The sequence below is a fragment of the Pezoporus wallicus genome, unplaced genomic scaffold (assembly GCF_028554395.1).
Source record: "Pezoporus wallicus isolate ANWC-B61680 ecotype Strahan unplaced genomic scaffold, APGP_CSIRO_Pwel_v1 contig_10051, whole genome shotgun sequence".
NCBI lineage: Eukaryota > Metazoa > Chordata > Aves > Psittaciformes > Psittacidae > Pezoporus > Pezoporus wallicus.
Genome location: NW_026643056.1, coordinates 1 through 137,745, shown reverse-complemented (window position 1 = coordinate 137,745; position 137,745 = coordinate 1). Strand labels below are relative to the sequence as shown.

Genomic DNA, 137,745 nt, shown 5'->3' with positions numbered 1-137,745 from the left:
GGGACAGTGAGGAGGGGGCAGGACGGGATGGGGACCGGACAGTCCGGACGGGAGCCATCAGCCCCCTCCCACCGCAGCCAGCGTGGCGGATCCGGGGCACCCCCCATTACCCTCCCCTTTACCCCCATTTCCCACCCCCGGGGCGGAGCCTTCCCGCTCCCCCGAGCGGTGGCTGCGGGGCCGATGCGGGCGCTGGGGCTGGGGGTGCTGCTGGCGCTGCTGCCGCCGCCCGCTCCGGCAGAGACCTTCAGCGCCATGAGGAGCGTGCGGGCGGCGATGGGCGCCGAGGGCCGCCTGCTCCGCCGGCTCCGCGCCTACCTGCGGGAGGAGAGCGCCCGCCTGCGCCGCCTGACCAGGTACCGGCACCTGGGGAGCATCCCTGGGTCCCCCAACCCCGGGTGGGTGCACGGGGAGCATCCCTGTAGGGTCCTGATCCCCGCTGGGTGCACGGGGAGCATCCCTGTGTGGCCCTGATCCCCACTGGGTGCAATGGGAGCATCCCTGTGTGGCCCTGATCCCCACCGGGTGCGATGGGAGCATCCCTGTACGGTCCTGATCCCCGCTGGGTGCGATGGGAGCATCCCTGTACGGTCCTGATCCCCGCTGGGTGCGATGGGAGCATCCCTGTACGGTCCTGATCCCCACTGGGTGCAATGGGAGCATCCCTGTACGGTCCTGATCCCCACTGGGTGCACGGGGAGCATCCCTGTACTGTCCTGATCCCCACTGGGTGCAATGGGAGCATTCCTGTAGGGTCCTGATCCCCACTGGGTGCGATGGGAGCATCCCTGTGTGGGCCTGATCCCCGCTGGGTGCACGGGGAGCATCCCTGTACGGTCCTGATCCCCACTGGGTGCAATGGGAGCATTCCTGTAGGGTCCTGATCCCCACTGGGTGCGATGGGAGCATCCCTGTACAGTCCTGATCCCCGCTGGGTGCGATGGGAGCATCCCTGTACGGTCCTGATCCTGTCTGGGTGCACAGGGAGCATCCCTGTACGGTCCTGATCCTGTCTGGGTGCACAGGGAGCATCCCTGTACAGTCCTGATCCCCACTGGGTGCACAGGGAGCATCCCTGGGTCCCCCCCATCCCCACTGGGTGCGTTGGGACCATCTCAGTGTCCTCCTAACACAAGGGTGGGTGTGCTGGGAGCATCCCTGTATCCCCCCAGACCCAATGGTGGGTGCTGCCTGGCAAGAGGGGGTTTAACCCAGCTCAGACCCCTCCCACGCAGCACCCAATAAATAGGGGATGTGGGTGCCCACGTATCCCCACCTTGGCGGATGTGATCATAGGATCATGGGATGGTTTGGGTTCGGGTTGGATTGGGCAAGACCTTAAAGCTCCTCCAGCTCCAACCCCTGCCACGGGCAGGGACCCCTTCCACTGGAGCAGCTTGCTCCAAGCCCCTGTGTCCAACCTGGCCTTGGCTGGGGTGACCCCAAATAGGGTGTGGGTGGATGGGGAAAGCTGCCTGCGCCCCCCTGGCTATGTCCAAGCTGTGGAATGCGATCACCCCACGCCTTGGCTGAGGAGCAGGGATGTGGCCATGGCCCGGGACATCCCCGTGTCCCCACTAGGGATGGGGCTGACAAAGCAGATGGGGTCTCCTCCCCTGCGGCATGCTCACAGTGTGGATGCTGGGTGTCTGCCCATGGCAGGGGTCAGAACCAGATGGGCTCCAAAGGTCCCTTCCAGCCCAAACCATCCCATGATCCTATGGAGTTTCCCAGCTATGGCGGGGCTCAGACCCCATTCCCTGCCCCGGAGCATCACTCGCAGTCACCCAATGGGTGCCTTGTAGGTTCTATGAGAAGGTCCAGGCGCTGCACCAGGACCCGCAGGCCTCGGTGGACAACCCCTTGCTGGCCTTCGGCCTCATCAAGCGCCTCTACTCCGACTGGCCCAATGTCATCTACAGCGATGAGGCCACCGAGAACACCCAGGGTATGGGGGGAGGCTTCAGTGTGGGTCCCCTCTGTCCCCTGGGGAGAGCCTGGAGGTGGTGGGGAGTGGATGGAGGAGCAGGGGAAGGGGTGGAGGAGCAGGGGAAGGGATGGAGGAGCAGGAGAAGGGATGGAGGAGCAGGGGAAGGGATGGAGGAGCAGGGGAAGGGATGGAGGAGCAGGGGAAGGGATGGAGGAGCAGGAGAAGGGATGGAGGAGCAGGGGAAGGGGTGGAGGAGCAGGGCAAGGGATGGAGGAGCAGGGGAAGGGATGGAGGAGCAGGGTAAGGGATGGAGGAGCAGGGGAAGGGATGGAGGAGCAGAGGAAGGGATGGAGGAGCAGGGGAAAAGATGGAGGAGCAGGGGAAGGGATGGAGGAGCAGGGGAAGGGATGGAGGAGCAGGGGAAGGGATGGAGGAGCAGGGAAAGGGATGGAGGAGCAGGGGAAGGGATGGAGGAGCAGGGGAAGGGATGGAGGAGCAGGGGAAGGGATGGAGGAGCAGGGGAAGGGATGGAGGAGCAGGGGAAGGGATGGAGGAGCAGGGGAAGGGATGGAGGAGCAGGATGCAGACCCCCAGGGATGAAGCAGCACCCATAAGGTCGATCCCCCCCCCCCATCCCCTCCCTCACGCCCTCCGCACCCGTTCCCTGCCCGCAGAGCTCCACGCTGGCTTCCAGGAGGTGGAGCAGGAGCTGCCGGGCGCCGAGGACCTGGACGGGGCGGCGCGGGCGCTGATGCGGCTGCAGGACGTGTACGGGCTCAGCGTCAAGGGCTTGGCCAACGGCGTCTTCCAGCGCGCCGGGGCCGCCCGCCCGCCCCTCTACAGCCCCCGCCGGCTCGTGGCCCTCTCCGCCGACGACTGCTTCCATGTGGGAAAGGTGAGGGATTGCTCCACCGCCGCAGGTTTTCCATCCCGGAATGGCGCTTCCATAGGGACGGGTGCGGGGGGGAGCCTCGGGGGCAGCTCCCCGGAGAGGATGGGGGAATAAGGGGGCTTCTCCTTGGTTCATGGCGTGGGGAGGGAAGAGCTGGGCCGGTGGCCCCAGGGAGAGCTCCTGGCCCCGCGTCCTGGCTGGAGCTGGGATCAGCTCGAAGCCAGCGGTGAAAGTGGGTCCATGAATGCCAGGGGTGGGATCTGGGGGATCTCATCGAGGCTCCTGTTGAGGGCAGAGTCCTCTGAGTGTCACTGCAGAGCTGGGATGGAGGGGCAGTGTGGGGTGGGATGGGATGGGATGGGATGGGATGGGATGGGATGGGATGGGATGGGATGGGATGAGATGGGATGGGATGGGATGGGAAGGGATGGGATGGGATGGGATGAGATGGGATGAGATGGGATGGGAAGGGATGAGATGGGATGGGATGGGATGGGAAGGGATGAGATGGGATGGGATGGGATGGGATGGGATGGGATGGGATGGGAAGGGATGGGATGGGATGGGATGGGATGGGATGGGAAGGGATGGGATGGGATGGGATGGGATGGGATGGGATGGGATGGGATGGGATGGGAAGGGATGGGATGGGATGGGATGGGATGGGATGGGATGGGATGGGATGGGATGAGATGGGATGGGATGGGAAGGGATGGGATGGGAAGGGATGGGAAGGGATGGGAAGGGATGGGATGGGAAGGGATGAGATGGGATGAGATGGGAAGGGATGGGATGGGATGGGATGGGATGGGAAGGGATGGGAAGGGAAGGGATGGGAAGGGAAGGGAAGGGATGGGAAGGATGATGGGATGGGATGGGAAGGGATGGAGGTGGAGGTGCAGATGGAGGCGGAGGCTGAGATGGGGATGGAAATGGGGATGGAGCGTGGATCCAGGGGATGGGACAGGAAAGGAAGGGAATGGCATGGGAGGAATGGGGTTGGGAATAAGAAAGCAACAGGATGCGGTGGGACAAGATGAGTAGGAATTGCGATTGGAGGGCAGGACATGGCATGGGGATGGGATTGAATGGGATGGGATGGGGTTAGACAGGGTAGGCACAGGATGGGAAGGGGTTAGAGGTGGGATTGGAATGAAGATGGAGATTAGGATAGGATGAAGTGATGGGATGAGGATGGGAGTGGGGATGTGGTGGGATCGGATGGTACAGGATTGGATGGGATGGGATGGGATAGGATGGGAACAGGACGGGATGGGATGCGAAGGAAAAGGATGAGATGGGACGGGACGGGATGAGGATGGTGCAGGAGGGGATGGGGTGGGATGGGATGGGGACAGGATGGGATGAGATGGGAAGGGATGGTAGGAGGATGGTGCAAGAGAGGATGGGGTGGGATGGGATGGGATAGGATGGGAACAGGATGGGACAGGATGGGGTGGAATGGGAAGGAAAAGGATGAGATGGGACGGGACGGGATGAGGATGGTGCAGGAGGGGACGGAGTGGGATGGGATGGGATGGGGACAGGCTGCAGGTGCTCTGCCTCGCAGGTGGCCTATGACACGGGTGACTATTACCACTCCATCGCGTGGCTGGAGGAGGCCGTCGGCCTCTTCCGCCTCTCCTATGGCAGCTGGAACCCGGAGGACCGGAGCAGCCTGGAGGATGCTCTGGACCATCTCGCCTTCTCCTACTTCATGGTACGGCCACGAGCCCCATCCCCATCCCCGTGGTGCCCAATAGAGCCAAGCCGTGGGGTGCTGATGGGCTCTTCACACCCCCAATCCAGGCTGGAAACGTCTCCCATGCCTTGAGCCTCTCCAGGGAGTTTCTCCATTATGGTACGTGGGGCAACCTCGGATGTGGCAAGAGGAGGGGAGAGGTTTTGGGCTGTCCCCATCACCTCTGCAAGGCACCAGCCTCCTTCACCCCATTCTTGTCCCAGTATGGGATAGCTCCCCTGGGATCGATGCCAGGGAAGGGAGGTGATGGGGACGCGGCCTTTGGGGTGACTCCTCCTCTCCAACAGACCCCAGTAACCCCAGGGTGTTGAGGAACGTGGTCAAGTACGAGGAGCTGCTGGAGAAGGGGACAGGGACAAGCGCTGAGCCCCTGCGACGTCCCAATGGCACCCACCTACAGAGCCGGGATGCCTACGAGGAGCTGTGCCAGCGCCCACGGGGGCAGGTGGGGATGGCAAAGGGGTCCCATGGTCCCCACCCCACCACTGTCCCCCCCTCTCACACCCTCCTTGGTCTCCTCTCTCCCCAGTCAGCCCCGGAGCATCTCCCACACCTCGTCTGCTCCTATGAGACCAATGGCAGCCCCTTCCTCCTGCTCCAGCCTGCCAAGAAGGAGATGGTCCAGACCCAGCCCTACGTGGCTTTGTACCACGATTTCATCAGTGATGCCGAGGCTGAGACCATCAAGAGGTTGGCCGGGCCTTGGGTGAGCTGTCCCCATCCCCAGGGATGGCTTTGACCTCAAGGAGGGTGCCCCAGGAGCTGGTGGTGCAGGGGGTACCAACCTGGGCATGCAGAGACAGGAGGGGGTTAAGCCATGGCTTAGCCAAAAGCCTTCAGCAGCCAGCCCAAGGGTGGGATGAGCCCAGTTTGGCTCCTTCTGAGCCTGCCCCAAAGGAGAAACCAGGTCCACGCATGCACCTAAACCACTTCCCAGCCACGCTTGACGTGGTGGCATCCAACCCTACTGCTGTCACCGCTTCCATCACCCCGGTGGGACACATCGGGGCCGGGACGTGCTGGCATAAACCCACCGGCTGGACCCCAACCGGGGTCCCTGCTTGGTGGTGGGGTCCCCACCTGCAGCACCATCCCCTCCACCGTGTGCCCCCCAGCTGCAGAGGTCCGTGGTCGCCTCTGGGGAGAAGCAGCAGAAAGCTGAGTACCGGATAAGCAAGAGGTAGGAGCCATCGCATCCCTTGCCCTATGGCCAACGGGACCATCGCGGCCCCATTGCCACCACCAAGGTGACAGTGAAGCCACCCCGGGGAGACCCCTCCACACCCCACAGCGAGGGTGACAGCAGCCATGGGTGGGTTGGGTGCTCCTGCAGTGCCTGGCTGAAGGACACGGCCGACCCGGTGGTGCGGGCGCTGGAGCAGCGCATCGGGGCCGTCACCGGCCTGGACCTGAGGCCGCCCTATGCCGAGTACCTGCAGGTGGTCAATTATGGGCTGGGAGGCCACTACGAGCCACACTTCGACCACGCCACGGTCAGGGAGATGCCTGGGGGCTGCATGGGGTGGTCCACGGGGTGATGCTCTGGGTGGTTCCTGTGGTGCCCTTGGGATGGTCCTTGGGGTGCTCCTGGGATGGTTCCGCCTTTGGGGTGGTCCGTGGGGTAGCTGCTGTGGTGCTCTTGGGATGGTCCCTGGGATGTTCCTGGAGGTGGATCCATGGGGTGGTCCCTGGGGTGGCTCCTGGGGTGCCCTTGGGGTGCTCCTGGGATGGTTCTTGGGATGATCCATGGGGTGGTCCCTGGGGTGGCTCCTGGGGTGCTCTTGGGATGGTCCTTGGGGTGCTCCTGCGATGGTTCTTGGGATTATCCATGGGGTGGTCCAGGAGATGCTCCTGGAGGTGGATCCATGGGATGGTGCTCCTGGGATGGTTCTTGGGATGATCCATGGGGTGGTCCAGGGGATGCTCCTGGAGGTGGATCCATGGGGTGGTGCTCCTGGGATGGTTCTTGGGATGATCCATGGGGTGGTCCAGGGGATGCTCCTGGAGGTGGATCCATGGGGTGGTGCTCCTGGGATGGTTCTTGGGATGATCCATGGGGTGGTCCAGGGGATGCTCCTGGAGGTGGATCCTGGGGTGGTGCCCAAGGGAGGTCCCTGGGGGTGAACATCCCATAGTGATCCCTGGGATGTTCCCTGAGATATTGCTGGAGGTGGACCTTGGGATGGTCCTGGGAGGGGATGGGATAGGAGGGCTGCGGGGTGGTGATCCCTGGGTTGGTGCCTGGGATATTCCTGGGAAAGGAGGGAGGAAGAGGGAAGGAAGAAGGAAGGGAGAGGGAGGGATTCCCATGGGTAGTGCCTGAGGTGCCTCCAGGCCAAGCCGCATCCATACGGGACTGCCCATTCCCATGGGAATGACCAGGCCACATCCTCCCTCCCGGGGCAGTCGAGGAAGAGCCCCCTTTACAGGATGAAGTCAGGCAACAGGATCGCCACGGTCATGATCTACGTGAGTCCTCCCCCCCTCACCGCTGCCCGTGGTCCTCAGTGGGGTTCAGAGTGAACAGGGTTTGAGGTGGGGGAGGACAGCCCTCCATCAGGGATGGGCCTATAGGGATGCTGGGGAGGGACCCTTCATCAGGGACTGCAGTGATAGGACAAGGGGTGATGGGTTCAGACTGAAACAGGGGAAGTTTAGATTGGATCTAAGGAAGAAGTTCTTTACTGTGAGGGTGCTGAGGCACTGGAATGGGTTGCCCAAGGAAGTTGTGAATGCTCCATCCCTGGCAGTGTTCAAGGCCAGGCTGGACAGAGCCTTGGGTGCCGTGGTTTAGGGTGAGGTGTCCCTGAGGGGGTTGGAACTGGATGCTCTTGAGGTCCTTTCCAACCCAAACTACCCTAGGACTCTATGGGCTCTCCCATGAGGTCTGCACCTTGTGCCGTGCCATGGGGGGGGGAATGAGGCTGGGGACCACGGGATGGCCCGGGGAAGGGAAGGGCCATGCTCCTGTCTCCTTCTCCCCCAGCTGAGCGCAGTGGAAGCCGGCGGCTCCACCGCCTTCATCGCCGCGAACATCAGCGTCCCCGTGGTCAAGGTGAGGGGGAGCCCCAGCTTTGGGGCTCCCATTTGTGGTGGGGGAAGCCCCAAATCCCTTTTTTGGGGGGATGCCGGCGCTGTTCTGGGTGGCAAACCCCAATTCCAGGGATCCTGGTCATGGTTTGGGGGGTCAAACCCCCAATCCTAGCGCTCCCACCTGTGTTTTGGCAATGCCAAGGTCCCCTTTTGGGGATCCCAGCTCTGTTTTAGGGTGGCCAAGCCTCAAGCTCAGACCTCCCAGCTCTGTTTTAGGGATTTCCCACCCCAGCACCTCCGGTCCTGGCTCTATTTTGGGTTCTAACCCCCAGTTTTAGGGATCCTGGTGCTGTTTTAGGGGTTCCAACCCTCAGTTCTGGGCCTCCCATCTCTGTTTCGGGAGGCAAACCCCCAATCACAGCGCTCCCAGCTCTGTTCTGGGGTTTCAACCCCAGTTTTGAGCCTTGAGGGCTCTATTTTGTGGTTCCAACCCCAATTCTGGGCCTTGCAGCTCTGTTTTGGGGGTTCCAAGCCCCAGTTCTGGAGCTCATGGCTCTATTTTTGGGCACCAAACCCCAATCCTGGTGCTCAAGGCTCTGTTTTGGGGTGGAAACCCTGAGTTTTGGGACTCCAGGCTCAATTTTGGGGTACCAAACCCCAATCCTGGTGCTCAAGGCTCTGTTTTGGGGTGGAAACCCTGAGTTTTGGGACTCCTGGCTCAATTTTGGGGGTCTCCAACCCCAATCCTGGTGCTCAAGGCTCTGTTTTGGGGTGGAAACCCTGAGTTTTGGGACTCCTGGCTCTATTTTCGGGTACTAAACCCCAATCCTGGTGCTCAAGGCTCTGTTTTGGGGTGGAAACCCTGAGTTTTGGGACTCCTGGCTCAATTTTGGGGGTCTCCAACCCCAATCCTGGTGCTCAAGGCTCTGTTTTGGGGTGGAAACCCTGAGTTTTGGGACTCCTGGCTCTATTTTCGGGCACCAAACCCCAATCCTGGTGCTCAAGGCTCTGTTTTGGGGTGAAAACCCTGAGTTTTGGGACTCCTGGCTCTATTTTCGGGCACCAAACCCCAATCCTCGTGCTCAAGGCTCTGTTTTGGGGTGAAAACCCTGAGTTTTGGGACTCCTGGCTCTATTTTCGGGCACCAAACCCCAATCCTGGTGCTCAAGGCTCTGTTTTGGGGTGGAAACCCTGAGTTTTGGGACTCATGGCTCTGGTTTGGGGTGCTCCAACCCCAATCCTGGTGCTCAAGGCTCTGTTTTGGGGTGGAAACCCTGAGTTTTGGGACTCCTGGCTCAATTTTGGGGGTCTCCAACCCCAATCCTGGTGCTCAAGGCTCTGTTTTGGGGTGAAAACCCTGAGTTTTGGGACTCCTGGCTCTATTTTCGGGCACCAAACCCCAATCCTGGTGCTCAAGGCTCTGTTTTGGGGTGAAAACCCTGAGTTTTGGGACTCCTGGCTCTATTTTCGGGCACCAAACCCCAATCCTGGTGCTCAAGGCTCTGTTTTGGGGTGGAAACCCTGAGTTTTGGGACTCATGGCTCTGGTTTGGGGTGCTCCAACCCCAATCCTGGTGCTCAAGGCTCTGTTTTGGGGTGGAAACCCTGAGTTTTGGGACTCCTGGCTCAATTTTGGGGGTCTCCAACCCCAATCCTGGTGCTCAAGGCTCTGTTTTGGGGTGGAAACCCTGAGTTTTGGGACTCCTGGCTCAATTTTGGGGGTCTCCAACCCCAATCCTGGTGCTCAAGGCTCTGTTTTGGGGTGGAAACCCTGATTTTTGGGACTCCTGGCTCAATTTTGGGGGTCTCCAACCCCAATCCTGGTGCTCAAGGCTCTGTTTTGGGGTGGAAGACCTGAGTTTTGGGACTCCTGGCTCAATTTTGGGGTCCCAAACCCCAATCCTGGTGCTCAAGGCTCTGTTTTGGGGTGGAAACCCTGATTTTTGGGACTCCTGGCTCAATTTTGGGGGTCTCCAACCCCAATCCTGGTGCTCACGGCCCCATTCCGGGTCCATTCCCTCTGTATCCGGCAGAACGCGGCTCTCTTCTGGTGGAACCTGCATCGGAACGGGGCCGGGGCCGGGGCCACGCTGCACGCTGCCTGCCCCGTGCTGGCCGGGGACAAGTGGGGTGAGGCAATGGGGTGACACCGGGATGGGACCCAGGGAAAACCTGGATAATGGGGAAAACCAGGGGCAGACGGGGGTCCTTGTCCTTGTCCCTTCCAGTGGCCAATAAATGGATCCATGAGTACGGGCAGGAATTCCGGCGGCCGTGCAGCACGGACCCACAGGAATGAGGCCACCGTGGGCTCATGGATGTGGCACCCATGGGTGCACCCAAAGGGGTGGCAGCGCTGTTGGGTGCTCTTGGGGGTGGTGGCACCGATGAAGTGTGGCTAAAACGGGTGGAAATAAAGACAAAAGACACTGAAATGGAGCCTGGAGGGAATATTCCGGTGGGGTATCCCATAGGATGATGGGGGTTATGTGTCTGTGTCCCCCCCCTCACCTGAATCCAGCCTGGATCCTAAATGCATCCTCAAGCTCCTTCATCCAGATGGATAGGGTTAACAGGGCTGGCAGTGCCTCGGGTAGGCTTCAGAGTGACCGAGGTGACCATAGGGAACCAGAGCAAAGGGGCTTCACCCTCCTTCCTCCCCCAGCCCCACTGCGGTGCCTGGGGCTGAGTGTGCAGCCCCACATTCCGCATCCATCCCAACAGCAGCCCGGGGGCCCTGCATCCCCAAAAGGGGGCTGGGATTTCTCCTTCACAAGGCAGCGGCTGTAAGGGGGGGAAGTGGGGAGGGAGAAGGAAGCCGCTGCCTTCCAGCTGCCCTGGCCCACGTCCGGAGCACAGATCCCCTGGGATCCCCACCACAGGCTCCCTTTGTCCATCCCGAGCGCAGCACCTGCGTGACTGGAAGGCCAAAAAGCAGCTGGAGATGGGGCTGGGAGCTCCTGCTTCCCAGGAGGGACAGCAGGGATGAAGTGAGGAGGGTCAAGGTGCAGGGTGGCAGCAGCCCCGGCGCTGAGGCTCCCTGCATCCATCCAGCCCCATCCCTGTGAGGCTTGGAGACTACAGTCCTCCTGCACGGAGGGAGCAGGATGCCCCATTGCTTCTGGAAGAAAAAGGGATAAAGATTGGGAAGGAGAGGGATAGAACTCCATGGATGGAAACTCCCGCTCGGTTTTGGGTTCAAAACTGCACATTTATCACCCCATGGCTGTGCTCATCCAGCCCCCCTTGCGCAGGCACAAGGATGAGCTGGGAGCATGGTCCAGGAGCAATTCCAGGCTCTGTTAAACCTGTTTGGATATGAAAGCAAAACAGCCCTGAATTCCTGCTTTTTCCACAGGCACATCCCCGCAGCATTCCGGCTGTTAGGAAGGAGGGGGAACCCAGCACAGGTTAACCCCAGAGCCAGAGCAATGCTGGTTATTACTTCCAGATGTTTCTATCCATGTTGGAGCCATTGGACACAGAGGGGAGGGGAAAAGCTGTGGCTAAAGCATCCTCCCTCCCTCCTCCTCCTCCTGGGGGGATGAGGGGAGAGCTGGGATGTACTCACACTCTTCCTCGCCAGGGTGCCCTGAGGAGGCCGAGGGCTGGTGCTGAAGGAAGGGAAAAGGAGGAATTCCCACTCCAGGCTTTTCACAAATGCTTTATTTGTAGGACAGGGAACAGGACACGAGGGGATGAGGCGGGCAGGGAGCTGACACACACACATCTTTCTTATGGAGACAGCAGCATGTGGATAGAGCTCACCCCAGCAGGGAAAGCTTGGCCAAAACCAGCCAAGCATCCAACAGGAAAGCTTGGAATGAAGCCCCCAGCATCACCCCATCGGATCCGGATGCATCAGGGCAGAGGGAGGCAGGTGTGGGCACAGAACTGGTGGGTTTGGGGTGGGAGCAGAGCACCAGGCTCAGAGATGGGGTTAGAATGCACCAGGGCCACGTGGTTATGGGGAACCCCAACCCATGCACCGTGGCTTTGGCCTTACCTGGAGACCCCGGGCTAGGTTTGAAGCAGTGCTGAGCACCAGTTCAAACCAGTGAAGGGCTCCCAGCTGGAGACCTCCCCCCCAGCTCCTTCTGCACCCAAACTCCAAAGCAATAGCGGAGGGGAGGAAGCAAATCAGTGCTAAAGTCTCTCCTGCTGGTAGCTGCCGGGGGCTCCTCCGCTCTGAAGGCCCTGTGGAAGGTGGGAACTGAGGGTTTCTGGACTCCTGGCACGGTCCCTCTGAGCAAGAAGCTGAGCAGGGGCTTTGTCCTGTTGCCATCACCCAGTGGAGGGAGGAAGAGTGAGGAGGCGTGCTCTGAACTGCCCCGGTCTGACTGAGATCTGTCACAGAATCACCTCTGAGAGCTTCCTGACCGTGGGCTTAGACCCGTGTGGCCAGGCAGGAGCAGTTTCCATCACCAGGGCAGATCTGAGCGGGATTTTCCCATTTCTAGGACTTTCAGAAGTCCTCAAATCCCAGCCCGGTTTGGGTTGAAGGGACCTTAAAGCTCCTCCAGCTCCAAGCCCTGCCACGGGCAGGGACCCCTTCCATAGAGCAGCTTGCTCCAAGCCCCTGTGTCCAACCTGGCCTTGAACACTGCCAGGGATGGGGCAGCCACAGCTTCTCTGGGCACCCTGTGCCAGCGCCTCAGCACCCTCACAGGGAAGAGCTTCTGCCTAAGAGCTCAGCTCAGTCTCCCCTCAGGCAGGTTAAAGCCATTCCCCTTGGCCTGGCCCTACATCCCTTGTCCCAAGCCCCTCTCCAGCTTTCCTGCAGCCCCTTCAGGCACTGGAGCTGCTCTCAGGTCTCCCTTCAGGAGCCTTCTCTTCTCCAGGCTGCCCCAGCCCAGCTCTCTCAGCCTGGCTCCAGAGCAGAGCTGCTCCAGCCCTCGCAGCAGCTCCATGGCCTCCTCTGGCCTCGCTCCAACAGCTCCACGTCCCTCTTGTGCTGCTGCCCCAGAGCTGGCTCAGGGCTGCGGGGGGGTCTCCCCTTCATGCAGCAGAGGGGGACAATGACCTCCCTCCACCTGCTGTCATCTCAGCAATCACAAAGTGGGTACCAGGGCTGAAATGGGCTTTCTCAGGTTGCCCAGTCCCTTCCCTTGCCAAAAGGGGGGAAAAGGGATTCCCTATGGGTGCCTCACGTCTGAAAGCCCACTGTCACAGTCAGAGGGAAGACCCCTGCTTGTAACAGCCTGAGGATCTCTGCGTTGTGACCACAGCCACGAGAAGCATCACTGTTCTTAACTGGCTTTGGTATCGTCTCCCACCCACTTCACATCTGGCCCAGGGCAGGCTGAAGACAAAGATAAGGCTCAAAAGAGAAACGAGCTCTGACAGCACCATGATTCAGCAACCAAACACTGAGCGGCTGCACCCGTAGGCATCTATCACCCCAGTCACCTCCAGCTCCAGCCAGCAGCACGGAGGAGCTGTGCCGGGTGAAATGCGTGCAGACACAGGCAGTGAGCTCAGCGTGAGCAGGATCTGCAGCCCAAGCAGAACTATGTGCTTTGGCATACAGGAAAGAGCTTTTCCAGCAATCCCAGTGCTCCCGGGATCTCCGAGGCACCGCTGGTTTGCTCCGGTGCACATAAATCCGGGCGCTGGGTTTGATGTGAGCGAGCCCTGTGACTAACCCAAACTGCATCCTCTGCTCCTGCCAAGCCTTGGGATTTTCCACTGTGAAAGTTTCCACTGCTCCTCAATGCAACAACTGCAGGAAATCGGGAGAGATTGCACAGAATCAGAGAATCATGGAATGGGTTGGGTTGAAGGGAGCTTAAAGCTCCTCCAGCCCCAACCCCTGCCACAAGCAGGGACCCCTTCCATAGAGCAGCTTGCTCCAAGCCCCTGTGTCCAACCTGGCCTTGAACACTGCCAGGGATGGGGCAGCCACAGCTTCTCTGGGCACCCTGTGCCAGCGCCTCAGCACCCTCCCAGGGAAGAGCTTCTGCCTAAGAGCTCAGCTCAGTCTAGTGCCAGCTGAAACCCAAATGTCCTTTCATTCCAGCCACCCTCCTCCTCTTTATGTGCTCTTTAACACACAGTACAATGCTGCAGGCCGTGGAAAAACGCAGCAGAAGATGGTAATTCAGGGGGGGGTTCTATAGTGCCCCATTTTTCATGAGTCAAAGAGAACATTCCCTCTCCCTGCACTTCATTTCACCACGGCTGCACCATCCATCTCCGCTTGTAGCTCCCTGAAACAGGACAAGAAACCACACAGCAGCATTAACACTCTTCAGACAGTCTCAAAATGCTTGGGGCTTGACACAGCCAAAAGGAATTCCTCCTCCAGCCCCCCCTTCCCAAGTGCTGCTGTCCCTGTTGTCACCTCTCAGTGCAGCCAGGACTATGGGAGCCCCTGCACGTCCTCTGTGTGAGCTCGGCACGGAGCAATGTCACATTCAAGAGGCTGTTGAATTCTTTATTGTTTCCCACTCACTTCTCCAATGTTAACAACAAAACAGAATTCCAGGGAGCCCGGAGGATTCCGAAGCTGCCATTCACCTTCCAGAGGGGCTTCGACGGGATACAAAACGGATCTGCTTCTCCATGGAGGGCTCGGGTGGTTTGAGAGCTCACAAAGAGGGAAAGCCAATGAAAGGGGGGAGAGGCAACGGCGAGGAGTTACCGCACTGAATCCCTCAAAGCCAGCTGCTCCAACATGACTTCAGCACGGAGGAATGTGGCTTGACCAAGACCATTCATGAGTATGACAACAGGCACATGCTTAACCAGCCTCTGGACATAACACACGGCATTGTTTCATCTCTAACAGTTTGAGCACAGGGATCATCGGGAAAGGACCGAGGGTTTTGCCAATCTTCAGGATACAGCTTGGGAAAAGTGCTGTTTTGCACCTCAACTCCATGTAATCCATCAGCAACTAAACCGGGGTGGACATTACACCAAGGTGCTAGCAAAGCAATGCAGGAATTAACACAGTGACTTACACAGGGAAGTGCTGGGAGCCAACAATTGCTCTTTGAACACCTGAGTGCCGATGGGTGACGTGCCAGGAGAGAGGAGAGCCCTCTGGGATGAAGCTTGTCTCTAATCCAGGCATCTCCCACCCTGATGGGTCAGGGAAGGGATGCAGAGCAAGGCCACGACCGCTGTGCCCAGGGCTCACATGTGAATGAAGCAGAGGAGATGAGGGAGGCCTCCATCGGGGGAACACCAAAGCCCAATCAGGCTTTGCCAGCTCTTCACGCCATCTCCCTTCACCCCACCTGCACCTCTCAAAGGCCAAGAATTCATGACAGCTCTTGTCACAGGACGCAGACATCACAGCTCCCAGAATCAGGCCAACAACAGAACTCTGCCTCAGCAAACCAGCGTTAAACGCTGCTTCCATCATACAGCATCGAGGGGTAGGGACACGAGGCAAAAGAAAAAGGGATTTCAGACATCCACTGGCAAAACACTGAGGAAAACTGCTCCAAAACACGTCTGCTTGCTCTTCCAGTGATTGCTTTCAGCAACCTGGCAAACTGTCTGTGGATAATTGAACCCTGAAGCAAAGCTCTCCGTGCAGCTACGGCATTTACATGGGTATCCGGAAGGCAGGCAGCAAACTGGTCGAGGGTGACAGTGAAAACAAGGTCTTTCCTCCAATACTGGAGAGTATTGGAGCAATGCAGCAGCAGGACAGGCTCCAAACTCTTCCAGGGTTTTATCTTGTGAGCATCTTCCATTTCTCTCATCCGAAAGGTGCTGATCTCTGCTCAGTTGTGTGCAGCAGCGCAAAGGAGGGAAGCAGAAACACGTTCCAGGCCTGTTGAGCATGTTGTTAGTGCTGCTCTTGGGTCTTCCCCACAAACACAGGTCCAGAGGCTCCTGCCTGTTATCTTCTGCAGCAGATGGACTTATCCAGGATGTCTTTCTCAGCAAGAACTTGAAATGAGTTATTAAGAAAGCTGTAAGACTCCGGAATGGAGCTCAGGGTCCCCCCTCATCTTTTTGGTTTACAGGCCCATCCAGCCTTGCTCAGGAGACAGCATCTGGGCTCTTCCTGCAGCCTAACCCATAAGGTTGGCACTGGTGAGGCAAAACCTGAGCTCCCAATGAAGCCAATTCCTTGTTGCTTTAGGGGAAATAGATGTGTGTATAAAAAGCAAACCTAAGGGGCACTTCAAAGACGATGAGACAATTCCACGGAGAAATCCTGAAGCCTTTTGGCTACGCTGCAATGCCCTCGATGGATCTGGACTGCCAACAGCCCCTTTGCAGTTGGGTCCAAGAAAGCCTGAGAATTGATGGAGTTATGATCAACTACATGGGATTTCAGGAGCTCTTTCCTTGTGGCAGCAGAGGGGAGCCCACTTCTGAGGGCCTGAAGAGCTTCTCATGGCCTTCAGTTCAAGCTGCTTCCCAGCAAGGAAGTCCCTAAACATTTACACATTCTGGAGAACTAGTTCTAAGGGGGATGGATCTCACACCAACTTCTCACTGCCGCTGAACTGGAGAGATGAAAGGATATGGATACATCACAGTGGCCTCTGGTGCAGTTTATTTACAACAGGACTCAGTGCTGGAGAACACCAGGGTATTAACAAGCAGGAAACACACTAGGAGGGGAAAAAGGAGAGTGGAAGAGAAGTCACACATTAAAACCAAGGTATTCTCTGCAGATTGACTCTGCAACAGCCTAAATTCAGCTGGTAAACAAGGCCAAAAGACATCTATCATGCAGAACAGAACCAGCATTAATGCACTCAACGGTAACTTGTAAGCTATAAAAGCAGTGAGAAGCACAAAAGCTTGGTATGTGGCTTAAAGCACACTCAAGCCACCTCCCTTCCTCCAAGCCTCTTGCTTTAAAGCTGTTTTTGCTAAAACCATAATAGCAGGAGCAGCAGATTAGACCCTCAGGACAGCACAGGCTGTCAAATACCTGGTGGAGATTCAACATTACACTGCAGCCCTTTGGTCTTATCCCTCCCCTCACCATTTACACATCAACCTACACCATATCCTTGCACTGATTCAAAATACGCAGCCCAGAGTCCTGCATTTCCACTGTTTCACCCCCAAGGGCACAGGATAAAGGGGGATAAAAGGAAGAGATCATCCAGCAACACCTCTTTAGCGTTGCCAGTCCTACAGCATCACACGTTTTGGGGCTTTTGTTGAGGACTTCTTAGCTAAAAGCAGGAAGACTTCTCAGGAATGCTTAAGAAACTGCTTAAAAACCTGCTTATTTTACCATTCAGCTGAAAGATGATCCCAAAACAGACCTGCACCTTCTGAGCTTGGTTTATTTATTAGTTTAGGGTGTGTAACTAAGACTTTGGGTGTTTTTCCAATCAACCTTATCAGTCACAACCTCCTTTCACCGTTGTGGCTGCTGGCAGAGACCTGGCTTCTCCAGTTCACTCTGATATGAAAACACATGAGGAAGTCTGCAAAGCGAAGCACATCCTTTACTCATCTAATCCCATCAGTATTTCTTGGCCAGTGCAGCGCAAGTTGTTTCCAAAACACAGGGCCTTGATTATTTAAGTAAAATATTATTTAAGCTAAATACCATAAAACTTATAATTCTGCCTTTTGGCAGGCTAAGAAGAAAGGTATCAGAATGGGAGGATTCATTGCTCCCATCCAAGGAAGGAGGTTTCATTAAGACAAGTTAGTACGTGAGAAGTTTAAAGAGAATGTGATCTTCAAATCATACAGTCGTAGAATGGTTTGGGTTGGAAGGGACCTTAAAGCTCATCCAGTTCCAACTCCCTGCCATGGGCAGGGACACCTTGGGTGTCCCAAGCCCCTCTCTGGGTTTCCTGCAGCCCCTTCAGGCACTGGAGCTGCTCTCAGGTCTCCCCTTCAGGAGCCTTCTCTTCTGCAGGCTGCCCCAGCCCAGCTCTCTCAGCCTGGCTCCAGAGCAGAGCTGCTCCAGCCCTCGCAGCAGCTCCATGGCCTCCTCTGGCCTCGCTCCAACAGCTCCACGTCCCTCTTGTGCTGCTGCCCCAGAGCTGGATCAGGGCTGCAGGGGGGTCTCCCCTTCACACAGCAGAGGGGCAGGATCCCCTCCCTGAGCTGCTGCTCATGCTCTGGGGGTGCACCCAACACACAGGGGGGTTCTGGGCTCAAGCACACACTGAAGCCGGGTCATGGGGAGCTTCTCCTCACCCAGCACCCCAAGTCCTTCTCCTCAGGCTGCTCCATTCAGTCTCCCCCAGCCTGGGTTTGTGCTGGGATTGCCCTCACCCATGTGCAGGACCCTGCATTAATGTCCCTGCATTACTGGCTGTGACTCAAAGCTGTTTGGTTACATGTGCTTTTAGCGTCGTGCTAGAACTCCAGCCTCCCACACCGAGAGCCAAACACACAGGCAGTAAGAGCCCAGCTCTGCCCAAGGACTGCACAGCTCTAGCACACACAGAGCCTTACCACTGGAATCCACCGATGGGCTCTGTAAACCTGTGACGGATCAGGAACGTCGCAACAGCTTCAGCAACCTGAGGAAAGGGGAAGGATATGGGTCAGACTTAAAAGGGACATGAAGATAACAAGAAACCCAGGTGGTTTTCAAAGCCTGAAGCATTTCCAACAACAGATCGTGCCCTCAGGTCCTCTTGCTGAATCAAGTTTGCCCCTTTAAGGTTAAGGGCTCTGTATAACATGCTTTTATAGAAGAAACCAAAAGGAGCTACATGCTTCCAGCCTTACTCTGACACTGATCTCACAATCTGACCAAACTCTTTCTCCACCTCTTTCAGTAATTCTTACAACAATGCCTAAGTTTAGCAGGGGAAAAAGGATGTGGTGAGATCATGAAGCAAGTTATTCCCATAAAGGAGAAATCCTGACAGTAATATCATTGCTTAGAATGTATATTAAAAAGAAAAACAATCTAAGAACTTCATGTGTTTAGATAAAAACCCTATTTCAGACCAGTGAAGCACAGAAAGGCTGAGTTTTACCCTCACAGTGGTCAGTGCAGAACAAGCCTTAAAACCAGATGTGTTTCCAACCACAGGCTCCATCAGCTCCACCACATTGCTACTTCTGTCATAGAACCATGGACTGGTTTGGGTTGAAGGGACCTTAAAGCTCTTCCAGCTCCAACCCCTGCCACGGGCAGGGACCCCTTCCACTGGAGCAGCTTGCTCCAAGCCCCTGTGTCCAACCTGGCCTTGAACACTGCCAGGGATGGGGCAGCCACAGCTTCTCTGGGCACCCTCTGCCAGTGCCTCACCACTCTCCAATAGCCAGTTGCCAATGGCCAGTTATGATGTGCCAAAAATTGCCCCCGAGGTAAAATCTCTGCATCATAGGAAGGCGCAGACCCCACTTGCATTTAAGCTGTGAAGACCATGACTTTTCTAGCTTCAACCCCCCAGTGGTGTTGCTCACCTTGTCTGGAGCATCTTCATGGACTGCATGGCCACACTGTGGGAGGACCTGCATCTGAAACTTCCCTGTGGATCAAGATAGTAGTCACTGGAGCTGCTGTTTAAATGACCTTGATTTCTGACAGCAATGGTTTAGACAAGCAGTTTGTGTGTACAAAGGAAACATCACACACTACACCCTTAACAGCACTCTGAATTTAGGAACTCTTCTAAAACAGATTCTTTAGCAACAAACCTCACTAGATCTCACTATATCATGTGTGAAGAGGGAGCAGGGAAAGCACAGAAGTCCAGAGCAGATTATATAGTACACACAGCAGTTTCCAAAGCCAGAATCAGCTGCTTAATTCATAGAATCATAGAATGGTTTGGGTTGGAAGGGCCTTAAACAGAAGGAAGCCCCCTCATGATCATTCTGATCCAAGAGAAGTGTGGCAGCTCCATGTCTGGAGCTGAACACTAGACTCAACGAGAACCATGGCAACAGCCCTTCACAACTCCTGATGCAGCCTTCCCCTTCTCAACTTCCCCACTTGCCCTACAACCAGACACTTTGGGATGGACGAATTCATGTGCACTTGTTTTGATACAGACTGCAGCTGGTGAGAGGCCATTCCAGCTCTTCCTCCTGTATGTACCCATAGCAACAAGCTACCACCCAAAAAGAGCACTACCGTAAGACAGAGTAACAGTATTAAATATTTACCTTGCATCTGTCCAATTGTTAGATCTTTATCCAGCCTGTCAACACCTACAATCAAATAAAGAGATGGATTGGAAATATGACTGTCTAAGCAGAGCTTTACTCTTTACTTTGACAGAGGGATTTAACAGAAGAAACATCCCTGACACCTACCATAAGGACACTTCCCTGCTGCACCTCAAGAGAGTAAAGTGACAGGGAAAAATCCCAGTCCAAAATGCAAGAAAACATCCCTCCTTACAATTTAAAAGGGTATTTGTCTTGGTTACACACTGTATTTCCTATTAAGGCACAAAAAAGGGTCTATCCCTGGCTGCAGAACATCAAAAACTTGGCTTTCAGTTGAAATGAAGTTCAACTCATGCCCAGATAGTAATGGAGGCTGAAGGGCAGCTGGGATCTGTCCTGTTTGCCCCTCTCCCACATCACAGAACAAACCCACCCCTCCAACAGCAGCCATACACAGTATGCCATTACATGCTAGTTTGATGTTAGAGGCTCTGTACTAATTCCAGGTTGGCATGGATTAAATGGATGGTTTTACAGTTGAAGATACGTAGAGAAGCCAAGGTGGAACAGAGAGGTCTGGTGTTCTTGGAAAAAGGCATAAGCCAAACCCTATTCCCTGAAATCCAAGCAGGACATCAGTGAAGCCAACAGCCACTGAAGCTGAGCAGGACTGGAAGAGCCACGTACCAGCTAAAAGCAAGAGCTTTGGCGTTGGGCAGCTCAGGAAGAGGTTTGACAAGCCCCTGAACCAGCCATCCCAGTACTTCTCTGTTTTCGCCAGTTCGATTCGCCACGTGTATAAGTGCTCCTTCTTTGTCTGCAGGGAGGAAAAAGGCAGAGCTCTGCATTAGGCATCACTAAAGCAGCTGAGATAAATGAACTTGAGGGCCACTTGGAAGTCCATCTAGGAAATAACTGGCTCCCTCTGGTGGAGGTGATTCCAAGGGGATGAGCCTCCTTGCTCCTAAATTCCTCCCCAAATGAAGCCAAAGTACACGAGTAGGGAACAAGAAAGTCAGCAGGACCTGCACCTACAGATCAAGAGAACGCTGAAGTATTCAAGGTGCTCAATTTGCTTGGTTTTACTGGCACAAATAACTTGCAAATGGTCTGAACGTTCACACTTGGCTCTCAGGTGACACAGAAATACAAGGGGCTAAGCTGGCTCCAGTGATTTTCCTTGAGGAATTTACATTCCTGGGTTGCAATCTGGATGAGCTCCTGAATGCTCCCGTGCCTTGGAAGTGAACAAAAACAGCACAAAGACTCAGAACAGAGCGTTTCCCATTCAGGCCAGAAGCCTTATTTCAGGAGACACACATTAAACCTGTGAGCAGCTCAGGAAAGGAAACCAAACCCAGGTTTTCAGGTAACAGTCCAAGATAGAACTGGTGGCACGAGATGAAGGAGGAAAACAACATTCCCAGTATAAAGTTTTCAGTCCCTGGAGTTGCCCCCTTTTATATTAGGATGATCTGGATCACTACTGGTGGCTGCTCTTCATGGGAACATTGTGCAAACACAGCTGAAAACACAGCAAGAAACTGCCTACCTCTGTGTCATCTTCTTTCTTCCTCTTGTTGACAGAGCCTCCCCCTTCCTCATTCTCTTCCTCCTCCTCCTCCTCTTCAATAATACCCTCCACTATGGCTTTAGGACATTCAGGGCTTGCAGCCCCTTCACACCTGGGAAATAAAACCAGAAAATGATTCCCTGCCAAACAGAGCAGGTTTCAACGTGAAGTGTTCAGCAATTTCTCAGACAGTGGCTGAAAAAGTGTTTTCAAGCTTCAAAGTAGCTTTGGATGGAAGACACAGTCATGAGCAGCCATGGGACCAAGTGCCTGTGCAGCATGTGTATCCCAGAGCAATTATCAATGCAAACAGAGGCAGAAAGTGGTCAAACAATCAACCACTGCTTTACTTCATGGAGTATGAGGTATTTGTAAAGGCTTTGGATATATCAAGGATTAGAGTGGTACAACCAGGTTACTCGGATCCTCACAACCCACCCCAGATCACTCCCCAAATGCAACAGGTAAATAAAGCATTACTAAAAGGGAGCCAGAGTCCATACCCAGAAGGTCAGTTTGATTTAGGACAGGATTTCTGAGAAGGCATCAGACTGACACTTGTTTCTTAATGTGTGCAGAAACCCAGACAACCCAAGGAATGCACAACCAGCAGCAGTTAAAACATGGCTCTAGGTGGATTTTTGCTGCTGCTGGCATCAGCTGTGATCAAATGGTAAGAAATCTGTATTTGCTAAAAGAAATCTCCCCTTTCAAGTGCATTTGTGGCATTGCAAACCAGAAAAGATGATTCTAAGAGGTTTAAATACCAAAACCAACCAAAAACCACCTACTGTTTGACTTGACCGACCATAGACACTCTGGCAGATTCAAGGTTTCTTATCTGTCCACTTTTTACACTAGGGAAGAAATAAAACTAAAATCACAAGAAGGGCACAAATAGTTACAAAAATAGGAACTCTCTGGCTCAGGAACAGGAGTAAAACCCTTCTGCAGCTCATTATTTCCCCAAAACATCCCATTCTCAGCCATTTGCAGTGGCTCATGCTACACACTGACCTACCTGAACCCTCACTGTCACTGTAACTGTGGATTTAAAAGCAGTGGTGGGGTAACACTGAAATAGGGTTGTACCCATTTCATTGCAGGGGACAGGGAGAAGTCAGAAACAACGTGGGTATTTGGGAGCAGATATGGGCTTGCTGTAGGCCAACTTACAAATGTAACCATAAAACCTCTCCCTTCCACAACTCATCTGCCAAATGTAAAAGTAATTCTTGCTGAATCCTGTTTTTACACATGGGAACAATGTCTCAAGCTCTTCTGTAAGAGCTGGGACACTTACAAGGAAGTTGCAATTCATATCATGAGGCTTTCCATCAGTTGAAACTCTTAAGAGGATCCTTCCCCAGTGCCCAGCCAACTCTCCTGGGAAATTAATGACAGGCTGAGAGAGCTGGGCTGGGGCAGCCTGGAGAAGAGAAGGCTCCTGAAGGGGAGACCTGAGAGCAGCTCCAGTGCCTGAAGGGGCTGCAGGAAACCCAGAGAGGGGCTTGGGACAAGGGCCTGTAGGGCCAGGCCAAGGGGAATGGCTTTAACCTGCCCGAGGGGAGACTGAGCTGAGCTCTTAGGCAGAAGCTCTTCCCTGGGAGGGTGCTGAGGCGCTGGCACAGGGTGCCCAGAGAAGCTGTGGCTGCCCCATCCCTGGCAGTGTTCAAGGCCAGGTTGGACACAGGGGCTTGGAGCAAGCTGCTCCAGTGGAAGGGGTCCCTGCCTGTGACAGGGGGTTGGAACTGGAGGAGCTTTAAGTTCCCTTCCAACCCAAACCAGTCTGGGATTCCATGATTTTGGGGACTACATAAGCTCACGCATTACCTCCACTCAATGGCATTCTCCAGTGACTTGAATGTTTTGGGACGACTCCTTAAGAAGTTCTGCATGCTGTTCAGTGCATCCATGGCTGTACCTAAAACCAAGTATTGTAACTTTATGGCATCTGATGAAATTATTGCCACATCCCTCTACAGAGAACTGGCTCCCAGGGAACACCCTCAGAGAGAGCTGGAGCTCACTGGGGATTTAATGCTGTTAAGGAAAGCACAACTCAGTACTCCTAAGCTCAAAGTCATACCTGCTCCCACATTAGGAAATTAATATTTGAAGAGATACAGGACATTCAGATAATAAGAGAAGGCAATAATCACTAACAATACACCATGCATCCTATCAAAAGCCACCCTCCTCCCCTCTAACAAGAAAGCATTGCACAGAAATTACAGGGAAAACAGCAAACTGTCTGTCTGGGAAAAGCAAAAGGAAGTGTGACAGCAGAAACACTTTTGTGTAGGATGGACTCAGCATTGGATTAAAACTGGGCAAAACCTTCTGGATTTGGGGACTTGGGCATGAAAGACCTGCATGGAAGACAGAACCCCATCCCAGGGCACAGAACCCCATCCAATGGGACAGAACCCCATCCAAAGGGGCAGAACCCCATCCCAGGCCACAGACCCCCATCCCAGGGCACAGAACTCCATCCCAGGGCACAGACCCCCATCCCAGGACACAGATCCCCACCCCAGGGCACAGACCCCCATCCCAGGGCACAGAACCCCATCCCAGTGCACAGACCCCCATCCCAGGACACAGACCCCATCCCAGGGCACAGACCCCCATCCCAGGACACAGAACCCCATCCCAGGACACAGACCCCCATCCCAGGGCACAGATCCCCATCCCAGGGCACAGACCCCCATCCCAGGACACAGAACCCCATCCCAGGGCACAGACCCCCATCCCAGGACACAGACCCCCATCCCAGTACACAGACCCCCATCCCAGGGCACAGACCCCCATCCCAGCACACAGAACCCCATCCCAGGACACAGACCCCCATCCCAGGGCACAGATCCCCATCCCAGGACACAGACCCCCATCCCAGGACACAGACCCCCATCCCAGGGCACAGATCCCCATCCCAGGACACAGACCCCATCCCAGGACACAGACCCCCAACCCAGGACACAGACCCCCATCCCAGGGCACAGACCCCATCCCAGGACACAGACCCCCATAGACCCCCATCCCAGGACACAGACCCCCATCCCAGGACACAGACCCCCATCCCAGGGGACACACTCTCACCTTCCACCACATCGATCATGCAGAGCCCCAGTAAACTTGGCACCAGGTTTGCGACTGCCGTGTGCACGGCGATGGCCCCCCCCATGCTGTGCCCGATGAGCATGATGGGGGGCGGGAGGTCCCCATACAGAGCTTCCACCACGTTGCCAACATCTCTGCCAAATGAGACCACACATTAGTTGGTGCCTGTATCCTGAGGTATTCCTGAAGAGTTGTATGGCAGGAGGAGATAGCACAGACCCAAGACCCGTTTGCAGCTCTCTGTATGCTCCAACCCACAGGTAACTGAGACAAATTTATTCTCTGACCACTAGATAAGCTTTAAAGTCCTTTCCAACCCCAACCACTCCATGAGTCTGTGATTTAATCTAGGTACCAATACAGGAAATCATTCAAGCCAATACTGTCCTGAACAAGCACATCATTTCTGCTTTTACTAAAGGAAAATGCTCATTTAAGTGCCTTTTAATAAAAGAAAAAGCAAGATCCTGCCCTGGGTTGGGGTACAGGTATAGCTGCAGGCTGGGCAGAGAAGTGATTTAGAGAAGCCCTGAGGAGGAGGAAGTGGGCCCAGAACCTTGCTATGTGCTGGGCTGCATCCCCAGCATGAGCAGCAGGTGATCCTGCCCCTCTACTCTGCTCTGGTGAGACCCCACTTGCAGCACTGGGTGCAGTTCTGGGGTCCCCAACATCAGAAGGACATGGAGCTGTTGGAGCAAGTCCAGAGGAGGCCACGAGGATGAGCAGGGGCTGGAGCAGCTCCTGTATGGAGCCAGGCTGAGAACATTGGGGCTGTTGAGCCTGGAGAAGAGAAGTTGCGTGGAGACCTCAGAGCAGCTTCCAGGGTGTGAAGGGGGCTGCAAGGATGCTGGGGAGGGACTCTTCATCAGGGACTGCAGTGATAGGACAAGGGGTGATGGGTTCAGACTGAAACAGGGGAAGTTCAGGTTGGAGATAAGGCAGAAGCTCTTCCCTGTGAGGGTGCTGAGGCACTGGAATGGGTTGCCCAAGGAAGTTGTGAATGCTCCATCCCTGGCAGCGTTCAAGGCCAAGTTGGACAGAGCCTTGGGTGCCATGGTTTAGTGTGAGGTGTCCCTGCCCATGGCAGGGGGCTTGGAACTGGATGATCTTAAGGTCCTTTCCAACCCAAACCATTCTATGATTCTGTGACTGACAGAGCACTGTAGTTTAAGACATCCAAATTTGCTTTCCTGCCTAAAAGCATTCAGAGACAGGAGACCTGAGCAGTATTGCAACTGGAAAATGAGTCAAAAACCCAAGGATGACCAGTTTGTTTGCTCTGTCAGAGAAAATTCCTTGAGGATTTGAGAAGAAAAATGAAACCCAACTATAATTTAAGGCTCCTATTTAAAGTCAGGGATAACTCCCAAGATCATTACTAAAAGGAGAGAATGCTTTAAAACCAAGAGGAACTTGTTCTCCCCCAAGTAGTTTTGCTTCAGATCTAAAAAATTCTCATCATTCCATACAGTGTTTCCTCAGGACAACACCACATCAGGATCTGACAAGCCACTAGCAGTAGCAATAAGGTACACAATGGAAGTCAGAATCCATTTCACACATGGCCTCCCCTCAACAAACCAAGTGGATTTGTTCATTGGAAGGTTACAAAATCCTTCATGATTTAATTGTTTCATAGCCAAGAGTCTCTTTGTACCAACTATGGACATAACAATGAGTTTAACAGTGGGGATTTGCTTTTCTTACAGCTTTGTCAAGAGGGAGATTTGCATCCCAAAGCAGGTCATGGCAGCCTGAAAGAGCAACTCCCTCCATGCTTTAAAGTCTCAGTCTGTGCCCCACACTTTGGGGGTGACACCAAACTGGTGATTTCAAGCTAAAATGCCCCAATTGGTTATGTCCAAGGAAAGAAATCCCCTTCTGCTGGTGTTACAGCATGTTGCAGCTTTAAAGTGTTCACTGCAGTGAAGCCACTGATCTTTAAAGTGAGTTTAAAGCCTGGAGAACAACTCAGTTGGGAATCTGACTTAGCTGGAAGAGATCTAATTCCAAACAGATTTAAACTGTCCCAAAATGGAAGGAGAAGAAGGGATAACTACCAGACTCATGTGAAATAAAACCACCTTCCAGCTCCCTGAACGGAGGCTGTGTGTCCTCAAGCAGTTTACTGCTCTCAATAGATGAAGGTTTGTGAACAGAGAAACACTAAAGAGAGCATCAGCATCCTTACTTCGACATAGTCTCTGCAGACAGATCTTCAGGATTCCTCACTTTGGTTTCTCCTGAAAGAACAAGCAAAAGTCAAGTTCACACAAGCTGAAAACCTTCAGAACCCCTCAGGATTTAGAGCAGAAACTGCACAAAGCTTTTTGGCACAGTTACTAAGAGCAAGGCTACTACAGTTAACATGAATAATGAAGAACTCCAGAGTTACCAGAACAGTTGGAAACACTCCCCATAATGTTCCATATTTGCAGAGTACCTTAAAACTAAAGAACAGAGCTTATTTCTAATGGTAAAGATCAGCTATGGGTTATGAAACATGAAGGAAGGGCTTGGTAGCAGTATGTGAGAAGGAACAAGTCCACCACTGCCTCACACAAAGGCACGGGGAGTCTCACTTCTGGCACGTGAGGATGGATAGCTGCAGAGCTCCCTTTTCCATCCCTGCTTTGGCATAAACACTGAGATGCCTTAAGGATGCTTTTTAAGTCCTTTTAGCAGGGATTTGTTACATCTTCTTTAAAATACGAGAGTGTGGAACATGCTTTTTGTGATTTTGGTTTGATTTCTTCCACTTACCATGCCCTCGGAGATCTAAAGCCACAATCCTGCACTGAATCCTGTTAATGATTGCAGCCTGCAAGAGGGGACAAAGAGGATGTCATTTGCAAAGTGCCACCCCCTCAGCTACAACAGGCTTAACAACAGCAAGCACAGCCCGAAACAGCAGCAAAGGTGACAAAACCCCTTCTACAGTCCAGGTGGCTGAACCTGGATTGCACAAGGTGTCACAAGAAGCAAGCACGAATATTCTGTATGAACTATCCTTAATTCACCAAAGCTCCATCCTTTCTATCTGAGGACATTTATTCCATGGTGCATAAGACATTAGGAGTGTTTCCTAGGGTAATGGATTCAAGTTCTGTGGCCCCTCTGAAAACCGAAGTGCAGCAGTGGGATCACACACCAAAGTAAGGCCTCCCCTTCCCCATGCCTGACAAAGCTAAGTCTTGGCTGTACAGCAGGGATGAAGATGAAGTAGCAAAGATTCCATTTGCTCTCAAAGAACAGAATTTTACAGTGAGGTTGAAGTGAACAAAAACTGGTCAGTCCAAAGGGACTGGGGGGGACGAGTGAGGGATCTTTTTAAAGTAAGGGAGGGCTGCAATAAGATTATGCTCTATTTGTCCCCAACAGCTCCAGTTCTGTAAGTTATTTCAGGCATCACAGTGATTAAGTGTTGAAAGGCAGGTTTCTATGTTAAGGAATCATTGATTATTTAAACAACAGCCCTGCAGGAGTGGGGGAATTTCACAGAAGAAACCAAGTTTGGGTTGGAGGGGACCTTAAAGCTCATTCAGCTCCAACCCCTGCCACGGGCAGGGACCCCTTCCATAGAGCAGCTTGCTCCAAGCCCCTGTGTCCAACCTGGCCTTGAACACTGCCAGGGATGGGGCAGCCACAGCTTCTCTGGGCACCCTGTGCCAGCGCCTCAGCACCCTCCCAGGGAAGAGCTTCTGCCTAAGAGCTCAGCTCAGTCTCCCCCCGGGCAGGTTCAAGCCATTCCCCTTGGCCTGTCCCTACAGGCCCTTGTCCCAAGCCCCTCTCCAGCTTTCCTGCAGCCCCTTCAGGCACTGGAGCTGCTCTCAGGTCTCCCCTTCAGGAGCCTTCTCTTCTCCAGGCTGCCCCAGCCCAGCTCTCTCAGCCTGGCTCCAGAGCAGAGCTGCTCCAGCCCTCACAGCAGCTCCGTGGCCTCCTCTGGACTCACTCCAACACCATGCAGGATGTTACCAGGCCAATAAGCAAAAGCAGAAAGGAGCACACTGCTCCTGCAGGCTGTTATTTTATTTATCAATGGTTACTCACAATATTCCCCAATGTGGATTTCTTCCTGGTTTTTTAGGGGAAAGGTTTGATCAGGGTTTTTTCTTTTAACATTTGGCTCTTCCCAAACATTTAACACTTGATTGCCTGGGGCAAGCTTTCATTTCAAGATGCACACAGCAAATAATTCTATAGCAGCCACGCAAAGGCATGAGCTAATTGTGGCAGCTTCCTCCTGCAGATGCAGTCTCAAGTGTGAGATGTAAATCTATGTGAATCCTGCCTGTGATCTCTGTTAATTGCTATAACAACATATAGTAACATATAAAGCAAATACAGTGTGATGACTGCAATCACTCTGCTAGATTCAACTCTAGGGGGTTTAAAATGCCAACATAGTATTGGTGTTGCTATTGCAAATAGAGCTCTACAAAGGGTGGAAGCCACTTTTAAGAAGCCTCTTCCTTAACTAAGGAATATGTGATTTCATGCTTCTGCCTCTAAAAGCAATGACCTTCACTGCATAACAAAAGCACTAAACTAGAAGAGTAAAAGGCATCCAACCAACTAGTGAGCTACAAGCAAGTACCTACAGGCTTAAGCCTTAAATCTCCAGCTTACTAAAAGTCCAACAGTTTCAGGAGACCCAGATCTGCAGCAGTCTCCAGTTCAGGTAAAGTTAAAAATGAACTGTAATTTGGGTACTATTCAAGACCACAATTACAGCCCAGTTGGCAAAGTATTTTTCTAATGTGTCTTATATTATAAGGTGGTTTATGATTACACCAGGATTACTCAGGAATCACGTGGGGAAATCAAGAGCAGTCACTGATGACCCTTGTGAAATGTTCATGCTTGTAACTCATTTGAATCTCTGCTTAAAGACTAAGTCATGTCCAGCCCAATGGCCAAAGGGAATGTATATGACCCAGCCAGAAGCATGGGGTAGATACAGAGACTTCAGTCACTACTCCATGGAAGTCATCCTAGAGCATCATGCTGTTGAGAAGAGTCCCTGTATTAATAAGGTCCCAAATAAAAATCACACCCTGCAAGTGATTTTACTTTACTTGTCATCCTTCAGAGGTTTTCTCCCTTAACTCCTGTCATTTTCCAAAGGGAATGGAGTGGAACAGATGTTTGTTTGGCCAGTCCTCACACTCACTCCCTTACTGACACCACCTCAGAGTTGCTTGAGCACCAAAGGAGATTCCTTGACATGACAAACAGGGCTTCAACACACAAAGATAGGATTATGATGAGATAAAGCTGCTGGAATTTCACTGGTAGTCATGAAAAAGCAGCCTTCTGGAAAATAAATGGGTATGGTACGTAGAGAAATGCCTTGGAAATTCACAGGAGCTATTTAGAAGACCTGAATCAGGTGCAAAACAGATCATAAGAGAGCTTCTGAACTGATTCTGCTGTGTTTAACATACCCGAGAGGTGAGTTGCCTTCCACATTAACATGACTATATTCACACAGACACATACTTGCATAAAGCAGCAGGTTACTTACAGTAAATACAGCCCAGGAAAGAGCAGAATGGCCTCCACCATGTAAGAGCAGCAGGACAGGCCCCTCCAATCCACTCTTGTAAATTCGAAAAGTGTATGAACAGTTAAGGACATTCCACAGAGTTACTTCAAGTCACTTGGCTGAGTCTGTTTTAGAGTCCCCAGTACCCAACAGGGGTTTGTTTCCACCCTTGTGCACCCAAGGCTTGATATGACAAGAGGAAACGGCCTCAAGCTGCACCAGGGCAGGTTTAGATGGAGCTGAGGAACAATTCCTGCCCCAGAGGGTGCTCAGGCATTGGAACAGGCTGCCCAGGGCAGGGCTGCAGGCACCGGCCCTGCAAGTGTTCACACCCCATGGAGACGAGGCCTCAGTGCCATGGGGCAGTGGTGGCCTTGGCACTGATGGGCAATGGTTGGCCTGGATAATCTTAAAGGTCTTTTCCAACCCAGTTCATTCTATGGTTCTATGATTTTTCCTCTTACCAACAGGCATGTGCAAGCATAACCGGGACAAAATGTAACTTGATTTAAGCTTTAAGAGTTGTTTTCCTGCTGCCCAGGTCTCCTCTTCCATGTAATCCTCCCTGAATGATCTTTAAGGTCTCTTCCAACCCAAACCATTCTGTGACTCCATGAAAAACTAAAAGAAAAAGCAAACCATGACCAGCACTTTGGAGCATGTTTTGATTTGGTGTAATTCCTTATTACTTCCAAGGAAAACTGCCAGATAAGCCAGGAAATGAGATCTTTAAGGCAATGTAATTACTCTCTGGAACACACACAGCAAAGATACTTCACCAGAGCAGCTAAAATCCCTTACAGTATATATTTAGATGGAGAAAAATCAGTTGAACCATCACTAAAACCAATGTCACCTAGGGAAAGGCACAGAACTGGAAGTCATGAGATGTGTGTTCAGTGCCCAGGACTGTGACCAACAGATCAGACAAGACGTTTCACCTCCCTCCACTGTTCTCCTGCTCTTGGGGTGAACAAAAGCATCCTGCTGAACCCAACCCTGCTTGCTGCTGTTACTGACGAGGCTGTTTATTGGTTTTCTGCAGTTCCCTTTGGATCTGCTGTTGGCAAACAGTTCATGCAGGTGTTCCCTATGGCATTTCAGTTACCCTGTGTCAGCTTAAGCAGTTTCTTCAGCTGGGGTCTGTCCACATGAGATCTGATGGAATGGCAGCAGGTAGCTGGGCAGACCAGTGGGCACCAGCTCCACTTATGAAGTCAGTACACATCTGTCCATAACCTTTCATACAGGAGCTCGAGCTTCTGTTCAAGGGAGCTGAATAAATCCCAAACAACTAAGATTTGCTTAAACCTGGGATGCTTATGGACATCACCTATGCAAATAGGTCCATTATCCTTTACATTTTACTACTTATGAAGCCTCAGGCGTGTGCACAGCATTTACATCAGAAGCAGACATGGTGCAAAACATGGAGAATTAATGGGATTAACTGGAAAAATGCCTCTCGTTGACAGAAAATAATGACAAACTGAGCAAAACAACATGGAGAGAGAATTGTCTCGTCTCAAATATGCTGCTGGCATTAGAGACTCAATTCTAAATTGACTGGCATTTGGAGGAAAATAGCTTGGAAGTTTACTCTTCCTAATGGCCAAGCTAGAATATGCATGCTTAAAAAGGATGCAACTATTAAAACTACAAGGTTGTGTTATTTAAACACAGATTACAATGGTTTCATGTTGCAATTAGGTCGAGAGACCTGGAAGTACCTCTCAAACCTGCTTTTGCCAGAGCTGTAGGCAAAGGTTAGACTGATGGGAAGCCTTGTCCCAGCACCTGCTCACACTATGCTTGTTGGGAAGCTCCCAGGTAGCAAATGGGATGGACGCAACAGCAATTTGAGCACCTAAGAGAGGATGACTGCTATTAACTGGATTAAACTACAACTGAAGAGTAACAAAGAGTCAGCTTGAAAAGAAGTACAGAAGAAATATGAATGTTTGCAAAAGGAGAAGAGACCTTGGAGATGAGACCACTGCAGTCATAATTGGTTTGATGCTGCCAGAAGACCCTATTATGGCATAAACTCCTCCACCTTGGTCAGAGCAAGAAGTTTCCCAGTCTGCACACAAGCCAGTGGACTGATAATTTCAGGTGCAAGAAGGAGGGAACCACAGCTCAGGTGTGTTTATATGGGAACTCACATGCTGCTTCCTCTGTGCCATTTGTGTTAGTGGGAACAGCATGAGTGGTTCCCGTACAATCAGATCATAAAATCATCACAGGTTTGTGTTGGAAGGGACCTTAAAGCTCATCCAGCTCCAACCCCTGCCACAGGCAGGGACACCTTCCACTAGAGCAGCGTGCTCCAAGACCCTGTGTCCAACTTGGCCTTGAACACTGCCAGGGATGGAGCAGCCACAACATCCTCACAGTCAGTTTAGAAGGGACAGCTCTAGTTACTGATACGGATTGCTGCAAAAGAAGAAATGAAAGAAGAGTAGTGGTACATTAAAAAGAACCCCAATGAACTAAATAACACATAAAACTGCTCCAGTCACTCAGAGTAAGAACAATTCCATCTGGGAAAAAAAGGATATATCCTTGCCAGTCTCATTTTCTACCACGACATCCTCCATAGATTCAAAGTACTGGCTCCAAAGCACTGGTGAAAAGTCACGTTTCCTTCCAGGGCTGCAAGACAAAAAAACATCAGTAAGAAAGAGGTATTTTTAAAGTCATTAATTTAAATACAGGTGTCATTAAATTCCCTGAAGAGAACACAGCAGAGTTACACACCAGTTGACTAGAAGCAAATGATGTTACTGAAATCCCCATATAAAATCAGTGATCCATTATCGCTAAGGAAATCCTCCCTTTCTTTCCTGCCTGTTACTCCTACCAAGGAGATCACAAAGATGCTCAGGGTAACTACTGAAGACACAGAGGGAGGAGTATTTTTCTTGTAAACCAATACCAAGGAAGACTGGACCATGGTGTTTTAGAATACACAGACCTTAGCCAAGGGAAAAGAAAAAGAACAGGGCACAGAGTGATGCTGCTCCTGCACAATCTCCCCATCTGCATCCACACATAAGGTGCTCCAAAACAGAGATAAAAGTCATTAAATCACAGACTGGTTTCAGTCTAAGGGAACTTAAAGCTCATCCAGCTCCAACCCCTGCCACGGGCAGGGACACCTTCCACCAGAGCAGCTTGCTCCAAGCCCTGTGTCCAACCTGGCCTTGAACACTGCCAGGGATGGGGCAGCCACAGCTTCTCTGGGCACCCTGTGCCAGCGCCTCAGCACCCTCACAGGGAAGAGCTTCTGCCTAAGAGCTCAGCTCAGTCTCCCCTTGGGCAGGTTAAAGCCATTCCCCGTGGCCTGGCCCTACAGGCCCTTGTCCAAAGCCCCTCTCTGGGTTTTGTGGAGCCCCTTTAGGCACTGGAGCTGCTCTCAGGTCTCCCCTTAAGGAGCCTTTTCTTCTCCAAACTCAGATAAAGAAAATACCCTTCTGTTTAATGGTCTTGCCCTAGCCTTACAGCAAGCCTGATGCTGGCATGACTTGGAGTGCTCAGGAACTCAGGAAGCCATCCTAAATTTATAACTTACCCCATGAATCATAATTAAAGGAAAAGGAGTAAGTCCCACTCAGAAGTCACCTTGACACCACTGCAATGAAAAGCAGAGTGCCAGCTATTTGCTAATGATTACTATTACCTTCCGTGTATTACTTGTTGGATTACAGCTTTCCTAGAAATCTCCTCTTCGTTATAAAAGCAGTATCAGTCAATTGAAGAGTCAACCTGTTCCAAAGGCTGAGTGGCTGCAGAACAACTACAGAGAGAACTGAGCAGTGGGTTATATAGAAGAAACTTAGGAACACTGGTGGGAGCAGAACACACAAAAGCCACCAGGTTGAAGTTAGCAGCAACACCAAGTTCTAATCACACCTCAGGATTCCTGGAATTTATTGCAATAGCTAAAACTTCAACGTATTTGTAAGCAGATTTCTATTTCAATATTGTATGCAGGGCAACATCAGGATTGTGAAGGAAAAGAACAGGGTTACATTAACTCAGGCTGTGCTCCCAGATCTATCCTTTAACTATAAGGACCATGAGAACAGCATCACAAAAAAAAGGCCAATGAACACTTTGGGTCAAGAGAAAGGCACTGGAGCTGGTGCAGGGCCTGGAGCCCAAGTGTGATGGGGAAGGGCTGAGGGACCTGGGGGGTTCAGTGTGGAGAAGAGAAGGCTCAGGGGGGACCTGATGGCTGCCTACAAGTGCCTGAGAGGAGGATGGAGCCAGGAGGGGCTGGGCTCTGCTCCCAAGGAACAAGGGATGGGACAAGAGGAACCGGCCTCAAGCTGCCCCAGGGCAGGTTTAGATGGAGCTGAGGAACAATTCCTGCCCCAGAGGGTGCTCAGGCATTGGAACAGGCTGCCCAGGGCAGGGCTGCAGGCACCGGCCCTGCAAGGGTTCACACCCCATGGAGACGAGGCCTCAGTGCCATGGGGCAGTGGTGGCCTTGGCAGTGCTGGGAACGCTTGGACTGGATGAGCTGAAAGGGCTTTTCCAACCTCATTCATTCTATGATTCTATGTTCTTAGAGTGACTCAGAAAATGTACACTCATGGAATGGTTTGGGTTGGAAAGCACATTAAGATCATCCAGTCCCAACCCCCTGCCATGGGCAGGGACCCCTTCCACTGGAGCAGCTTGCTCCAAGCCCCTGTGTCCAGCCTGGCCTTGAACACTGCCAGGGATGTTCTTCCTGATCTACAGCATTCTTTGAAAGGCTGAGGTTGGAATGTGATATTTTTCCTTTAATCTGAGAATGAGATTTAGGCTGAGGCACTAACAGAGATTAACGTTCTCTGGCTTGATGTAGGTGTGTGACATCTCTTTTAACAGGAATTTGACAGGAACAGCACTGAGGTCTGGAAACCCACAGAAGTGAATCTGGACCATTCAGGAGGTGGTCGGTTCCTATTTCATACTCTAGAAATATCAGGGGAAACAGGAGCTTTGTTTCTGTACAACTGAAGAGCTTTGCTTGTTCTTTGCTACTTCTTTAGGAAGCCAGGAATTGAGGAGAAGCTTCCTTCCACAGGGATTGTTCCCCTGTGAAGGTCTTTCACCCCTACGCCAAGGCTGGATTTCAATATTCTCTGCTGACTGCCTCCCCCAGAAGAGAGGAAGTGCAAAAAGGCTGTTAAAATGGTGCTCTGTTACTCATCCTGTATCCTGGGCTCCAATGTAGCCTAATTATGTTCCTGCCAAAATTAAGCACTACTCTTTTAGCCTCGCTGAGTGACTGCGAGCCTGAGAAACAGCTTCTGCAGCAACTGAGTCATCAAGAAAATTCTGATTGCAGAGCCTTTTGTTAGCAATAGGGATACAAGGAAAGGGCACAGCTGCACCTTTCATAGAGCCACAGAATGGGTTGGGTTGGAAGGGACCCCAAACCTCATCCATCTCCAACCCCTGCCACGGGCAGGGACCCCTTCCACTGGAGCAGCTTGCTCCAAGCCCCTGTGTCCAAGCTGGCCTTGAACACTGCCAGGGATGGGGCAGCCACAGCTTCTCTGGGCACCCTGTGCCAGCGCCTCAGCACCCTCCCAGGGAAGAGCTTCTGCCTAAGAGCTCAGCTCAGTCTCCCCTCGGGCAGGTTCAAGCCATTCCCCTTGGCCTGGCCCTACAGGCCCTTGTCCCAAGCCCCTCTCTGGGTTTCCTGCAGCCCCTTCAGGCACTGGAGCTGCTCTCAGGTCTCCCCTTGACGCAGCAGAGGGGCAGGATCCCCTCCCTGAGCTGCTGCTCACGCTCTGGGGGTGCAGCCCAGCACATGGAGGGGGGTCTGGGCTCAAGTGCACACTGAAGCCGGGTCATGGGGAGCTTTTCAATCGCTTTGTGTAATGGCACCTTTGAGAGTCCTGGTTTATACAATGTCCACAGAACAGGTCTTCTGCATTCACCCAATAATTCACACTCCCTAGGGCACTGGATACAACCTGCCATTAGTACTACAGGAGCAGCTAATTTCAAGTGTAATTTGTTGCAGTGCTTTGTGATGTGCCTGTCAACAAACTGCAGCAGAAATCAGCCTTATGATATATAAAGAGGAGCTGAGTCTAACTGCCTGGGGAGGCAGGATGTGATTCACATGTTGGAAATGTGTTACTGGGAAAACCAGGCTTAGTTTTTATTGCCTCTGTTCAGGGGTTATTCCCTTGGCATGCGGAGCTCTGGCAGGAAGGTCCCAGCTTGTACGAAAGGAAGAAACCTCTCCAGGTAGAAGTGCTCCATAGAACTATGGAATGGTTTGGGTTGAAGGGAGCTTAAAGCTCCTCCAGTTCCAACCCCTGCCACAGGCAGGGTCCCCTTCCACAGAGCAGCTTGCTCCAAGCCCCTGTGTCCAACCTGGCCTTGAACACTGCCAGGGATGGGGCAGCCACAGCTTCTCTGGGCACCCTGTGCCAGCGCCTCAGCACCCTCCCAGGGAAGAGCTTCTGCCTAAGAGCTCAGCTCAGTCTCCCCTCGGGCAGGTTAAAGCCATTCCCCTTGGCCTAGCCCTACAGGCCCTTGTCCATATATGCCAGCACAGCAATGCTCTGGAAAGGGTTAAGCAGTGAACAGGTTACATCCTGCCTCCAAATTTTCACTATTAGAGGACTGGCATCTCCAGAGGCTGCATCCTCAGCACTGTTACATCCAGGATGGGCAGCTTCCATTAGTTCATCACATAGAACAGGAGCCACTTCCAGAGCTCCTTCCACAGCATCTGTGACAACAGTGCCATGATTCAACTGGGCTTTGAGCACAAAGGATCAGTCCTGTTTACTTTGAAGCCCACACTAAGGCAACGTTTGCCTGTTCTCTACAATATTCATGACTGTCTACACCCATCTTGCCTGGTCCATGTAGTTTTCAAGCCGAGATTCCTACTGTACGGATTGTCCCCTTGCCTGGAAGCCATCCCAGCGCCGATCATGCGCTCCCTCCGTACCATTTCTGGTTCTTGCTGGAGATGGAGAGTGCTGCCCACAGCTTGGATCATTTCCCTTCTCCAGTTTGAATAGGCAGGATGTGCAGTTAGCAACAACAAATTTCATCCCCTTTATAGACGTGGTGTTTCACTGCAGGCAGACTTTGCTGCAGCATGTTACAGCTGGTTTAGGTTGGACTGTCCTGAGTAGTTGCAGGTGATTAGGAAATACTGTCATCATCCTGGTTACAGCCCTTCCAACATGATCCATAAATCTGGTAAACATCAGGAGCTCCCTGGTAACCTGGGACTGTGAGACCAAGAAGTTTATAAGCAGACTCTCTTTAAGGGAGGCAGAACATGGGAAATGCTCAAGCAAGTTGCTGGGTAATTGTAGCACGGGAGATGAAGAGTTGTGGTGGTGGGAGCGAGGCCAGAGGAGGCCATGGAGCTGCTGCGAGGGCTGGAGCAGCTCTGCTCTGGAGCCAGGCTGAGAGAGCTGGGCTGGGGCAGCCTGGAGAAGAGAAGGCTCCTGAAGGGGAGACCTGAGAGCAGCTCCAGTGCCGGAAGGAGCTGCAGGAAACCCAGAGAGGGGCTTGGGACAAGGGATGTAGGGCCAGGCCAAGGGGAATGGCTTGAACCTGCCCGAGGGGAGACTGAGATGAGCTCTTAGGCAGAAGCTCTTCCCTGGGAGGGTGCTGAGGCGCTGGCACAGGGTGCCCAGAGAAGCTGTGGCTGCCCCATCCCTGGCAGTGTTCAAGGCCAGCTTGGACACAGGGGCTTGGAGCAAGCTGCTCCAGTGGAAAGGGTCCTTGCCCGTGGCAGGGGTTGGGACTGGATGAGCTTTAAGGTCCCTTCCGACCCAAGCCAGGCTGGGATTCTATGAAGTCAATCATGTTTGTGAAATGAGGTTGGTGCATGGACAGCCACTATTGCAGAAGGGAAGGGAACACAGAAGCCTGTTGACATTAAACCTATACTGTGTAGGAGAGGTACAAAATCACATGAATCACAAGTAGGCACAAGTCCGGGATATTTAGCATCAAAATTCCTCACAACAAAAAGCATGAACTGAATTTCTTGCAGTTGCACACCAATGCTACAAGCACAAAGTACAATAATGTGAAGCAGCTTCAGCTGTCCCTGATCATACTGGGCTCAGGATCTACCCCGAACAGCAAACCCATGTTGCAGTCTCTACCAGATTTTTAAGCATTCAGGACTTCCAGAGGGAATATTAAGCACAACACTCACCAAAACCAGGTACCAATAGCCAAGCCACACAGAAAATATTCATCATCCTGCACGGGCAAGAGCAGGTGTAGAAGGACTTGGAATTGTTCCTTTTCTGACAGATGAAGGACAGATCTCAGAGCTAACAAAGTCAAGTCACATACCCAGGATCTAGGCAAGAAACCACATTAATAAGACAGGACACACAGTCCTATGATGGGCAGCAAGAGCATGGTGACCCTGGTTGTGGTGTGATTCTCAGGCATCAAAGGACAACCTCAGCTTGGAGCACAGACTGCACATCTGCTCCGTAAGGCACCGGAGCCACCATGGTGGAATACTGTACCTGCAGCTGCATCAATAATTTCAGGATAGAAGTGAAGAGGATTCAAAGAAGAGTAAAAATCATCAGGAGTGGAGAACAGGATGTAGAGCAAGAAGCTTTACAGAGCCTCATCTGGTCAGATCTTGAGCAAGCTGCTCTAGTGGAAGGTGCCCCTGCCTGTGGCAGGGGGTTGGAACTGGAGGAGCTTTAAGGTCCCTTCAACCCAAACCATTCCATATTATGATACACAATGCCAGGACTATGTGGGACAGGGTGGCAGAAGAGAAGTAAAGGAGTACGTTCAGTTGACTCCATCTCCATTGCTCAGGGTGAAGCTCTTCAGCTCATTTTCTCAAACAGATGCTGTCATGAGGTCAGATAACCTGGAGCAGTTGGTATCAGCCTCAAGCCCTTAGGTTGACCTCTGGCAGCTCTTTCTCCTGGAGCTGGCAGATAAACAGAAAAGGTGACCCTGCAGTCACCAACAGCACTGACACATAGAATCATAAAATGGTTTGGGGTGGAAAGAGCCTGAAGAGCTCCAATCCATGGCAGAGACTAGCTCTTCCACTGCACCAGGCTGCTCCAAACACCATCCAACCTGGCCTTGAACACTGCCAGGGATGGGGCAGCCACAACTGCTCTGATCTTTTAGCCCTGTCCCCTACCTGGCTAACTGCAAGGCCACCCAAGCACAGTACAATGGAGAAGATGAAGCAGCAGAACATTAGGAGACAGACTGCTCCTCTCAGTAGCAGCACAAACCCACACAGGGTTGGCCTGAGCACACTGCCACAGTCTGAATTTGTGAGGCAACTATCGATGAAAAGGGTAAACTTTGCTTGGTTCCACTTTGCCACCCCTAATTCCTAAGAAGTGAATTAGGTTGGTCAATGTTCCACATCCTTTGCTTGGAGAAAACCTGAATGGGAAACAAAACCAACAAACAACCCAACAAGGGCACAATCAAAAGATATATGAGCATTTCTGTATCCCATTCCAACACCACCCCTGACAGTAGAGGTCCAACACAAGGACCACAGCTAAAATGTTCACACAAGCGGCAGAAAGATGCCAATACCAAGCCAGATCCATGAGGATTATCTCATGGATTGCAAGAGGAACCCATGATATCAGAGCCAAGCCCTTCCCTAGGAACTTACCACTGCTTTATGTACCAATTGATTTAGCATCATCAGCATATGCTTCAAATTCAGTTTAACAAGGGTTATCACCCCCAGAGAAGAAGTTATTATTTGGGTGTTGTATGTGAATATCTGGGAATAATATATACCAGACCTCCAAGGTTTGCAGGGCAATTAGAGCAGAAAGCAAAGAGGAGCTGGGAATTAAAAACCTTTGTCACCTCTGATGCTGATATCCGTAGATTCTACTTTAAAGCAAAATGTTCCCCTCCGAATAACGCTGGGGAAAGATACGTTAAAAATCTCTGATTTAATGCTGAATTTAAGGCAGAATAAATGTGTAGTTGTCCACAAATCACCTGGTGACAGCAGAAGGTTGGGCAGTGGCTGAACTCAAGAGGAAAGAATTCTTCTTTCCTGAAGAAAAGAATTAATATCTTTGATTCATTCCTTTTCCAGAGCTGCTTTTTTGTTAGTGATACATCAACACACCCAAAATTAGAAGCAAACCCCATCAACAGCAGCTGTGATTTTGCACCTTCCTTTGCTGGAGCAGTATTTTGCTGACCAAATATTTAAACGGAGAGGGCTAATCACTGCTTTTGAAAGTCTCCATCAGCCCAAGCCACAAATGGATCCAACATAAGCACTTCTCTAGAATGCTCCTTATACTCCAAGCCAACCTAGGAAACTGGAATCACAAAGCAAATTCTGGGCACCATCTACAACTTGTTTTACCCTATTGTGCCGTCCGTCCTCTCCAGCATGTAAGGAATATGCGCACATAGAAGAGTTTTGGTTGGAAAGGATCTTAAAATCACCCAGTTCCAGCCCCCTACTATGGGTAGGGATGACTCACTCTAGATCATGTCACCCAAGGCTCTGTCCAACCTGGCCTTGAACACATTCTGCAAGAGATCCTGGAGCAGTAGGAGCTCACGTGGCTCAACAAACCTCTCATCAGTTCTTAAATGGGTTTTTGTGCTATTTTCCTAAAACTGAAGAGATTGCACCAAGCAGGGGAAGTATTTTTAGTAATCTCTTTGTTTCTTTTTGCTTACTGAAAGTCTGTACTTAAAGCTACCGAAGTGCTCAAGGCCAGGCTGGACACAGGGGCTTGGAGCAAGCTCCTCCAGTGGAAGGGGTCCCTGCCCATGGCAGGCGGTTGGAACTGGATGAGCTTTAAGGTCCCTTCCAACCTAAATCATTCTATGAGTCTATATTTGAACCTAACCACAGCAAATCAAACATAATCTGTATGTAAGAAGTGCCATAGGTGAGAAGTTGTGTTGAGAAATATTAGCTTGACAAGGCCAATATTGTAAGTTCTGCCTTAAAGATGCTGATTACATAAAATTGTAGCATCCCAGACTGGTTTAGGTTGGAAAGGACTTAAAGATCATCCAGTTCCAACCCCCTGCCACAGGCAGAGACACTAAGAAAGTTTCAGGGGAAAAAACAGAATCATGGAATCATGGAATGGTTTGGGTTGGAAAGGACCTTAAGATCATCCAGTTCCAAGCCCCTGCCATGGGCAGGGACACCTCACAGTAAACCATGGCACCCAAGGCTCTGTCCAACCTGGCCTTGAACACTGCCAGGGATGGAGCATTCACAGCTTCCTTGGGCAACCCATTCCAGTGCCTCAGCACCCTCATAGGGAAGAGCTTCTGCCTTATCTCCAACCTGAACTTCCCCTGTTTCACTTTGAACCCATCACCCCTTGTCCTATCACTCCAATCCCTGATGAAGAGTCCCTCTCCAGCATCCTTGTAGCCCCCTTCACACACTGGAAGCTGCTCTGAGGTCTCCACACAGCTTCTCTTCTCCAGGCTCAACAGCCCCAATGTTCTCAGCCTGGCTCCATACAGGAGCTGCTCCAGCCCCTGCTCATCCTCGTGGCCTCCTCTGGACTTGTTCCAACAGCTCCATGTCCTTTTCATGTTGAGGACACCAGAACTGCACACAATGCTCCAGGTGAGGTCTCACAAGAGCAGAGCAGAGGGGCAGGATCACCTCCTTCGCCCTGCTGGTCACGCTCCTTTTGATGCAGCCCAGGATACGGTTGCTTTCTGGGCTGCGAGCGCACACTGAAGCCGGCTCATGTTCATTTTCTCATGGACCAACACCCCCAAGTCCTTCTCCTTGGGCTGCTCTGAATCTCTTCTCTGCCCAACCTGAAGCTGTGCCTGGGATTGCTCCAACCCAGGTGTAGGACCTTGCACTTGGCATGGTTAAACTCCATGAGGTTGGCATCAGTCCACCTCACAAGCGTGTCAAGGTCCCTCTGGAACCCCTTCCCTCCAGCGTTATCAACCGAACAAATGGATTAAAAAAGGAGAAATCATTTGGAATTATCATGATTGAATGGCACAGACTGATCCCATCAAGGTCTTCTAGACAATTAAAAGATCTTGGGAGATCCTGGAGGCCTGGCAGGGTTCAAGGCCAGGTTGGACACAGGGGCTTGGAGCAAGCTGCTCTAGTGGAAGGAGTCCCTGCCCGTGCAGGGGTTTGGAACTGGAGGAGCTTTAAGGTCCCTTCCAACACAAACCAGGCTGGGATTCTATGATCATACATCATTTTTATTCACATATTGGAAGTGAACAGCAAACAGTCTTTCATATTCAAATCCCATCCAGATCCTTAACTCTCGTTGCTGGCTCTGTAAGCAAACATGGGCTAAACTCAAGACACAAAAGCAGACAGCAAATGCAGCAGCTGCTGCAGCCTTCAGGAGCTGCTGAGGGGAGGGTCTCAACCCTTTGGCTTCACCAGTGACTTTGCAAACTCCTTTATTCCATTTCCCCACAGAACCCTGACCATGAAGTTTGGTTTTATCTCCATTGCAACCAAGCAATTCAAACCAATCACTTTCAAGACGCTGACGATTTCAAACACAACCTCAGATGAATTTGCTCCTTAAAATAAATGAACATTAAAAAATGAAGTTCAAGTTCTTCTCGGTGTGATTTTCACATCCTCCTCAAGTCAAAGAGAAGCATAAAACATGATTCAGCTGGATAGTTCTCTTGGAGAGCACTGAATACAGGCAGGAGAGTGCTATAGCATCAAGGGAGGGTACTGCTGGATGGTGTACACACACGTGTACCTGCAAGGGGGCTATAGTTTAGGGGAAGCAAGGCAGCAGAAATCAATGTGAGGTGCTTTGAAATATGATGGAATCCTAAGCACACATCTTGTGCTATCACAAAAAGCCAGTCCAAACGTTTCTGCAGCAGCCATTTTAACTAGAGAGGGCTTTTCCTTAGACATTAACATCAGTGTTTCACACAGTCAAGGATCCAACATCCTGCTGTTTGCATCTTCACGTGTACCATTACTTTGGAAGTGTGGAAAGAACAGCAGCTGAAAGCAGAGCTAAGATGAAGATTGATGGATCAGAGCACTCAGCCTCGTGTTGCAGTCCCACAGGCACAGCAAAGTGGACAAAGCTCTTTGATTTGGCCACTTTGCTCAAATGAGATTCCCCAGTACAGACACATGAAGAAGTGAGTCCAAAGGAGGCTACAGGGCTGCTGTGAGAGCTGGAGCAGCTCTGCTCTGGAGCCAGGCTGAGAGAGCTGGGCTGGGGCAGCCTGGAGAAGAGAAGGCTCCTGAAGGGGAGACCTGAGAGCAGCTCCAGTGCCTGAAGGGGCTGCAGGAAAGCTGGAGAGGGGCTTGGGACAAGGGCCTGTAGGGCCAGGCCAAGGGGAATGGCTTGAACCTGCCCGAGGGGAGACTGAGCTGAGCTCTTAGGCAGAAGCTCTTCCCTGGGAGGGTGCTGAGGCGCTGGCACAGGGTGCCCAGAGAAGCTGTGGCTGCCCCATCCCTGGCAGTGCTCAAGGCCAGGTTGGACACAGGGGCTTGGAGCAAGCTGCTCCAGTGGAGAGTGTCCCTGTCACAAGCACGGACACCTAGAGAAGAACAGATAAGTCTCTTTTCACCCATTTCAATGCAGTAATAGGTGCTGGTTTATTACAGACAACTGAAACATGTGTTAACCTTTTAGCAGTGAATTACCAAAAAGATGTAAGACTTTATTATGGCTGAGAATCCTCAGTATAAAGGTCCTTTTCAGAACGAATAATCTCAAGAGTAATCTCAAACAATGGTTTTAAAAGAGCATCCTGGCCTGTAACTTCTTTCTGGTCAAGGATGACTGAAGCTTGAGAATCTCAGTGCTGCAGTAAATGATTTTCCTGTTTCCCTATAGCAATCTTATTTGCCCCACTCTCTGCTTCTTATGATCTGCTTTCAACCACAGCATAGTCATGATAACATGATCTGCCTGGCTGATAAAGAAGGAAATAAAAAGAGTGTCCAACATGATACTAAGAGGTGCACTGCATTTAAATGCTTGCATTGCATGCAAAGCATTTAGCCATGGAAAAATCAGCTTACCAGCACTGTTGGATATTAAGTTTAAACCCATTTGAATGGCCCTTCCTTCAATTCCAGAAATTCAAGGTGTAGAAATAAAACAGATTCATAAACATGAGATGCTCAACACAGCAAAACGAAGAGGATATTTTAGTTTATTCCCTGTAGAAGTGTGAATTTTAAGGACTATTTCACTATAGGCTTTTGTATTTGTAGCACCATAAATCACACTCATTTTTCTCTGTACAACAAATCACATTCTCTTGTGGTGGCCCGACTATGGAATCTTGCACTTGATTGTATTCAAGTGAATCTTAGTAAGGCTAAACTTAGCTAAACCTAAGCTAAACCTAGGTAGAAGTAACTTGAATGCAGAGCACACACAAGCAGCCACACAGAACTGCAGCCCACAAGCTGAGAAGAGGGTCAGAGTCACACCGCCAAAATAATACAGCCCTGCTGAGACGTATGAATGAAGTTCTCCTCTACAAGGGCAGATGAAATAGTCTTTCCAGTTCACAGCTGTGTGAAAGCCTCTGTTGAAGCTGCACATCCAGGTTTGGGCACTGCTGTCCAACAATAAATCACAGCTTAGGATGAGATCAACAGCAGAGATGAGAGATGTTGGAGGGAGAATAAAAGGCGAAGGAACAAAGTACCGAGTCTGAAGGCTGGTTGGGTTCAGAAGCAAGGGTCTGGGTGATGCTGACATCCAACCACAGGTGTCTCCTGCAAGACTCTTCACCAGAGAGAAGTAAATGAGCCAACCACAAAGGCAGGTTGATGGTTCAGTCCCCTGCACTCCTGGCATACAGCTGCATTGATTAAGTATCAGAGGCAAAGCTTCTGCCACAGCAGCATCCATCACCCATGTTGATCTTCAGACTAGTACTGGAGCTCTCCTACACACTACTCTATCCACTTGGGAGGGATGGTCAATACCACCTAAAAAGCCACCTCAGCACCCTGCAGAACTCTCTTCCATCCTTGCTTTGTAACAACAGCCATGAAACAGCAAAACTTCACCCATTATTTGCACTTTGCTGTCCCTGTATCCATCCAGTCTTGTCACCTTTTCACACAAGTCACAAAGCCAGGTTGGACACAGGGGCTTGGAGCACGCTGCTCTAGTGGAAGGTGTCCCTGCCTATGGCAGGGGGTTGGAGCTGGAGGAACTTTAAGGTCCCTTCCATCACAAACCACTCTGTGATTCCATAAGTCTCTCTGGATGCGGGTGTTCTCATGTCACACATGCAGTGCCTCACACAACTGCAACATCACCCATAAAGGGATTTACTAAATGTCAGAGCAGTAACCCAAAAATACAACTGCACTACACGACTACAGTGTGCTCACGAACCCTGCAGCTTTGAAGGGGAAGGACATGGGAATTCTTGTTCCTTACCCACAACACCAGATTTCATACCATGATTTCAATGTACTGAAAGGAAGAAGAGCATTATAAAACTGTAGGAAATAAACCTCTTTTCTTGATCATTTCCCTAACAGAAAGTGTTAAAAAAACCTCAAACATTGGCAAGATAGGAAGCTTTATATAAATTCCTGCACAGGATTAGCACTAACAAGCACTGCATGAGCAGAAATACCCTACAGGTGTACAATGATAGATGTCCATCATCAAACCCATGCTAAAATCCCTGGAAGTGCTCAATTAGAAGTTGCTTGTTTACCTGTGCTGAGTAAGTGAAGCAACAAATATCATGAGGGCTTTGCCAGTGCCTCATGCAGGCAGGAATTTAACAGCCTTTACTTTTGTCTTATTTCTAACAAGACTTGGCACCAGGATGGATTTTCACTAATGACAAAACTGATGTGAAAACACAGCCCGCAGCAGGGCAGCACTTTGCAGGGACACAGCCTATTAGAGGCACATGAAAAACCCATCACCTCCTTCAGCTTTACTGACTCTTTGAGGTCTCGCAGCATAGCATGGATCCCCCTACACCACAGGCCCTTGTCCCAAGCCCCTCTCCAGCTTTCCTGCAGCCCCTTCAGGCACTGGAGCTGCTCTCAGGTCTCCCCTTCAGGAGCCTTCTCTTCTCCAGGCTGCCCCAGCCCAGCTCTCTCAGCCTGGCTCCAGAGCAGAGCTGCTCCAGCCCTCGCAGCAGCTCCATGGCCTCCTCTGGCCTCGCTCCAACAGCTCCACGTCCCTCTTGTGCTGCTGCCCCAGAGCTGGACCAGGACTGCAGGGGGGGTCTCCCCTTCACACAGCAGAGGGGCAGGATCCCCTCCCTGAGCTGCTGCTCACGCTCTGGGGGTGCAGTCCAGCACATGGGGGGGGGGTTCTGGGCTCAAGCACACACTGAAGCCGGGTCGTGGGGAGCTTCTCCTCACCCAGCACCCCAAGTCCTGCTCCTCAGGGCTGCAGTAGGATTTTCATCCTGTTTAAGGCCACCTTAGCACCAGCGTTGAACGGTTTTATATTTATTATTATTTAGGAATACCTCAGTCAACAAGCCATGTGTCGTGGTGTGCGGTTATGGTGCCACAGGTGTACACACTGCATGGAAAGAATGAGATGGATGCTGACAGAGTTTACAATGGATGGAACTGGTAAAACGTACATTCAAACTGCACAAAATAACCACAAGGGATGAGACTCTAAAGTTAAATGGGATGAAACGAGAGGAAGAAACAAGAACTTTATTTCTTCCCTTAGAAATACTGTGGGTTTGCAGACTGTGCACAGCATAAGCGTTGGTTTGGTTAACTCTGAACAGAGCCAGCAGAATTAAACAGTGTATTGAACATTAAATCCAGCCTTGTGTGCACCATGTAACTTTCAGCACAGTCCTGTGAAACACAAAACTCTCCACAACACAAATGGGTGGTTTAGTGGCTTGCTTTTAACCCCTTGGTTTCATACAACATCAGGAAATGGAGCCCCCGAGTCCCAGCTCTCAGTTTCAGATAACCAAGAGATACAGGAGAGGACACAGCAGCCCTGAGAGGGGAACCCCTTCCAAAAGCCATCCAAAGCCTCTTCTTCCTACTCTCTATGCCTATTTCTCTACTAACAGTACAAATTAATCCTTAAATACAACTTTATTGCTCAGCCTCAAAGCCATGTCATTAAACATATGAAGCTTAGCTATAAAATAATTCATATTAAAGGGAGTATTTGATGAAGATGTGTTAGTATTAGCTCATATACCTCCGACATCAATTGCATTACATCTCTCCAAGTATCATGCAAATAATAAGGTGTGAAATAAAGGTTTTAAAACTATGTTTTAAGGAGAGGAGAAACAGTCCTCTCCCATCCATAAATACTAAACAGCTTATTTCAGTCCCAGCCCTGTAGCTGCCTTTTCCATCGGTTCTTTCAGTTATCTGATTTCATGCACCAAGGCAAAGGAGATTTCCTGTAGGAATTGGAGGGTATTTTTATCTTCCAAATGGAGCACTTTGTGTCGTGCAGCTTACACATGGACCTCCCAGAGGGTAGCGCCCAGGCTGCTGCTCCTCCAGAGGATCAACCCCTGGTCTTTGAGGCAATCCAAACCTCAGATTCCATTCTGTAGCAATGAGCCTCGATCAAAAAGTCACCCAGTCCTGAAAACACCTTTTCTTTAGGTGTAATAAAACCTCCATGTCTCTGCCATTCTGCTTAAAGCTCCACTTTGGCACGGGGCTCTCAATGTGTTCTGTCACAGCTCTCCTGAGCTCAGCTCCCCACGATTACTACCAGCTGCTTTCACTTTGCAACCGCCACTTCCATCTCTGCAACCAAGCCATAGCCCTGCTCCAAGGGATTCTTTACTACAAGGGTGCTGAGGCGCTGGCACAGGGTGCCCAGAGAAGCTGTGGCTGCCCCATCCCTGGCAGTGTTCAAGGCCAGGTTGCAGACAGGGGCTTGGAGCAAGCTGCTCTAGTGGAAGGTATCCCTGCCTGTGGCAGGGTTGGAACTGGATGAGCTTCAAGGTCCCTTCCGACCCAAACCATTCCATGATTCTATGATTATCTTGCCCTCCTTTTACCACAACCAGGCACCTGCTTGGAAGGACAAGGTTCTCCTCACACCTTTGGAAGTGAAGTCACGACATTCCCTTCAAAGCCATCCCATTTCCAACCCCTCTGACTCAGTGTTAGAGCTGTTCTTCTCCAGTCAGGACTAGACACTGGTCAATCTTCTCTCAGTTTCCAAAACTGCTTAAAGGGTTTGACAGCTATATTGGACTATCCCAGATTTCCCATCATCTGAAGCAGGCACTTCAGGCACTTGGCAGAGTTCACCTCCTCTACAGCTCCATGTAAGTGTCTGCTGCTGAGGAGTAACACTTAAATACACCCCTCTCCCCCAACCCTGCTTTCAGCAGCTCTTCAGGTACCACCCAGCCAAATCACGACACGTTGGATCCTCCCTTCAAATACAGATGGCAAAAAGAGCGGCTGAAGAGCAACCCCAGCACCAGCCACCCCCCCTCAGCACTCTTCCTGCAGTGACACCTTTGCCTGCTCCATCGCCAAGGAGAGGGGGCTGGAGAAGCTGGGTCCCGGTGCCGTTTGGGGGAGCAGGGTCAGACTGGTCTTTCCCATCATGTCAGCATCCAGGGACAGCCACCATGCTGCCACCCTAACCCCGCCCCCCCAAGCAATCAGCACCACAGCCCCTGATCCTTCCCAGCAATGTGTAACCCACCCCCTAAAGCACCCCCTAGCTCTGCCAAAGGACAGAGCCCCCCAGCCTGCCCACACATGGGGGACCCTCTCCCCTCAGCTGCCATCTTCCAAAGAGGATCCCCTGCTCCTAAACCACCCCTGATAATGAGCACCCTCCTGTTCAGACCCTCCCCCAAAATGACCTCTCCTCTCTCCAGACCCCCAATAACAAGCACACACCCCTCCAGACCACCAGGAATGAGCACTATTCCTCCTGATCCCCATAAAACGGGTGCCCCCGCCCTCCAGACCCCCCCAAAACTACCTCCCCTCTCTCCAGACACCCCAACAACGAGCATCCCTCTCTCCAGACACCCCAACAACGAGCATTCCTCTCTCCAGACCCCCAGTAATGCGCACCCCCCTCTCCAGACCCCCAGTAATGAGCATCCCTCTCTCCAGACCCACCATAACAAGCATCCCTCTCTCCAGACCCCCAGTAATGAGCACCCCTCTCTCCAGACCCCCAGTAATGCGCACCCCCCTCTCCAGACCCCCAGCAATGAGCATCTCTCTCTCCAGACCCCCAGTAATGAGCATCCCTCTCTCCAGACCCACCATAACAAGCATCTCTCTCTCCAGACCCCCAGTAATGAGCACCCCTCTCTCCAGACCCACCATAACGAGCATCCCTCTCTCCAGACACCCCAACAACGAGCATCCCTCTCTCCAGACCCCCAGTAATGAGCACCCCTCTCTCCAGACCCACCACCACGAGCATCCCTCTCTCCAGACCCCAATAACAAGCGCCATTCCCACCAGAACCCCCAATAACGAGCAGCCCCCCCCCAGATTCCCCCAAACGAGCATCCCTCCCTCCAAACACCCCAATAACGAGCACCCCTCCCTCCAGACCCCCCCCAAAACGACCTCCCCTCTCTCCAGACCCCCCGGTAACGAGCCCCCAGCCCCAACTGCCAGCGAGCCCACAGTACCGAGCATCCCTCCCCTCCCCCGCTGCTACCCACCTCTTCCCCCCCCCCCCCCCCCCATCCCCTCAGCCGCCGCCTCCCTTCCCCCACCTACCCCATGCGCATCTTGGAGCCGGACTGACCGCCGCCACCGGGCAGCGGGGGCCGCGGCGGGAGGCGGCCGAGGTGCAGCTGCTTCTCCAGAGCCGACATGAGGGCGCAGGAGGCGATAGGAGACACAAGGACACACCGCGGAACAACCACCCCCCCCCCTCCCCGCCACGGGGTTCGGCCGCCGCCAGCCCCCGCTCCGCGCACACCGGAAGCGGGTTCCCCCTCACAGCGCCGCCGCGCGGCACCACGGGGCGGGCAGGAGGCCCCCGCGGGCACCCGTAGCGCTCTCCCGGGGCATTGTGGGAAATGTAGTCCACGCCTCCGTAAAGTGTTAAGGGAGCGCGGTGCATGACGGGAGTTGTAGTCCAGGAAGTGCGGCTCTGAGGCGGCGCGTCCCGGTCCCGCTCCCGCCCAAGCGGCGGTTGCCGGGCGGCCTGAGGCGAGGCGGGATGCGGCAGAAGAGGCCGAGGGCGATGGGCCCGGCGGCGGGGGGCGGCCGGCGGAGGGGAGGTGGGACGGGTCCCGGAGGGGCGGTAGGGCGGTGGCGTGGGCTGAGGGGCGGCGGGGGGGCAGCGCGGAGTCGTGCGGGGCCGTGGTCGGGAAGTGAAGGGCTCGGAGCGCGGCGCTCAGAGATGTTCGTACGAGCGGCTTTAACATGGTTTGTAATGGGTCACAGAATCAGCTGGGTTGGAAAAGAGCTTCAAGCTCATCCAGTCCAACCATCCCCAGCACTGCCAAGGCCACCACTGCCCCATGGCACTGAACCCTCGTCTCCACGGGGTGTGAACCCTTGCAGGGCCGGTGACTGCAGCCCTGCCCTGGGCAGCCTGTTCCAATGCCTGAGCACCCTCTGGGGCAGGAATTGTTCCTCAGCTCCATCTAAACCTGCCCTGGTGCAGCTTGAGGCCGGTTCCTCTTGTCCCATCCCTTGTTCCTTGGGAGCAGAGCCCAGCCCCTCCTGCCTCCATCCTCCTCTCAGGCACTTGTAGGCAGCCATCAGGTCCCCCCTGAGCCTTCTCTTCTCCACACTGAACCCCCCAGGTCCCTCAGCCCTTCCCCATCACACTTGGGCTCCAGCCCTGCTCCAGCTCCGCTACCCTTCTCTGGCCCCACTGCAGCACCTCAGTGTCTCTCTGGGAGTGAGGGGAGATACTGGGTTAAAGGCACAACTTAACGGGATTCTATGGCAAGGTTCATTCTCATTACATGGGTGAAGCATAGAAAGGGAAATCAAGGTGAAATCGAGCTAAATCTTACTGATACAGAGATCAAAAACATAACGGGAAACTGTCCTGTTGAATCACAAGGTTTGCTTTCTAAAGTCCTGAGGGATCCTTGGTGCAGCCAGGTCTAGTCTGAGTCTCAGACTTGGACAGTGGTTTATACAGGGCCTAAGGAAATCCCTGTTGAGTCATGAGGTTCAGAATAGACCCCCTTGCTTTGTAACCGCTGGTAGAGCCTGGGTGCAGCTGGGTCTAGTCTTAGTCTCAGACTTGGTCAGTGGTTTTCATCTAAAGGCTTACAAGTGTCATTTAGCAGCAGTTTGCAGTTTTAATGTGGATCTTGTAAACTGAGTCAATGGAATTTACTCTACAATTGTTATAATGATCTATGCACGCAGGAAGTCATGTCTATCATGGAGACTGGTTTGGGTTGAAGGGAGCTTAAAGCTCATCCAGTTCCAACCTCTTGCCATGGGCAGAGACACCTTCCACTAGAGCAGCTTGCTCCAAGGCTCATCCAACCTGCCCTTTGATTCCCAAGGTCATGGAGCAGCCCAGAAGATGGGGGTGGATTCACCACCACAGCCACCGACCACTTGGTCCCTTGTCCCCACAGGTCTCGATGACATCCCTGCTTCCACCAGCCTGCCACCGCTCGTGGAGGGACCCCTGCGCTGCTTCCTCCGCTGCACCGTGGCCCGAGCCCTCTGGACGACCCCAAAGCCACCCTCTGCTGCCACTCTCGTGCGCCTGAGGTGGTGGGGAGAGACCTCTGATGGCACCGTCTTCCAACCCACCTCCCGACCAGGGCAGCCAGGAGGGAGAACCACCGCTCGCTACCCAGTCCGCTGTGGGCCCAGGCAGTTTGCTGCCTACCTGACAGGTAGAGATACTTCACCCTCATCAGGGCCAGAGCTACAGGGAGCCCTGAAAGAGCCAAGCAGTTATTTACCCACCAAGTAACCCTTGTCCTGGTCTCACTTATGGCTTTTTAGATTGGTTTCCTGATTTGGAAGGCTTTTAATCTCAGCTTGAAATTGCTGGCATCAGTCTCTCTAGTGTCAGCTTTAGCATTTTAGGTCTGCAAACTACTGAAATCTCCTGTAGCCCCTAGTGTCAAGATTTGGTGATTTTTATTTTTATCCATATCATATTAAATAGGCATTTCAGTTTTTGAATGTGTGAAGAAGGGTGTAAAGAATAAGAAGATATACAGAAGAGCTTCTGAGGTTGTTAAGGTACTTAATTTAGTGAAAGCTCTGCAGGAAATTAATGCAAGCAAATTAATGTCTAGAGTCTGTCTGAGAGATTGAGATGAGATTTTAGGCAGAAGCTCTTCCCTGTGAGGGTGCTGAGGCGCTGGCACAGGCTTCCCAGAGAAGCTGTGGCTGCCCCATCCCTGGCAGTGTTCAAGGCCAGGCTGGACACAGGGACTTGGAGCAGCCTGCTCTGGTGGAAGGTGTCCATGCCCATGGCAGGGGTTGGAACTGAATCAGCTTTAAGGTCCCTTCCAAGCCAAACCATTCCATGATTCTATGATTATTAACCCCTTGTATCTCTGTCACCTTAACAAAAAAGTTTTGTGTTTAATTGTGATTGCATTGTGGGAGACTGAATTGAAGCTGTTCCTAATTTCACAGATATGGGTGTGCTTGTCCTGGAGGTTATGACCAAACTGGACCATCTTCCCATTGGCAGAGTACAAATCAGCAGCCTGTCCCAGCTTTCTCCCAGCCATCCCATCAGTGGGGTTTTCCCCATCATTTCACCCACATCTGATAAACTTGGAGAGCTGCAGGTACTCCTCCTTATGGCTTTGCTCTTTGTAATTTATAATTATAAGTCATATTGCTGTAACATCTGTAACATAATCAGGTGCCTGGATCAAGCGGTAGTAGGTGCACTGCAGAGCTGGTCCCTGTCCAAGGCATTTATGAGTTCAGGTAGCAAATGGAATATGAATACTGAACAGTGTTGACTTTGTTCTCTTTAGGATTGTGTAGTTCAACTTTACAAAGTTGAGTGAGTTTTAACAGCAGATTTCAAACCAGATACTTAGTTCTAACACTTCCCCAGAGCCTTACTGGGCTGATGTTACAGAAGATATTGAAATCTGGGATTAAGAAGGTGGAGTTCTCCTTTACAACCCCAAATCCGGGCAATTTATGCTGCAAGATAGTTGCCTGTGGTTTGAAAACAGGGAATATAAAATAAGTAGTTATAAACATGTCAGTTTTCTGATGTTACATCACTGCATGACATAAATACTGCTCTGCACAGAACAGCAGCAGTTTTTCATGGCATGACAAGTAAAGTTGAGTGCAATGTGTCTGGGGCTTAATGAAGAAAAGAACAAAATGCTATTTCATACTCTGTCCCTCAGGTCTCACTGGCTCTAGAACCTCTGCCAGGACGGTACGACACCAGCAGCTCTATCCCAACCACAGATGGGAGTTTGGATACTGCTCCTGGAAGCAGCAATCCCCAAATCCTTGCTCCATCACAGCAGTCCAGGCAAACACAAGTGACTGTTGCTGACCAGGAGGCCGTTAACAGTGGCAGAGCCTCAACTCACAGGTACCTTTTTGTTCTCAAAATGCTGCTTTATTTTGCTGTTCACACATTTCTTAAGGCTATACACTTGTGAGTTATGGAATACTTCATCTTTCTGAACGTGCATTTCAGGTAGAATCCAGAACACCCAGTGTTTCAAAGCTTGCAGGGACAGTTTCTCATCTGATACAAATCTACATCCTGTGATGACTTAGTTTGAGCAATGGTAGTTGACACAAGAGGTGCCACAAATCTTTTATTGACAGCTTGAGTCAGTTTCTCTGATGGTGTAAGTGGAAATAATGGGTATAAGTTTAGGCTGAGAAAGCTGGGGCTATTCAGCCTGGAGAAGAGAAGCTGCGTGGAGACCTCAGAGCAGCCTTCCAGTATCTGAAGGGGGCCTATAAGGATGCTGGGGAGGGACTCTTCATCAGGGACTGTAGTGGTAGGATAAGGGGTGATGGCTTCAAACTTAAACAGGGGAAGTTTAGATTGGATTTAAGGAAGAAGTTCTTTACTGTGAGGGTGGTGAGGCACTGAAATAGGTTGCTCAAGGAAGCTGTGAGTGCTCATTCCCTGGCAGTGTTCAAGGCCAGGTTGGCTGGAGTCTTGGGTGACATGGTCTAGTGCGAGGTGTCCCTGTCCATGGCAGGGGGGTTGGAACTGGATGATCTTAAGGTCCTTTCCAACCCTAACTGTTCTATGATTCTAAGATTCTAAGTTAACGTAATGCATCACGTTTCTTTTTGGAGCATGTACTGGGGGGCAGCTGCAGAGCTGGGGAGAATTTGAAGAGGTTTGAGTCAGAGGTTATTCAGCCTGGAGAAGAGAAGGCTCCTGAAGGGGAGACCTGAGAGCAGCTCCAGTGCCTAAAGGGGCTGCAGGAAAGCTGGAGAGGGGCTTGGGACAAGGGCCTGTAGGGCCAGGCCAAGGGGAATGGCTTGAACCTGCCAGATGGGAGATTGAGCTGAGCTCTTAGGCAGAAGCTCTTCCCTGGGAGGGTGCTGAGGTGCTGGCACAGGGTGCCCAGAGAAGCTGTGGCTGCCCCATCCCTGGCAGTGTTCAAGGCCAGGTTGGACACAGGGGCTTGGAGCAAGCTGCTCCAGTGGAAGGGGTCCCTGCCCATAGCACAGGGTTGGAACTGGAGGAGCTGTAAGGTCCCTTCCAACACAAACCATTTCATGATTCTCTGAATCCCTTTCACCGATCCACTTGACTGAAATAATGTTTCTCTTTTTTAACAGAGGAAAGGACCATTTTCTCTTTCAAGAGAACTCTGAAAACATAAAGGACACTTTCCCTGCTTCTCATCATCCTCTGATTTTACCAGATGAATGTTTGAAAATGAATCATTCAAATGAAGAAGTGTCATTTCCCACCAGTGCTGATCCTGAAGGACCTGCCAGAACAAACACTCGGGTGCTCTCTTTACATAGCCCAGCTACAAAAGACCTGCTTTCAGGTTACTATATAGTCAGCATCATCTTTTAGATTTCACTGCCAGTAGCTCTTGATATTTCAGGTGCCTATTTGGAGATAAAGACTTAAGGAAAAGTGATTCTTTGAATGCTCTCACCACATTATTTCAAACAGTTAATTATAACACAGATGTCTTTACTTAGAAACTACTGATCCGGTCCTGTTGGAAGATGGTGTGAGTATTCAGCTGAGGCAGAATGTGCAGTCCTAGCCGTATGCTGCTCTGACCAGGAGGGGTAAAAGAAAAGGAAGCTCAGCTTCACAGGCTGTTTATTCATTGACAAATCTGCTGAGGTGGCCATCAAAGGTGCCACTCATGTGAAAAAAAAGAAAAACAAAACATGGAAGGGTTTCTGTGCCTGTAACTTTTCGGATGGAAAATGTTCTCTTTTCCATCACCTGTCAGTTGAAATCATAGAATCATGGAATGCTTTGGCTTGGAAGAGACCTTAAAGCTCATCCAGCTCCGACCTCCTTCCATGGGCAGGGACACCTTCCACTAGAGCAGCTTGCTGCAAGCCCCTGTGTCCAGCCTGGCCTTGAACAATGCCAGGGATGGGGCAGCCACAGCTTCTCTGGGCACCCTGGGCCAGAGCCTCAGCACCCTCCCAGGGAAGAGCTTCTGCCTAAGAGCTCACCTCAGTCTCCCCTCGGGCAGGTTAAAGCCGTTCCCCTTGGCCTGTCCCTGCAGGTCCTTGTCCCAAGCCCCTCTCCAGCTTTCCTGCAGCCCCTTTAGGCACTGGAGCTGCTCTCAGGTCTCCCCTTCAGGAGCCTTCTCTTCTCGAGGCCCTTCCAACCTAAACCATCCTCTGATTTTATGATTTATTGTGTTTATAGTTATTGCTTTTAAATAGTATTTGAATGCTGAGGTTTAATCCTTTGTCTCATCACTCAGCTCTTTTGGATCAAGGCAATAAACTCCGTGATGCCATGGTTGTGTCTGCAATGAAGTCAAGCCCAGACATGGAGATTGAGCTGACCGAAGTGTCTCCTTTTATAGAGAGAGATGATTTCAAAGCACCAGCCAAGTGAGTTTGGAAAGGGGGAAGTGAGATTAAGTTCCAAACCATAAATTTTGAAGCCTTATCAGGAAAACTTTTGGTAATGTATTTTAGGATTCTCATTCAAATGGGAAATTAATTTCTACTTGTGAATAAAAGCCTGATTTTGTGAATTGATTTTAATCATCATGTAGTAAAGCCTTGATTTAACTCATTGATTTGAATTTCTTTTCCCAGTATATTTGTATTTAGTACAGAATTATTTGATAAGGAAATATTAGATGTTGACAAGGAATAAGAGCAATGGAAGGGACATAGCAAATGAAATGGTACTTTAGCAGAGAGAAGAGGTTTTCAAAGACACTAGTGGCATAAATTGAGTACTTCTCTGTATTCTGGTTTGCATCTCTTGGTGCCAAAATACACATGAGAAGTTGAATCTCTGTATTCTCAGAATTACAAGTCATTATCTTCTATGCAACATTTATCAGCTGATTGCTAAAGTGTTTGTGCCTTTTCAACCCTAACTACACCTTTGTTTAGTACTGGGCTTAGTAAAAGTTCTCAATCCAGTGGAATTTAGAAGCATTAAGACAAATGCCTGGGTTTTACAGGAGAAACTTTATTATTTGGGGAAAACCAGGAATATTGGCTTTTGTTCCTCTATAAACCAGAAAATCATGTTATTGCCTTAAAGAGTCACTGTTGCTGTTGCAAACACAGTTTGAATTATTTCTGCTGTAGCTACTCCAGTTTGTTTTAAAATAGAGGATTTTGGTCTTTCCAGGAAAAATTGATAGATCATCATTTAGAAACATCTCACTTGTCTTTCTCCTGCTCTTTATCTTCTTATTTGCAGCAGCTCTGCTTATGGTTGGACTCAGTGATTTCCAAGCTAGATATTTCCATGGTTCTATGAGACATTGCAAAGTATAAGATTTGAATGTGACTTGCAGCAGACTGCAGGGCTGCAGAAGGGTTTTGTGTATCTAGAGATTTAGATACAAACTGGGGAAGGTTGTTCATAACCTTTCATTTTTATCCTGGATGGATTAATCTTGAACATGCCTTAATATCTTTATTTGTCCTTTTACTCTCTGCTGCAATCACTGTTATCCAGGAGCCCCAAAGGCTTGAACTCAAGTTTTCTGCCCACTCTTCAAGATCCTCATCCCCTTCCTTCTGAAGTTTCTGGTCAGCAACTTGATCTGAACTCTGAAGAGACAGCAATCGAGCTACTCTTGGGCTCACTTGGGTGAGTGGGATCATAGAATCATAGAATAGTTAGGGTTGGAAAGGACCTTAAGATCATCCAGTTCCAACCCCCCTGCCGTGGGCATGGGCACCTCATACTAAACCATCTCACCCAAGGCTTTGTCCAACCTGGCCTTGAACACTGCCAGGGATGGAGCATTCACGACCTCCCTGGGCAACCCATTCCAGTGCCTCACCACTCTGTGCACTGAAAGTTAGTCCAAAATGGTCCTTATTTGATCACTTTATACTGAAATATGTCTCTTGACTCTTCAAGTTCTCCACAATCCTGGAAATGAAGCAGTGACGCAAACATGTGCAAGTGGTGGGTGGCTTGCACTAAACTTTAGCAGATGACAACCACGATGCCTCAAAGTCCCTTGAGATAAAAGTGATGCTAGAAAGGTTAACCATGATATCTAATAAAATTAAGTTATTTGATGGTTGGAACTGTTGTGTCCTAAAATGTTTAAAGTACATAAAACAAATACAGTTTCTTTGAAGAATCTGCAGTCTTTAAATTAAAAATTGAGACAAACAGTAGTTATCTTTAATCTTCCTCCAAGTATTAAATTGACCTTTTCTTCTCATTTTGTGTAGCAAAGGCATAAAAGATGCTTGTACTGTGTCCCAGTCAGGGATATGAAAGAATCACAAAAGGGCTTGTGTTGGAAGGGACCTTAAAGCTCATCCAGCTCCAACCCCCTGCCATGGACAGGGACCTCTTCCACTAGAGCAGCTTGCTCCAAGCCCTGTGTCCAAGCTGGCCTTGAACACTGCCAGGGATGGGGCAGCCACAGCTTCTCTGGGCCAATATAGCACAAATCCCATCTAAAATACAACAGGATTGTCAGGATTCATGAAATACTGACTGCAGAGCTTGCAACACTAAGTCATGTTCCTTTTTCTTGTCTCCACAGTGCTGATTTCTCCACTGAGCCTTTCTGGGATCGGACAGGTTCCCTTTGGGATTCTCTGTCTCTTGGCAGTGAGGTGTATGACAGCGAACTCAATGATCCCCATTACGACCAGAGTCTGCTGGAGAGTCTTTTTTACACAGCTCCTGTAAGTGGAGATCTAAAGACAGGTGCTTGATATGTAGTCCCTAAGGGGAAGAAAACCAGAAATCTTCATAAAACCAATGAAAAAAATCAATATTATAAGGCTTAATAAGCATTAAATATCATACAGAAGCTTGTGAGAACATTGCTTAAAATTACTATTATTAAAGGAATACTATTAAGGCTTCAAAGTCAAACATGGAGTGTGGAAGTTGCTGGGATTGAGGCTGTCCCTGAAGGCTTTTTTCTTTTAAACCTCTGAAAACTTTTGATCCAATTTTAATTGTTTCAACTGATTCAATCCACAGACTGGTTTTATTTTATGTGTCATGACCATTATGTACCTTTCTTGACAACCAGCATCGACTTCTTACTTTATGTGCATTATTTCTGTTGCAGAAATCTGATTCCAGTTTAAGTGATTTGCTCAGTGATGATGATGATGATGTAAACTCCTCCAGGAAAGTAACCAAGGCACAAACTGGCAAGAACACTGATACAAGAAACCCTCAGAAGGATTCTAATGCCTTTGATCAGGATCAGAAAGTGACAGAAATTGTACCCAGGTAATTTAGTGACTTGTTTTGCAGCATCTTGCTCATTGTAAGTTAGTATTAGCAATAATCACATGATGTTATTATGCTCTGTCATGATCCCACAACTCATTGAATAACCTTTTTGGCTTGGAATGTTTCTTAGCATCACTGGGAATGCTGGAGCATCAGCATCACGCAGGAATTGCTGTTTGTTAAAGAGGCAATTGAGATGCAGTTAGTTAAAATCATGAGTAGACAAAAAATGTAATCATAGAATGGTTTGGATTGAAAGAGACCTTAAAGCTGATCCAGCTCCAACCCCTGCCTCGGGCAGGGACCCCTTCCACTGGAGCAGCTTGCTCCAAGCCCCTGTGTCCAAGCTGGCCTTGAACACTGCCAGGGATGGGGCAGCCACAGCTTCTCTGGGCACCCTGTGCCAGCGCCTCAGCACCCTCACAGGGAAGAGCTTCTGCCTAAGAGCTCATCTCAGTCTCCCCTCGGGCAGGTTAAAGCCATTCCCCTTGGCCTGTCCCTACAGGCCCTTGTCCAAAGCCCCTCTCCAGCTTTCCTGCAGCCCCTTTAGGCACTGGGAGCTGCTCTTTTCTTTCTCCTGAAATACTAATCACTGTGTGACCTTCATGATAAATTAATCCCTGTGCTGAAAAACACAAACTCCAGAGAGCTTTGTGCATTTCTCTGGCCTTGTGTAGGTACCAGATACAAAATAACTCCCATCCTGTTATCTGCCTTTGCACAAGGTCTTTCTGTGTATAAAATATGTATCTGCTTTCCAGGGACAGAGTTTGAATCAGCAGTTTGTTTCTCTGCTGATTTGTGTTCTCTCCTATAGCTGTCATAAATAAACCTCTCTTCTGACCTGATCTACATTATATTCAGTTTTCTCCATGACAGAACCAACAAACATGTCCCTATAACTCCAGTTATTGAGCTTTACTGCTTCAATACCATTTAGTGTTATGGTTTTATGACTTTTTTTTTTTTTCCCTAATCCAGCTCCAAACATTTTTTTCTGCAACTTTTCTTACAGCTACTCTTATTTTTACATTCAGGTAAAGTTCCTCGCTCCAGAAGTACGAACACCCATTTACAAGTCAAATCTTATAAATAATTGCAAGTGAATTGCTGTTCCTCTGCAGCAGTAACTTGTCTGTGTGTGTCACTGTATCATCTCCTTTTCTTTGTATTTGACATTAAATGAAGCTTTTCTTTTTGAAGAGTTTGACTGCTTAAGATTTATGCAAAACTTCAACAATGTGGAACATGGGCTTTTTATTTCTTCTTTTCCCACTTATGTACCTCAGCTATTGTATATTGTAAGATTTCTGTTATAGAGACCACCAGATTTGTTGTAAAATACATTTAAAACCATTCTTTTTAGGGAACCATGATCAGTATTTAACTAATATCCCACCAAGCTACGATATTCCTTTCAGGTGGTCATTCCTGTAGTGCTGATTCTCTGTTTTCTCTCTTCAGCCACTCTGCTATCAGACCACTTGCTCCTCCAGAAGATCTCACAGAAGCTGCTCGCATCACATCCTTGGGTGCAGACAGGTTGGCATTGCTGGAGCGAATCCACCTGGCCAGAGTCATCATTGAAAGCTTGAAAATCCCTCCTGAGAGCATCCAGGTCTCACCAAGAAAGAAAGGTGCTATGGGGAAGCCTCCAAGGCCTGCATCAGTTAGCAAGCGGTAAGGAAGATTGTTTCTCACCAGCTGGATACTTGTGCCTTCAAGACAGATTCCTCTGAGTTCTGTGTGTAGTCCAGTACTCCAGGATTCTGAGGTCATCCCATTTCTCTGCTCTGCATTCCAGTACCTTATGTGGCTTACAAGAAAGCTGGGAAGGGGCTTTGGGCAAGGGCCTGTAGGGACAGGCCAAGGGGAATGGCTTGAACCTGCCCGAGGGGAGACTGAGCTGAGCTCTTAGGCAGAAGCTCTTCCCTGGGAGGGTGCTGAGGCGCTGGCACAGGGTGCCCAGAGAAGCTGTGGCTGCCCCATGCCTGGCAGTGTTCAAGGCCAGGTTGGACACAGGGGCTTGGAGCAAGCTGCTCCAGTGGAAGGGGTCCCTGCCCGTAGCACAGGGTTGGAACTGGAGGAGCCTTAAGCTCCCTTCCAACCCAAGCCATTCCATGATTCTGTGGTTCTTTCAGAGCATAGTATACTATGGGCTTTGGAAAATTAGAGATGTGGATAATTTATCCTGGCATGGGTTCACTTCAGGTTGTGCATTATCAGGGATTTTGGGGAGGTACAAACGTGGTTTGTGCATGGCAAATCATTGAAACAAAAGGGGTATTTTTTATGCAGAATCTGACATTTACACAATCTGTTGAAGTAATTAATGAAATAGGTACTTTGGTTATTCTAAAGAAGTAGAATAACAGTAGATTGTGAGTATGCCTCTTGCCTCTGTGCTCACTTCTGTTATGTCCAGTACCTTTCTGGTGGATTCTGATCATCCATTCCCTTTTTAACTCGCAGTACCTTCTTTGTTGAGTACCACTTTCCAGTGGGAGCCTTCAGGGATGAAAAAGGACAGATCTCCATAACAACAGAAGTAACTCGAATAGCTTCAAGTAAAATCACAAATGATGGTGAGAACATTCTTTTCCCCCTTTACATTAGTTTTGTTGAATCTTTCATCTCTTAGAAATTGTTTAGTAGCATTTCCTATGTATTCTCTTTGCTGCTGTATGATTTGTGGAACCTCTGCCAACACAGTGCAGGTCAGTAAGCCCATTCCTTCATGTGAATAGAAACCAAATATCCTTTCTGCTGTAGTATGAGGATGACAAAGTACTTTCAGAAATATCAGAGATACTTATATCTCAAACAAATCATTTTTCCAGATGTTTTAGTATGTCATGTAACATCTGCAAGAGCTTATATTGCTGGATCTGAGAGATCTTGAGTGCTCAAATCAATCAACGTTAATCTCTTTACTGGGAGTCACCAGTGTTTCTATCTCTGAGAACAACTGACATTATGTTTCCTCAGTGAGCAGAGACTGCTGGATGAACAAGATTCTTTTTTCCCTGTCTTCCAAGCAACTGGAATTCTGGGGTTACTTTCTAATGCCTCTCCCATAGGGTCATTCATTGGCTTTGCATCTTTGTAGGTGGCTCTTGAGAGATCTGGGGGGAATTCTGAGTTGTCTGTTTGTGTCCAGCCAAAGCACGTAATTCTTCTGAACCTCACCTCTTTGTACTAAAGAAATAACACATCCTCCTGCAGTAGAGTCCAGCTTTTTGGAGCCCTGAAAAACAGGCAGGGCTGAAAGTAACTTGAAGCCATCGGGTCCATCCACTGTGTCATTCTCTTTCCTGGTTGCTCTTTATCTTAGTTATTAAGGTGCCCTATGGGAAAGATTCCATAGCCAGTCCAGGCAAGGTGTAAAAGTGCTGTGCTTCCTGTCGGTCAAGTTTCCTCATGTCTAACTGGAGCGTTTTGACATCACAGGAATACTTTATCCATCTGAACAAGGAAGAATTGTTCCTGTACTTCTTGCTGTTCTATTTTCTAGGCTAAACACCAATTCATTGAGTCTTTTCTTGCAAATATTACTTTTCTCCTGAACCTGTGGTGATTCTTATAACTCAGCTTTGACTAGCTCAAGATAGGTATTGGAATATATTGCTTCAAAAGGAGACAGGGTTCTCCAGGTGAGGAAGGAAATGTTTTACTGTATGCTGGGATGACAGAAACTTGGTATCAACTTCACACTTTAGATGCTGCTATAATACGGATTTTTTTGTGCTGCTCAGCAAAGGGGCTACAAGAAACTTGGAGAGAGGGGCTTTGGACAAGGGCCTGCAGGGACAGGCCAAGGGGAATGGCTTTAACCTGCCTGAGGGCAGACTGAGCTGAGCTCTTAGGCAGAAGCTCTTCCCTGGGAGGGTGCTGAGGTGCTGGCACAGGGTGCCCAGAGAAGCTGTGGCTGCCCCATCCCTGGCAGTGTTCAAGGCCAGGTTGGACACAGGGGCTTGGAGCAAGCTGCTCCAGTGGAAGGGGTCCCTGCCCATGGCAGGGGGTAGGAACTGGAGGAGCTTTAAGGTTCCTTCAACCCAAACCGGTCTGGGATTCTCTGATTCTATAATTTAATAGGTTGAAACCTTGAGAGATTCATATTGAGGGTTTCAGCTCTTCCTCCTTCAGCTCCTAGCCTTGGTTGATCTCTGTGCACATGCTCACTGTGTGTTTGACAATCCTTCTCGGAAGTGCTAGCACTTTCCTTCACACCTTCTGATCATAGAATCATAGAATGGTTAGGGTTTGAAAGGACCTTAAGATCACCCAGTTCCAACCCCCTGCCATGGGCAGGGACACCTCACATTAAACCATATCACCCAAGGCCTCGTCCAACCTGGCCTTGAACACTGCCAGGGATGAAGCATTCACAACTTCCCTGGGCAACCCATTCCAGTGCCTCAGCACCCTAACAGGAAAGAATTTCCTCCTTATATCCAATCTCATGTGTCTCTTCTCACCCTGCATTCCCTCTGCAGAGACTGAAGTTTTACCGATTGCTGATCCAGCTCAACAGACAGGTTAGCTCTGAACCCAGCTGGGAGCTCACACAACTCTCTCTTCCTTGCAGTGGTGACATTCCAGCAGCGGTTTGTGTTCCCTGTCCGCTTTGGTGGAGCGATGATAGAGCACTGGTGGAGCTCTGCTCTTGCTTTTAAAATCTACATGAGAAAAAGCACACAGAAAAAGGTATTTAATAAAAGTTATTTCTGTTTTCTGTATTGAAAAGCAAAGAAATTCTGTGCATTTCTACTTCCTCCAAACACACAGGCAGCAGTGGCTTTTCTAAGTCTTCTGCAATGCTTCATTATAATTGCTGACTGTCAGAGACAAAACTAAGTGGTGTGGTTTGACTTGAGCCACTTCTTAATCAACCATTGCCAGGTATTATGAAGGGGAATGACATAATGTTCAGATCCTGTGAGTTGGACTGATTGCTGTTCAGTCTTGTCACCCAACTGAAGGATTGTCTGAGTTTGAGACAGACAGGCAGAAAGAAATTGTCCTTCATCTTTATCCTTCATCTTTCAGCCTTCTAGTAGCTAAAGGGGCTGCAGGAAAGCTGGAGAGGGGCTTTGGACAAAGGTCTGTATGGACAGGCCAAGGGGAATGGCTTTAACCTGCCAGAGGGGTGACTGAGATGAGCTCTGAGGCAGGAGCTCTTCCCTGTGAGGGTGTTGAGGTGCTGGCACAGGGTGCCCAGAAAACCCCATCCCTGGCAGTGTTCAAGGCCAGGTTGGACACAGGGCTTGCAGCAACCTGCTCTAGTGGAAGGCTGGGACTGGATGAGCTTTAAGATCCCTTCCAGCCTGAACCAGCCTTGGATTCTATAATTCCATGATTTAAAACTTATCTCCTGCTTTTTAAGCATATTGAATCAATTATATTCATTAGTCCAAATCTAGTACAGCTTATTCACCAATGTAGAATGATGAGATAGAATGATGTGGATGCAGCTGATAGCATTACTCTGCCAGAGTAAGTACCATGAGATATGAGATCCTGTGTAGCTTGTTCATTTAGGGGGAAAAAGAAATATCTTCCTTTTCTCTAAAAATATTTGCTTGATCATCTGCATGTGATGAAGACAGTGAGAGGTGTTAGCTCATGTTTTATTGTAACCAACACCAAGGATATCTACCCATCTCTTACAGGAGCTTTTCTTTTAATGGCTGAATAAATCACCTCGAAGTATGGATATTTGGCTCAGTGTTAGGATTTGGGGTGTTCATTTTTGCATTTGTCTGGAACTGTTTGCCGTAGGTAATGGAAGAATTTTCCTTCCTGTTGTCCTGGTGAGGCTTAAAAATGGAACTAAGGGAAACTTTCCTACAAAATCCCTGTTGGAACAACTAAGGGTATAGTAGTGGGGAGGGTGAGTGGCTGAGCATGACTTCCCAGAAGACTGTCCTTTCACAATATGCCCTTAGTTCTTTAAAGCTGACAGGAAGCTTACAAAGTGGGTTCTTTTTCTGCCCTCAGCCAGTGGCCATTGGCTCAGCTGCGCTTCAGTTACGCCAGGTTGTTCAGTCCGAGCTGCTCACTGTCAGCTGTGAAATACCTGTGGACAAAGAGGGAGATCAGACACAAGTTGGACCACTGAAGGTATGTGTTTTACCAGGTAGAGTTGGAGTTAAACACCAATTTTGGCTGCATATTCTCTCTTCTTTTAATGTTTCCCTCTCTTTGTTTTAATTTGGTGATCTCGGTTCGTAAGACCAATACAAGATATCATAAACCTTTTCCTTAGGGTTTTGGAGAGGTACTGTGAACCTCCTGCATGTCTAATGATGCTGCTGGGTGATGTTCCCCTGCCTGCAGGCTAAAACAAGGTTCAGTATCTAGAGCTCAGATACAGAAACCAATCTACAGGCAGATTTTGAGCAGCACATCCTCAGCGCTGGGAGCTTTGGCTTTTGCTCCACATATGACATGAGCTGAGGTGTGTCCTGGTGCAGAGGCCTGATGCTCCCTGTCATTGGTACCACCTGGTCACTTCAGGAATTGCCTTCTCCAGTCTCTTTCTACCAGCTTACTCAGTTTAGGACTGAGAAGGAGTAAGTCCTGCACAGCACAGTGTGAGAGACCTGGTGGATCTGAGGACAAAGAGCTCTCTAGATTAGAACTGAAGGGTTGAGTATTATGGATGATGATACTTCTTCCCGAGAAGCCATTCAGCAGAGCTGCCAGTAGAGGGGTCACAGAAGGATGAAATGTGAAAAGTAGAGGTTGGATGTGGGAGGAGTAAAGTGAAGGCAGGGAGGAGAAATTTGTATTGTACAGGAGAAGAGGGAATGGAACAAGTTGTGAGAGGGGAAAAGTGGTAGGAAGTGGTGTAGGGAATTAATGAAATGAAGTTTGATGCAAGGACATAAGAAAAGGGAAACTGATACTTAAAGAGGACAAGAGATGTCAGCCACTGGATCCACTTTGTATTTCTTGGGTTCTTTCTGACAGATGGCCTTGAACTTCTCATCTTTGGATGTGTTCTCTATACCTGTTAAGAGTAGATACCATTTGGGATCTTTTGCTGCAGTATCTTGTCTTCTCCCTCCTAAATCCTCCTAAGTCCTTATGGACCTCTTGGAGCAAGTCCAGAGGAGGCCATGGAGATGCTGTGAGGGCTGGAGCAGCTCTGCTCTGGAGCCAGGTTGAGAGAGCTGGGCTGGGTCAGCCTGGAGAAGAGAAGGCTCCTGAAGGGGAGACCTGAGAGCAGCTCCAGTGCCTGAAGGGGCTGCAGGAAAGCTGGAGAGGGGCTTGGGACAAGGGATGTAGGGACAGGCCAAGGGGAATGGCTTTAACCTGCCAGAGGGGAGATGGAGTTGAGCTTTTAGGCCGAAGTTCTTCTCTGTGAGGTTACTCCCCAGGAGTAACTGGTGCCCATCACCCCTGATCTTCTCCATGGGATTCCTTGTAAAAACATTCTTTGTAGCCACCCTTTAACTGCTGGCACATGGGGATAATGTCTCCTTGAGCATTCTCTTCTCCAGGCTGAACAGTCCCAGCTCTCTCAGTCTTTCCTCACGCGCTGCCCAGTCCTTGGACCATCTTTGTGGCCCTCTCTGGACCCTCTCCAGTCTGTCCACATCTTTTTTGTCACGGTACTTTTCAATGTGGCTAGGTAGGTATTCAGTTTTCAGTCATCTTTGTGATTGCTTTTCATTTTTTGCCTTTATTGAGCTGTAACTGTGGTTTTGTACTTCAGGTATGGCTTTATTTGATAAAACCACGTGTAATTTATTTTGCAGTGACAGTTGTAGCTTGTAACCAGCACATGACTGAAGCTAAAGCCTTCTGGGTGATACCTAATACAATTCTTGAGCAAAACATGCAATGTCTATTCTTGTTTTTGATTCTTGCACAATGCAGGTGTCCTTAGAGCTCGCAGCCAACAACAAAGACTTCACCCTCACCACTGCCCGGTCACCTATGGCTGCGCAGCAAGCCCCAGTGCATGCTGTGAGAAGTCCTGGGCTGCAATTCCAGGAGCCCAACAGGAAGAGTTTAAGTCCAGGAAGCCCTCACTGCTTGAAACTTAACCACATTGACTCACAGAAGACAGGGGCAGCCACCATGAGCAGGGGGCAGCCGCCACAGGCTGCACCAACCTCTGTAGGCCATCATCTGCTGACACAAATAGCCACGTCTGAAGAAGATGGGTTGTTGCTGCACGTGCTGCTGATGGTGCCTGAGGGAAAGGATTTTGTTGCTGAAGACCAAGGGCTCCCCAGCTCTTGTAATGTGTATTTAAACTGCAAGCTGCTCAGCACTGAGGAGGCAACGAGATCTGCTGTTGTATGGGGCACAACTCAACCTGCCTTCAATTTTTCTCAGGCAAGTTGCATGTTTGCTATTGAGCACTTATTGAAGTGAGTTATTCTACACTGACAAACATGTCAAAGGTAAGTTACTTTTATACATGCAGGAACTTCTCTTCTTGGCTCTATCCAGTGTATTAAAACTACTTTCAGTATTGTTTTGGCTGGATGGCACAGTGTGAAATACAGCTCCTTGAGTCATCTAAGTAATAAGTAAGATATTTGAAGAATGAGAGAGAAATAGTCAAGTTTAGGTTGGAACTGTTGACTTTTCTGCCATTTTGGCAAGAAAGTATGTTATTGATGGCATCCTAATAGATTTTTTTGTTCCGTTGAATCATAGAATCCCATACTGGTTTGGGTAGGAAGGGACCTTAAAACTCATGCAGGTCCAGCCCCTGCCATGGGCAGGGACCCCTTCCATAGAGCAGCTTGCTCCAAGCCCCTGTGTCCAACCTGGCCTTGAGCACTGCCAGGGATGGGGCAGCCACAGCTTCTCTGGGCACCCTGGGGCAGCGCCTCAGCACCCTCCCAGGGAAGAGCTTCTGCCTAAGAGCTCAGCTCAGTCTCCCCTCGGGCAGGTTAAAGCCATTCCCCTTGGCCTGTCCCTACAGGCCCTTGTCCCAAGCCCCTCTCCAGCTTTCCTGCAGCCCCTTTAGGCACTGGAGCTGCTCTCAGGTCTCCCCTTCAGGAGCCTTCTCTTCTCCAGGCTGCCCCAGCCCAGCTCTCTCAGCCTGGCTCCAGAGCAGAGCTGCTCCAGCCCTTGCAGCAGCTCCATGGCTTCCTCTGGTCTCGCTCCAACAGCTCCACGTCCCTCGTGTCCTGCTGCCCCAGAGCTGGATCAGGATTGCAGGGGGGGTCTCCCCTTCATGCAGCAGAGGGGCAGGATCCCCTCCCTGAGCTGCTGCTCACGCTCTGGGGGTGCAGTCCAGTACATGGGGGGGTTCTGGCTCAGGCACACACTGAAGCCGGGTCATGGGGAGCTTCTCCTCACCCAGCACCCCAAATCCTCCTCAGGCTGCTCCATCCAGTCTCTCCCAGCCTGGGTTTGTGCTGGCATTGCCCCAGCTGAGGGGCAGGACCTTGCACTTTGCCTTGTTGAGCTTCATGAGGCTCACACAGGCCCACGTTGCGTTTGTTTTAACAGTACTTGGGGATTTGTGTGACTTGTTAGTCTTCAGCTGAAAGAGTGAAACCTGAAAAGGTAGCAGAAGACATTGAGTGAGCTATGTGAAAAGATTTATCTGTTGTTAACTAAACAGACATTTAAAGATAAAGCAATGTTTTACAGATAGTTTATGATGTTATTTTATATTTATCCAAATCACATGGATTTTCCTGGCTAGCTCTTTCCCAGGCCTATCAGTTCTCTGAAACTCCTTTGGCAAGTGTACATTTAATTCTTAAGTTCCATTTCTAGGAGCACAGTTCTGTAGACTGGAGTAATGAAGTGTTACCAGACTGCTCTGTACTTAACAAATAGCTTCCAGTGTAGTCTGTGTACTAACTCTGCATTAAACCTTTTCAGGTGATGCCTTTTTCCTTGACTTCCAAACACTTGGAGCGGCTGAAGAACAATGTCATGATTATTGAAGCATGGAACAAGATGGGAAGCCCTGGCTGTGATAGGCTGCTGGGGTTAGTGAAACTGCCTCTGCATCAGTTCTACATCTCATTCAGGTAAACATCCTTGTTCTGTAGTTTAGTGGCTTGGGAAATATCCTGACATGCTCAGGGAAAGAAGCTTTTGTCCCTTGTCTCTTTCTTCTTTCTTCTCTCTTCTCCTTTTCTCTTCTTCCTTCTCCTTTCTTCTCTCTTCTCCTTTTCTCTTCTTCCTTCTCCTTTCTTCTCTCTTCTCCTCCTCTCTTCTCCTCCTCTCTTCTCCTCCTCTCTTCTCCTCCTCTCTTCTCCTCCTCCTCTTTCTCCTCCTCTCTTCTCCTCCTCTCTTCTCCTCCTCTCTTCTCCTCCTCTCTTCTCCTCCTCTCTTCTCCTCCTCTCTTCTCCTCCTCTCTTCTCCTCCTCTCTTCTCCTCCTCTCTTCTCCTCCTCTTCTCCTCCTCTCTTCTCCTCCTCTCTTCTCCTCCTCTCTTCTCCTCCTCCTCTCTCTTCCTCCTCTCTTCTCCTCCTCTCTTCTCCTCCTCTCTTCTCCTCCTCTCTTCTCCTCCTCTCTTCTCCTCCTCTCTTCTCCTCCTCTCTTCTCCTCCTCTCTTCTCCTCCTCTCTTCTCCTCCTCTCTTCTCCTCCTCTCTTCTCCTCCTCTCTTCTCCTCCTCTCTTCTCCTCCTCTCTTCTCCTCCTCTCTTCTCCTCCTCTCTTCTCCTCCTCTCTCTTCTCTCCTCTCTCTCTTCTCTTCTCCTCTCTTCTCCTCCTCTCTTCTCCTCCTCTCTTCTCCTCCTCTCTTCTCCTCCTCTCTTCTCCTCCTCTCTTCTCCTCCTCTCTTCTCCTCCTCTCTTCTCCCACTGTGGGTGTGAGTCACACTGTCCTCATACAGAAATACAAGTACTCTGTGAGAAATAAAGACACTGCTGCATGAGGTTTGGTGCCAGTTTAACTTGTGGCCCTGTGACGCATGAAGACTGTCAGAAATGAAAGTGACTGCACAGGAAAATGAAGCATGGCATTCCATTGGTGATTTTCCAAGCTTGTGACTGACAGAGTGATTTTCTTCCTGGTTATGCTCTGCAATGGATCCCATTGCTAGGGATGCTGTCAGTGTGCACAGCACAGGATAATGCTTGTATCAAAAAGAGCTCTAAATACTTCATGTTTTAATTGTCCTCTTATCCAGTGGGTCTCTTCAGAGCTCTCTGATCTTTTTGGTTCAATATTTTGTCTTCTTGTTCACTCAAGTAATATAACTGCTTAAAACTATGTAAATTAAAGGAAACACTGGACAGGACTGATTCTTTCTAATGCAAAAGATTAATTCATAGGCCCATAGGATCCCAGCCTGGTTTGTGTTGGAAGGGACCTTAAAGCTCATCCAGTTCCAACCTTCTGCCTTGGACAGGGACATCTTCCACTAGAGCAGGTTGCTTCAAGCTCCTGTGTCCAAGCTGGCCTTGAACACTGCCAGGGATGGGGTATATTTTGGTCACACTAATAATAGGTGCAAATGAGATGGTGCTGGGGCTCACTGACTACTTTGCTATTTAATGATTTATAATAATTCATATAATTTTTCAGTAATCCACTGTAGTTCACTTGGATTAACTTCAGTTATTAAAAGTTTTCACATTTCTCTAGGAGACTGTCCCTGTTCCTTTCCTTCCTGCCCAAATCCATCCTCAAAGGTGTGTAACAGCCTCATAAAAGTATAATATGGCTGCAGTGTATTAATAGGAGTCTTGTTCCAGTTCATCCCCTTGCTCACGTGTCTCTAGGCTGACTTATAACTATGTTAGCTTTTGGAAAGCTGTATTTTGTCATTGCTGAAAATAGCCTTTTCCATTTGGCAGCTCATGGAGCTGGGCTGCGTGAAGACTTCATGCACTTGAGCCAAGTTTTGGAGGAATTGAGACAGATTTATTTCTAAGTGCATTGAAAGTCCCGTCTCAAATGAGCTTTGTGTGATCGTGTTCATATTCCAATGGCTCATTCTCACTTGTTTGTTGTGGTGTTTCTTGTTGTAATCTATTCTAGAGATCCAAAGATTTCCCACTTGCTGCTTCAAGCTCAGTATCCCGTGGTGGCTGTGGACAGCTACATGCCTGTGGTGGATGTTTTTACTGGCAGCAGAAGTGGAAGCCTGAGGGTCATTCTGGCAATGGGGTCAGCGGATCAAATAGCGGCACTGCAAAGGCTAAAAACTGAGGAAGGGATGGTACCTCCCATCACACAGCGACCTTCCCACTCTCTGGATCCTCCTCCTACAAAGCCTGTCATGGTATTGTTCAGTAAATTCCCATTCTTGCTGTTATGGATAAGTGAAAAGGATTTTACCAGTGAGTTCCTTAATGGAGCAGTGATCCCCAATCTTTTGACCCCAGTTTTGTTCTATATCATAGAATCCCAGACTAGTTTGACTTGAAGAGACCTTAAAGCTCCTCCAGCTCCAACCCCTGCCACGGGCAGGGACACCTTCCACTAGAGCAGCTTGCTCCAAGCCCCTGTGTCCAACCTGGCCTTGAACACTGCCAGGGATGGGGCAGCCACAGCTTGTCTGGGCACCCCGGGCCAGTGCCTCAGCACCCTCATAGGGAAGAGCTTCTGCCTAAGAGCTCAGCTCAGTCTCCCCTCGGGCAGGTTCAAGCCATTCCCCTTGGCCTGGCCCTACAGGCCCTTGTCCAAAGCCCCTCTCCAGGTTTCTTATCGGCTCCCTAACATCCTCTTGTATGCTGTTTCCTAAAGAATCATCCTTTCCATGTAGATTCCCTTTGTTTTATTAGCAGTTAGACCCAGAAGGGGAAGACCTGCTGGAGCATGTGTTTGAGATCCATGTGGAGAGTGTGAAAGGACTGACACCATTACAGTCCACTGTCTGGGGAGAGGCTGACTGCTACGTACAGTACTACTTCCCAGTTCAAGAGGCTGGTTGTGGTGCACTGCAAGGAGCTGAATTGCAGGAGGATGGTAAGTTTCTCTTACAGTCCGAATTTAGAGCATTGCTTCAGTTAAATCTTGTTTCATGTATGATACTTCTACTTAAAAGGGTGTGTGATTTCAGAGCTTTCATGCAGCCAGAGCTTGCTGTCCTCAGATCTGCACATAACTGTGCTTGGGATGCATCAGTAAATGAAAAGCCTGCGTTGATTGAGGCAGGTGACGAAGTTCCCAACAAAAAAGGATGCCTGGTTTTGAGTCTTTTCACGTGGCATCTTTTTGTTAAAGATCCAAGAGGGCTTCCACAACTCATCCTACAAAGAACAGATATACAGGGAATACTGACGCTAGATACAGCTAAATTCAATGAAGGCTTTCCATACAAAGCCTCTCAAAATGCACATTTTCATGGCTACACCAAAAGGAGACTTGCTGGTTTAGATGGTAAGGACTATGAAGGAGTATTTAAATAACTGAATTGGAGAAAAGGGCTTAGTGTTGATCTGGAGGGCTTTGAATCACTAACATGTATTTCCTGTGGAAAACACAGTCAGTAGCATGGTTCCATAGCGGCTCCTCTGGACTGTGTCAACTTCCAGCCATTGAACTGTTGTTTTCCACCTGTGGCTCACAGGCTCATGGGATTGCTTGTGAAAACTCAGGAGAGCAAAGATAACAAACAGAAGAAGCTTGAAACCCCCAAATACAACCATTTCTAACCACCTCTGCTTGACTTGTAGGCATCAAATTGAAGCCGTTCCGCACAGCAACCACTTTGTGTGTCCCTGATCCCGTCTTTAATGATGCACATCATCACTCTTTGTTGGTTCCTGCTGATGTCCCAGTCCAGAGGCTTCTGGTCAATGCATTTACGGCACCAGGAGTGACTGGAGGAGGAATCCAGTTTGAAGTCTGGTGCAGGTACAGAATAACATCCTATTCTTTCAGCAATACAGAGAGAGACATACATGGCATTGAAAAATCTCTAGTTTGGGGATGGATATGCAATAATATGTGAAGAAATGGTGAGCTCATCAACATTTGGTGATGGATATCTGCATTTAAGATTGCACTGAAGACATGTGAGCCTTTTTCCCCACCCCCAGGAGTGCTAATTGCTCTTCTTACAACTTCTGTAAAGAATGCGTGCTCTTAGTTTGCTTTGTTCCACTTTGTTATCAGGATAGGGATCTAGAAGTCATCTTTTAATGCTTGGCATATCTAAACTTTACTTAATAGCACCCTGGCAGTATAATTTCATTGTTTCAGGTTGGGGTTTTATTCCCTAATACAAGTTACTGATTACAAAAAAAAACACTGTAAGTTTGGAATCATAGAATAGAATCAAATAGGAAATCAAATAAAATAGAATAGAATCAAATAAAATAGAATCCCAGACTGGGTTGAGTTGGAAGGGACCTTAAAGCCCATCCAGTTGCAACCCCCTGCCATGGGCAGGGACACCTTCCACTAGACAAGCCCCTGTGTCCAACCTGGCCTTGAACACTGCCAGGGATGGGGCAGCCACAGCTTCTCTGGGCACCCTGTGCCAGTGCCTCAGCCCCCTCACAGGGAAGAGCTTCTGCCTAAGAGCTCAGCTCAGTCTCCCCTTGGGCAGGTTAAAGCCATTCTCCCTAATTTACTGTTTCATTTTGTGCAAATGCATTTACTTGAGCTATCCCTTAGCCATCAGGAGCCCATGTTTGAAGACACTCAAAGGTGACTCGTATGCAGTTGTGACAGAAATGATGATCATTTTGTCATCATCAAAACACCATGATTGATGCTGCTTTTTTTATGTCTTACCAGGTATTATTACCCAAATGTCAGAGACCAGGTGGTTGCCAAAGGAACCTTGCCTTTGTCGCGGCTCTGTGCCATGGTCACTATGCAGCATAGAGAAGAAATAGGGATACAGACTTTTAATCTTCCATTGGTTCCCCGGACTGATTCCTCAGAGGGATTTCACCTGAGGTCTTCAGGTAAGGAAGACTTTTGGGTTTTCACCCTGTGTGATAAAACCAGGCTCACTAGAGCTAATCCTGGGGTTGGCATCCCAATGTTTGAGGGACAGTGTGCTGGAGAGCTCCCTCAGTCTGCTCTCTTGGTGGAGGTAAAGGATGGTGATCAGCAGCAAAGACACAAAGGTTGTTGATGTATTAGAAACTAGAAAAGCATCTGAATCTGCCCTCTTCTGGTTTAAAGCACATCCCCAAAAAAACCTGTGCCAGGGTCTCACCACCCCCACAGTAAAGACCTTTTTCCTTATATCCAACCTAAATCTCCCCTGTTTCAGTTTGAACCCATCACCCCTTGTCCTATCACTGCAGTCCCTGATGAAGAGTCCCTCTCCAGCATCCTTGCAGCCCCTTTCAGACACTGGAAGTTGCTCTGAGGTCTCCACACAGCTTCTCTTCTCCAGGCTCAACAGCCCCAGTGTTCTCAGCCTGGCTCCATACAAGAGCTGCACCAGTCCCTGCTCATCCTTGTGGCCTCCTGTAGAATTGCTCCAACAGCTCCATGTCCTTATGTCCACCAGAACTGCTGTAAAGTGGGGTCTCCCTAGAGAGATGCTGCTCACATTCTGGGGATGCAGCCCAGGACATAGTTGGCTTTCTTTTTTTGCATTAATAGAGTAAGTTCTGTATTGGGAGGTACAACTGAGCCTTGATTATATTGGGTGTAACTATCAAAAGCTGACCATTTCCTTTCTTTCTTTCATTTCAAACAGGCTTGCTGGATGTGAGCGTGCGATACCAGCGATCCGTGAGGACAGCAGCAGGAGGAGCTGCTCGAGCTGTTTCCCTTGCTGTACAGATACACAGAGCAGCTGGTTTGCAAGCAGCAGCGAGGTAAAGCCTGAGTCAAAAAGGAAGGGTTTTTTTCTCCTAAAATAGCTTTATCAGGAGGCAGCAGGCTGAGACATTAGATAAGAATAAATTGGAATTGGCCAACTTCCCCTCTGCAGAGTCTGGGACTCAAACTGATTTCTCATCAGAAGTGAAAATAGCTTTATAAAGATCATTAGTGGTTATTTTTGTCCCTGAAGCTGCAGTACAATGTGATAGCACTTGTTCTGCAGAAGGATGGAGATTGGAAGGGCACATTTTTCTATACCAAAGGCTGATATAAAACTGACAGATACAAAGTGATACCTATTTGGGCACTGGATCTGGGTGTTACTGATGTAACAGCTAGCTGAGATGGTTTCCTTGAATTTCACTGTGGAAACATCAGTAAATTATCTAGTAAATGAAACATGTTCCATTTCACCACAAGGCTGCTGCTCTAAGTGCATGTTGTGACCTGAACTGAGTTCCAGTAGGTGATTTTCAAGAATTAAGAAAGAGCTAGAAGAGAGGGAGTTAACTCCATAAGAGATGAGTGGCTCCTGTCATTCTAGAGCAGTGTTCACTGGCCCTTTCTATATGTAGCTGAGCTCCTGATCCATCTTAATTCCAGTAGGCTGGTTGAGGATCACTACCATATGGTGCTTGGAGCAGTAAAGAAAGTGGAAGATGCTGCAAGGGCTGGAGCAGCTCTGCTCTGGAGCCAGGCTGAAAGAGCTGGGCTGGGTCAGCCTGGAGGACAGAAGGCTCCTGAAGGGGAGACCTTAGAGCAGCTCCAGTGCCTGAAGGGGCTGCAGGAAAGCTGGAGAGGGGCTTGGGACAAGGGCCTGTAGGGCCAGGCCAAGGGGAATGGCTTGAACCTGCCCGAGGGGAGACTGAGCTGAGCTCTTAGGCAGAAGCTCTTCCCTGTGAGGGTGCTGAGGCGCTGGCACAGGGTGCCCAGAGAAGCTGTGGCTGCCCCATCCCTGGCAGTGTTCAAGGCCAGGTTGGACACGGGGGCTTGGAGCAAGCTGCTCTAGTGGAAGGTGTCCCTGCCTGTGGCAGGGGTTGGAGCTGGAGAAGCTTCAAGGTCCCTTCCAACCCAAACCAGTCTGGGATTCTGTGACCTGAGAAATACCTCTGTCTGTGTTACTTGTAAATAATTCCATCTGCTGATTTCACCTCCTTTTGCTTGGCAGTACTGCTCTCTAAAAATAATTTGGCTTTGCCTTTGCATCTTTCTAAAGCAGGTGCTCCTACAGTTACCCTACAGCTTTTTCTGCAGAGGGGATATGTTTAAAGATGCTCACTACTTTCTCAACCACTTTGGTCTCAGATCCTGACAGTGATAAGAACTCAGCCACCAGTGATGAACCTTGTGATAGTTACTCTCACCATTTAATATCTGTTTCTAGGATGATCAGATGACGAAAAAAATGGTAAAAGATAATATCCAGTGAGAATCCACATCTGTTTTGACTTCAAATATCCACTGGTTTGTCCCATGTCTTCACCATAAAGTCTTGCAACTTTTGCTTTAATTCTGTTGATTCCTAGATTCCTTGTACATTATATTCATTCCCTTTCTTCTGTTCTCTTTATATCCTAAATCAAGAGCTGTGGCACAAAAGAACCCTTCCCTCCAGCACTGTGCAGGTGTGGGAGTCAATGCTTATGTCTCTGTGCACCTCTCCTTCCTACCTGAGGCAGAGAGACGCCACACACGAGCTGTGGCTTGTTCCTTCTGCCCTGCGTTTGAGCATCACGTGGAGATTCCCTGTAACCTCATCATTCAGAAGAGCAGTGGAGAAGCCTCTTGTCTAGGGGAGCTCTTGCAGTCTGCTGATATCACCTTCTCTATCTATCATCAGAGCACCAGGTCAGGTAAGGAGAACCTTAGTTTGATTGCAAGGACTGAATGTTGTTGCAGACTCAAAGAATGGTTGGGGTTGAAAGGGACCTTAAAGCTCATCCAGTTCCAGCCCCCTGCCAGGATCTTTAAGGTCCCTTCCAACACAAATCATTCTATGTTTCTATAGATAGTCTCTATTCCAAACTAAAATAAGGCGACTGGATCACACCTTCCAATACCTAAAGGGGTCTTACAAGAAATTTGTATAAGATCCTGTAGGGCCAGGCCAAGGGGAATGGCTTTAACCTGCCAGAGGGGAGATTGAGCTGAGCTCATAGGCAGAAGCTCTTCCCTGTGAGGGTGCTGAGGTGCTGGCACAGGGTGCCCAGAGAAGCTGTGGCTGCCCCATCCCTGGCAGTGTTCAAGGCCAGGTTGGACACAGGGGCTTGGAGCAAGCTGCTCTAGTGGAAGGGGTCCCTGCCCGTGGAAGGGGTCCCTGCCCATGGCAGGGGTTGGAACTGGAGGAGCTTTAAGGTCCCTTCAACCCAAACCACTCTGGGATTCTATGATGGAAGTATTCCCTTAATGTTTCTCCAGTTTCAGTGGTGCTGCAGCATGTCCTGAATGTGCCAACAGACAAGTTTTGTTGATACCCCTGTTTCTCACTGATTTTGGTCTGATATGTTCTGAGCAATTTATGTTGGCTTTTGTCCTTTTCTCATGGGTTAAAAGTGTTTCCAGAATGGCAGCTGGGGGTTTGCTGTTGAGGCAGTACTTCTAAATCTTGTCTTACAGTTTGATGCATTTGCACAACTATTTCTTTTCCAGGCACTGACAGATTGGCACCTTGGACATCAAGAGATTCTCTTCTTGGGACAGTCACAATTCCAACCAGGGACCTGCTGAGAAGAAGATCAGGTAACACAGCAGTGTTACAATGCTGACACTGCGTAAACGCTACTATAATTCCTTAAAACAATTTTCATTCCCATTTTGGGTGTTCTTATGGGTTTGTTTGGTTTTTAGAGTTCTTTCAGACATTGCACATGTTGTCTTTAAAAATCCTGTGTTAGAAAGTTTACATACAAGTTGTTGTTTGAAGATCTGGTTTTAGGGTGTATGATGTATAGTAGCTGAATCACAGAACCCCAGACTAGTTTGGGTTGAAGGGACCTTAAAGCTCCTCCAGTTCCAACCCCTGCCACGGGCAGGGACCCCTTCCACTGGAGCTGCTCTCAGGTCTCCCCTTCAGGAGCCTTCTCTTCTCCAGGCTGACCCAGCCCAGCTCTCTCAGCCTGGCTCTATAGGAGAATGAATATTATGAAGCTACCATGAAGAAATTTAACTCCATCCCAGCTAAACCCAGCCCAACGCCTTCTTTCTTTATTCTGTGCTGTTTATTTTCTACCTCAAGATGAACAGTCCAAGAGTTGTAGTGTTCAGTGGAGGACTAGTAATTGCTTTTCATATGTCCAAGCTGGAAACAGAGGATTAGATCAGTTAGGAAGCAGCAGGATTAATATTTTTAAACAAAATTTAAAATAGCTTCTCTATGTAGTGTTAGTTTGTGATGATTATGTTTGTAATAATGATGTTTTCATTACTGCCTTGGTTAGTTCTGCTTTAATTTCAGTGTAGTCATTGTTTCCTTCAACATGAAATTTGGGGTCTATTTTTGGTGGTAAGTAGAGGAGGAAAGCAATGAAAATATCTCATTTTGTAGCTGGATATTCATGGGATATAGTTTCATTGTAAACTGAGTATCATTAATGAAATGGAGAGGAAAATGCCTTTGGGATCACAACTACTGCTGAGCTTTTCTGAGGTCTTAACAGCTTGCTGCTGTTTCAGGTTAGAATTTACTGGCCAAATTCCATATTTCACAAGAAATAAACAGCTCAAGGACTGGTCCATGACCAGAGAGTGGAAAACCCTTTACTGATGCTTTCCAAAAGGCTGGATAAGTCTAATTCTGATCTCTTTTTCCTGAAGGTATTTCAGGCTGGTACCCAGTCACCCTGCCTGAAGATGTCATGCCTCCTCACTGCACAAGCATCATGCAGGCCATTGTGGGAGGACTGGAACTTTCTGTCACCTTTGCTCATCAGGATGACAGGGAGCGTGTTTTGGAAGCTGCTAAGCTCTTGGGATGGAACAGTGAGGAGATCCATAAGGATAGCACAGATGACAGTGATGAGTGGGAGCAGAGTGCCCAGCCAGTGACTGTGACCATCTCAACCCCAAGAGTATGGCTGCCCATCCACTGCTTGCTGCTTGCAGGCCAGACACACCTAAACGAAAGCACTTATTGCTACCTCAGGTATAAACTGTATAACCAAGAAGCCACTTGGACTGTGCTTAAAAGGCCAAAACTGAGTGATGACACCAAGAACGTTACAATAAACTTCAAGAAACCAAACAGGGTGGTGCTCAGAAGGAGCCATGGGCTGCATTGGTTCCTCAGAGAGGAGAAATTAGAAATCCAGGTGTGGTGGGCATATGGGAAAGAAAATGATGTGGAAAGACCACTCGATACAGATCGTCTCATTGGATCTGCCTATGTTGACCTTGCAGCATTGGCAGAAAGGTCGAGGAAAACAATAAGTGTCAGTGGTAAGTTCCAAAGAACATTGTCATGTTTCATCCCTCTTTATTGATGTTTTAGTTCCGTTACTTCTCTAAGCACTTCAAGAAAAACATGTTCAGTTTTGGTTTGTCCTGTCTGCACCACAGAATGATAGAATGGTTTGGGTTGGAATGGACCTTAAAGCTCCTCCACTTCCAACCCCTGCCACGGGCAGGGACACTTTCCACTAGAGCAGGCTACTCCAAGCCCCATTCAGCCTGGCCTTGAACACTACTAGGGATGGGGGTCTCCTTTAATGAACTCTAGGAAGTTTTCCAAGATCTCTTTGTCCTTTGGCTTGCTTAGCTGGTTCTTTGTGGATTCTCTTGCAGGGGTTTATCCATTGTTCAGATGCAATGCTGCAAACCTAGCAGGAGCTGCTCTACGTGTTCACATCGTCCTTTCTACTGCTTCTGCTCTGCCCAGCAGACTTCACTATGCTGAGGAATACAGCAGCAGTGAAGATGAAGGCACAGGGGCGGCACCTGCTCTGAGCCAACAGGTCTGTGAAGATCAGAGTCACAAACTGGATGGTGTAAGTTCAGAAATCACCAATGGCAAACCACAAGAAGAAGAAGATGATGTGATGTTACTGGAAAACACAGTTGCTGTCAATATTCTTGTGGAAAGAGCAATGCATCTGAGTTTAAAAGGTAACATCACCACCTCCAAAGGTGTATATTTCCCTTTTTATTTCCTGGGATCCGTTCAGACCAGGTATGGCTGAATGGACCAAGTTAAAAACTAATCCTCAGACTTACTGCAGCACAGTGAAGGGATGTGATGGGTTTGAACTTGGATTCATAGTGCTGCATCCCCAAGAGCATTGATTGCATCGTGTAAAGTACAGGAGAAGCAGGAGGTTAAACTGTTCAGCCTTTATTAATAAAATGATGCTGCAAGGGCTGGAGCAGCTCTGCTCTGGAGCCAGGCTGAGAGAGCTGGGCTGGGGCAGCCTGGAGAAGAGAAGGCTCCTGAAGGGGAGACCTGAGAGCAGCTCCAGTGCCTAAAGGGGCTGCAGGAAAGCTGGAGAGGGGCTTGGGACAAGGGCCTGTAGGGCCAGGCCAAGGGGAATGGCTTTAACCTGCCCAAGGGGAGACTGAGCTGAGCTCTTAGGCAGAAGCTCTTCCCTGGGAGGGTGCTGAGGCACTGTCACAGGGTGCCCAGAGAAGCTGTGGCTGCCCCATCCCTGGCAGTGTTCAAGGCCAGGTTGGACACAGGGACTTGGAGAAAGCTGCTCTATGGAAGGGGTCCCTGCCCATGGCAGGGGTTGGAGCTGGGTGAGCTCTAAGGTCCCTTCCAACCCAAACTATTCTATGATCCTAAGAAAATCCAAATTCTAAATAATGCAGTGGTCACTGTTGCAGATGACAGCTGAATTCTGAAATGAAGCTTTGTGTGGATAACTTCACCCGCAGGCACTCATATGTCCAAGGCTCTTCCCAATTTGCATTCCTAGTGTGTAATCAATGTGTAAAGCTGCATTGCTTGTGCTATCTGGAGACTGCCAGACATAGCAGTGAGGAAGGGCAGCGTAAGAGCAGAGCAGTCTGAGCTCAGCCAGGCTTGACACACTGCTTCCTGCTCTGCAGAGCAGGAGTTACAGTTGTGAGGCTCATCACTTTGCTGAGAGGCACCAAAGAATTGGTTTTTGCTTTTAAATTATGCTAAATGTATTAAAATATTCCATCCTAGGAGGATGTTTGGTTCTGGATGTTCAGTGATGTAACGCACTTGGTGAATTTGCAGGGGTTTGAAGCCCTTTGGTTTACCCCTCAATTTGCTCTCTGGGGATGAATCTCTTTGTTAAAGATGAGTTAAACCCTTTAATATATCAGGTGCTCTCCCCTTCACCTTGAGCATCACCAGCACTGCGTGACTCAACCATTTTAGGTCGGCTCAGCAGTTGGAGTGATCTGATCTTGTTTGGGCCATTGCACACTGCCTAAATACAAACAGGAATAAGGAACTGACTCGAGGTGAGATGACTGGAAATGTCTCTTAAGATTAATTGTTTCACAGTCCAGGTGATAACACAGGAAAGGAACACTCAGCAGCTTATGGTGTGAGAAGGTCATAGAATTGCAGAGTGGTTTGTGTTGGGAGGGACCTTAAAGCACCTCCAGCTCCAACCCCTGCCACGAGCAGGGACCCCTTCCACTAGAGCAGCTTGCTCCAAGCCCCTGTGTCCAACCTGGCCTTGAGCACTGCCAGGGATGGGGCAGCCACAGCTTCTCTGGGCACCCTGTGCCAGCGCCTCAGCACCCTCCCAGGGAAGAGCTTCTGCCTAAGAGCTCAGCTCAGTCTCCCCTCGGGCAGGTTCAAGCCATTCTCCTTGGCCTGGCCCTACAGGCCCTTGTCCCAAGCCCCTCTCCAGCTTTCCTGCAGCCCCTTTAGGCACTGGAGCTGCTCTCAGGTCTCCCCTTCAGGAGCCTTCTCTTCTCCAGGCTCACCCAGCCCAGCTCTCTCAGCCTGGCTCCAGAGCAGAGCTGCTCCAGCCCTCGCAGCATCTCCATGGACTCCTCTGTTGGAGCCTTGATCTGACAGCTCCATGTCCTTCTTATGTTGGGATTAAGTCAACTATTAAGTCAAAATGCTTTTTGTAACACTGGGTATTTTCTGTTTATGCAGCTAAGATTGCCCAGTTTTATGGCCCATCATGAAGGACAGATCAAGCGCTGGAATAGGGTCTTGTGGATTGGGGTTTTATTCCTTTGCTTTGCTTCTGACTCCTCAGATGATCAAATGGTTTTCCCATTTCTCCCTTGAGTATTCCAGTTTCTGCTCTGTAAAAGGTTCATGCAAGGTTTGCTCCCATTATAAATACAAAGTATTTTCAGCTCCATCAATGGAAAGCAATGTTTCCTATATGGTGGATCTATTTGTGTAATGATGTGCTTTTAATTCTGAACTTAGGTATTTCTTTTAAATGTTAATAACAAATCTGTATTTAATTCTGTATGATTTTAGGGAGTCCTTTGACAGAACGTGAAGTCACAGCCCCCAGTAGCTGCGTCTCATTTGCTGTTGCTGGTGCAGATGCTCCAGTAACCACTTCTATAGTAGACAATACAGACTCACCAGTCTGGGACTTTCAGCAAGAAGCAAGGTAAGTGCTGTGGGCTCGCACAGATACGTTTTGGATGTGACAGCCAGGCTGGGTGTGAAAAAGACATAGCCATTAGGAGTGCCTTCTACTTACTGACCTGTATTCTCAGCTGAAAATGCTTGTGCCCATGTTTTACAGTCACCACATTTCCATATTGAGCAAAAAGTTGTTTGAGAATGCTTGGTCTTCAAGTTAACAGGAGGAAGGACAGAGCTTCCAGAGCAGAGCTGCTCCAGCCCTTGCAGCATCTCCTCACCCAACACCTCCAAGTCCTTCCCCTCAGGCTGCTCCATCCAGTCTCCCCCGTGTTTGTGCTGATGATTACCTCAACTCAGGGGCAGGACCTTGGCCTTGGCCTTGTTGAACTCCATGAGGTTCACACAGTCCCACCTCTCCAGCCTGTCCAGGTCCCTCTGGATCCCATCCCTTCCCTCCAGTGTCACTGCACCACAAAGCTCGGTGGCATCAGCAAATGTGCTGAGGGTGCTGGATCCCACTGTCCACAGCACCAACAAAGATGTTGAACAGTGCTTGTCCCAATGACTGTTGCATTTTGGCTTAAGCCTTTGGGTGTCTCAGTGCATTTCCACCCATCTGCAGTTTCCCTGTCTAGAGGAAGATGCTGCTAGTTGCTGCAGGACTCATGGGAAGGTTAAGTTAGACCTGATCCAATTTCCCAGCTTTTTCTGTGTGTTTTACTCTGTTTCATGCTTAGAAATTATGCCCTGGTTTGGGAGCAGAGGTCAAAGTTTGGGTTCACCTACTGAAACTTCATATGTTGGGAAGTTAGGTTTCTGATTCCGCCTCCTCTGCAGGCACCTCCACATGGTGAGTCACTTGACCTGTATTAAAGACCCAGCTCTGGACAAAATTCCCTAAGGATACCCGCTTCTTGCCAGTGACTGCCAAAATAGTGTAGGAATCATAGCTCGGACTTAGGTATCTGAGCCTAAATTCTAGCAGATGAATTCACCTTCCTAGGGAGCCCCATCAGATCAAGTCACACATGGTAATACTCAGTACTGACCCTGTGTTTGTGGTCTTGGCCTTCTCCCGTGTTCCTACACCAGATTTTAAACTAGTTCCAAAGCAGGAGGCAAAGGCATTTCCTAAACAAGGTGGAACAAGTCTGTTACAGGCAGCAAGAAGCACAGTGAATTCATTTTGACACCCACAAATATATAGCAGTGCCTGCAGAGGAGTGGGATATTCTACCAGAGTGCTGAGGTGGATTTTGGCATTAGGGAATTTATACTATAAAGATTAATTCATGAAAGCCATTGAGAGCTGGAGTTCAAGTGTTTTGTTTCAGGGTCTGCTTATGCTCAGAGTCAGTTCTGAATTGCTTCAGGCAACGTAAAAGCTGTTCTATGTTTGACACTGCATTTTCAGTTGGTTTCTTTCCACAAATCAACTTCAAACATTGCAGCTTTGCTGTCACCCTATGATTGAGTCATGAGTAAACTGAGTTTCCATTTCCCCATGGGTTTATTGTCCTAGCTTTTAAATTTACAAGAGTGAGAAGAGGGAAATACTTCTTGAATAAGCAAAAGCCCAAGCCATGTAAAAATAGTTATGCTTTTGAGGGCTCAATAGTTTGGGGGTTTGTTGTATTCCATTCTCCTCCATCAGCCCAGAAAGAAACTGGTTTCTCTGGATAGATACAATGGGGTTGAAACTTCAGAGGCATTTTACTGGGCTTGCCCTTTTTCCTGCTTTGTATCAAATGAGTTTTGTGCTTAACAGGTTATCCAAAGAGCTTCTGCTGGATCCACAGCAAACCTTGGTCTTCAAAGTGTGGCATAAAGCAGGTACAGTTTGTAGTGCAGTGTAGAGAGAAGTGTTCTCTCTGCACCCCTGACTTGTATTTCATAGAATCATGGAATGGTTTCCCCTCCCTGAGCTGCTGCTCACACTCTGGGGGTGCAGCCCAGCACACAGGGGGGTGCTGGGCTCAAGCACACACTGAAGCTGGGTCATGGGAAGCTTCTCCCCACCCAACACCCCAAGTCCTTCTCAGGCTGCTCATCCAGTCTCCCCCAGCCTGGGTCTGTGCTGGGGATTGCCCTGACCTAAGGGCAGGACCTTGCACTTGGCCTGGTTGAACTCTATGAGGTTCACATGGTCCCTTCTCTCTGACCTGTCCAGGTCCCTCTGGATCCCATCTCTTCCCTCCAGCATGTCGACTCCTGTACAGTGTCTTTCCCTGTGAAGTCTAGACGTATTTCTGGGGCTGTACAACTGATGTTTAGCATTCCTGAAGATGTTTTGTTTGCATGCAGTTCAAATTCATACACGGTTTTTGTTGTCCTTCCCCAGAGACTGAGCGAGTGATAGGGTTTGCATCAGTGGACCTGTCTCCTCTCCTCTCTGGCTTCCAGCTCGTGTGTGGGTGGTACAATATCACAGACTTCAGCGGACAGTGCCGAGGGCAGATCAAAGTAGCAGTCTCCCCTCTTCAAAAGTTAAGTCATCTTAAAGAAGAAAGACAGGCAAGGATGTGGAGCCAGCCACCGAGTTCTGCAGTATGTGCTTCACTTTCCTCCCACTGCATATCTGATCAGATTCCTCATAATCAGCACTGACTTGGACTGTAGTGACGGGACAAAGGGTAATGGGCTAAAACTTAAGCAGAGGAAGTTTAGATGGGATACAAAGAAGAAGTTCTTTACTGTGAGAGTGGTGAGGCACTGGAATGGGTTGCCCAGGGAGGTTGTGAATGCTTCATCCCTGGCAGTGTTCAAGGCCAGGTTGGACAGAGCCTTGGGTGCCATGGTTTAGTGTGAGGTGTCCCTGCCCATGGCAGCGGGGTTGGAACTGGATGATCCTAAGGTCCTTTCCAACCCCAACTATTTTATGACTCTGTGATTCTCTGACTTTGTGCTGATGAGCAAATAGCAAAAGCACTGTCATGGATCAGTCCGTGTAAACCTTAGGAAACACTTCCTTAAGGATTCTGCTGTGTGTTGCCATGGTCGCTGCAGACCAACACTGCTTAGAGCACCCATTCAACCCTAGGTCATGAACATCTGCAAAGGCTTCACTCCCTTGTCATTTCTTGGGTATTTGTGGTGTTCTTTTTTATTGTTAGGGGAATATTCTGTGGGTTTGGATGTCTGTGAGCCTGGCATTGTTCTGTTTGCTGCTTTGGGTTGCAGCTGATGCCCCAAACACTATACAGTCATCCTTTCATTGGTTAGGAAATGTCTAATTTGGTAAAAATCTTTGGGTTTGGGAAGACTTGCCATTTCTTGTGGGATTGTCTTATTCTCTAGCCTTTCCAGTCGCACCGGGGAGTGATGCCCAGATGTAATGGAGTATCTACACCCTATTTACCATCAGTTTACTCCCCAGTGGTGTGGATGGAATTACCAATAATTCTGAAATGAGAGTGTTGTGAAGTGGTGCTTTGGCTCAGTGCTGGGAAATCCTTTGGAATTTCAAAGCTATTTAGAAACCTTCAGGTTTTAGAATCATAGAATAGTTAGGGTTGGAAAGGACCTTAAGATCATCCAGTTCCAATCCCCCTGCCATGGGCAGGGACACCTCACACTAAACCATGGCACCCAAGGCTCTGTCCAACCTGGTCTTGAACACTGCCAGGGATGGAGCATTCACAACCTCCCTGGGCAACCCATTCCAGTGACTCAGCACCCTAACAGGAAAGAACTTCCTCCTTATATCCAATCTAAACTTCCCCTGTTTCAGTTTGAACCCGTTACCCCTTGTCCTGTCGCTACAGTCCCTAATGAAGAGTCCCTCCCCAGCATCCTCATAGGCCCCCTTTTTGTTTGATACCTCAAGAAGATACTGCTTTTTTTCCCTATTTTCTTGCTGTGGAAGACTCATGCACAATGTTCCTCTTTATTCTAGGTGAAGGCCAACATTCCAAAGTTCCCCAGTAATGCTACAAGCATTTCCAAGCAGATGACTACCTTGTCAAAGGAAGTCAGTGCTCCGACTCGAGAGCGGTAAGAGCACTGGCTATCCAACAGTTTGATTACTTTAAGAGCTCAATAATCAACCTATCTGAAGCCTGTTGGCTTAGTGAAAAAACACCAAACCCTGCCAAAGGTTTTTCCTTGTGTTTAGGCTTAAAGATTACACCAAATTCCCTTTACCAGTGTGAGGGTGGCCCAGGAGATTACCCGAGAGAGGTTCCTGTGGACTAAACCCAGATGTGCATTTTACTTCTCATTAATATTTGCCAGTTTCTTTCCTTTACACCCTTCAACGTAAGGTTTCACACTGTGCCATTGCTGAAACCGTCAGGTGCTTCTTCCAGGCCTTCAGCATAAAATCACAGAATCACAGAATGGTTTGGGTCTGAAAAGGAAAATGCACAATAACTGATTAACAGCTGTCAGTGTAGTTTACAGCAGGATCAGATTCCAGGTTTAAATCAGGTATATATTTAGGAGAATAATATTTATTATCTCCAGAAATATAGGACTGAAAGAGACTTTCTGAGTCATTCTATCCCTTTCCCACTGTCAAAACCAATCATAAATGGAGTGACAGGGACACCTTCCACTAGACCAGGTTGCTCCAGACTCATTCCTGTCCCTGCAGGCCCTTGTCCAAAGCCCCTCTCCAGCTTTCCTGCAGCCCCTTCAGGCACTGGAGCTGCTCTCAGGTCTCCCTTTCAGGAGCCTTCTGTTCTCCAGGCTCACCCAGCCCAGCTCTCTCAGCCTGGCTCCAGAGCAGAGCTGCTCCAGCCCTCGCAGCAGCTCCATGGCCTCCTCTGGACTCACTCCGCCCAGCTCTCTCAGCCTGGCTCCAGAGCAGAGCTGCTCCAGCCCTCGCAGCAGCTCCATGGCCTCCTCTGGACTCACTCCAACAGCTCCACGTCCCTCTTGTGCTGCTGCCCCAGAGCTGGATCAGGGCTGCAGGGGGGGTCTCCCCTTCACGCAGCAGAGGGGCAGGATCCCCTCCCTGTGCTGCTGCTCACGCTCTGGGGCTGCGTTTCACTGATGTTGGATACCCCCAGCTCTCAGACTTCTCCCAATTAGAGGTTTTACCCTTTTTTCTGTTACCCGTAGGCCTGTTTCTCACCGACCCGTTCCCTCTGGGGCACGCACTCCTCGGCACAGAGAGCACATGCGGAACGTGCGCAGGTTCCATGAATCCCTGCAGCAAGCAGAAGGGAATGCCCAACGGGCAGCGAAGATGGACTCGTTGTCACTGTCCTCACGTGCTTCTCTTCTCACTGCTCTCAGGTAAAGCAGATCTGCTACCAACGTGGTGAGCAAAGCAGTAGGTTTGCAGAGCCCCTCTCCAGGTTTCCTGCAGCCCATCTAGGCACTGAGAGCTGCTCTAACATCTCTCCAGAGCCTTTTCTTCTCCAGGGTGAACAAGCCAAATATCACTAAGTATATTCCAAATAGATACTAAAATCAGTAATGTCCTTAGATCTTAATAAAGTAGAAATCCTCTGTCAATTAATATTCTTGTCTTTATGACTTCAGTTGGCAAATCATCTCAAATGCAACTCCTTTGACTAAGTTTAAAGCAAGCTCTTTTCTGTGTCTTCCAGCCTAAGTTTCATACCTAATTGGGCATTTGCTCCTGAGTGTTAATCCTGTCAACCTCAGCACTTGCCTGCTGGTCTCTTTTTCAGTAATAACCTTTAATCTCATATTTCATATTTACATGCTATTGTCTAGAATGATACAAATGGAACCACTCTGCCACAAGCTTTCTTTTTTGCCTCTTACCCAGTTTCTTCCCTCTGCTTACAGAAAAAACTTGAGTGAGCTGGATGAGGTGCAAAGGTACTTCAATCAGAAGCTGACCAAGTCTTTTCCTGACTTCAGTTATGGGAACACATCCAGACCAAGTCATGAAGAGCAGGAGAGTGATCATCGGGGTTCAGTGAGCAGAGAAGTGGATCCCAATGGATGCCATCTTTTAGAAAGATCTAGTCAGTTGGTGTCTCAGGTCAGCAGCCTCATCAGTGGTAAGTTGTCACCTGGTTTAGAGTTTGTTGTCAGAAGCTGCCTTAAAGGATCTGCAAATATTCTATTGAGGACCATTTCTTTGTGTTGGTGATCAGTGCGTGTTGGTCCAGAGGGAGAAAGGCTTGTAGAGACATCCAAACCCCTCTCACAAATGACAATGTTGAACTGAAACATTGAGAAAGAAGATTCAGTGGGAGTTAAGGCCCTCTCCATAGAGCCTGAACTCCACTGGAATTTCAGTGTCCAGTGGGAAAAGGGAGATCTGTGGAAAAGTGATCATCACAGAGATGCTGTGAGGGCTGGAGCAGCTCTGCTCTGGAGCCAGGCTGAGAGAGCTGGGCTGGGGCAGCCTGGAGAAGAGAAGGCTCCTGAAGGGGAGACCTGAGAGCAGCTCCAGTGCCTGAAGGGGCTGCAGGAAAGCTGGAGAGGGGCTTGGGACAAGGGCCTGTAGGGCCAGGCCAAGGGGAATGGCTTTAACCTGTCCGAGGGGAGACTGAGATGAGCTCTTAGGCAGAAGCTCTTCCCTGGGAGGGTGCTGAGGCGCTGGCACAGGGTGCCCAGAGAAGCTGTGGCTGCCCCATCCCTGGCAGTGTTCAAGGGCAGGTTGATCACAGGGGCTTGGAGCAAGCAGCTCCAGTGGAAGGGGTCGCTGCCCATGGCAGGGGTTGGAACTGGTTATGCTTTAAGGTCCCTTCAACCCAAACCAGTCTGTATTATCTAAGAAATTGCTAAGATCTGCTAACTAGGAACCAAAAATAGGTGATTGTGGCTTTTTAAGGAATGTCAAATCCCCAGAGGTTTCCAGGATTGCTTTTCCTGTTTTTTAATGTTTAGGTTACTGTTGCAGTCACATTTTTCCAGGACCTGTGTTAGGAGCACAGGCACCTCCTTCTTCTCAGGCATTTACAATTTTACCACCACATCTGAGCATCAGTCATAGAATCATAGAATGATAGAGTAGTTTGTATTGGAAGGGACCTTAAAGCTCATCCACTTCCAGCCCCTGCCATGGGAAGGGACACCTTCCACTAGAGCAGCTTGCTCCAAGCCCCTGTGTCCAACCTGGCCTTGGAAGGAGGGAATTTCTGTTTTTCAAATATTGAATTAACAATTGTCTGTCATTTGATTCAAGTTGTTAAATTGAGCAGAAAGGTTGAGAATATCAGTAGCAACTGTGTCTTCTGGGCATAAAACTAGGGAAGCTGTGAGAGGAAGAGCTGGTAAGATTATCCACCTTTCCTGTCTAGATATTCCTCTTCTCTTCCTATGTGGTCTGAGCTGTCCAGTCTGGTTTCAGCCACTCCAAGCAATAGGTGTTTTTTCCATTGGCTTTAGGTGTCCTCCCTATCAGAGTATTTTCACTGTCCAGTTTTTTCCTGTACATGGATTTGGGTATTTCCAGTTATTTTCCTGTAATTTAATCCTGAACATTTCCTTTTCCCTTCAGATTTCTGCCCTTCTCTGGGCCTTGTCAGTGCTAGAGAGCAGAATGTGATCCCATCAGCAGAGTGTCTGACAAAGCAGTGCACATTTAACTCAAACCCATTCTTACATACAGGATTTTCTGCAGAAAGCCCAAATAAATCACATAAAAAGTGAATCATGGCTCGGTGCATTTACTGATGCTGTTTTCTGTTCATCAGACTTACAGACCATAACTAAAACCACTAAAGAATCATCCCATGTGCATCAAGACAGCAGCAGAAAGCTGGGTGTTACACGTGTCCCGGGCCAGAAGGATGATGAAGCTGGACCTGAAGTGTGTCAAGGCCAACTTGAGTTGGACTCCTCCAGCATTGGCAGTGATACACAAGAGCCGTGCTCTTTTGGGAGACCTGTGTTTGACAGACACATGTTGCACGAGCTTCTAGACCAAGCTGTCCCTGACGAGGAGCATCCTTTGCCAAGGGGCTCTGTCCAAGAGCATGAAGGTGCTTTTGCTGTCCAACCACACAGTGAAGAAGAGTATGAAGAAGATGTTATAGAACCACGAACTCTCAATGATATAACAACCATGACAGACAAAACCAGTCCCTGGTCCAGTGTGCTGTCTGATGGGGAGCAGGGGGCTGAGCTGCAGTCCATAGACTTGAGGCCTGAAGAACAACGCTCAGTGGACACTGATTGTTTCCAAAGAGCAAACAGCAGACGGAGCAGCACCTTCTCTGGCATGCTCCAAGTTGACAACCAAAGCTTGCTCACCACCTTTAGCTCGTGCATTAGCCTCCATGCAGATGGGAGCAGTACTTGGGCAGCAGCAGAAGGAATTCAGAGCTTGAATAGAGGCACGGAAGCAACAGAGAAGGAGCTGTTTCACCCTGCTCACTTATCAGAGCTGCATCAAACAGCCAGTGGGTCTGGAGAAGGTGGAACCTGTAACTGGGATAAAGCATTGAATGCTAAACCTCTAGATCAAAATGTAGAGTTTCCAGCAGCCTCCACAGAACAACTGGCATTTCCAGGAGATGTTGGCTTGACCAACCCAGAAAACACAGCAAGAAAGGAAGAGGAGGAAAAGGGGGAGATTGTAAATGAAGATCATCACGACAAGGAAGAAAGTGGTTCTGGTGAGAGCTGTATTAAGAGTGTGTCAGCCCAAGCAGGCTCGGAAGGAAACAGTGAGAGCTTTTCTGATGGCAGTAGTGAAGACCCACTGGAAGAGTCAGAAAAGGCTGTCAAACCCAAGATTGTTTTGTATCCTTTTCTTGCACACACATTGCATTCAAGGAGAAATACACTGTGGGGAGCTCTTCCCTGGGAAATGAGACTTGGTGACCTGGGAAGGTGCCAGAAGACCCTGTTACGTTGTGTTTCACACCATGTAGTGATGGCAGCGTTCAAGGCCGGGTTGGACGAGGCTTGGAGCAACCTGCTCTAGTGGAAGGTGTCCCTGTATGTAGCAGGGGGTTGGAACTGGATGAGCTTTAAGGTCCTTTCCAGTCCAAACCATTCCATGATACTATGGCTTCCTTGCAATTTGTCACCAATATCCATGCGAGGTATTTCATTTTGGGTAGTGTCAGCCTGCCTTCTTGCATTTCTTGCCCATGTTGTTTTTTCTCCATGGATTACAGCTCTTGTGTTTCTTCTGTATTCATGTAGTTTGTTTTGCTCTTTCCCACGTTTCTTGCCCAGATCCCAGATCTCCCATTCCGTTTCACTAAGTTGTGTTGGGATTTCTGCAGGATGAAGCACTCTACACGTATGTGAGGTATTACTGTAAAGCAAGTTGGTGGCCCCTGCTCTGTGAGGCCAGGTGAGAGAACCAGATGTTGAGAATTACAGAATATGGATTAAAATGAATGAGATTCAACATCTGGAGGCCATTAACAGCTGTTACAGTGGGGTTCATTCCACATCTGCAGCTCCAGTGGGGCTCTGTGCAGCTACACCATGCCAGAGGTTGTACCTTAACAGTTCTGTTCAGATCTGATCCTGTTGTTGTTCCCAACTTCTTCCTTCCACCCCAGCAGATGGAAGCCACCATGAGACTGCTCAGCATTTCTTCTCGTCCCTCCACAGCTCCAGAAGTAAGTATGGGACATCCTTTCCTTTCTTGTCCTAGTTCAGCAGAGTCCATTCATTAAAGCAGGAACAAAAGTACCTGTCAGCACTCAGGGTCACAAATCATGTCAAGGAGAATCTTTCTGATACCTTTTCTCTCTGTGAGAATCATTTTCAGTGTTCATGGCAGCAGCATCTGTGATACTTAAGGGTTTACATAAACCAGTGTGTCTAAATACTCTGTGGACATTGCTCCTCTGCAGTGGGGACATTGAAAGGGGCTGGAGCTCACTCTGCACTTCTTCAGGCTTTAATGTGAGGTGAGAACTTTGGTAAGAGCCTGTAGGGCCAGGCCAAGGGGAATGGCTTTAACCTGCCCGAGGGGAGACTGAGCTGAGCTCTTAGGAAGAAGCTCTTCCCTGTGAGGGTGCTGAGGCGCTGGCACAGGGTGCCCAGAGAAGCTGTGGCTGCCCCATCCCTGGCAGTGTTCAAGGCCAGGTTGGACACAGGGGCTTGGAGCAAGCTGCTCCAGTGGAAGGGGTCCCTGCCCGTGGCAGGGGTTGGAGCTGGAGGAGCTTTAAGGTCCCTTCCAACCCAAACCTTTCTATGATTCTCTGATTTCAAGGACACAACCTGTAACGTGTAACAACAGCTCCAGTTTGTGTCTTTTAGATCAGGATGAAATGAGGGAGTTTGTGGCAAAAGCCTCTCTTGGAGGGGCATCACATAGCATGTCTTCAACAGAGGGGACAGTAGAATACTTGGAGTGATTCTTCCTCATACAGGAAAGCTGTTGATTGCTTTTCCTGTTTTGTCATTGGTTTGACGTGCATCAACATGTATTTAGTGCAGGGGTTTGTGGCTCACTTGTTTTGGGGTCATTTCCAGCCCCAGCTTTGTGATGGATGTTGGTGCAGGTCTGGGTGCTGCAGCAGTTGGGCTGTCTGTTTACTACTCCCAGAATACATAATGTGTTGGTTCCCCTCCTCATGACCTATGAAACACGTGCTTTAAGGAACATTTATGTCACTGGGAACAGCTTGCTTGATTAAAGAGCAGGGAAACGGGCAGGATGTAATAGCTCTGAAGTAATGGAAACTATTTTAGATCAATAAACATGTTTACAGCTCAGGTGAAATACCTCACTTGTTGCTGATTTGTCTTGTAAAAATGATTTTTTTCCTGATTTACCCTATATTACCTTTTCCTAAAGCTCTTGGAACTTGTTCCTTATGGAAGTAGAAACCTTTATCAGAGGAGACTTGGGTACAGTATGCTTCAAGGATCCTCAGATGTGTCTTGATGCTAACACCTAGTCTGCAGCGTGTCTTGGCGCATGCTTTTCGTGCTGTGCCTAAATATTCTGGATGAAATCAGCAGCAGAACCTCAGCTGTGTTACTCCTTTGGAATGTCCTCCAAATCCTCTGTGTTTGCCTCTGTCCATCACCGATTCCCCCTTTCCTCTGCCTTGTTGTCATCTCCCTGCCTCTGAGTTTTGCTTTCTTCACAGGCTTAGCTCCAGTTCTTCCAGGTCTTCCTGAGCATCTGCAAATCATCACTCAGACCCATGGATTAATATTAACACCAGCATTACTTTGAATTCCCTCTCTCTGCAGTGCTAAGCTTAATGGCTGAAACACCCTCCTGAAAGTGAGTAATAATGAGGGAGAATATTATTGGCACTATTTGGATATAGCTGACCTTAACCCAGCTTCATTCCAGGATTGGCTACACCTAATCCTCCCCTGTGGCACTTGTAGGGGTCTGTTGAGACAGGACTCAGTTGTGCCTTGTGTTGCACACAGCACATCACATCAAACATCAAACGCCCTGGATGAAGAATGAGTTTGTGCCCTGTGCTGATGGTAAAACAGAGTTCAGGAAAACTGCTTTCTCATAGTTTTGTCCTGAATTAGCTCTAAGAACCTCAGGTTCTAAATCTGGGCTGGTTTCTGCACGGCTCAGCAAACACCGAGCATGACAGCAAGGCTGAAATCGGAGCTGTTGTTGTCTGAAGAGCTGCAGTCCCCTCTCACTCACGTGGCAGCTGGCAAACTTCTCTCCTGGCCTTCCCAGTGTTCCTGCTAGCTCCCCCTGTCTTGTCTGACTCCCTGCTTTCCCTGTCTTCCTCCTCCAGAGGACGAAGAAGTGGTGAGAAGGGGAAGCCTTCATGTCAAAGGAGCTGGCTGCAAGGACATGAGGTTCTGAGAAGGTGCCACAGCAGCTCCAGCCTCAGCCTGGATGCTGTGGTCACCTTCTGGACACCTCAGTTTTGCAGAGCCTCATGAAATCTTTCCTTTTGAGACCTTTTATCTCCATTGTATCAGACTCGGGCTTCCAGTTCTTTAGCTCCTTCCCAGCTCTTCTCTTCTACACTGGACACCCCCTGTCCTGCCTGATCCACCTGCCCTGGGGTGACTTCTGCTGCTGTTCAGGTTCAGCAGCAGCTCTGTGCTTTTCCAAGCCCTGGATGGGGCCTGGAGCAAGCTGCCCTAGTGGAAGGTGTCCCTGCCCATGGCAGGGGCTGGAACTGGATGAGCTTTAAGCTCCCTTCAACCCAAACCATTCCATGATTACTATCCAAGTCTTATGTCTGACTGTTGCTCCAGCCTCCATTCTCCCTCTTCATCTTTACTGCATTCATATGTTCCATATTATTTTATATAGTATGGCTGATATTCCAGGGCCAACATTTACTCTTTCTGGTTCTGGGAAAGTTCAGGACAATCATATTCTAGAGGGAAAACATTCCAATGTGATTCCAGTGAATCACATTGAAACCACTGAAATCACATTGAAACCATACCTATGGGTATGGGGATACCCATAGCCAGGCTGCTGCCTTTCAGAGTCAGCCCACTCTAATGGGCATGGAGCTGGTTTGGAGGAGCAGGAGGAAGTATTTAAAGAATTGGAGAGTTAATAGAATATTCATTAAAATATCTTGATTTGTTTTACCCCACCTCTATGAATATTCCAGAACGATAAGCAATATGGGAACCAGTTTTACATAGAATAATTCATATTTGTACATACATAGATTTACCTTCAGTGTAAACTAGAACCAACACTTTTCTAACACAGATCTTGACAGATTCAGGTGAAAAGGGCTTAATCTGTTCTATAAATGGCCACCAACTGTCCAAACAGCCTTTACTGGCTGGAATGTTTCCTCTTGACCTGCTCCCACTTCAGCCACAGCCACTAAAGCTCTTCTCTTTCTGCCTCAGCTTACCCAGGGAGCAGAGTTAAGGTTTTTAGTCTCTAAACTCACCCTCCTGTCCCCTGGCACAGAAATGCTGATGTTCTCTTTCATTTTCACAAGCAGGACAGCAAACAGCGGGACTGAATTCCTGACGTCCCTTTTGGAGTCGCTGGCTCTGGTCCATGCTTTGATAGGAACCTTTTCCTGTCCAGAAAGCAGAAGTAGGTACAAGGTCATGGCACGGGGAGGCTCTAGCCTATTAACACAGATCTGTTTTCACTCCTTCAGCCCTGTGCACAAACAAACCCAGACGTTCAACTTGCTGAAGCCTTCCCCGGCTCCGGTACCAGGATTCTTTGACCTTGAAGTAACTCATCCCCCAAAACCTGAGCAATGCTTATGAATCTGTTTGCTTTCCTCCAGCCTCTGGCACTCAGCAGTTCCATAATCCAGGTCCTCTTTCCTCTTGGATCTTCCTGATTAATGTGTGCAACCGTGGCTGAGTGTTGGGTACGTGGAGGCTGTGACAGTGTTGGCTTAGAGACAGAGGGGGAGAAACCCAAGAGGGTTAAATCTCTGAACTAGCCCCTTTGATCTATCAAAGGAGCATCTTAAAGATGCAGCATAGAAGGTCTTGATAAATGTTTGTTGTGTGAGGAGTGTGCATATTTGAGAGTAGCTTTATGTGGAGGTAGGTATGGAATTGTAGCTCTTCTGCATGGAGCCCAGTGAGGAGTGGTGTCCTCAGGGTTGGTGCTGGGACTGATCCTGTTCAGCATCTTTGTTGGTGCCATGGACAGTGGGATCCAGCACCCTCAGCAGGTTTGCTGATGGCACCGAGCTGTGTGGTGCAGTGACACTGGAGGGAAGGGATGGGATCCAAAGGGACCTGGACAGGCTGGAGAGGTGGGACCGTGTGGACCTCATGGTGTCCAACAAGGCTCAAGTGTTAACTGCCCCTTTAAACTTCTCTCATTGCCTTTCACACCTTTGCACATAGGAGAGCAGCAGGAAGAGCTGCTAAACCTTTCCTAGAGCTGGAAATTCATCTGCAGGAAGGTCCTTGGGGTAGTTACACACATCTTAACACCTCTGCACTGCTGCAACCAGAGCCAGTGGTAAGAGGAGGAGGATTTCAGCCTCTTCTATCTGAAACAGGCTGCAAGTGGAGTGTTTTCCAGGCACACCTCATTTACTGGCAGTCAGGAGCACACAAGCTGCAATCCATCCCCTCGGTGTCATCTAACAGCAGCAGGCACCTGCTCCTGTGTCGTGTTTTCAGTGTGCTTTTGGGGTATGTTATTGCACTGGAGGCAGAATGGGAGCGAGGGGCAGGTTCCTCCAGCAGCCTCTCAGACCATAACAGCTCCACTTTGATGTGCCTCTGGCTTCCCCTCAAGCAGGAGAAGCCCTGTGGAGTGTTCACTGTGAGGACAAAGGAGGAAAGCTTTAATGTCTACGAATGTGGGTTGCTGTTTCTCTGTTCCTATGGTGCACAAGGAGTGTGTAGCACGAATACAGCTGAGAGGAGAGCGGTGAGAGATAGGAAACGCTGTTCCATGGCCCTTTGGAATAGCATTAATTGGATGATTTGAGGAATTTAATTGCTATGGGGGAGACCAGGAGCCCTGAGGAGAAGGACTTGGGGTGCTGGGTGAGGAGAAGCTCCCCATGGCCCTGCTTCAGTGTGTGCTTGAGCCCAGAACCCCTCCGTGTGCTGGGTGCACCCCCAGAGCGTGAGCAGCAGCTCAGGGAGGGGATCCTGCCCCTCTGCTGTGTGAAGGGATCCAGCTCTGGGGCAGCAGCACAAGAGGGAGAGCTGTTGGAGTGAGGCAGCTCCAGTGCCTGCTCTGGAGCCAGGGAGAGAGCTGCAGGAAAGCTGGAGAGAGGCAGCTTGGGACAGAGGGGCTTGGGACAAGGGCCTGTAGGGCCAGGCCAAGGGGAATGGCTTGAACCTGCCCGAGGGGAGACTGAGATGAGAGAGGAAAGATGTGGCCTGAGCTGCCCTCAGGGGGTTAAAGAAGCGGAGCTGCTTCAGGCCATGCTGCTCACTGGGTCTCCTGGCACCCAGGGTTGGTTTGAAAGCCAATACCTTGCTCCAGCCTTCGCCTGCATCCCGGGCTCAGCCTCACTGGGAGCACTGGAAAGGTCTCCTGGGGTGATCGGCTCCCTCCTGTGAGAGGCAGCTCCAGGATCCTGTTCCTGCTCTGACCTCACCCTTTGGGGTGGGAAATGGGGTGTTTTTTTGGTCAGGAATAAGTGTTTTTGGAGATGTTTGTGTTTGGTTTCCTGTGCTTCACAGGCTGAGCTGTATTAACTGTATTAACCAGTGACAGCAGCGCTGGGGATGAGCCTTAGGGGAAACACTGCAGGTAGAAAGAAACACACCCTGATGTCTACGTAGAATCAGAATCAACCAGGTTGGAAAAGCCCTTTAAGCTCACCCAGTCCAACCATTCCCAGCACTGCCAAGGCCACCACTGCCCCATGGCACTGAGGCTTCATCTCCACGGGGTGTGAACCCTTGCAGGGATGGTGCCTGCAGCCCTGCCCTGGGCAGCCTGTTCCAATGCCTGAGCACCCTCTGGGGCAGGAATTGTTCCTCAGCTCCATCTAAACCTGCCCTGGTGCAGCTTGAGGCCGGTTCCTCTTGTCCCATCCCTTGTTCCTTGGGAGCAGAGCCCAGCCCCTCCTGCCTCCATCCTCCTCTCAGGCACTTGTAGGCAGCCATCAGGTCCCCCTGAGCCTTCTCTTCTCCACACTGAACCCCCCAGGTCCCTCAGCCCTTCCCCATCACACTTGGGCTCCAGCCCTGCTCCAGCTCCGCTGCCCTTCTCTGGTCCCCCTCCAGCCCCTCAATGTCTCTCTGGTTGTGAGGGTCCCAGAGCTGAACACAGGATCCGAGGTGCAGTGCCCAGCACATCCTGCCTGTCCCTGTGTTTGCTGCAGCCCCAGCACAGGGCGTTAACCAAAAGCTGATTTAACAGCAGTTGCAGTTTCTGCAAGCAGGCAAGAGCAGGAGAGGCCAGGTTTTCCTCCAGGATGGTTTTGCAGTGCCTGCTCCTGCGTGGCTTCCTGTGGTCGGCACGGTTGGATTTGTTGTGTCGCAGCCTGGCCTCTCCGTGGCAAAGGGGGTTGCATTTTAGGGTTCTGCAAAGTAAAGTTACAAATTACATTAATTAATAATTAGATTGAGTGATTAAACCCCAATATTCAGGGTGTCAGAAGCCAGTGGAGACCTTCCCCTGGCTCCTTTGGCGGAGGGTAGGCGCAGATTGAGAGTTCATGTGCCAAAAACCTTCCTAATACAGGTCTGTACCTTTTGCTTTCTGCAGTGGTGAGAAAAGCCAGCATTGCAGCAGCTGGTGCTGTGTCAGGCAGGGGAGTGCTTCACCGTGGTGGGTATGATTCTGCCCAAGCACTTGGAACAAAGAAGGGGTTTTATCCAGACACCTGGACCAAACGTGGGTTTATCCAAGCCGTTGCTCTTCAGTGTGAGGAGCAAGAGAACCCCCCTCGAGGAGAAGAGCTGAGCAGCAGGAACCACTTTTTCCCTGCGTCTCCTTTGCTGCAGGACCCCCAGTGGGTGTCCCATGGGCACTGGCTCCTAACTGCTGTCCCTTGTCCCTGCAGAGCACAGCCCCGCTGCAGGGTATCCCCTACCGGCGGCCCCGGCCCGCAGCTGAGATCTCGGAAGAGGAGACCCAGAGAATCGCCAGGATCTTCTCTGCTCGGCTTTCCAAGAAGGAATAACGCTGGAGAGAGCCCGCCCAGAGCTGCTGCTTCCCCAGCCACGGCCTCGATGCACCACCTCCACCAGGGAAGAGCGCATGGAATCCACATGGGTATCCCATCCATGGCCTGGGAGGAGCTGAGAGCATGTCTTGCAAGGGCAGGCCGCCAGTGGGACACCCTCTCAGGCAAGGAGCTGTCCTCTGGTCTGCAGTTATTCCATTTCTGGGATTAAATCATAGGGAATTTCTCTAATTAACCTTTAATTTTAATGAGTCAACACAGTGAGACAGCTCCTTCAACCTTCCATCCATGGATGCTCCATGCATCCAGCAATGCTCCGTCAAGCATCCATCAAAGGAGGATGGAGAACTTTGATGCCCATCAGCAAGCAGAGACCTGGCTGCTGTGGAAGGAGTGGGAAGATGAGCTCCCTCCCCAGGGACCTTCCAAAAACACATGCTGGGAAGCACCTTCTTGGAGCAATGGATGTGGCCAGGGGGGTGTGGAAGCCCAGGCCAAGGATACTGTAAAATACTGGATGTGTACAGAAGGATTTCACTAGAAATATGGAATTTTCTATCCTAAATTATTTTTGTACGTTTTTAGCTCGGGAGCCTTTTGGAAAACGGGTTTGGATACAAAGTGAGCCGAGGTCTTTCATGCTGTTTGTGTGTCAATAAAATTCCCAAGGTTTCTTGCTGTACCAGTGCGAGGTGTCCCCGCTGGGGCTGGAGCTCGTCGTTGGCAGGTGGATGGGATTCCTTCCTCCAGGAGCCTCCAGCGCCGGAGGGGAGAGGATGTCATGGAATGTTTCCCACAGGGGCACATGGAAAGGTCACTGCAGAGTAACTGGATATCAGCTTGGAGCGAGTGGGCCTCGAGGGAGAGGGAATGCTCCAAGTGAGGTGCTGGATTCAAACCACTCTTTGTATTCAGGATGTCAGGAACCAAAGCATCAGCATCCCTTTTCCTCCCACCTCTGAAGTCACCATGGACTCATGGAATGGGTTGGAAGGGACCTTAAAGCCCATCCAGCTCCAAGCCCTGCCACGGGCAGGGACCCCTTCCATAGAGCAGCTTGCTCCAAGCCCCTGTGTCCAACCTGGCCTTGAACACTGCCAGGGATGGGGCAGCCACAGCTTCTCTGGGCACCCTGTGCCAGCGCCTCAGCACCCTCCCAGGGAAGCTCAGTCTCCCCTCGGGCAGGTTAAAGCTGATCCCAGCACAGCCTGGGCTGGATGCCAGCTGGGTTGGGAGCACAGCAGAGGAGGTGCCAACGTTGACTCCTGGGTTATAGCTCAGGCAGGAGGCAAACAACTTCTCCCTCTTGCATTTAGGTCAGTGGTGGAGCAAGGTCCAGCCAGACGGGACAACAAGGCCCCGGACACCAGGGGTCGGTGAGGAGCTTCTGCCTGGAGCCCGTCGCTGGAGCAAAGGTGGCTTCTGGAGCTGAGCCAGCTCCAAATCCCTGCTCCGTACTCACACACAGGGTGAGCTCGTGTGCCCCTTTGGGCTTTGTGGGTGTAGGGCTCAATAGCACCAAGGGTTAAACACGGAGTCCTAAGGAACTGGAGGGAAAGGGACATTCCTTGATCCCTCACCCCCCCTCGGTCTCCAGCCTCATCCCTCCCCTTGGCACCTTCCCCTCAGCCACACTCCAAAGGTCATCCTGGTTTACATCCTGGCTTCAGCCCGGAGCCTCTTTGCTGCTCCACGTGAGCTCGGGGGGCACGTTACACCAAGCCACGGAAATCCTGCTCTCTGGAATGGGTTACAGCTCCGTGGTCCCTGCCAGGGGCAGAGGGGATCAACCTGGCCCTGAGCCGGTCGCTTTTTAACCCTTCAGGTGGTCGCTGCATCTCGTCCTTCCCAAAGCACGGTTAGGGTTAATCCCGAATGATTCCCCATCTGAGATCCCAGCAGCCACCAAACGGGCAGGATCCTGCCCTGATGGGTGCTGGGGGTCTGGGCAGGTCCCAAGGGTTGGACCTCAGCCACGGGTGGCCCCACTCTGCTCAGTTCAAATACCAGCGAGGGAACTGGGTTTCGCTGTCACCCGATCCCGGTGGCTGGAATGCCGTCCCGGTGCTATATAAGGGGGAGCCAAGGAGCCAGGCAATGCCCGTGTGAGGAGCTGGGCTGCCAACGGTGAGGCCATGGAGGGGGTCACCCTGGGAGAGATGGCCCCACCGAGCACCCCTGTTGTGTCCGGGATGGGGTGGGTGCATCCGGTGCCATCCCTGGGCTCAGCGTGGAGCCCCTGCCTCACTTTCCCCAGGGATACAGGCGAGGGACCAGGGCGGAGTTGGGCTTTTGGGGTGTCTGAAGGCAGCGAGAGGCCACGTTGTCACCCCTGCCCCCAAAGTGGCCCCCGTCTTTGAAGCCCCCTTTCCTTCCCAGCCACCATGGTGGGTCTGAAGCCCCCCGAGGTGCCCCCCACAGCCGGCGTCAAGTTTGTGAGCGCGGGGCTGGCCGGGTGCATCGCCGACCTCTGCACCTTCCCCTTGGACACCGCCAAAGTGCGCCTGCAGGTAGGACCCGCCGCGCCCCACATCCCTGCGAGCACCCGCCACGGGTGCCCCCGGTGCGCGCCTCGGAGCCGGGGGTGCTTGGGGTGACGCGGGTCGGGGGTGTCCCTCAGATCCAGGGCGAGGTGCGCATCCCCCGGCCCGTCGGCGCCGTGGAGTACCGGGGGGTGTTTGGGACGCTGAGCACCATGGTGCGGACGGAAGGACCCCGCAGCCTGTACAGCGGGCTGGCGGCCGGGCTCCAGCGCCAGATGAGCTTCGCCTCCATCCGCATCGGCCTCTATGACTCCGTCAAGCAGCTCTACGCCCCCAAGGGTGCCGAGAGTGAGTGTCCAGGAGCACCCCATCCCTGCGCGCCCCTTGTCCCTATGAGCCCCCAGGGCGAGCACCCACCCTCCGTGCAGCTCCCCCCCCCCCCCACGCCCCAGGGCACTCAATGGGGTGATGGGGGACCCGTAGAGCCGGGGCTCCCAGTGCTTGTGCTCTGCAGGCACCGGGCTGGCCCCGCGGGTGCTGGCGGGCTGCACCACGGGCGCGGTGGCCGTGGCCTGTGCCCAGCCCACCGACGTGGTCAAGGTGCGGTTCCAGGCCAACGGGGCGCTGCCGGACGGTGCCCGCAGGTACAGCGGCACCGTGGATGCCTATCGGACCATCGCCAGGGAGGAGGGGGTCCGCGGGCTATGGAGAGGTAGGAAGGGAATGGGGATGGGGATGGGGATGGAGGCAGGGGTGGGGTGGGAATGTGGAAGTTCAGGCTGGAGATAAGGAAGAAGTTCTTTACTGTGAGGGTGCTGAGGCACTGGAATGGGTTGCCCAGGGAGGTTGTGAATGCTCCATCCCTGGCAGTGTTCAAGGCCAGGTTGGACAGAGCCTTGGGTGCCATGGTTTAGTGTGAGGTGTCCCTGCCCATGGCAGGGGGTTGGAACTGGATGATCTTAAGGCCCTTTCCAACCCTTGGATGGGGATGAGGATGAGGAAAGGGACAATGAGGACTGTGTGCAGTTACGGCGTCCCCGACACACGAGGGACGTGGAGCTGTTGGAGTGGATCCAGAGAAGGCCACGGAGCTGCTGCGAGGGCTGGAGCAGCTCTGCTCTGGAGCCAGGCTGAGAGAGCTGGGCTGGGGCAGCCTGGAGAAGAGAAGGCTCCTGAAGGGGAGACCTGAGAGCAGCTCCAGTGCCTGAAGGGGCTGCAGGAAACCCGGAGAGGGGCTTGGGACAAGGGCCTGTAGGGCCAGGCCAAGGGGAATGGCTTGGAAGGGGCTTGGAGCAAGCTGCTCTATGGAAGGGGTCCCTGCCCGTGGCAGGGGTTGGGGCTGGAGGAGCTTTAAGCTCCCTTCAACCCAAACCATTCCCTGTTTCTAACGATGGGCTGGGGGGTGCAGATGGGGATGGATGAAACAGGGATGAGGACAGCAGGGCCGGGGCACCCACGCAGGGTGCTCCCTTCAGGGCTGTGCCACTTCCCCATTGCCACCCCTGTCCCGCACAGGGACGCTGCCCAACATCGCCCGCAACGCCATCATCAACTGCGGGGAGCTCGTCACTTACGACCTCATTAAGGACGCGCTGCTGCGGGCGCAGCTGATGACAGGTCAGGATGGTGCTGAGCTGGGGGGGGTGAGGGGGGCAGACGCAGTGGGTGCCATCCCCATGGCCCTCACCCCGTGCTGCGCCCCACAGACAACGTCCCCTGTCACTTCGTGGCCGCCTTCGGGGCCGGGTTCTGCGCCACGGTGGTGGCGTCGCCGGTGGACGTGGTGAAGACGCGGTACATGAACGCGGGCCCCGGGCAGTACCGCAACGCGCTGAGCTGCCTGCTGGCGCTGCTCCTGCAGGACGGGCTCGCTGGCTTCTACAAGGGGTGAGGCTGGCGGTGATGGTGCTGAGCAGCAGCACAGCGGGGCCATGAGCAAGCCTTTGATGCCGGAGCCACCGCGTGCTTCCCTTTAAACTGGAGAGAGATGAACGGGTTGATGGGGGGTGAGGGACTGCCAGAGGGTTTGGTCAAGGGCTCCATGTCTGGATGGGCACCAGTGACAAGTGGTGTCCCTCAGGGGTCTCTACTGGGACCAGGACCCTATAGAGTGATTGAGTGTGCTGTGAGGTTTGCTGACAGCACCGAGCTGCGCCATGCTGGAGGGAAGGGATGGCATCCAGAAGGACCTGGAGGGGTGGGAGCGTGTGAGGCTCATGGAGCTCAACCAGGCCCTGGGATCAGGGCAATCCCAGCACAAACCCAGGCTGAGAGAGCTGGGCTGGGGCAGCCTGGAGAAGAGAAGGCTCCTGAAGGGGAGACCTGAGAGCAGCTCCAGTGAATCCAGGAATCCTGGAGAAGGGGCTCGGGACAAGGGCCTGTAGGGATAAGAATGAGCTTGGAGCAAGCTGCTCCAGTGGAAGGTGCCCCTGCCCGAGGCAGGGGTTGGAGCTGGAGGAGCTTTAAGCTCCCTCCAACCCAAACCCCTCTGTGTCTCTGTGATGCACCCACCCCAGCCCCAGGCAGGGCAGCCCTGGGATGCCCTCCCCATGTCCCGCTTCTCCCGGTGCAGGTTCGTGCCCTCCTTCCTGCGCCTGGGCTCCTGGAACGTGGTGATGTTCGTCTCCTACGAGCAGCTGCAGCGCGCCGCGGTGCTGGCCCGCTCCTGACCCGGCCCCGCTCGCCCCTCGGCGAGGACCTGCACTCAATTACATTAATTGCCATTAACTGAAGCCGTGGGGAGCAGCGATGCCAACGGGACCCCTGAGAGGGACTGCGTGGATGGATGGAAGGACAAACAATGGGATTGGAGGAGGAACGTGGGAGAACGGAGGGGAGGTTTCCAGGGCGGACGTTAGGGAGGAGGAGAGGAGCGGTGATGGTTTTCCAGCTGGGAAGAGCAGCACTTCCGGATGGTGCTGAGGAGCAGGTGAGCAGCAGAAGCAAAGGTGGCTTCAGGGTGTGAAACCAGCTTGAAATCCCTCTGGTGCTCACACGGGAGCCAGGGAGGGGGCATTCCTGTTGTTCCTTATGGACGCTTCCAATAAACCGCCCCTATGGGGTCTGATCCGTCACTTTGGGGGAGGTTTATGATTGTCCTCGCAGCCCTGGGATGCTGCTGGAAAAGGGGAAGCTTATCCAGGTGTCAGGGAAAAAGAAGCATGGGAGCGCGGTGGGCTCACGGCCGTGGGTGCACCCATGGGTGCAAAGAGCCTACTGCACCCCCAGCCCCAAGGAGGGGGCCTCATCCACTCACCCTGGGCTCTGCAGCCCCTAGAGCTGCACGATCACATCAGGGATTTGGTGCTCACATCCCTACAATAATCCAGGCTCCCAAATCCCAGCACAGCAACAGCCTCCCCTGCTCCTCGGGGCTGGCTTCGGGGCTGTGCCTGCTGCCTCTGCCCCAGGGATGTGGGGGGAACCTCACGGGGCTCAAGCAGGCCCAGGGCAAGGTCCTGCCCCTGGGTCAGGGCAATCCCAGCACAGACACAGGCTGGGGGAGAGGGGATGGAGCCTGAGGGGAAGGACTTGGGTCCAGAGGAGCTGCTGCGAGGGCTGGAGCAGCTCTGCCCTGGAGCCAGGCTGAGAGAGCTGGGCTGGGGCAGCCTGGAGAAGAGAAGGCTCCTGAAGGGGAGACCTGAGAGCAGCTCCAGTGCCTGAAGGGGCTGCAGGAAAGCTGGAGAGGGGCTTGGGACAAGGGATGGAGGGATAAGAATGAGCTTGGAGCAAGCTGCTCCAGTGGAAGGGGTCCCTGCCCGTGGTTGGAGCTGGAGGAGCTTTGAGGTCCCTTCAACCCAAACCTCTTTGGGATTCACACACGAGGTCCAGGACCGCTGTTGGGGGCAGTCCTTACGGGATGTGCTGATCCCAACTGTTCCAGCCCCTTTGTGCCCTCACTCCTGTGCCTCCTCTCCTGGAACATCACAAGTGGCTCAAATGGGACCTGGGGGCCACTGGCAGGAGGTCCCTGAGCCCGGGGCTGTCACTGCCATAGGGAAGGGCATCACCCGTGCCCAGCAAGGGGAAAGCTGCAGTGAGCACACTGAGGCTCTGAGCACATCCTGGGGTCTTTTCCTCCTTGGCTTTGGTCCTTCCTGCACTGCCCCCTGCAGTCACCCCCAAAGCAGGAGCAGGGAGGACTCCAACCCCCCCCCCCCAGATCCTCCATCACCCCCTGGATGGCTGCAGGGTGGCAGCCGAGGGGTAGAGTCCCTAAAGCAAAGCTGAGTGAGGGCAGCAGGAACAGCCTCAAGGCTCTTGCTGTGGGATGATCCTTGTGTTTCAGCGTGCCCCGTACATGGAACCTCCTCTCCCCCGTCCCATTATGGGCTCCAGAGCTTTATTGGTGGGAGGAGAAGGAGAAGGGCATCGGCCCCTAGGACAGGAGGGCGTTTCTTAAGAGCATCTTCTTGTTAGGTGTGAGCTTCGTGGGAAAGCAGATGTTGAAGTAGAGGAGGAGGTCACCCCTGCGCTGGGTGTCCCCAGGCAGAGGCATCCCCTCCCCTGGCACCACTTTGCAGTACTTGGGGCTGCAGAGCAAAGGAAGGGGCTGAGAGGAGCTGCAGGGAGATCCCAACACAGGCTCCAAGCCCCAACGGGTCCGTGTGGAGCCCCATGGCCCCTTCTATTGCTTCCCCTTCAACCCAACCCAGGGAGTCCCCGATTCTCCATTACCAGCAGCACAGCCCCATTACAGACAATGACAGGAGCCCACTGTGGGCACCCTCGGGCAGGCAGGAGCCCCCCAAACCTCCTGGAAAGCTGCTGAAGCACCCCAGTGATCCAGGCAGCAGGAACACATCAGTGCTGAGGCTCCTCCCAGGTGCCCATTCACCTCCTTGGCCTCCGAACCGTGCAGGAAGGCCCCTGAGCCCAGCAGCCTTTTCCCCCTTGGCACTCACTCCACGATGTCATTGATGGGGATGTTCAGCAGCCTCCCATCCAGCGTCCTCACCTCCACCGTGCAGCCAACCAGTGCCTGCAGGGCACGGAGGAGGAGCTGAGCTGCCTCTGCTGCCCCCCACAGAGCCCGCTTCCAGGGCTCTTTACCTTCCCCAAGGGGATGGTGGCGACAAAGACGAGGTTGTCATCGGTTCTTTTGAACCTCGGGTGGGTTTTCTCCCGGACGACGAAGGTGATGTCAGCTGGAATGACGTTTGGGCCCTAAAAATGAGGGAGAGGGGAAGGAAAAAGGAGGCTTCAGTCAAAGACTCAGCAGGGGAAAGCGGGCATCAGGCAGAAATCCACCCCCTTTCAGTGATGCTTCATCCATCCTAAGGATAACCCAGGCAGGAAGGGCTCCTTGGAGCGCTGTGGAGCACAGTGACCCCGAGTGGCTGCATTAACCACGCTCCCAACTGCCCGTGGCACCAGGAGAGCTGGAAACCCGGCCCGGAGCTCCACACCGCAGGCATTACCTGGTCCCCTTCCTTCTCAAAGGTGATCCTGGTGCCCTGCTTCCAGCCCGGCTGCACGTCCAGGGTCAGGATCTTGTCCTTGATGGAGCTGGTTTGACCATCCTCGTTCATCACCTGGAGGGGGGGACGAGGGGATCAGCGTTTGTGACCGGGTACGGGCTCTGCTCGGCCACCCGAGCAGCCAGCACCGAGCACCGAGTCCGGCCGTGCTGGATCGTGACCCTGCAGTGCGGACACAGCCCTGCAGATGGAGCAGGGATCTCTGAGCTGCCACCGGGTCTGACAGAGCCACAGCCCGGGGTGGGTTGAAGGGACCTTAAAGCTCCTCCAGCTCCAACCCCTGCCACGGGCAGGGACCCCTTCCATAGAGCAGCTTGCTCCAAGCCCCTGTGTCCAACCTGGCCTTGAACACTGCCAGGGATGGGGCAGCCACAGCTTCTCTGGGCACCCTGTGCCAGCGCCTCAGCACCCTCACAGGGAAGAGCTTCTGCCTAACAGCTCGTCTCGGTCTCCCCTCTGGCAGGTTCAAGCCATTCCCCTTGGCCTGGCCCTACATCCCTTGTCCCAAGCCCCTCTCCAGCTTTCCTGCAGCCCCTTCAGGCACTGGAGCTGCTCTCAGGTCTCCCCTTCAGGAGCCTTCTCTTCTCCAGGCTGCCCCAGCCCAGCTCTCTCAGCCTGGCTCCAGAGCAGAGCTGCTCCAGCCCTCGCAGCATCTCCATGGCCTCCTCTGGCCTCGCTCCAACAGCTCCATGTCCCCCCTTTTGCTGCTGCCCCAGAGCTGGATCAGGGCTGCAGGGGGGGTCTCCCCTTCATGCAGCAGAGGGGCAGGATCCCCTCCCTGAGCTGCTGCTCACGCTCTGGGGGTGCACCCAGCACACGGGGGGGTTCTGGGCTCAAGCACACACTGAAGCCGGGTCATGGGGAGCTCCTCCTCACCCAGCACCCCAAGTCCTGCTCCTCCAAAGGACAGCGCAGCTCCGGGTTCAGCCCTGCCTCCCCACCAGCTTTCACAGCACCTCCTGTGCCAAGCTCCCTTTGCAGGAGGGGGGGGTTCCAGCCTCCCCCTTCCCCCCACGGTCACTGCCCTGCGGGAGATCTTGATCTTCTTGGTGCAGCCATGGAACAGGTCTTCAAGGGACAGGTACAGATCCCTCACAACCGGCGGGTCCTGCTTCCTGGCTCCTCGGCCCCGCAGCCCCCCGAAGGGCAGGATCAGCTCTGAGCCATCCTCAGCGAAGAACGCTGTGTGAACAAGCAGAGGGGCTCATCGCACCTGGATCAGGGGTCGGGGAGCCCCTGGGGTCTCCTATGGAGGATGAACCCCCCAAATACACCTCGACATGCAGAAACCTCCCATCTGCTTCTGCCTGTGACCACCGTCCCGCTCCTGCTCGTGGTTCCATCCTGCTCCCGTGTTTACGGCACCTCAGCAACCCCAAGCCCTCTTTGGGGTTGGGTTTGGGGATGGAAATCCTCCAGGACAAGGCTCACAACAGCCTATGGGGAGAGCAGAGAGCCTGAACTCACACCCTCAGGGCTCCCTCCCACCTGAGACTGGGGCCAATCAGGATCTAACCCCCAGGAACCAGCAGCACCAGAGTCACTGGGCAGGGAAACAGCCCCACAGAGCTTCAAGCTCTCGTGGTGGCCATGGCACGGTGGCAGCCACAGATGGGTCCTGGACCCCTCTGTGTACCTGCAAAGGGGTTGTCTCCACCAAAGAACTCCTTGAAGACTCTGTGGGGGTCGTTGTGGAACACGTATCCATCGCTCCAGGCGTTATCATCACCCGACTCCAGGGGGATGCCACCTTTGAGTCCCTCTTCTCCAAACTTGTCGTAGATGCCTTTCTTCATAGCTTAGGGAACAAGGAGGAGTTGGGAATCTCAGGCCAGAGATCCAGGTTTTACTTGGATAGAGGCTGGGGGAAGAGGGGGGGTCCCCACCACTCTGTGCCCAGCAATAGACCCCACTTGTAGCACTGGGTGCAGTTCTGGGGTCCCCAACATAAGGACATGGAGCTGCTGGAGCAAGTCCAGGGGAGGCCACGAGGATGAGCAGGGGCTGGAGCAGCTCCTGTATGGAGCCAGGCTGAGAGCATTGGGGCTGTTGAGCCTGGAGAAGAGAAGCTGTGTGGAGACCTCAGAGCAGCTTCCAGTGTGTGAAGGGGGCTGCAAGGATGCTGGGGAGGGACTCTTCATCAGGGACTGCAGTGATAGGACAAGGGGTGATGGGTTCAAACTGAAACAGGGGAAGTTCAGGTTGGATACAAGGCAGAAGCTCTTCCCTGTGAGGGTGCTGAGGCGCTGGCACAGGGTGCCCAGAGCATCTGTGGCTGCCCCATCCCTGGCAGTGCTCAAGGCCAGGTTGGACACAGGGGCTTGGAGCAAGCTGCTCCAGTGGAAGGGGTCCCTGCCCGTGGCAGGTGTTGGAGCTGCAGGAGCTTTAAGCTCTCTTCCAACCCAAACCCTTCTATGGAGGCAGCAGCCCCCAGCCTGGCTGCAGCAGTGATGGGGATGCAGCCACAGCCCCACCAGAGCCCCGTGTCCCCCCCCCCCCCTGCTCCCAGCCCCACTTACGGTCGCTGAGCACATCGTAGGCCTCCGCCAGGTGCCGGAACCTCTCGGGGGCGCCGGGCTCCTTGCATTTCAAGGGGTGGCTCTGCAAGGCCAACCTCCGATAGCTGGAACGGGACAGAGAGCGGGGAACGCACCCTCCCGGCCGGGCCCGGCTACCACAGCACCCCTGCTGCGGGGAGGGGAGCAAAGCACCGGGGCACACACAGAGCTCCCCATCCCCATCCCCACCTCCCCCCCGACCCCCCAGCTCCCCGGGTCCCCCCCGGTCCCCTCACGCCTTCTTGATGTCGGCGGCGGTGGCTCCGCGGCCCAGCTCCAGCACCGCGTAGTAATCCTGCCCCATGGCGGCGCGCGTTGCTATGGAGACAGCGCGGCCGGAACTTCCGGTCCGTGCCCGCGCGGGGCATCATGGGAGTTGTAGTTCGCCGCTGCTGTTCACGGAAAACTCCTTTTCCACCCGGGTGATGTGAAAGCAGCTGCTTTATTTCAGTGCACGCGGCGAGGCAGCACCCCCCTCACCCTCCCAACCCCATTCCTTGGTACCTTCTTCCCCTAGAAACGGTGATTTCCAGCAGTGAAAAAGGAACTGGTGGCACACAGACCCCTCCCCAGCGCCGGGGAGCTGCTCTCAACTACAGCTGCGCTGTCATAGGAAATACTCGTGTCCCAAAGCCCTCTCTCCGCAGGCTGGTGATCCCAGCGGCCTCCAAAACACCCACATCCCATCACAGGAAAACCAGCTCGGAGGAGCCCTTTTGGCTCTTCCCTCTGCTACGTGGTCGATCCAGGCGCTTACAGATCGGAAAGCTGGTATCTCCTCACTATCCCGTCTCTGCAGCACGTGTAAATCTGCTTCTCCCAGGAAGCTACCTGGAAAAGATGGGTGAAAAGCAGTACTGAAGCACAGTGCTTCCCAAGTAACAGCTGAAACTCTCGGGGGTCAGTTTTCCTATAGAGGGAAGAGGTGAGTGACTTCTCAAGCAGCATTTAAAGGCCAGTTCAAGGTTTCCCCAGGAGGTCAGGGATGAAGTGAGTGCTCACACAATGTTCTCCTCTTAGATCCAAAAGGGAAAATGACTTTTTCAATGCTTTCCTCATGCCAATGAGTTGCGCAGGTCAAATCTATGCGAGGCAGAGGGTTAATCTTGGGGGGGGGGGGCGCCAGCTAGGAGTGGGAGAACTGCACTGTGGAGCAGGAATGGGTTAAACCAAGAGCTAATTCCCACCAGCACCACTGGGTTGAGCTCAGGGATCCCTGAGCAGTACAGGCGCAGTGGGGAACGCAAGGATAAGACCTAGTTTCTGGTCTCAAGTCACCAGGGGACAAGAAAGGACAGGCAGCACCACGCTGCTGCTTTCACCCTCATGATCTTCTCAGTATAATTAATTCACATTCTTTATAGAAACACCATTCTACAAGAGTACTCCAACAACCAGGCTCCTCCACTGCTTCAGGTTGGCTCCTGCGTGATGGAGATAACACCAGCAGAGCTGTTTATGCAGAACGTAAGGCAGGAAGAAACCACTAAGCTTAAAAGTGAGTTTTATGAAGGAACATGTTGTGAGGGCCGCCAAATTCCAAGATAAAGGCAGCTCATGCTACCTGGCATCACCTTTCCTTACAGCTGGGGTAACACACTGTAGTCCTCACCTTGTACACAGGGTCGCAGTCAGCTTCTGTGAGATCCAGGACATAATCGAGGTCTTGCTGAATGATAAAGCAGGTTCCATCACCTACACAAGCAGAACACACCAAGCATGAGGAACACTGGGCAATCAGTGCAATAAGCCATGCTCTTGGTTACAAACAGGTCCATCAAAACACCTGATCACAGGGTATGAAGCCCATAGCAAGAGGGAAATGTTGTGGGGATAGGAAAAGGCTCCGAGGGTTGAGGTGCACCTTGGAAGCCCTGTTTTGGAAGAACACAAGGGAGATGGAGGATGGAAATCACAAGGCAAAAAGCAACCACATAACATAGCTCCTACAACATCACCTTTTTGCCATGGGCATTGTCCAGCCCTCTCCCACAACCACTTGTATGCCAGAGGGCAATACTCAGAGTACAAAGCTCCTCCATTCCATTATACCACACAGCACTGGAGTTACCTTGGCTGGCAATAAATCCATCTCGGTACGGGAGCAGTGAGAGCACTGGTGCTCCTGAGCGATGGATGACCTGGATGGGAGCACTGGAGAACAGAGCAGAAACAAGGGATGAGTACTATAGTTTATAGGCAAGAGCCCATTCCAGTGTGTGAACACAAAGAAGCGAGCAAGCTCATGGTCAGAAGATAGACAGAATCCCAGAGTGGTTTGGGTTGAAAGGACCTTAAAGCTCATCCAGTCCCAACCCCTGCCACGGGCAGGGACGCCTTCCACTAGAGCAGCTTGCTCCAAGACCAGGTCCCAAGCCCCTCTCCAGCTTTCCTGCAGCCCCTTCAGGCACTGGAGCTGCTCTCAGGTCTCCCCTTCAGGAGCCTTCTCTTCTCCAGGCTGCCCCAGCCCAGCTCTCTCAGCCTGGCTCCAGAGCTCTTAGGAGGCATTTGCCAGAGAACATCCCATGAGCTCACCAACCTGAGCAGATGTGTCCTCCCCAAGAGAAAGAAATGGCTGTGAAGTGACTCAGAAGCTCATGGTGCCGTGCCTTGGGCCACATCCACCCTTTACAAGGTGGATGACCCCCAGTCTGGCTCTTTCCCAAACAAATGGGAAAGAGATGTAGTTAAACACTTGCAGCCCCAGGCCCTCACTCACTCACTTTGTGTTCCTCACATCCAGCTGATAAATGTTCCCATCCTGAGTCCCTGCCAGGATATAGGTGCTTGAGAGGAATGTGCAGCAGTTGAATGCATCAGATCCCACAAAGAGGAACACCTGAGAACACAGGAACAAATGCAAGTGTCAGACACACAGAGAAGGACACAGGACACCCAGGAGGAAGCCATCACTTATTCAGAAGCCCATAGAGTTGCTTCCATGGCACGAAGTGGCAAACCCAGAGGTAGGTTAATAACCCCTCAAGATGAGAACAGTGCTCCAGGATCAGTTTTGATGTATCAGCAGAGACACTGCAATCAGTGACTGCTCCTGGGCCTCCTTTGGAGCAGAGATGTGACACACAGTGACAGAGAACTGATCCTCAGACACTGCCACCTCACTGACCATGGGGAGCTCATCTGTTCCACCCAGCTTTTACTCTCCACAGCCACCACGAGCAGTTTGATCTGCTACACAGACCTACAGAATGGCTTGGGTTGGAAAGGACCTTAAGGACATCTAATTCCAAGCCCTGCCCAGGATGGTCCTGGGAAGATCCTCAGTACCTGACATCTACCAGCTCCGTTGCTCTTTGCTAAGAGGAGGGAGAAGTTCTGGTTACCACCTGAGGTCTCACCTGCAGAATAAACAGCAACTTTACACCTTGGCTGCATGAGCCAGCCTCAAGTTCCTGCTTCACAATGACATCTACTGGCCTCTGTTTAAGTAGTGTCCTCCCCAAAATGGGGTTAAATGAGGAGTAATTCTTACTTAAAACCCCCACAGAAAAATCTGGCAGTAGGAAGGAGAGAAAACATCCCTTTACTGCACCAGGTACAGGGAGAACAGGGCAGGGCAAAACCAAAGGGGTGATCAGCTCTTCCCTGCCTCCAGCCTGGATCTGTCCCCTTCTGTGCCACGTGGGGAATGGCACAGGGATTACACTAACCACCTTCTTTACCTAGGTAATGAGCTAGATAAACCATCTAGGTTTAATGTGGTTTCATTCCCCATCCCAGAGCTCTGAACAGCCTCATGAACAGCAGTTACCAACAAGAGCACAACAGAAACAAAAGGGACAGGCCCCAGAGGTGGTTTTGGAGCAGCACCACAGAGCACCCTCCCAGGCAGGTACTTGTGACAGCCCCACTCCTCACCGCCTGCCTGCTCTGCAGACCCACTCCTTGAAGCTTCTTGTCCTCTCGAGCCAGCAGCAGGAGCTTCCCTTCTGTCCCAATTTCACGTTCACCTGAGGAAAGGACAATGGTGAATTCCAGCAGTGCCCATGAAACAAATGGTCATGGTACTAAAACCTGCTGGGTTGGAGCATCCCTGCTGAATGTAAAGCAACATTCCTCCAGAGCCTAAGACACCAGCAAGGAGACCACAGTTGTAAGCATTCCAACTGCCTGATAAGGCTCAATTCCTTTTCAGGACTCGAGTGTTCTTACTGGTGACCCCATTCTGGTCCCTCAGTGGTATAAGGGCACACAGCAGCATGCCATACGCTTAGGATGAGTGGTGACAAACCCAAGTAGGCTGGGACAGGGGAATTGGAATCCAGACTAGTTTGGGTTGGAAGGGACCTTAAAGCCCATCCAGCTCCAACCCCTGCCATGGGCAGAGACCCCTTCCACTAGAGCAGCTTGCTCCAAGCCCCTGTGTCCAACCTGGCCTTGAGCACTGCCAGGGATGGGGCAGCCACAGCTTCTCTGGGCACCCTGTGCCAGCGCCTCAGCACCCTCCCAGGGAAGAGCTTCTGCCTAAGAGCTCAGCTCAGTCTCCCCTCGGGTAGGTTAAAGCCATTCCCCTTGGCCTGGCCCTACAGGCCCTTGTCCCAAGCCCCTCTCTGGGTTTCCTGGAACCCCTTTAGGCACTGGAGCTGCTCTCAGGTCTCCCCTTCAGGAGCCTTCTCTTCTCCAGGCTCACCCAGCCCAGCTCTCTCAGCCTGGCTCCAGAGCAGAGCTGCTCCAGCCCTCCAGCCCCTGTGGCCTCCTCTGGCCTCACTCCAACAGCTCCACGTCCCTCTTGTGCTGCTGCCCCAGAACTGGATCAGGGCTGCAGGGGGGTTCTCCCCAGAGCACAGCAGAGGGGCAGGATCCCCTCCCTGAGCTGCTGCTCACGCTCTGGGGGTGCAGCCCAGCACCTGGGGGGAGTTCTGGGCTCAAGCACACACTGAAGCCGGGCCGTGGAGAGCTTCTCCTCACCCAACAGCCCAAGTCCTTCTCCTCAGGGCTGCTCTCAAAGATGAATGTTAAGGAAAGGACTCTCACTCGGAGCAGTTTCAGGCATGCCCAGGTTGAGGGAGCTCTCAGCAGTGCCCACAGCAATGCCATTGACAGGAGAGCCACAGTCAGCAATGACCCCCAGGCAGGCGGACTTCCCGCAGTCCCAGAGCCGGGCAGTGCCGTCCCTGGAGCAGGACAGGACGTTCCTTCCCCGATCCACAATGGCTGTGTCCAAAATACCTGCAGCAAAGCAAAGGCACGTGTTCAGAGAGCATGGAATGCACACAGACAAAGCATCTCGGGTCCCAGAGTGCCACCAGTCATCAGAGCCAAATCGGGTGGGGTGCAATACAGGGTAGGGACCCACAGTGTCTAGAAAGAGGTGTATGTGGAAGGCAGCAGCTCCCAGAGAACCATATGGAGCTGGAGCCATCATCTGGCACAAAGGCAAGGTATTGCCAATACAATGATCAGCTTCAGAGTGAGCCGATTCCACAGTTTCTACCTCTAGAATTAACCTTGAGGAGAAAACAGCCTGGCCCAGCACTGAAAATGTGCCAAGTCCAGCTCTGGGTAATCCCAAAAGGTGTGAGGAGCAAGCAGCATCCCCTTATCTGGCTACAGAAACATCACAAGAGCAGTTTTTGCAGGCGCTGATGCCCCGTCACTACTTTATTTCAGTGTGGGCTGTCAAGTCTAGCTCTGAAAAACAACTCCACGCATTTTGGAAGGGAACAGTCAGATGGCTTGAAGGTTTAATTGACACTTTCCCTACAGAAGCAGTCATTAAACATGACAAGCTCAAATGACAGGACAAGCCAAGCGCACAGCCTGCAGCAGCTTGGGCTGGAGTTATAAGCAGGGAGTAAAGGCAACATCGGAGCTGTCAGGAGCCAGGCGGTGGTGTTGTGACCAAAGCTGTGTTAGCTGTCTGCTGCCTTTGGTTTGATGGACATTTAGAGCTACGTATTTTGAATCCACACAAAGAAATCACATCAGAACAGCAGCAGGTTCAGTAGAAGATGAGGTTTTGAGTTAATCTTGGGCAGCCACGTGGACCCTTCCGATAACACCAACACTTGGGAGACAGAGAGAACTGTACGGAGCAGTTAGTTGCTCAGGGAGAAGGTAATTTGGGGCAGGGTTTGGGGCATCTGATGCCACATCCACAACTCACTTGGAAGCAACCACCTGCCATGACAAGACAGCATCACTGGCCACTGTGCTCTGGGCCTGGTGTAAACAAAGAGTGAAAGAGGAGCATGCTTAAGCAGTATGTCAGAATCCACATTGCTTCTGAACAAAGGGTCCTGGAAACCCAAATCTGCTTTCTAAGGATTAACAGAGGCTCTGTAAGGAAATTTGTCTGATCACAGCTCCAGGAGCCTTTCTGGGTAGCTCATTTTCCATCCCTTGCAGTTCTTCCCTAGGACTAAGTGTCAAGTGGAGCGGTTTCTAGTGCAGACCCTCCTGCAAGGAACAGCACTAAACTCACCATGCAAGATGGTCAGTGCATCCTCAACACAAGGACACAAGGAGGGTGAAGAATTTACTCTCATTTTCAGCAGCAAGACCATCAGGAGGGGCAGAGCTGAATGTGTGCCCTCAGTACAGGGGTGAACAAGCTTATTCCAGCCCTTCTTAACTAATAATCACTTAAGTGTCCTTGCAGCACCTCTTGATCTGAGTTACTCACTTTAAACAGCACGCATCCTCAAGGCAGGTAACTGCCTGAGTTCTGCAAGCCCATAATAAGTTCCTATTTGCTTTTCTGGGCAAGGAGAATGAAAAAACAAACAACAAAACCAAAAGAAAGAGGCTCTGGAGGCAGCTGAAGCTGAACAAGGTGTTCTGGTGCAAGCAAAGGCATTTCCAGCACAGGCAACAAGGCTACTGAATGCAGGTTGGAGCTCTGCAGGAGCAGAAGGCCCTCTGCTTTCACCTCTGGCACTCACCGCAGGCTAATGGACTGCATCCTCCCTCTTTTAATCTTAATTCATGAAGAAAATGCAAGAAAATGGTGAGATAAATGGTTTCATCTGTCTAATACAGCTACTAATCTTATTTATGTTCTGGGAGCTTGCAAAAGCTACTGTGGGCATCTAATACAAATGCAGAGCACAAAGTGCAGCAGGCTGGTGACTGAACATCAGCCCTCAGGTCCAAAGCAATTATACACATGGCAGATGAAGCACTGGAAAGGCTAAGTACCTCCTTTGTGACCTTTAAATGTTACCACGCAGCTGGCATCTTCTGCTGACCAGATCTTTAGCTGGGCATCCATTCCCCCACTCAGAACCACGAGGCCAGATGGGAAAAACCTGCAACAATTCACATCATACACATGGCCTTCCAATAGTCTCTGGAAAAACAAAGAACTAGGTGCTAGTTCCATTGTTATCATCCTTATGCCAAGCAGTTTTTGAGCTATGACACTGGAAAACTTGGTGCTCCCATGTGGGCAAAGAATTAAGCTCAAATCCTCTGAGTGTGCATGCCTGGAATGGACTTGTCTGCACTTGAGGCAGTCCAAGAGGCAGCAGGCACACTTGGGGTCTCCCTCTACCATTTGAGTAGCTGATTGTGCAGTAAAGGATACTACATTTGTTTCCAGCCAGAAGTTAAATGTCTTTATCCTCTACCAAGCAAGCAGCTGATAGGTCAAGCTCCACACGAAACATTAACTGGGAAGGCAACAAGCCATGATGTGGTTAATCCACCAGAGCCAGGAGCCTTCTCCTCACCTCTTCTCTACTGCAGAAGACATTCAGTGCTTGTAGCACACAGATTAGGAGCTGCCAGTTATCTTCCACATTCGAGCTGTCATCCCTAAGGACCCATTCTTATTTTCATGCTGAGACTCCTCTCCGGATTGCTGAGCGTCATTTCCCTTGGGAGAAGCCATGCTTTCCAGAGATTTGATTAAAACCTCAGAGATGTCAAATTTGAATTAGCTTTTCATTCAAAGGCCAGACTGTAGATTTAAATGAGATCTCAGTGTCCAAGGCCAGGTCGGACACAGGGGCTTGGAGCAAGCTGCTCTAGTGGAAGGGGTCCCTGCCCATGGCAGGGGGTTAGAGCTGGATGAGCTTTAAGGTCCCTTCCAACCCAAACCAATCCATGATTCTTGCCTGCCCTAGACCTCAACATGTGGACAGCCAGACCAAAGTCAAGGCCAAATGACTTTAATAATGTCACAGGCAACTCAGAACAAAGCTAGATGCGCTTACTCTTATTTCTCCATTCGCAGCCTGCCATATTTTCATGGTCCCATCCGTGCTGGTAGACACGCCAAGCCCTCCACCACTGGAGATATCAAGACAGGTGACCTGCAGGAGGGTAAAAAACACCAAACATTAGCTTTGTATCACCCAGTACAAAGATATTTCTGCTCCAGCATCTAACTCTGTACTAGAGGAGCCTTGCTAAGTAATTCAGTGCCATCATCTCCCCAAAACGTACAGCTGAACTCATTCAGAACACCCTAAAGAGATTCCACACCCCCAGCTAAACAGTTTTAGCCAGGACGTGGAGCTGTTGGAGCAAGTCCAGAGGAGGCCACGGAGCTGCTGCGAGGGCTGGAGCAGCTCTGCTCTGGAGCCAGGCTGGGTGAGCCTGGAGAAGAGAAGGCTCCTGAAGGGGAGACCTGAGAGCAGCTCCAGTGCCTAAAGGGGCTGCAGGAAAGCTGAAGAGGGGCTTGGGACAAGGGCCTGTAGGGCCAGGCCAAGGGGAATGGCTTGAACCTGACAGAGGGGAGACTGAGCTGAGCTCTTAGGCAGAAGCTCTTCCCTGTGAGGGTGCTGAGGCGCTGGCCCAGGGTGCCCAGAGAAGCTGTGGCTGCCCCATCCCTGGCAGTGTTCAAGGCCAGCTTGGACACAGGGGCTTGGAGCAAGCTGCTCCAGTGGAAGGGGTCCCTGCCCGTGGCAGGGGTTGGAGCTGGATGGGATTTAAGGTCCCTTCAACCCAAACCAGTCTGGGATTCTGTGATTCAATTAAGAGCACAAGGTAGTGGTTAATCCATTACAACAGCCATTAAGTACATTGGTAACACAAGTGGCAGCTCATGTAACAAACCAATCTGTGGTCATTTACTCTCTGGTTGAAAAAGCCAAAAAGCCTGAGAAAGTCATTGAAGCAGAAATTAAAACCCCCTCTGATGTCTGCCACATGCCCAGAGTTTCACGAAGGACTTGGAATATGGAATCAGGCAAAACAGGAGTGCTCAGAAGAGGCAGCAGGTATAAAGGAGAACTGGAGCACAGTCCACACCAGCTTTAAACTCATCTCTATATTAACAGCTCTTGCTTCAGCTGCTTTCCAGAGGAGATCTCTGCAGTGCACCTGGAACCCATCACCCCCCTTTGACAGCAGACTGAACACTTCCACCTGCATTTCCATTTTGCTGTGCTCTGAATGCTGATTCCATTTCTCACACAAAAGGGCAGCTGGGGACTCTCGAGCAGCACAAAGCTCAGGGAAGTAATTCACCTTTTAGTGCCAAGCTCCATCTCTCAGCAGAGCTTTGCTTTCTCTTAAAAACAGCTGTAGAGTTGCCTTTATGTCAAAGGCACCTGATTCATACTGCTTTTGAGCTAATTCAGACTGACTGTGCAGCTTCCCAGCACTTTAGGCTGGGTTTATCACAACCATTTACTCCATAGATCAGGAGATAAGTGTTCTGTAACATCTCCAGTGGCTTCAGGGACTCCCTGCAGGGCAGCTGCTGTGCCTGCAGGATACACACTCCCCCATTTCTTGGATCATTTCTACATAGGATTAAGCATTCAGCAGAAGCACAACCTACAAAGCCAAGTTATGAGCTTCTCTTCAGTGAAGAAATGAAGTCTCAGGTCAGTCAGCCTTTGTGTGTCACTGCTCAGCACGTGGCTGTGCTTATGGCACCCCCAGGTTGATGGGGGCATGATAAGAAAGATCATTCAGCCAAAGGAGCAAGGCTGCTTTTAAATAAGTGAGAAATTTATGCAATTTATTGAGTTTTAAATACAAGCTGAGCCTTTCTTGTCCCTGAATTCCCACCAGGGCAAGCCGAGTTTATGCCAACATGCAATTCCCAGCCCCACAAACACAAATTCATACAGCAAAGATGGAAAACTTTATTAATGGGAAACAAGAGCTGCTGCAAACAGGGATGGAGCAGAACCAGTCAGATGAAAAGCTCAGCACCTGGAACCTTGTATTATGTTGGGTTTTGACACACTCATTCACATATCCCTTTATAGGGGGGTTTGTCAAGGGCCTGAAGTAAGCAGAAAATAGATGACTTAGGGAAAAAAACAGTCCAAAGGATACAAGAGATTATTTTTAGGGATTAAACTCAACCACGATCAAGTTTCCATGATCTGCTGTGTTCTATTTCCTGCTTCACACACAAAGTCAGGCTGCAGACCACCCCTCAAAAGGAGCATGCACCATTCAGAGACACACTGTGAAAGGTCAAAGTCACTCCCAGCTATTTCCCACTCACTTGGCAAAGTTACTCACACTTTTCTGATGGATTCTACCAAAAGTTGTGTACGGGGCCAGGAACTTGGTGGACACATTTTCATGAGGACAAGAAATGAGAATGCTCTTCTAGAGGAGGAAAAAGAGGAGGAGAAGAATTAGAAGTGCTGTTAGTCCTACTGAAACACAGACAGTGACAAGGTAGAACTACAGTCTGAACCAGGCTGTGGTCTCTCACAGCCTGAAGACCAATGGGAGATGCAGCACTGGGCTCATCTCTTTATGCTCCTCAAGATGCAAGCCCTGGATGGCTTGGAATGGTCAGAGCACCCCAACCCAAGTATGGGATGTTCCAGACCAGCTCCAGGGCACAGCACAGGCAGGAGGCCTGGGATAGCTGGATAGCACCATGCAGGGGACTGGACAACAGCTTCAGGCTGCTATTTCAAGTGCTGTAAAAGCACAGCTATAGGTTGGGTGGAGAAGTGATTAGAGCAGCCCTTCTCAGGGGTGAGGAGAAGCTCCCCATGACCCAGCTTCAGTGTGTGCTTCAGCCCAGACACACCCCCCCCCCCCCCCCCCCCGTGTGCTGGGCTGCACCCCCAGAGCGTGAGCAGTGCTCAGGGAGGGGATCCTGCCCCTCTGCTGCGTGAAGAGGGGACCCCCCCCTGCAGCCCTGATCCAGCTCTGGGGCAGCAGCACAAGAGGGATGTGGAGCTGTTGGAGTGAGACCAGAGGAGGCCATGGAGCTGCTGCGAGGGCTGGAGCAGCTCTGCTCTGGAGCCAGGCTGAGAGAGCTGGGCTGGGGCAGCCTGGAGAAGAGAAGGCTCCTGAAGGGGAGACCTGAGAGCAGCTCCAGTGCCTAAAGGGGCTGCAGGAAAGCTGGAAAGGGGCTTGGGACAAGGGCCTGTAGGGACAGGCCAAGGGGAATGGCTTGAACCTGCCCGAGGGGAGACTGAGATGAGCTCTTAGGCAGAAGCTCTTCCCTGTGGGGGTGCTGAGGCGCTGGCACAGGGTGCCCAGAGAAGCTGTGGCTGCCCCATCCCTGGCAGTGTTCAAGGCCAGGTTGGACACAGGGGCTTGGAGCAAGCTGCTTCCCGTGGAAGGTGTCCCTGCCTGGGGCAGGAGTTGGAGCTGGAGGCGCTTTAAGGTTCCTTCAACCCAAACCAGTCTGGGATTCTATGATTCCACTGCCCCTTTGTGCACACAAGGCAGTTACTAACACCCCCCCCCCCCCCCCAATCCCACCACAGCCCAGCCCTGGCACCTTGGTGACTTCCCCAACCACGAAGCCCTCGGAGGCAGCGATGTCGGGAACACCCTCGGTGCTGAGCCCCCGGCGGGTCACACTGCCGTACAGGGTTGGCTTCCCTGCGGGGAGAGCAGCCATCAGCCTGCGCACCCCTCAGCTTTCCTTCCCCTCACCCCCTCCTAACACACAGGGCACCCCAAAACTGCCCTGACCCCTCTCATAGCACAGGCCACAGCCACACTCAGACCCTCACCCCCCCATAACCCACAGGGTACCCCCTAATCACCTTCACCCTTCTCTTAACCCAAAGGGCACGCCCCAACCACCATCACTCCCCCCCATAACCTTTAGGTCCCTTTGCCAACCACCCTCACTCCCGTATAAAGCAACGGGCACCCCCCAACCTCCTGCAACCCCCTCTTAACTCACAGTGCACCCCACAGTAGCCCTCACCCCCCTCCCAACCCATAGAGCACCTCCTAACTGCCTCACCCCACTCACAGGACACCCCCAGCTGCCCTCCCTCCCTCCTACCCCACAGGGTTCCCTCCAGCCCCACGGCACCCCATCATCCCACCGCCCCCCGAGGCCTCCTCCGGCCGCTCACCAGGGCTCCGGCAGCTCAGCCAGGCCTCGCCCTCGTCCCTCCTGCGCACAGAAAGAGCAGCAGTGAGTGCGGGGCGGGTAAAAGGCACCGGCACACGGGAAGGGCCCCGGGGCCCGCGCTCACCTCAGCGCCCGGCTCCAGTCGCTCTGAATGCGCAGCGTCGCCGCCATCTTGCCGAGCGTCCGCTTCCGCCTCCTTCCTTCCCGACACACCCCGCCGGGGCGGAAGGGGAAGGCGCTGTCCAATGAGCGGGCACGTCCGGCGCTACGTCACGCCGCGCCCCGGCAGTGCCTTCCCCGACACCAGCCTTAAAGGAGCCGCGCCGCGGTGCTGGGAGGGTACGAGGGGAGCCGGGACCGTGGGGTGCTGGGCACCCATGGGTGGGGGTAGGGTGCATGGGGGACAGGCTCTGAGCACCTATGGTGGGGTATGGGGGTGGACAGCCATGGGTTGGAGAGGGTGCTGGGCACCCGTGGGTGTGGGTAAGGTGCATGGGGGAGGCGCTGAGCACCCATGGAGGTGGGGGTATGGATTGGGGAGGGTCCTGGACATCCATGGATGGGGGTAGGGTACGTGGGGGACATGCTTTGAGCACCCATAGTAGAGTGCACGGGGTAATGTGGGTGCTCTGGGATGGGGAGTGGACAGCTATCGGTTGGGGAGGGTGCTGTGTGGGGGTAGGATGCATGGAGAGTGCTAGGCACCCATGGGTGCTGGGTGGGTGCATGGACGGTGATGGGCACCCATGGGAGGAGGTAGGATGCATGGGGGAGGTACTGAGCTCCTCTGAGGGGGTGCATGGGGATGATGTGGGTGCTCTGAGCACCCATGGAGGGGTGTGGGGCAAACAGCTATAGGTTGGGGAAGGTGCTGGGCACCCCCAGGGGGAGGTAAGGTGCATGGGGGTGCTGGGCACCTATGGGAGGAGGCATGAGGGGTACCCATGGAGGTGTATGTGCTGCATGAAGGGGTGCTGAGCTCTTCCCAGGGAGGGATATGGACCCTTTTGGGGCACCATGTGAGCACAGAGGGTGCTGAGCACCATAGGGGTGTGGGATAGAGGGTGCTGGGCACCGTGGGGTGTTCCTCCTGTTGACAGGAAGGCAGCACCCAACTCCTGGCACCTCCCTCCCTGCAGCAATGGCGAGGCCGGGACATGGCAGGAGCCGTGTGTCACCGGAGGAAGAGGAGGATGAGGAGGACCCAGTGGACGCCATGGTCTCCAGGACGGGCTGCATGGCCCAGCACCGGGCGCTGCAGCACTGCATGGCGGAGCAGCAGGACTGGCGGCACTGCCAGCCCCAGGTCAGGGCGTTCAGAGACTGCATGGCCCACAGGAAGCAGGACAGGGAGGTACAGAGGGCACCCAGCAAGAGCCAAGGCCACCCAGCTCCTGCTGGAGAGTGAAATCCCCCTGGAAGCCTGATCCCAGACTGGGAATCGCCAGGAATGGGGTGGCTGTGCCATGTCACCCCTTTTTTTTGTGATGTTTTTTTGGTCCACTGGGTGGCTGTTAAATCCACACTGTACTGTTGGGAGATTAAATCCAGTGGTATCCATCACCCTGGCTGAAGAACTTTGTCACTGGGGTAACTGGAAGCTCAAGGGGATGCTTGTGGGGTGAGATGGGTATTTCCACCCCAAAATCTTGAAATCACAGAGTAGTCTGGGTTGAAGGGACCTCAAAGGTAATGCAGCTCCAATCCCCTACCATGGGCAGGAGCCCCTTCCACTAGAGCAGCTTGCTCCAAGCCCCTGTGTCCAACCTGGCCTTGAACACTGCCAGGGATGGGGCAGCCACAGCTTCTCTGGGCACCCTGGGCCAGCGCCTCAGCACCCTCACAAGGAAAAGCTTCTGCCTAAGAGCTCAGCTCAGTCTCCCCTCGGGCAGGTTCAAGCCATTCCCCTTGGCCTGGCCCTACAGGCCCTTGTCCCAAGCCCCTCTCCAGCTTTCCTGCAGCCCCTTCAGGCACTGGAGCTGCTCTCAGGTCTCCCCTTCAGGAGCCTTCTCTTCTCCAGGCTGCCCCAGCCCAGCTCTCTCAGCCTGGCTCCAGAGCAGAGCTGCTCCAGCCCTCGCAGCAGCTCCGTGGCCTCATTCTAAAGGGTCAGTTAAACACATGTATTTATTAAGACAAGCTCCTTAACAGGGAATTTTCTTCCCACTCACCACATTATTGGTACAATGCTCATGAAATCACCTTCTGCAGGCCTAACAACCATGTGGAGAAGGTCACTTTTCCGGGGGTGGCTCCAAAGTGGATGGAGAGTTCATCTTCATCTCAGTTCATCTGTGCCTTCAGCTCTTCAAGTTCTGGTCGAGCCTTCAGTCGGCTCTTGAAGTCAGCTTCTGTGTGCTGTAGAGGATAGAACAAACCAAGCAAATCAGAACCACCTTGAGAACTGCCTGAAATGGAAGATGAACCCTCTCCCAAAAAGAATCACTTAGAAATTGATTGTCTGCTGAACCTAAGAAGCCCAAGCAGAAAGTCCCCACTGAGTAGGATCTTGTAGGCAGCTCCACATGGAAGCTGGTTGCAGCGCTCTAAGACTCCTCTCTTATATCCAGCTTCCCTCAAGAGCAGGTTCTGGGGGAAAGCAGAGGCCACAATGGTTTTGAACACTTGGTACTGGCATGGGCTGCTCTGAAATTCATCTTTGTAAGCTCTTCCTCTCCTGGCTAACTGCTTTTGTCAGTGTGAGTGATGGCATTGGGCTCAAGAAGTCAACTGGATGTCTCCATCTCTGCCACTGCCCATCACTGTAGCATCTATGTTCTTAAGGAGATTGGGACTTTCTCCAGTCTTTGCAGGAGCATCCCAAAGCTTTCACCTCTTGCACCATCAGTGGCATGAAGCCACTGGGCTTCCTGCAGTGGACTGCAATGACTGGGTTAGGCTGAGAAAGTGGGAAGGGAAGGGAAGGGAAGGGAAGGGAAGACCTCATAGCAGCCTGCCAGTATCTGACGGGGGTCCTAGAGGGATGCTGGGGAGGCACTCTTCATTAGGGACTGGAGTGATAGGACAAGGGGTAACGGGTTAAAACTTAAATAGGGGAAGTTTAGACTGGATCTAAGGAAGAAGTTCTTTACTGTGAGGGTGGTGAGGCACTGGAATGGGTTGCCCAGGGAGGTTGTGAATGCTCCATCCCTGGCAGTGTTCAAAGCCAGGTTGGATGAAGCCTTGGGTGCCGTGGTTTAGCGTGAGGTGTCCCTGCCCATGGCAGGGGGGTTGGAACTGGATGATCTTAAGGCCCTTTCCAACCCTAACTATTCTATGTTTCTATGACTTTGCAAGTGGCTCAATGTCACAGTTGTCCCTCCAGGGCCAAAGCCATCACGCAAAATTAAACCCAGAAATGGGACCGTGACCAAAGCAGAGATTACTGAGCTCAAGAGACCTTCTCCCATCTTCCTTCTGGTTTTGCAGAGCTGCAGATAAGTAAATACTCTTCAAAGGCCACTTAAGAAGCCAACTGTGCTTTCATGTTTAAATTTAGTTGTGCTGCGTTCCCTTGCCAGCCACTAGAGTCTTTTAGTCCCTGAAGAAAAAGGGCTTCCTGGGAATGTTTTGTCTGAATGTAAAATGAGTTTAAGTATCTCCTTATGCCTGGTCCACCAGTGGGTGGAGTTCTGCCCTCGTCCTGAGCTCTGGCCTGAAGTCCTGAGGTCTTTTGGCCAGCGACTAGGCACCCTCTCAGGGAAGAGCTTCTGCCTAAGAGCTCATCTCAATCTCCCCTCTGGCAGGTTAAAGCCATTCCCCTTGGCCTGGCCCTACAGGCCCTTGTCCCAAGCCCCTCTCCAGCTTTCCTGGAGCGCCTTTGGGCACTGGAGCTGCTCTAAGGTCTCGCCTTAAGGAGCCTTCTCTTCTCCAGGCTGAACGAGCCCAGCTCTTTCAGCCTGTTTGTGCTGGGATTGCCCTGACCCAGGGGCAGGACCTTGCCCTTGGCCTTGTTGAACTCCATGAGTCACAAGGTTCCAACCCTCCAGCCTGTCCAGGTCCCTCTGGATCCCATCCCTTCCCTCCAGCATGTCACTGCACCACACAGCTCTGTGAGTAGGGATGCATCCAGAGGATGCTAAATGGAGTATGGAACACTCATCAAGAATTAGAGGTAATGGTTTTCCATAGACCAAGTGAGGGCTGGTTCTGGGTGATCCTGGGTATCCGTAAGTCCAGAGCAGACAGCAGCTTCAGGACCAGGTCTGTCTTCTCCAAGCAAATTCATGTCACATCCTACCTGCTTCCTGAGTGCCCATCACTGGTAAAATCAAACATACCTCTTTCACTAACAGATGGACCCCTTCAGGCTGGTTACTCTGAATGATTTCCAGGAGGATTGGAGCAAACGTTGAGCTCAAATGGCTGATCTGAAAGAGGAAATAAAAGTGCTGCAGGAGCAGAACTCCACATCCCAAATGGACTCATTATACTAATGGCATAGAAAGAAAGAGTGTCCCTTTCAGTATGAGCCTGTGGCAGTCAGGCACTTCAGAGAAGCACTCTCTGCTTTGTGCTCACACCTTTTGCATACAGCACAGCCCAAAGCTTTCATTTTGGCTCTTTTCTATGAACACTGTGCTTCCTGACTGCTCTCCTGTGCTTCCTGACTGTTCTCCTGCATGGAAAGGGATTCAACCATGCATGAAGATCTTCATTTAGATGAGAGTCTAATACAAAGGCTGCCACTGCAAACCTGCAAGCCCCAGTGTTAATCACACATCAGCTATCTCCAGGTAATAAAGTCCACACTTGGGTTTAACATGTAATTCAGCAGAGGTTTAGCAGGGAAAAATCACTGAGGAGAAAGAACTATTTACCTCAACCGGTTGTACATGTTTGAAACTGGCCCTGATACTAACAGTATTATTAGATTACACTGAGTTTGCCCAGTCATCCTTTATAGAATCACAGGTTGGTTTGGGTTGGAAGGGACCTTAAAGTCCATCCAGTTCCAACACCCTGCCGTGGGCAGGGACACCTTCCAGTAGAGCAGCTTGCTCCAAGCCCCTGTGTCCAACCTGGCCTTGAACACTGCCAGGGATGGGGCAGCCACAGCTTCTCTGGGCACCCTGTGCCTCAGCACCCTCCCAGGGAAGAGCTTCTGCCTTAAGATCCAACCTGAACTTCCCCTGTTTCAGTTTGAACCCATCACCCCTTGTCCTATCACTACAGTCCCCGATGAAGAGCCCCTCTCCAGCATCCTTGAAGGCCAAATGTGACTTTTTTACCCCTTGCCTTAAGTATTGTGCATAAAACAGCTGATAAATCTTCGGTCTGAAATACATAATCCAGGAACCCCTCTTCTGCTTTGTGAGAAACCTTTACCAAGAAATCCAGTTAGACTGCTCCATGCTTCAATTTACACACAGATTACACCTTTCATTTATTCCAGGGACTTAACTCCAGGAGTTAAGGGGTTTTGAGGGGCAGCCTGCGATAGGAAGCACTGCACAAGAGCCACAATATGATGAGCGAACTCCTACCTGGATAACCCTCTGATGGGTTGTAAGGACAGCATCCAGCTGTGGTTTGGAACCTCTCTCTTCCAAGAACAGCACTTCCTCGGTTTTGGTGGGCATCGCATAGCTGCAGGAACCACAGGTCAGTGCTTTGGCCAGGGAGGGAGATTCCTACTTTACAGGAAGGAATCAACCTCCAGCAGCAGAGAATGTGGAAGGAGATTAACTTTTCATGAGGAATTAATTATGCAAACTATGTATCAAACAACTCAAGCATTGGCAGAAGCTGGGTGCTTTACTGGGAAGAGATAGGGAGAAGCTTGCAGCTCTGCTGCCAGCAGAAGGCTGTTTCAGCTACAAACACCAGCCTGGGAAGAGGACTTGCAACTTTTAGAGTTAAAAGAAAGCTCTAAAGCCACAGTTCTGATTTATTCTGTAATCTGTTCATCAGGAACAGAGGCAAAAGCTGCCAGGCACCACTCCAAAGACCTTACTTCCACCCTTGAATTCAACAGAAGTACGACGAGGCACTGGATCAGATCCCGTTCTGCAGTTAGCGTTCCCCCAGAGACCTCAACTCCCCTTCTCCACTTGCACAGCATCAGTAACAACAGGCTACATCCTACTGCTCATCTTTTACCCTACAAACTTTGCTCTCTAAGGGGAAGTAACTTCTTTCTGTACATACTGAACTCTGCACACCAAGTCCAACCTCAGAGGGCCCAAATATGATAAAAGGTAATAAAGCTTTAAGGTAAGTTAGATACACTTTCAGAGAAGCACCACTAAGTGGTTTTACCTACAGCAATGCAGTGTTTCTCCAAGTGACTACAGCTCCTTGGGTGCACTGCAGGTACCGAGGACCTGTCTCACATCCCTCAGAGTCATTAAAACCAGCAAAGCTGCTGTCAGGATCCATCGGCTTTGAGTATGCAACTGGAGCATCCCCTACTACTAAAGTAGTGGGTAGCTCTCCCACAGCCTTCAGAGGTTTCCTAAGTTCATTCCAGTTTGTATAATCACTTGCAGTGAGCACAATATATGCACAGAGCCTATAAAAACCAGCAGCATAAGTCAGCAATACTTGAGCCCGCATTCCCGGGCTCAGCACCCACAGGCTTAAGTCTTTTCCATAGAATCCCAGAGTGGTTTGGGTTGGAAGGGACCGTAAAGCTCATCCCCCAGAGCTGGACCCTCAAGCCCTGTCCAGCGTGGCCTTGAACACTGTCAGGGATGGTGCAGCCACAGCTTCCCTGGGCACCCTGGGCCAGCGCCTCAGCACCCTCACAGGGAAGAGCTTCTGCCTAAGAGCTCATCTCAATCTCCCCTCTGGCAAGTTAAAGCCATTTCCCATTGGCCTGTCAAGGACGTTGCTCTTTCTCAAAGGAATGAGAAGTATCAGCTCTTTTTCCCTTGGAATCAATGCCTGAACAAATCCATTTCAGCCTTCCTTATACGAATAGGGCTTGGAGTAACCTGGTGTAGAGAAAGGTGTCCAGACAGGTTGGAACTGGATGAGCTTTAAGGTCCCTTCCAACCCAAACCCTTCTGTGATTCTATGAATAAAGCATCCCAAATAGTACAGATACACATAAAGAGAATGCTAGGCAGATGGCAAAAGATTCAGATGTGGGAATCTATCAGAGATTGTGCCCTTAGCTCAAGGTATCATCCTGTAGGAGCCTGACCTGGCCTAACACAATGAGATGGTGAGGAATGACAGCACAGCTCCTCGTACCTTTCATTGACTCTAATGGAGAGCCTGTTGCAGAGCTTATGCACGTACTGAGAAAAATGCTCCACAAGACACATATCATAGGAAGTCATCTGGATGTTGATATCTCCATACTCATAATCTGTCCCAGCATTTATCTCTTTCATCTGCACTCTGTCCTTTTTCTTCTTTGGAACCTGTATTTAATAAAGAGAACACAGAAAGCTTTTTGGAACAAAGCTGGAAATAAACCCATTACCTCTTGCCCACACAGGAGACCATCTACAGCTCTCTCTTCTGACAAAGGTTTGCTGAGCTGTGTTGAGTATCTCACAGCCCATCTGTGCTCACTCTCCCTGACTATGAAACTGGGATGACATTCTGTGAACAGATGTTCTCAAGTTGAACAGTTCAGTTTTTGGATGGCAGAGCTACAGAAGTCACACAGAAAATACATGCACACCATGATTCATTTCTTCCAGAAGAAGACAAAAAGGGAGGAGAAAGACTGCTTTTTATTTCAGCTCCTGCCTTCAAGGCAGCTGTTTTAGAGGAGTTGTTGGTTCCTCCTTCCATAAAAACTGTCATCTTTCCAAATCTAAGGGAATGTAGAAAGTTTAAATGCACACAAAACCTGCTGACAACATTCTGCAATGATCTGAAGTTGGGGGGCGGGGGGGGTAAAATCAGCATCAGGAAGAGATTCCTCCCTCCCAAAACTATTCATTAACTTTAGTAAGAATGTACTGGACAAGGTATTTATGTACTGGGAAGGATTTATGCAGTGTTGTGAGTGGGTGGGACTTAACACTCTTTACCAAGAAGCAGTAAACAATTACATTATTCCTTTTCCATATGATTCATCAGCCACGGAATTAATAATCCCAACACTTCAATCAGGCTCTATCAAGATGCCTCAGCTGGAAGCAAGCACAGCTGGGGAGTTTTATACCTACCTCTTTAGGGAGCAGGTATTTGAACCTCCCAATGCCATGTGTAGGACGGGACCTGTAGTGTCTGTGGCAACTCAGGAGTGCATCACCTTAAACCCAAAGCAGAACAAACGTGTTTCCAGCTCTTCTTTTAACATATACAAGTGCTTTGAGATCCCCAAATCCTCACTGGGGGCAAGAATTCATCCTCAGTTCCCTGACAAAGGCAAAGCCAAGCCAAATATTCTATGATTCTATTCTATGATTCTAAAGCTCCAGGTGATCTCTGCCCCAGACAAGCCTGTTACAATTCACACTTGGTTACAGTGAGAAACAAATAAGGAAGAGATTAAAAGTGATTCATTTCCCAGGTGAATTCTCAGGCAAATAAAAGACTTGTCAGCACCAGTGGATGGGGAGGATGCTGATGAAATGTTGCATCTGTCTCCTCTTCCATGACAGCAGTGCTGCCACCACGATGGATCTGAGCCCCACTTCATTTTCCATCCAGTCCTGTTCAAATATACATGTGCTAGGAAGCCAAATCAGAACTGCATCAGCTTTTATTTATCCTTCAATCTCCAGGGTAAAATGAGGCCCTCAATAACCCTCATTTTAATAAAAGCAGCTCAGAACAGCAAAGAGAAACCGAACACCAAGGATTTAAGCCACTCAGTTACTCTTTGCCTCCGCATCAAAAACAAATTCTACTTTAAATTGTGACAGCAGACTCCACCAGCTCAACAAATGTTACAGTCATGAGGGTCTAAGTCAGTTCCTGAGTAGTAATAGAGTGAAAAGCATCTGCCTGGTGTCACTCTATACAGTGTAACACCATGACTAGGACCCTGCTTAGCCAAAAACAGGGAAACAGAAGGTTAGGAAAACAAGTAGGGAAGTGGAAGAGCAGCCGCTCAGTGCAAAATTAGCTTAAAAAGAATCAAAAAGGGACACAAACTCTCTAATATGTCATAATTATTTGGGGTAAATGAGGCTTTTCCTTGTGTTGGATTAATAAGAGGCCTTACCTGCAGCACACAGATGGCTTTCTCTGGGTGTTGCTGCTCTGTAGGAAACAAGATAATGATTAAAAGCTCTACTTTCACCTACCAGATATGGAAACACATCTGGCCAATCCTTGAACAAAGGCTTCCACCCCTAGGCCTCCCTCAGACACAGAGAGATCCCATTAGCAACAGGACTTGCTCTTCTGCACATCCAACAGCCCTTTCTGGTCCCAGACATCAGCTCAAAGTCCCCCCTCCATAACTAAAAGATTCTCCTTGGCAAAAAAGTATCTTTCTTGTCATGTGTGTTTTGTGGCAATGCAAGTGGAAGTGACTGTTTTAACGCCTTACACTGTGTTTTACTTGATAGGTTTAATTTCAGATCACTCACCTGCTGAGTGCAAACACTTGCTTTAGCAATGCTCCCTTCTTGAAGCACAGCACCTGCAATGAGCCCTACAGTTAAAATCACAGAATCCCAGCCTGGTTTGGGTTGGAAGGGACCTTAAAGCTCCTCCAGTTCCAACCCCTGCCACAGACAGGGACCCCTTCCACTAGAGCAGCTTGCTCCAAGCCCCTGTGTCCAACCTGGCCTTGAACACTGCCAGGGATGGGGCAGCCACAGCTTCCTTGGGCAGCCTGTTAGAGTGCAAACAGTACAGCAGATACCCAGTGAGTTTTCACCACCACTTCCCAGAACACACCCATTGAAATGGCACTGGAGACCCTCTGAACGTACCAATAACCCTCCCAGTCTCTCCAAAGCCTCCAGCTACCACTGCTCTCAAGAACACAGCTGTAACACAGAGATGACGGCATCCTGGCCTGGATCAGCACCAGTGCAGCAGCAGGGCCAGGGCAGGGATTGTGCCCCTGCACTGGGCACTGGTGAGGCTGCACCTCAGATCCTGTGTTCAGCTCTGGGCCCCTCACAACCAGAGAGACCTTGAGGTGCTGGAGGGGGCCAGAGAAGGGTAGCGGAGCTGGTGCAGGGCCTGGAGCCCAAGTGTGATGGGGAAGGGCTGAGGGACCTGGGGGGTTCAGTGTGGAGAAGAGAAGGCTCAGGGGGGACCTGATGGCTCCCTACAAGTGCCTGAGAGGAGGATGGAGCCAGGAGGGGCTGGGCTCTGCTCCCAAGGAACAAGGGATTGGACACTTGTCTTTTCCAACCTGTTCTAGTTGATTCCATGACTCTATGACTGTGTTAACCTTCTCAGGCACCCCTTTTGCTTTAGTTTGGGATGCAACATGCAGAGGGAGGCTCTCCTCCCCTTGCTTACAGACCACATTCATCACTCACACCATCCCACCACCACCAGGCTACACCAGCCACACAACCCTCAGGCTTGTTCCAGCTCCGCATGGATGGAAGGAAACAGCTCATCCATCACCAAGGCAGAGCCCTGCTGTCACCACAACCCTGGCAGGCAGAGCTGCACCAAGCCAGCCACGCTGGGGGGATTATTGCCAATGTGAGCAGAGGGAGAGGCAGGACCAGGGATGCGCCCTGGGTACTGAGGAGGAAAGAGGGGTGCTGGGGGGGGGAATCTCTGCCCCCAGCCCAGGCACACAGGGGTAAGCAACAAGGGCACTAACTCAGGGTCAGGCCTGTGTCCTCCCAGGAGACACAACACCCCAATTCCCTTCACATGAGGAAGGGGTCTTGGAGTTCCACTCCTTTCACGTCTTAAAAGGGGCTTATAACAAAAAGGGTGAAAGACTTTTTAGCAGGGCTTGTGCAATAGGACGAGGGGTGGTGGTTTTAAACTAAAAGAGGTAAATTCAGGCTGAATGTGAGGAAAAACTCCTTTACACCGAGGGTGCTGAGGTGCTGGCACAGGGTGCCCAGAGAAGCTGTGGCTGCCCCATCCCTGGCAGTGTTCAAGGCCAGGTTGGACACAGGGGCTTGGAGCAAGCTGCTCTATGGAAGGGGTCCCTGCCCGTGGCAGGGGTTGGAGCTGGAGGAGCTTTAAGGTCCCTTCCAACACGAACCATTCCATGATTCTATGACAACTCCAGCCCCAGGGCCGGGCCTTTCCCTCCTCCTCAGCAAGGGCTCGTCCTGTCCCTCCTGTCCCCAGACCAGGCCTGTCCCCTCCCGTCCTGCCCCGGTACAGGTCCCCCACAGCCGGTCGCAGCCCACAGGTACCTTCGGCAGCGCCGCGCTCATCCCTCCGCCTGGGACGAGGCCCTCAAGGTCCCCGCGGCTCCCTCCCCTCGTTCCCCCCAGCAGGAGCGATAACCCTGGGACACCCGCGCTAGCGGCAGCCGCCGGTGTCCGGAAGGACCGGGGGGAGAGGGCCTGAGGGGACCGGTAATGGCGGACACCTCAGCCCCACCGGGGCCGCGCTCCGCCCGCTCCTCGCACGCTGATTGGCTCTCCGCGGCGGCCATGTTGAGTGTGGCCTGACCGGACCCGCCCCAGCGCGGCGCGGCGGCCATGTTGAGTGTGGCCCGGATAGACCCGCCCCGGCGCGGCGGCCATGTTGAGTGTGGCATCGCGGCCGCCATGTTAGCGCCGTGAGGGAGCGCCGTGAGGGGCGGCGGGGATGGAGGTGCCCGGGGGCTGTCAGGGCGGGCGGGCGGGCTTGGGCCGAGCAGGCTCCAGGGCTCGGTGTCTGCGTTCATGAGCAGCTCACGGTGTCCGTGTTGGCTGTGGGGTGCAGGCTCCGCAGGACCCGCCTTCAGTGTGGTGGCAGCCTCAGGGCTGGGCCGGGTGTGCTGGGCCGGAGCGGGGACAGAGGATTTGGTGTTAAACTGGCCTGATTTGGCTCTGGTATGGGCACCGCAAAAAGGGGGGTTGGGGTCTTTTTTCCCTGGAAGGAGAAGGGCTGGACCTTACCCTGCGGTCAGCAGCGGTACCATGGCCCAGGTTCGGTTGTGTGTGTGACAATGGAGGTGGGAGCATGAGGTGCTCGGTCCCCATGCAGGCACGCTTTTGGCTTGTGAGGGAAGGAGAAACTCCTGTTTCCTCAGCAGGCTGAGGGCAGAGTGAATCCCACCTCAGAGCCACTGCCTGGATCCCAGCCGCTGGCTGGAGGTGCTTCCCGGGATTTGAAGCAGGAAGGCTGTAGGGGACATCCCTGATGGGCAGTGTGCATTTCCCAGTGGAAGAGGAGAGGGAATGGGTGATGTGTGGCTCCGTGCACTCCAAAGCTGACAGTCTGGAGCTAGCTTCGAACATCCCATTGCAAACTGCTTCCTCCTGTCCCAGCCACACTCCTTCACCTGAATCATGGAATCAGTGAGGTGGGAAAAGACCTTCAGGATCATCCAGTCCAACCGTTCCCAGCACTGCCAAGGCCACCACTGCCCCATGGCACTGAGGCCTCATCTCCACAGGGTGTGAACCCTTACAGGGACGGTGCCTGCAGCCCTGTCCTGGGCAGCCTGTTCCAATGCCTGAGCACCCTCTGGGGCAGGAATTGTTCCTCAGCTCCATCTAAACCTGCCCTGGTGCAGCTTGAGGCCGTTTCCTCTTGTCCCATCCCTTGTTCCTTGGGAGCAGAGCCCAGCCCCTCCTGGCTCCATCCTCCTCTCAGGCACTTGCAGGCAGCCATCAGGTCCCCCCTGAGCCTTCTCCACACTGAACCCCCCAGGTCCCTCAGCCCTTCCCCATCACACTTGGGCTCCAGACCCTGCACCAGCTCCGCTGCCCTTCTCTGGCCCCGCTCCAGCACCTCAATGTCTCTCTGGTTGTGAGAGGCCCAGAACTGAACACAGGATCTGAGCGGCAGCCTCACCAGTGCCCAGTATCAGGTCACCTCCTGTGCTCTTCCCCAGTCCCTTCTCTCCTGGCTGGCCCTGATTTCCCCTTTCTTGACAGCAGAGCCTCCTGCCTGCTTCCCTGCAGAAGATAGAAGGCGGACATCAGTATCTTAGTGCTCTCCATCCTGTGCAGCAGCAGCCTGGCAGCTGGATTTCAGGTCAGGATTTAGCTCTGCTGACTGATCACTGCCCTGACTGCTTTTGGCTGGAGCTGTCGGGGTCTGTCATAGACTTCCTGCCTTTATCTCCAGTTCATCTGCGTTCACTGATGTGGCAAGAGTCTGCTGCAAACCAGGCTCATGCATTCGATTCGAGCTCTACTCTGTCAGGCCTTGTCCTGCTCTGACACACACCTGATACCCCACGTATTTATCTTCATTGTGATCTGGTGCATGGAGGGGTGAGAAGGAACAAGGGAGGACAAGGTCTGCCCCAATGAAGAGCATGGATGGACTCAGTGCCGTGCACAGGGCTGTGCTGTCTCCTCCACCCGCTCAGGTATGGAGGGAGCAGAGAGGATCTGCCCAACCTTTGCTCTCTCCTCCACCCTTATCAAGGCCATGGGCTCCCAGCTGTGTTCTTGTGGAGCTCCCTGGACATGACAGAACTGCCTATGTGGAAGGGACGTTGTCCTGCCCTTTGAGCCCCAGCCAGGGCCGCCCTGCAGTGACGCTGGGTTGGTGACTCCAGGCTCTTCAAGCAAGGAGCTCTGGGGGAGGCTGAGCTGGGTTGAGGCCAGCATTCCTGGACCAATAAAGCTGGGCTTCTCCTCCCATGAACTTTGAATTCCTGAAGGAAATGCGGAGCTTGAGGAGAGGCTGCTGTGACTGGAGGGGGATTGGCTGGTGCTGTGTTTGTGGGAGGAGACCCTGATGGGCACAGCAATTAAGAGGGAGTCATGCTGATGACGACCTCTTGTTCCAGGACCACCCCTTGAATCCTGTGTTCAGCTCTGGGGCCCTCACTGCAAGAGAGACATTGAGGGGCTGGAGCGGGGCCAGAGAAGGGCAGCGGAGCTGGAGCAGGGCTGGAGCCCAAGTGTGATGGGGAAGGGCTGAGGGACCTGGGGGGTTCAGTGTGGAGAAGAGAAGGCTCAGAGGGGACCTGATGGCTGCCTACAAGTGCCTGAGAGGAGGATGGAGCCAGGAGGGGCTGGGCTCTGCTCCCAAGGAACAAGGGATGGGACAAGAGGAACCGGCCTCAAGCTGCACCAGGGCAGGTTTAGATGGAGCTGAGGAACAATTCCTGCCCCAGAGGGTGCTCAGGCATTGGAACAGGCTGCCCAGGGCAGGGCTGCAGTCACCGTCCCTGCAAGGGTTCACACCCCATGGAGACGAGGCCTCAGTGCCATGGGGCAGTGGTGGCCTTGGCAGGGCTGGGAACGGTTGGACTGCGTGAGCTTAAAGGGCTTTTCCAACCTGGTTGATTCTGTGATTCTATGACCTCAGACTCTCTGTGCTTATGGATGGGGCTGCACCCCCTAAGTCCATCTGCCCCCCCCCAGGGACTCATCACACAAAATGTGGCTGAGGAGGGAGCATTGCCCGAGGCTGAGTTTGGGGTAGAGTAGTCACAAATTGGGCTAGAGCAGTATCCCTCTCCCAGTGACCATCATTGTCCTACATATCTCAGTGAGAAACGAGTCTGTCTCTTCCGTGCCGAGTTTCTCCATCATCTATCATAGATGGGCAGATTTTAAGGCCAAAAAGGGCTGTTAAATCATGTAATTCAGTCTCCTGCACGCCTCAGCTATAGATTTCCGCTGCACGGAAGCAGATCACTCCTGCTTTGATGAAAGCAGCTTTCTCATAAAGGCTCCTTCTCTTGATTTTCCCTGGATACAAAGATAGCGCTGCTCTTGGCAGCTTGTTCTGGTGGCTGAGCACCTTCTCTGTTAAAAACCATGGACCTCATTTCCAGCCTGAATGCGCCTCAGCTCCCGGATCTGCCTTTCTTTGATTAATGAATCCCTTCACAGCCAGGTAACCGCGGCCCTCTTTGCAGGAGCACAACCTCCTTCTTCGTGACATTTAAAAAAGCAAAGGTGTTGCTTTGTTGCTTCCCCCCTCAGCTGCAGAAACCCAAAGCTCCCCTTTTCTGTACGCTAATTATAACTGAAATAGAACCGTGGAGCTCTTCTTCCTTCTCCAGGCTCCTGCAGCCTGGCCTCGCTGGAGGGATTATTTCATCCATCCTCTTCTGCTTCGCTGCAGATCTCTCCCTGTCACGTAGCTGGATGTGCCTGTACAGCACAAGTGCTGGCAGAGGTGATGCTCGAGTGGTTTGTGACTGATGCAGAGGCTGTTGCAGGCTTCTTGCCTCTTCTCAATCCACTTTCTTTGGCACTGGAGGAGCAAAGCTGTCCTAGGAGACTTGAGATCCAGCACCTGAAAGTCTCTCCTTTATGGACTGGTTTAATTACAAAACCAGACAAAAAGTGTTTAAAAACACTTTGGAAGAAAACCTCTGATGTTTGTCTCCTTTTCTACCTTCTGCAGAGCTTCTTAGGACCATGCCAAAGGCCACCAGGAGTCAGCAGGATGATATCCTCTGCCTCCAGCAAGCAGAGCCAGGTCCCTCAATTGCTTTATCTTGAAAGCCACATCCATCTTCCCTGCGAGCCCCTTGGGCTGAAACCTCTTTGGCAGGCAACGCAGAAGTGTTTCCTTCTCCCCATGCGAAAAGATGCTGAGCCTGAGCTGAGCTTTTGTGATAAGAATAATTGTTACAGCCAAGACTTCTCCCTGGTAGAGAGCCTGTATTTTCCCTGGGATCAGCAGGAAAGATCCCTCAAATCCATACTGACACCACATGGATAAGATGATTCTGCCCCTCTGCTGTGCTCTGTTGAGAACCCCCCCTGCAGTCCTGATAAAGCTCTGGGGCAGGAACACAAGAGGGACCTGGAGCTGTTGGAGCAAGGCCAGAGGAGGCCATGGAGCTGCTGCGAGGGCTGGAGCAGCTCTGCTCTGGAGCCAGGCTGAGAGAGCTGGGCTGGGTGAGCCTGGAGAAGAGAAGGCTCCTTAAGGGGAGACCTGAGAGCAGCTCCAGTGCCTGAAGGGGCTGCAGGAAAGCTGGAGAGGGGCTTGGGACAAGGGCCTGTAGGGCCAGGCCAAGGGGAATGGCTTGAACCTGCCCGAGGGGAGACTGAGCTGAGCTCTGAGGCAGAAGCTCTTCCCTGTGAGGGTGCTGAGGCGCTGGCACAGGGTGCCCAGAGAAGCTGTGGCTGCCCCACCCCTGGCAGTGTTCAAGGCCAGGTTGGACACAGGGGCTTGGAGCAAGCTGCTCTAGTGGAAGGGGTCCCTGCCTGTGGCAGGGGGTTGGAACTAGAGGAGCTTTAAGGTCTCTTCCAGCCCCACAGGCCCTGATGAAAAGTCTCTCTCCAGCTGCTCTGAGGTCTCCAGGCAGCTTCTCTTCTCCAGGCTGAACAGCCCCAATTTTATGCCTTCCTACCGAGGGCGCTCCAGCCCCATGGGAGCTGCACATACTGCGGGCAGAGCGTGTGCATCTGCCTTTCCCCGCAGACATCC

The 137,745-nt window shown here is 51.3% G+C and overlaps 7 protein-coding genes across 10 annotated transcripts; 3 read left to right on the top strand and 4 right to left on the bottom strand.

Moving 5' to 3' along the window:
- Positions 1 to 150: 150 nt before the first annotated feature.
- On the top strand, positions 151 to 9,957 carry P4HA3 (prolyl 4-hydroxylase subunit alpha 3). Of its 2 annotated transcripts, none has more exons than XM_057396569.1 (13): positions 151 to 356; positions 1,806 to 1,948; positions 2,605 to 2,825; positions 4,393 to 4,542; positions 4,632 to 4,683; positions 4,872 to 5,029; positions 5,114 to 5,290; positions 5,700 to 5,764; positions 5,918 to 6,077; positions 6,996 to 7,053; positions 7,571 to 7,639; positions 9,650 to 9,746; positions 9,845 to 9,957. In XM_057396569.1, the coding sequence occupies exons 1-13, from the start codon at positions 184 to 186 to the stop codon at positions 9,852 to 9,854; spliced, it is 1,533 nt and encodes a 510-aa protein (XP_057252552.1). In that variant the 5' UTR covers positions 151 to 183; the 3' UTR covers positions 9,855 to 9,957. The 2 variants fall into 2 exon arrangements, with proteins under 2 accessions (XP_057252552.1, XP_057252551.1); XM_057396568.1 differs by having other exon boundaries at positions 6,991 to 7,053.
- A 4,659-nt stretch (positions 9,958 to 14,616) lies between these two features.
- On the bottom strand, positions 14,617 to 49,822 carry PPME1 (protein phosphatase methylesterase 1). Of its 2 annotated transcripts, XM_057396571.1 has the most exons (14): positions 49,689 to 49,822; positions 32,503 to 32,596; positions 29,921 to 30,013; positions 27,157 to 27,214; positions 26,585 to 26,636; positions 24,373 to 24,527; positions 23,104 to 23,194; positions 22,062 to 22,127; positions 21,250 to 21,382; positions 20,385 to 20,514; positions 19,692 to 19,736; positions 18,987 to 19,051; positions 18,021 to 18,088; positions 14,617 to 16,198 (listed from the first exon to the last, which is right to left on the bottom strand). In XM_057396571.1, exons 1-14 carry the CDS (start codon positions 49,784 to 49,786, stop codon positions 16,180 to 16,182), a joined length of 1,167 nt encoding a protein of 388 aa, XP_057252554.1. In that variant the 5' UTR covers positions 49,787 to 49,822; the 3' UTR covers positions 14,617 to 16,179. The 2 variants fall into 2 exon arrangements, with proteins under 2 accessions (XP_057252554.1, XP_057252555.1); XM_057396572.1 differs by lacking the exon at positions 19,692 to 19,736.
- Positions 49,823 to 51,454: 1,632 nt separating this feature from the next.
- On the top strand, positions 51,455 to 103,784 carry C2CD3 (C2 domain containing 3 centriole elongation regulator). The gene is given in 40 exon segments (XM_057396578.1): positions 51,455 to 51,476; positions 51,479 to 51,793; positions 52,551 to 52,708; positions 53,294 to 53,487; positions 54,708 to 54,925; positions 55,838 to 55,970; positions 57,064 to 57,190; positions 58,116 to 58,262; positions 58,658 to 58,824; positions 60,292 to 60,507; positions 61,300 to 61,412; positions 63,416 to 63,534; positions 64,828 to 64,950; positions 66,715 to 67,179; positions 68,692 to 68,843; positions 70,803 to 71,046; positions 71,549 to 71,732; positions 72,443 to 72,623; positions 73,512 to 73,684; positions 74,434 to 74,554; positions 76,146 to 76,414; positions 77,211 to 77,300; positions 78,375 to 78,995; positions 79,341 to 79,661; positions 81,979 to 82,117; positions 83,864 to 83,928; positions 84,437 to 84,642; positions 85,991 to 86,088; positions 87,160 to 87,336; positions 87,859 to 88,076; positions 89,721 to 90,771; positions 91,505 to 91,607; positions 99,860 to 99,941; positions 99,944 to 99,958; positions 100,923 to 101,053; positions 101,164 to 101,374; positions 101,541 to 101,738; positions 102,542 to 102,643; positions 102,733 to 102,913; positions 103,599 to 103,784. Coding segments are annotated over 40 exon segments (7,947 nt in total). The 3' UTR covers positions 103,696 to 103,784.
- A 1,567-nt stretch (positions 103,785 to 105,351) lies between these two features.
- On the bottom strand, positions 105,352 to 109,368 carry DNAJB13 (DnaJ heat shock protein family (Hsp40) member B13). 2 transcript variants are annotated; one of them, XM_057396574.1, is made up of 8 exons: positions 109,301 to 109,368; positions 109,026 to 109,129; positions 108,143 to 108,304; positions 107,531 to 107,688; positions 106,447 to 106,560; positions 106,079 to 106,192; positions 105,927 to 106,007; positions 105,352 to 105,452 (listed from the first exon to the last, which is right to left on the bottom strand). In XM_057396574.1, exons 1-7 carry the CDS (start codon positions 109,366 to 109,368, stop codon positions 105,927 to 105,929), a joined length of 801 nt encoding a protein of 266 aa, XP_057252557.1. In that variant the 3' UTR covers positions 105,352 to 105,452. The 2 variants fall into 2 exon arrangements, with proteins under 2 accessions (XP_057252557.1, XP_057252556.1); XM_057396573.1 differs by having other exon boundaries at positions 105,352 to 105,558; positions 105,931 to 106,007.
- A 388-nt stretch (positions 109,369 to 109,756) lies between these two features.
- Positions 109,757 to 121,555, bottom strand: PAAF1 (proteasomal ATPase associated factor 1). Its single transcript, XM_057396570.1, has 12 exons — positions 121,460 to 121,555; positions 121,337 to 121,377; positions 120,745 to 120,848; positions 119,517 to 119,606; positions 117,245 to 117,343; positions 116,226 to 116,376; positions 114,060 to 114,254; positions 112,944 to 113,035; positions 111,788 to 111,903; positions 111,136 to 111,218; positions 110,677 to 110,759; positions 109,757 to 109,895 (listed from the first exon to the last, which is right to left on the bottom strand). Exons 1-12 carry the CDS (start codon positions 121,504 to 121,506, stop codon positions 109,818 to 109,820), a joined length of 1,179 nt encoding a protein of 392 aa, XP_057252553.1. The 5' UTR covers positions 121,507 to 121,555; the 3' UTR covers positions 109,757 to 109,817.
- Positions 121,556 to 121,579: 24 nt separating this feature from the next.
- On the top strand, positions 121,580 to 122,897 carry LOC130592333 (cytochrome c oxidase assembly factor 4 homolog, mitochondrial). Its single transcript, XM_057396576.1, has 2 exons — positions 121,580 to 121,674; positions 122,475 to 122,897. The coding sequence occupies exons 1-2, from the start codon at positions 121,581 to 121,583 to the stop codon at positions 122,741 to 122,743; spliced, it is 363 nt and encodes a 120-aa protein (XP_057252559.1). The 5' UTR covers position 121,580; the 3' UTR covers positions 122,744 to 122,897.
- Positions 122,898 to 123,441: 544 nt separating this feature from the next.
- On the bottom strand, positions 123,442 to 132,713 carry MRPL48 (mitochondrial ribosomal protein L48). The gene is made up of 8 exons (XM_057396575.1): positions 132,597 to 132,713; positions 130,839 to 130,891; positions 130,469 to 130,506; positions 129,465 to 129,550; positions 128,533 to 128,705; positions 126,819 to 126,921; positions 125,613 to 125,702; positions 123,442 to 123,690 (listed from the first exon to the last, which is right to left on the bottom strand). Exons 1-8 carry the CDS (start codon positions 132,615 to 132,617, stop codon positions 123,616 to 123,618), a joined length of 639 nt encoding a protein of 212 aa, XP_057252558.1. The 5' UTR covers positions 132,618 to 132,713; the 3' UTR covers positions 123,442 to 123,615.
- Positions 132,714 to 137,745: the final 5,032 nt, after the last annotated feature.

Excerpts from the sequence above, each read along its gene's own strand:
- P4HA3 (XM_057396568.1), top strand. The coding sequence starts at position 184 with ATGCGGGCGCTGGGGCTGGGGGTGCTGCTGGCGCTGCTGCCGCCGCCC. Across the intron at positions 357-1,805 it reads CGCCTGCGCCGCCTGACCAG|GTTCTATGAGAAGGTCCAGG; the intron begins GTACCGGCACCT and ends GGTGCCTTGTAG. Across the intron at positions 6,078-6,990 it reads CACACTTCGACCACGCCACG|TCGAGGAAGAGCCCCCTTTA; the intron begins GTCAGGGAGATG and ends CTCCCGGGGCAG.
- PPME1 (XM_057396571.1), bottom strand. The coding sequence starts at position 49,786 with ATGTCGGCTCTGGAGAAGCAGCTGCACCTCGGCCGCCTCCCGCCGCGG. Across the intron at positions 30,014-32,502 it reads AAAATGAGACTGGCAAGGAT|ACTTTTCGAATTTACAAGAG; the intron begins ATATCCTTTTTT and ends AACTGTTCATAC. Across the intron at positions 22,128-23,103 it reads GAGAATGCCATTGAGTGGAG|TGTAAAAAGTGGACAGATAA; the intron begins GTAATGCGTGAG and ends TTTCTTCCCTAG.
- DNAJB13 (XM_057396573.1), bottom strand. The coding sequence starts at position 109,368 with ATGGGGCAGGATTACTACGCGGTGCTGGAGCTGGGCCGCGGAGCCACC. Across the intron at positions 109,130-109,300 it reads GCCGCCGACATCAAGAAGGC|CTATCGGAGGTTGGCCTTGC; the intron begins GTGAGGGGACCG and ends GTCCCGTTCCAG. Across the intron at positions 108,305-109,025 it reads CTACGATGTGCTCAGCGACC|CTATGAAGAAAGGCATCTAC; the intron begins GTAAGTGGGGCT and ends TTGTTCCCTAAG.
- PAAF1 (XM_057396570.1), bottom strand. The coding sequence starts at position 121,506 with ATGGCGGCGACGCTGCGCATTCAGAGCGACTGGAGCCGGGCGCTGAG. Across the intron at positions 116,377-117,244 it reads CTGCGAATGGAGAAATAAGA|AGACTATTGGAAGGCCATGT; the intron begins GTAAGCGCATCT and ends TTGTTTTTCCAG. Across the intron at positions 113,036-114,059 it reads CATGCCTGAAACTGCTCCGA|GTGAACGTGAAATTGGGACA; the intron begins GTGAGAGTCCTT and ends TCCTTTCCTCAG.
- LOC130592333 (XM_057396576.1), top strand. The coding sequence starts at position 121,581 with ATGAGCGGGCACGTCCGGCGCTACGTCACGCCGCGCCCCGGCAGTGCC. Across the intron at positions 121,675-122,474 it reads CGCGCCGCGGTGCTGGGAGG|CAATGGCGAGGCCGGGACAT; the intron begins GTACGAGGGGAG and ends CCCTCCCTGCAG.
- MRPL48 (XM_057396575.1), bottom strand. The coding sequence starts at position 132,617 with ATGAGCGCGGCGCTGCCGAAG. Across the intron at positions 130,507-130,838 it reads CAAGTGTTTGCACTCAGCAG|AGCAGCAACACCCAGAGAAA; the intron begins GTGAGTGATCTG and ends TGTTTCCTACAG. Across the intron at positions 125,703-126,818 it reads CCCATCAGAGGGTTATCCAG|ATCAGCCATTTGAGCTCAAC; the intron begins GTAGGAGTTCGC and ends TTCCTCTTTCAG.